Source organism: Anabrus simplex, chromosome 1 (assembly GCF_040414725.1).
Source record: "Anabrus simplex isolate iqAnaSimp1 chromosome 1, ASM4041472v1, whole genome shotgun sequence".
NCBI lineage: Eukaryota > Metazoa > Arthropoda > Insecta > Orthoptera > Tettigoniidae > Anabrus > Anabrus simplex.
This window is the reverse complement of record NC_090265.1, coordinates 1,096,422,748-1,096,548,791: the sequence shown is the minus strand read 5'-3', so window position 1 is coordinate 1,096,548,791 and position 126,044 is coordinate 1,096,422,748. Positions and strand designations below refer to the sequence as shown.

At 38.4% G+C, this 126,044-nt stretch overlaps 1 protein-coding gene across 5 annotated transcripts; it reads right to left on the bottom strand.

Annotated features, from left to right (window-relative positions):
* Positions 1-8,643: 8,643 nt before the first annotated feature.
* Positions 8,644-88,035, bottom strand: LOC136858042 (protein TRC8 homolog). 5 transcript variants are annotated; one of them, XM_067137272.2, is made up of 8 exons: positions 87,953-88,035; positions 67,489-67,571; positions 58,698-58,848; positions 53,152-53,278; positions 46,756-46,866; positions 40,859-41,063; positions 32,409-32,595; positions 8,644-9,273 (listed from the first exon to the last, which is right to left on the bottom strand). In XM_067137272.2, the coding sequence occupies exons 2-8, from the start codon at positions 67,553-67,555 to the stop codon at positions 8,994-8,996; spliced, it is 1,128 nt and encodes a 375-aa protein (XP_066993373.2). In that variant the 5' UTR covers positions 67,556-67,571; positions 87,953-88,035; the 3' UTR covers positions 8,644-8,993. The 5 variants fall into 5 exon arrangements, with proteins under 5 accessions (XP_066993373.2, XP_066993374.2, XP_066993375.2 ...); XM_067137273.2 differs by having other exon boundaries at positions 67,471-67,571; positions 87,953-87,987; XM_067137274.2 differs by lacking the exon at positions 58,698-58,848 and having other exon boundaries at positions 87,953-88,004.
* Positions 88,036-126,044: the final 38,009 nt, after the last annotated feature.

The window sequence follows — 126,044 nt, the reverse complement described above, 5'->3', positions numbered from 1 at the left end:
GTATGATGGCTGTTAAAGTCACCTAGGATAACACACTTTTCGGTGGGTTTTAGTGTGATAGGGTCTGGCCAATTAACCATTGGTGGTTTATAAACATTCGTGACAGTAATATTTTGAACCTCGACAGATGTAGTGAAGATATTATGCATGGAGTCTGGTGGCAGAACTTCATAGTTGTCAATATCGTTCTTCATATAGATGGCGATGCCATATTTAGGGTGGTGAAGTCCGGTAGTTAGTTTGTACCCAGGTATTTTCCGTCTGGTAATCAGTTGATGTTCATCTTCACAATGAGTTTCCTGTAGCACCAGAATATCAACAGAATGATCCAGAAGTATCTTGGTAAGTATTCACTTTTGGCTCTACTTATACCCTCAATGTTTAGTTGACAGATGGTTAATTGAGAGCCTAGTGTCCATGTGTAGGATGCTGCGCCCTGGAAAGGGCTAACTCTTTGACTGTTATTGCCGTGAGGTCGCTGAGGACAGTACGGCGGCATTTAGTCTCTGTTGCTCACTTAGGACACAGTCTTAAAGATTTTAAAATTCAGTCTTGCCACACAATCCATTCGTTCAGTATCGAAAACATATCCATGTATCGCCATTAAAGAGACCCATAAGCATAATATGCAGTAACTTGAAGAAATTTAGTACCAGTAAGTTATTCATGCAAGAAATTGAAGAATTTATTTCTCTTTTAAAATTAGTCCAACTATTTTTGTTTTAATAATACTATTTATCAAAAAAATGGTTTGGCCATGGGATCACCAGCCTCTGGGATATTAGCAGAAATGTATTCAGATAATCTAGAACATAACTAAAATTCTAAACAGTCCCAACTTTAACAATATCTCTTTATGAGCACGTTATGTAGATGATGTGATAGCAATATTAAATGAAGATCTAGGAAATGCAGCCTCAACTTTATTTAATTTAAATAACATAGCCCCATATATAGTTTTTACAATAAAATCTGAAAATCAGGAGAGTCTAAATTATTTGGATTTAAACATCACCAGACACCCAAACCAGTTATCTTACCATATTTTCAGAAAACCCACTCAGTCAACTACCGCAATTCAAAGGGATTTCTCTCCATCCCCATTCACATAAGAAGGCAAAATGTTATAATATGGTAAACAGGGCTCTTACCATTCCCTTATCCAAAACAGATCTAAGAAAAGAATTAAACATCATAAGATCAGTAGCCAAAACTAATGTTTATAATAAACAGTTTATTAACAAGAAAGAAAACATCAAATAATCTCAGACATAAATAGAATATGAACCCGCACAATTGTGCGTACACGGTCCAAAAGGGGTATAATTCCTGAATAACTGTTGATAGGATGTACATCTACTTGGATACTAGAACATCGTCTTAAAGTTGTTGCATACAATTAGAAGCAATTACACATTGCACCGTCATATACCGAAGTACCTAATTATGCCATAAATACTCTATAACATTGTAAAGAATTATTTCTTATTATTACTGTACACCTACCTGTCAAAAGAATTGGAGCAAACTCAGGCATTTTAGATTACACATTCCACTCATGCGTTGTTGCATATGCAGCAAGGAGTATCTTTCCCTGTCTTGAGTTTGAATAATGCAAGCCTCTAGTATCCAGCTAGGTGTAGCCATCAGTTTGGAGTATTCATTTGTGTACTTACTGCTGCATACAATGCCAGAATGTGTATCCTTTTTAATTATGTTATACTGTGCCAAAATAGACCTCGGTAGAAATGAAAGAAATGAATGCCCTTGTCTCTTGTTGATATGTATTTATGGAATGGAGAAGTCCTGAGGTTGGCTATTTGCATACTCAGCACAAACAACATTCATATTCAGCTCTGTAGGCCTTTGACACACTGCTCATCAAACAATGCAGACACAATGCTCTTGAGATCTCTCAAAATTTCTTACAAGAAACAATGCCTGCGCTAGTCTCAAGAAATCTTGAGACCCCGTCTCAGACTGCCCATCACTAATAATAGGTGTTGGTGTTTTCAGGTTACATTTAATGTAACATTTATAATTTAAGGCTGAAGATGATCCAATATAAGGGTCGAAACTAGTCCCGATGTAATAAATAATGTTAACATATTATACACAGTATTGAATAGGTGGACCTTCTCATCCATGTTGATAGTTATATTGACCAGGCATTATTTTCTTATGTGGATGAGTAAAAAACCAAAGCATATAAGTTACATTTGTAACTGTTAGCTAAAAAAACCAAACCAAACCCCATGGCACTACAGCCCTTGAAGGGCCTTGGCCTACCAAGCGACCGCTGCTCAGCCCGAAGGCCTGCAGATTACGAGGTGTCGTGTGGTCAGCACGACGAATCCTCTCGGTTGTTATGCTTGGCTTTCTAGACCGGGGCCGCTATCTCACCGTCAGATAGCTCCTCAATTCTAATCACGTAGGCTGAGTGGACCTCGAACCAGCCCTCAGGTCCAGGTAAAAATCCCTGACCTGGCCGGGAATCGAACCCGGGGCCTCCGGGTGAGAGGCAGGCACGCTACCCCTACACCACGGGGCCGGTTAACTGTTAGCTAGTAAGATTTAATAGTTCTCTTTAACAGAGGCAGCTGTGTAAATTCACTGCTAATAATTCATTTGCAAGATGATAATGTCCACATCCACAATAGCCACAGAAAATGTAGTATATTTAAGATAAACTGACTTATCCGGTTGAAGCCACTTTTATTAACAATATTCAGAATATTAACAAGATAACTCAACTTATCTGATTCTTACTGGGGACAGTTTTGTATTCTTGAACAATCTGGAATTAAAATTTGGCTATTTCTTCAAAATTATGATTAAATGAATGATCTTGTTAGGGTCAAAGGACATAGAGACTGTAGTAGGTTACTGCAAAAATTAAGAAAACCAAAAAAATTTGACATCTGCTTTTGCTTGGGACGAGTGTTACTTCACAGTCACTCAGCTGTTCTGACACTTGTGAACTCTAATCAGCTGTGATAAACATTTAGAGTTAGGAAGATATGTCTCAAAACTGATAACTATAACTCATTGGAGTACTACTTGTTACAACAGCTTACACATAATGATTAATTAATGCTGGCCTCTGGAGAGGCATAGTGCAGGTCTTTCAAGTTGACGCTTTATAGGTGACCTGTCCATCTGTGAAGATGAGGGCGCTGCTTATGAAGAATTCTAGTGGTGAGGACAGCATACACATCCAGCCCCCAAGCAATAAAGCCCCCAATGAAGGTTAAAATCCCCGACCCGGCCGGGAATCAAACCGAGGATCTCACGGAGCAAAGGCCAGCATGCTAACCATTCAGCTATGGAGCCAGACACTGATAATGATAGAACTATCTGTAGCACTAACAAACTTTGGAAAGCTCAGAAGTAATACTGAATACATGGCTTAAGACAGCAAACTTCAAAATAAAACTACTTCAAGTTCTCTAATGTATGACTCAAACATATCTCACAGTATCTCTTACTTGAGAATAAAGTAACTTTGACTCATATTGCCAACCAGTGAAGCAAAAAAGCTAATTATGGTACAGCAGGAAGTTTTCTCTCACTGCAATTTCTTTTTAACAATTTGCTTTATGTTGCACCGACACAGATAGGTCTTATAGCGACAGTGGGATAGGAAAGAGCTAGCATTGTAGGAGTGGAAAGGAAGCAACTATGACCTTAATTAAGGGACAGCCCAGCATTTGCCTGGTGTGAAAATGGGAAACCACAGAAAACTATCTTCAGGGCTGCCGACAGTGGGGTTCAAACCCACTAACTCCTGAATGCAAGCTCACCGTCCTATAAATGTAAATCCCATGAAAGCTACCATAAGTCTCTTATGTATGTGGATGTTATAGTACTTAGGTAAAACTGAAATGAGATGGCTGTTTGTGGGGAACTGGAAGAAATAGCTGCAGAACTTGGTCTGAGAATGATGATTGTTTTTTAACACAATATATGACTGGACACAGATCAAGTTGTGTGCAGAATACTGTTGACAACTACCCCTGAGAATTGAGAAGTCATTCACATTTTCCATGACATCATCACATGCAGTTTTGGACCACTATGAGATAGAGGGATACATTTTTTCTCCCAGAGCATGACTGATAAACAAATGTTAATTTCATATGTTCATGCCAAGGAACTGTCAATGCAACAGTATCATTAACATTCACTAACAGCAAAAAAAGTTCATGAAAACTTGGTCTGCAATGGCAACTGGGCTCTGAACTGAAAAGGTGTGATTTTGATTGTATACTGTACGTGGAACCATGAAGGAGGTGGTTATTGAATTATACATCCCCTTAAAACAATAATCATGGAGCTGGGAAAAACAAACATATCACAGGTATAATTCGAAACACTTTTCAAACTAAGATGTGTCATACAGTACCTCTGCTGTGGGACGCTGACATGAGGATTTTTTCTTTCTATGACAACACTAGACCATACACTTTGCTGCCAGACAATTGAGAAATTCAGATGGGAAATTTCTGATGCTCCCATCTTCTTACACCTCAAGAAGGCTTTCATTTCAATATTGTAAAGAAATTGAGGTGATAAAAACGGCAATGCATAACAGACTGATGTCCCATGTGGCAGACTTCTAGACAGAGTATACTAAAGCTTGCTCCATGTTACCAAAATGCTTGGAAAATAATGGTGACTGCTTAGAAAAATGAAATGAAATGAAATGCATGTATTTCTAACTGCAAATAAAATGTTTCTGTACTTCTTTTCTTGTTTGATATGATCAGTCAGCACTTTTTTTAAAGGCACCTCATGCTTGGGAAAGAACTTCAGTTGTAACATTGATGTCATTTGTTTCTTGGCTGAACAGTATTTGAAAAGAAAAGAGTATGAACACTATTTAGTTAAACAGGATTTTATTGTACAGAGCTGTTATTACTTCATCTTATACAACTTTCGACATAGAAGGAAGAATAAACATAAAATAATTGTTCCCTTTTCTTCATCCTTTTTTTCATCCTCTTGGAAATTCAGGGATATTAGACCTTATACCAACATACAGTACATCCAAGAAATGAATCATTTATTTCAGAAACAACATGTCACATTTTTGGCCATTTTGAATTAACAGTGAAGTTACCTTCTGTACATGTATGTTCATCATTTTAAACAGAAGAGACGTAAGTCTCGTTGTTATTGAGAGTTTTAGATGGGCATGGAAAATAGCTTTTAATGCAGATACCACATAAGTAATTATTTCTGGGCTTAAAAGCTCATACATGGAGGAAGTAAAAAAACTATAAGTACTGGTCCCAGATTGTTCTGATATACTAGACTTTACGTGTTGGTGGCAAAGATATTACAAGAAAACTGTGACATCTCTTGAGCATCAGGAAGAGGAGTTCCAATTCAAAATCAGCTAGTATATGCACTTCAGCTATGTTATAAGTAATGACAGTGTAGTTGTTATTGATAGCCAACAGTGTCATATGCTTCGTATAAAAACTGTTGATCAAATAATTTTTCTACCTGAAGAGCACCTCCTGAGAAAAAGAGGAAGGTACTACAACATTATATGAAGAAATATTACAAAAGAGGCCAATATGCAAGTAATGTAATTTTCACAATGTTTCCGGGGATTGGAAGAATAAATTTTTAGAGAGTAATATGCTGGTTTTATATGTACTACCGGTATATTTTTCATTTAAGTATAACCTTTTAGATAACTTAATGATTTTTAAGGTTTCTATATTTAAACATATTCTCAAGACATTTTAAAAATCACTTAGTTGAACCAACAGTTTTTATGAATGTAAAGGAATGATTTAGAATTTTGCTTTTTTTATTACACAAAAAAATTAAACTTACCTTAAATATTATAGAACCCCTATTAAAATGGTATGTTTATGATAACAATATCCTTGAAAGATGATTTTATATAATTATAGAAAATTCACTGTTCACTGACTTACGTTGTTTCTGAAATAAAGTATTCAAATATACAAGAGTTTATTCTTTTTTTTAGTAGAAAACCACACTGGATAACTGAAAGGCAACTAGTCTTCAAAATTCACAAATTCACTTTTTCAGCACAAATTAGTTCTAAATGAGTAGACACACCATTTACTGCAAAAAGGGAATATCTGCCATCATTTTTATAGGTATGGCAACAGTTTGAATCTTGTTTTTACTGCAGATAGGAAACACGTCCAGGACTTGTTCCTCTTGTGCATATAAACAATAGTTCTAAACACCAGTGGCACTAGTGGCAGCTACTCTCAGCTGATAAATGATTCCATTTTTCCCTCAATATTTCTGCCAAGCTTAACCTAAAATAATAACATTGTGGTTGTGACTTACGAATTTCTTTTTTTTAGTTTATAATTGTTGTATGTGAAAAATGAGTTGTTCAGATGAAGATGACATTTCTTTAAAGAGAAGGAAGAAAGAAAGAAAGAAAGAAAGAAAGAAAGAAAAGAATAATTAATACAGACAGATATGAAAGGAATGTAATCAAGAAGGAAAAGAACATGTAAACTGGGCTGGAAAAACAATACCAGCCAAGAAACCCGCATATAATGTTTGCAGGTAGGCTTTTATCAATTTATTTTTATTAGTATTTATAATATTTGAGTAATGTACACCTTAAAAAGCCTTTTACAATACTGTTATATGTCGTGTCTTTTGCATAAAATGAATAGGCCTAGGGCAATGTGCAACACTTGTAGGCTTTTCTGACCATTGTGTATTATCATGTGTCATAAAATGTTGCATTCATGCTTTTGGAACAAAGCTAGGTTACCTTAAAACTAATTACAACTACATAAATAAAGCCATGTAACCAACTAGTAGTCTAATTTCCTAATTATCAACAGTAATTCATAGGCCTAGGGCTTATGGTAGGAACCTATATTATGTGTTTTTAAACTTAGATATTAAAACATAAATAGGCCTAAACTTTTCTTTCATTTCAGTTGCAAGGAAAACTGAAGATTTACATGAAAGATGACATGGTGGAAATATTTACCAAGCTACATGATATGGAAACGAAAACTCAACAAAACATCTACTTGCAGTCACTAATAGAGGATTTCCCAGTTGACCGTCAAAGGCCTAGACCAGGTTCTTCTTCAGCAAAACCTTAATCTTTCATAGTGAAGTATACATTATGCACAAGGGGGTGCTTACTAAGGTGTGTAAAAATGGATTTATGAAATCATACGGGTGTACTTCCAAACAGTGTTACAGACTCTCACACCTGTTACCAGTACAGCTAAACAAAACTCCAGTAGATAAAAGAGGCAGAAATGTTTCTGGTAATGCCATTCCTGGCTCTGTAATCACTTGTTTGAGAGCTCATATTGACCAATGTCCTACAGAAACTGAACACTATATTGGAAGAGATAAAGAATACTTATCAGCTAATTTGTATGTAAAAACCATGTATGAGATGTTTATAAGCAAACAGAAAGATTTCCTTTTAACTACACTTGGTAGTGAGAAGAGGTTGTCATATTATTATTATTTTTTTTTGGCAATATTTCAAAGAAAATTACTCATTAGGTTTTGGTCATCCTGCAAAGGATGCATGTGTGACCTGTGAGGAGCTCAAGTTGAAAATAAAAAGTCCTTTTCTTAATGACAATGCGAAAAGATCCCCGCAGTAGCAGAGCTTATGGTCGACAATAGGAGGGCTAAAAATTTTTACAACAAAGTAAAAGATACCACAGAGGAATGCAAAAAAGACCCTAAACAAGTTGGATTATGTGTAGATTACGTGGCTAATGTGGCATTACCGTGCATACCAGTACAAGATACTGTACTTATTATTTCAGGCAACTCACAGTGAACGTCTTTGGAATACACAACATTGCTTCCCTAAAAATGACTATTGTTATTTATCGTGAAGGGGAAGGCGGTAAAGCTTCAAATGAAGTATGCTCCCTGCTTATGTGGTACATACAAAACAAAATTTCAGATGAAGTTAAAACTTTGCACCTTTTTGGTCACAACTGTGCTGGTCAAAACAAGAACCACACCCTTGTTAGACTTGATGACTCTTTGTGAAACTAAGAGATCTGACAAAATAAATTTGATGTTTCCTGTTAGGGGTTATTTGTTTATGCCTAATGACTGTGACTTTGGAATTATAAGGAGAAAACTAAGAAAAGTAGAGAGACATTATGAAACTGATGAAATAATTGATCTGATTAACACTTTCTCAAAAATTCCTGCAAAGTTTATTGTGAAGAATAAGTCATTTGAAGATTTCATTGACTATGAGGCTTGGTGGCCTAAGTCTTACAAGAGAACATGCTTAAGCAATGACTCTTATGAGAAAAATGTAGTAAAACCTAACAAAATAACATTTTCAATCTCAAAATACCATGAGATGTCAGGGGAGATTGAATGCAGTATGCATATTGCTGGATTGACAAGTGATATTTTTTGCTTACAAAACACTATTGAGGACTTGGAACTACCAACTAACAAATCCTATTCAGCTGTATTACCCATCAACCACTCAAAAATTGTGGATATAAAGAAAACTTTGGTTCATATATTCTGGATGAAAAGCTCTTATTTTGGAATGAAATAACGTCATGGCTTGTAACTACTGTGTCCATTCAAGAGGGTCAACCAACTGAATAAATGAAGCTCTTAAGTTGTACTGTGCTTCATTTATTATGACAGTAAAACAACAAAACAGCATTATGACAATAGTGTTGCATACATAAAGCATTTTTCAAGATTTTAGCAAGTCTTTTTCATTTTTAAACCTCATTTACTGCAAAAAGAGATCATGTCCATGTTTTAAAAAATGTTCTACACGTATAAACAAATCTATTTTTAAAAAATATTTATATATCTTTTAAAACCATACTGACCATTGAATAACTAGAAAAAATTGAAAAACCTGAGTTTGAAAATAAAGTGTCAAAACAATTTTTTGTCATTCCTGTAAAATCAGGATATGTGGACATGTTGCCTTTCTGCAATTAGCAATTCAGCTATATATTATACACCAGCTGCTGCTTGCAAAGTGGGCACTGCTGGTATTGCTGCAAGCAGCGGCGCAGGCACTTGCCATGGAAAATGTGTCTGCAAGGTGTGATGCGAGCTGTGAAAAGATGCATGTCATCCAAGCATACAGCACACACTCCATCACCAAACTGTGCTAACTGTTCCTTGTTGGCAAATGGGTACCTCTCCATAAGAAGTTGTTGATCTCTCAGAGGGAGAAGATATTCATCAAACATCTGCTGTGCCACCACTACTACATTCGAATACCTGTTGAAAGCAGAAGAAATGAATTAGAAATACAAGAACTTGGTAAACACTAAAATGTACTATGTACTGTATGTTGCAACATTAAAAATTGTTCATAAAAGCAACCTTTTGGAGCATAATACTTTAAATGGGACAAGTCATTTAAATTGCCATATCTTTTTGTTCTTACTGTTAGTTTAATTAATCATTATTTTATAGTATACTAGCTGATGTACCCGTGCTTCGCTACGGGATTCTCAGAAAGACTCACTTTGTGGTTTTCCTAACTGAAATTCCATAAGTCATTACAAAAACGTAAGTATGGATGTAGCTATTAAAAGCAATGCTATCATATAAAATACTTGATCAAATGGAAAGCCGCACGTTTTATCACTTTTAACGAACAGTGCTGCAGTTAGATTGGGTGCCAATCTAATAGTCCAAACTTCCAGAGCTGGGATGACCAGGCCGCAGATTGCCATGAACACTCATCTGCCATTATTCCGCTAAATATGCACACTGTTCATTCCAATCAGTGCCTCAGAGTAGGGATTGAATAGCCCGAATGCTATGATGATCCAGTGTATTACGTACCTGTAGTATCAGAAAATTTATAAACCAGGGGAATGTCATGCTAAAGAAGAAAGTTACCTAACTCCCCAGCTACTTCCCATCAATATTCAGGCAGGCTGTTACACTCTGTACGACTGGGCGAGTTGACCGTGTGGTTAGCGGTGCGCAGCTGTGAGCTTGCATCCGAGAGATAGTGGATTCGAACCCCATTGTCGGCAGCGCTGAAGATCGTATTCCGTGATTTCCCACTTTCACACCAGTCAAATGCTGGGCCTGTACCTTAATTAAGGCCTAAGGCACTCCTAGCCCTTTCCTATCCCATCGTCACCATAAAACTTATCCATGTCGGTGCGACGTAAATCAAATAAAAAATACTCTGTACGCAGCAGTAATCCTATCTACCACAGATGAGGGCCTACAGAAGACACAAAGCACGTCACGACAAACAATGGTCAATGTAATGTTATTGTTGATCAATGTTATGAGCTTTCTATATTGTAGGCCTTCACATTTAGTTTTCTTTCGAATCTGTGATTTGTAAAATATTTTATGCCGTAAACTGTAGTTTCTTATTCTCCGACTTTACATACCGATTTTCATTAAATACTGTTTACCCATTTTCTCATAACTCGGCGCTGATATGGATTTAGTAACAAAAATCCAAATTCATGAATATCTGTGTGATCATAGCCAGTACGGTAACAATGTATAAGACATGAATAATAGGAAATTTAATACTATATACGGTAACCTTAGTTATGTAGCATTCATCGATTACACCTCTAATAAGAAATATTGGAGAACTACATTTTAGGCCTTCCCCTAAACTACCATTTCACTCAGCGTGAATAAAATGATTTACAGCCTAGACTATAGCGACTTATTTCCGGACTTTGCATACCGATTTTCATCAAGATAGGACTACTAATAACAATAATATTTGAGAATTAAATTTTAGGCCTTCCCCTAAACTACCATTTTTCTCAGCGTGAATATAATTATTGATAGCCTAGATTGTAGCAACTTATTCCTCAAATTTGCATACCCATTTTCTTTAAAATACGACCACTAATAACATAAATAGTTGACAATTCAATTTTAGGCCTTCCCCTAAACTACCATTTCACTCAGCGTGAGTAAAATGATTTACAGCCTAGATTGTAGAGGCTCATCCCCCGACTTCACATACCGATTTTCATTAAATTCTCTTCATCCGTTTTCTCGTGATGCGTGTACATACATACAGACAGACAGACAGACAGACAGACAGAAATTACGGAAAAGTAAAAAGTGCATTTTCTTGTTACTATGGACATGACCGATACAGAAATACCATTATTTTCAGATTCTGAGCAATGTACAGACAAAACTCTTATTTTATATATATAGACTAGCTCCATATACCCATCATTGATGGGTTCAAAAGGATAAAGCTACAGCTACTGAAATTGTGCCAGTGGATAACACATTCGAAGTGTCATATCCCTTCAATTTTTTTTCACTCGTGTTAGTGTTAGTAGAGGATGGTTGCCTAGTTGTACTTCCTCTTAAAACAATAATCACCAACACCACCTTAAGATCTGTTGATCATCGCAATGAAACAGATGCTTACTTTAAATTGCAGGCATTTAAAATGAAAAGGATCAATGCAGCTGGGCTGATCACAGTCAGGGAGGGGAATAGGTTGGCAGGAGCTGTTTAGTGTCTTTTCTCCACTACGATCTCATATATCTTCAGCTACCTTCGGAATAAAGAATGTTTGAGCTCTTACAACAACACACGTGGGTAAGTTAATTTAAAAGGATCAGCGGCAATGTTGTAAGCTATAACGTGTGTTGATCAAGTGGTTGGTTACTGGTGGGCGAATTCATCTGGGTTGCTATCACTGATGGATAGTCGAGGAGCAGAGGGAGGGATTTCAGAAAATTTTCTCCTATCAACATTTTCGATAATATGATGAATGGTGTGGGTTACTGTAGTCACGTTCTAGGTCGTGAACCATGGGCAATGGCTGATTGGCCTAGTAAGTGGTCCTGAGAGTTGGGATACCAGTTGCTATGGAATGGGAGTGGGCATCTTGGACATATTCTGAGTCATGGCCTTCTTTGTGCTTAGACAGCTAGGACGATACAATCCACCAGTTGTCCCTAACCCGTTAGAGGAGAGATCCTCACTTGGACTATGTACAAGTAGGGTAACATCCTGATTCACGAATTTACTGAACTCAGAACATTTTAAGCAAGCCTTGGACCTATGGGAGTAATGGAGTCCCACTCCCATTTGACAGATGAGGGACTCCTTGGAAACAACTTGATGAATGAAATGGAATTTGATGGGGAGCTATCAATATTAATGGGGCTTATGGAAGAAAGAAAGTAGAACTGGCTGAGTCAGCAAAGAGGATGCATCTGGATGTGCTACGAGTAAGTGATATTTGGGTAAGGGGAGTTAACGAGGAAGAGATAGGAGATTATAAAGTGTACTTGACGGGTGTTAGAAAGGGAAGGGCAGAGTATGGGGTTGGGCTGTTTATCTGGAATACCTTTGCACACAACATAGTTTCTGTTAGGCATGTAAACAAGCGAATGATGTGGGTAGATTTGTCAGCTGGAAGAATTAGGACGAGAATTGTCTCAGTGTATTCACCATGTGAGGGTGCAGATGAGGATGAAGTTGACAAGTTTTATGAAGCATTGAGTGACATTGTAGTCAGGGTCAACAGCAAAGATAGGATAGTGCTAATGGGTGATTTCAATGCGAGAGTTGGAAATAGAACTGAAGGATACGAAAGGGTGATTGGTAAATGTGGGGAAGATATGGAAGCTAATGGGAATGGGAAGCATTCTTCAAACATTTCAAGCGTTTCTTCAAACATAATGCTATTCACCGCTACACATGGGAGGCTAGGGGTACCAGATCCATAATAGACTATACATTAATCGACTTCGAATTCAGGAAGTCTACTAGGAATGTACGAGTTTTCCAGGGATTTTTCATTGATACAGACTACTATCTGATCACAATAATAATTATTAAATTAATGTTGTAATGGTCCACTTATCAATACTATAATATGCAATATGCAATATTTTGATTTACATTAACTGGGGACTAGTTTTGGCCTGGGCTGGCCATCTTCAGCCTTAATATAAAACATCTAATAACTAAACAAATATACATACACACAATTGACATAAAACAAATGAACAAATATATAAAATTGACATTAAAAACTGGGATGAAATTATGAGAATAAACTAGGCTCTAAATTCTTAGCATCTTGAGTATGCTCATCATCGAGACTCTTTCACACACTAATATCACTACCCAGCATGATTTTTGTGACAAAGCATCTGATACATGATTTTAACTAAATAAGGTCTCCTGATTTCAGAAATGTCATTGGTTCTATTGTATCACATCTAGTTTTCGTGTTATTTGCCATTTACTGTCTGAAAATGTGTCATTGCGGCACAGTGCTGCTTTGTGATAACAACGAATCGGCTGTTGTTAGAGTGGCCGTGGTTTGCTTAAAGGCTATACTACTTCATAACGGAAACATTCTAGCTTTGATTCCTGTGACACATTCCGTTTCACTAAAAGAAAATTATATCACAATGCAAACTGTTTTAGATAAAATCAAATATCATGAGCACCGATGGGATATGTGTAGTGACTTCAATCAATCAATCAATCAATCAATCAATCAATCAATCAATCAATACTGATCTGTATTTAGGGCAGTCGCCCAGGTGGCAGATTCCCTATCTGCTGTTTTCCTACCCTTTTCTTAAATGATTTCAGTGACATTGGAAATTTATTGAACATCTCCCTTGGTAAGTTATCCCAATCCTTAACTCCCCTTCCTATAAATGAATATTTGTCCCAATTTGTCCTTTTGTATTCCAACTTTATCTTCATATTGTAATCTATCCTACTTTCAAAGACGCCACTCAAACTTATTCGTCTACTAATGTCATTCCACGCCATTTCTCTGCTGACAGCTCGGAACATACCACTCAATTCAAAAACAATACAGGCGATCTTTAATCCACCTGTTCAGTACATTAATTTCCACTTATAGTGGTTACATAAACATACTATCAGTTAAATGGGACATGTTTCGCCCTCAATTTAGGACATCTTCAGCCTAAAAACAATCTTCAAGAGTACACCTTATATTAACCCTTACATTGATACGCTCGCAATATTGCGAGTGCGGAGAATGACCGCTGCTCTGCTGCGCCCGTAATATTGTGAGCGTGACATTCTTCTGACTTTATCAACACAATACTCCCAATGTTGACATAAGAAGTCATTCAAACTCTGTGAGCGGATACACGCATCTCTCTGCAGTAGATAGGAGCTTACAAAATGACAATCTGTTGATTCATTCGTGAGTTATTGAGATAAATACGACACTCTGCTTTACGAGCTGCTCTGCGGTATGCCCGGCGTGCAAGCTAGCAGTGAGGCCCGCGTCAGGGATGAGTAAGCTACAGTATGTCGACCGCCAGTAAAGTGCGCGATCTTACCGAATCCGAGGTTGTAAGAGTGCTATCCACATTAGAATCGGAAGATGAATATTCCGATTTTAGTGATTTCGAGAATAATGATGATAGTGATGACGCCGATTATAATGAAAGTACAGAAGTTGTCCAACCAGCCGGGGACAAACCGCTTAGACTGACAGAGAGACATTTTCCTTCCCCTGTACCACCCACCCCAAAGAAGAAATTTCCTGCCAGGTACTGCCATGTGTGTTCAAACACCACGCTTGATGAGAAAAAGAGGAAAGAAAGTAGATATATGTGTGAAAAATGCGACGTTGGACTCTGTGTACACCCCTGCTTCGGAAACTACCATACCCTAGTAAGGTACTGAAGGAGATGAACTTGTTTCACACGAATGAACACTTCCAAAGAAGACATGCAATTTGAAACAAATGTAGGCTACCCACAGTTTTGGAATTACTAGTTTTCTACAACCCTTGATTAACTGGTCTGGACTCTTTTTCATTTTGATATCAAACCAAGACGTATAGGAATTTTTAACGCATTCTCAGTGTTTTATCTTGACTAATATTTTACCGTAAAATTTAGATACATTTTTACTCATTTTAGACACCCCTGAAGTTATTGTCTTCAGTTTAGTTATATATCGGTGCTTGGAAGTGGACAACTAGGACCACCTGTAGCCACTGAAACATGTAAGTTGAGCTTTTAACTGTTATTACTGTTTTTATAAGCCTGACTTTCATATTTAATGGTAAAATGTTATGGTGATATTTCACAGGATGGAGTGAGGCATACACTCTGTTATAGATACGTGTGGCATGTTCATTCTAATTTAGGTTTTCATTTATAACAACATCTAGATTATTATTTACCAAACTTTCATACGGAATTTTGGTACCAGATAGAGTGAGTGAAGAGATGTCTGAGGTCTTTGTCATGTTTATTAATTTTGATTGTCCAACTATAATAGCTTTTATCTTGGAGGAATTTATTAATATAGAGTTTTCACAAGCTTATGATGATATATTTTGTAAATCAACATTCATTCTATCAGTTGCTATACGAATATCTCGCAGTTTTGTGTGATAATATATTTGGAGGTCATCCGCATATATATGATAATTGCAATATTTCAATTGAGATGCTGTGTCGTTTATGTACAAAATAAAAAGCAATGGTCCAAGTACAGAACCTTGGGGTACTCCTGTGTGTTTCATTGCCCATTGAGAAGTCTTGTTATTTATAATGACTCATCTGCGGTTTGTGAGGTAAGAGCTAAAGAGTTGTAAAGCAGTCTGATTTAGATTAAGAGATTTTAATTTGGCCAGCAGTGTGTCTATGTTTACAGTGTCAAATGCACTAGTAAAGTCAAGAAGAGTAAGTAATGTGACCTTCTGTTCACTCATTGCGTATCTAATGTCATCTGTAACCTGCAATAGAGCAGTGGTCGTGCTGTGTCCCTATTAAAGCCTGACTGTAATGGGTCAAACAAGGAATATTTGTTAAGATACTCAGCTAGTTACTGATGGATTATCTGTTTATGTTTAAATAAAGAAAATCTTTACTGTAGTTACCAAAATTTTAAAAAAACCTGATATACTTGATTGCACATTGCATCAATTAGCAACACATTGTTCCTAACACTACTCTTTTGTTGCAGATCACCCAGAGCAAATCATGCTGCTTTTCTTTGGATCTGTTCCAGTTCTTGAACAAAGCAATCCTGGTGTAGGTCCCATACACTGGAATTATACTATAATTGGGCTCTTGCCAGTGACTTAGATGCCGTCTGCTTTAAATCCTTACTATATCCCCTAAATTCACTCATTACCATATGTAGAAATCTGTAATCTTTATTTAGAACGTTATTAATGTTATTACCTTAGTGAAGATCTTTCCTTATACAGTGCTCTCATTTTATGAGAAAACTTCCACATCACTCAGCCACTGGCTGATTTTCCCAACCACAGTGTGAGAGCAGTTAGTGGGAAGCCAGGTGTATAAAACAATGAAACTAGATTACAACGGAACCCCAGCTCACACTTTCTGCGTGTCATGTATGCGGCAGGGAGCGTGTTCCTTACCACTGGCAAATCAAGATATTTAGCAACTATAACCCACAAATTTAAATATTATTATTAAAAATGCTGTATATGTATACAGGTTTATTACACCATTCATTTCAGATACTGTTGAAAATTACCTTGTTGTGTAGTAAGTTGTAATTCCACTTTACCAAGCTCAATAGCTGCAGTCGCTTAAGTTCGGCCGGTATCTAGTATTCAAGAGATAGTGGGTTCGAACCCCACTGTTAGCAGCCCTGAAGATGGTTCCCGTGGTTTCACATTTTCACACCAGGTGTGGCTGTACTTTAAGGCTGTACCTTAATTAAGGCCACGGATGCTTCCTTCCCACTCCTAGACTTTCGTGTCCCATCATTGCCATAAGGCCTATCGGTGTCGGTGTGACATAAAGCAAATTGTAAAAATAAAAATAAAAAAAAAGGTCCACTTTGGTAACAGACTGTATTGCACATGTTATTTTGGCTTTCAGTTCTTCTGTAGTATGGGGATTATTTCAGTAAACTTTGACCTTTATGTTTCCCCAAAGACAATAATTACAGTAAGTTAGGTCAGCTGATCTAGGGGACCATAAACCTGTACTAATTATCTGGTTACTAAAAACTGGATATGTGTCGGTCCGACTTAAAGCAAAAAAAAAAAAAAAAAAAAATCCCTGGATGTAAAATGTCTATAGAATTAAGACCACTATGGGCTCTGGTACCATCCTGTTGAAAACATCCATAATTCTTTTCTTTTTTTGTCAGTTCTTTAAAAAAATGGACACTCTTGTTCTCACATCTGAATTCACATATTCATAGAAAAATATAGACTCAGTTATCTACTGCACACCATTCCCCTATTTTAATGGGATGCAATACCACTTCCTGTACAATATACAGGTTCTCAGTTCTACACAATCGCACACTTGAGAATTTACATGTCCAGAAAGATGGAACCATGCCTCGTCAGATATAAACGTTAGCTGTGGTCCAACTTTCCATTATAAACACTTTAACAAAACCAATTACAGATCCTTGTTCTTGCAAGGAAATCTGTCTGGCAAAGTTCATGCACAAGCCTTATTTTCATGGTAGAAATTTCTGCAGTCTGCTCGCTTTGTGAGCTGAGCCCATGGATTTCTTTGCTTCCCGCGCTAGACAATGAAGTGATTTTCTGGGACTTTCATCTAACCACACCCAAATATCCCCAAGTTTATCTTCAGTTAAAACATGTATTTTCCACTTACCCTGTACATGACAAACTGAACCTGTTGTTTACCACTTTTACATCAACTTCAAAATGCAAGATTTTGTAGGAATGCTAGTGTCAGTATAGTATTTCAAAGCAAATCTCTGAATGCATCTTCTAAGTTATCTGTTTTCAAGTAACATACCACCAAACAAATTCACTGTTCAACCGGATACTTAATTTTCCAACTGATTACTTAATGCACAAGCAATATACACAATTATACACTGCAACTAACTACTACCATGCTGGGGTTGAGGAGCAGAAGTCAGCCAGCAGCTGAATGATGCAGAAGTTTCCTCATAAAATGAGAGCACTGTATTAACACAAGTAATCACAGTGATCCCCATAAGGTATTTTCACTCCATCAAGGCAGTAATTAAAATTGAGGGGACTTTTCACCCCATTTACGACCATAGCTTTTTCAAGGATTTTTTTGCAGTCACTCACAATCCTGTAGCTTATTTCTCTACACAGTAAAATATCATCCACAAAAAGGCTTATCCATTTATTTATTTTTTTACAGGATGTAAGGGAAAGGTATACCTAAAATATGAGGAGTATATACGAGATGTATTTGCTACAATATTGTACAACTGTCAACATCCTTTTCTTGTTCAGAAGCATAAAAGTCAATGTTTTCTGTTGATGTTGCATACTTGGCGGGTGGGTGTATGTAAACACTTTTGTTGTGATTCACTCTACTACTCTGAACTTACTCCAGGTCTGTTTTGTATGTCACAACAGGTAGTTTGACCTTGCGACTAGAGTGACTCTCAGTGTATGGAAACAAGACACTGTACTGTGGTGCTTGTTCTTACCTATTCCATCATCTTACATGAAAGTATTATATTATACGATATCATGCCTGTGCCCTCGCAGTACTTGCAGTATGTCCAAAAAATGAAAATGGTTTTCACATATGCTTTGCAAATATTGCTCTCTGCTATCCTATATGATTGCGGTACACAACATTCCCTTTCTTCATGTATTGTAAGAAAACATAAATATCCAATAATAAGTGCCTCGAGGAACCCTCTTCTTAATCATTATAGGATCATATAATGCGTCACCTACCGGTACTCTAATTCTCTGAGTTGTGTTTTATAGAAATTAGCCAACCATTGAAGCACTTTTTTGTCTAGTCCAATAGCCCTTATTTTTGTCAGTAGTCTTCTGTGACCTAACCTATCAAAAGCTTTGCATAGGTCAATAGCAACACAGTCCGTTTGACTTCCTGAATCCTGCAAGTTGAGCCTCACTGGTATAACCTTTCCTAAACCAAAACTGCCTTCTATCAAACCAGTTTGTAATTATGTGAACATGTCTAATATAATCAGAAAGAATGTTTTTCCATAGCTTACAAACAATAATTGTCAAGCTGGCTGGTCTGTAATTATTCGCTTTATGTTTATCACCCTTTCTCCTCTGTACTCTGTGGCAACTCTCCATTCATTTGGGATTACTCATTCATCCAAACAGTAAGTAAATAAGTATTTCAGATCATCATCATCATGAATTCCTTCTAACGAGCTGGGCAGGATGTTTATGAACTATGTGCCTCCATTTATTATGGTCCTGGTATGCTTTTATCTCTGGGGCATCCCATGTTTCTCCTCTCTTCTCTAGGTCTTCTTTTATCTGATCTAACCACCTTTATCTAGGGTGTCCAATTGGTCTTCATCCTGGAATGATTTTTCAAATACTTCCTTGGTGTTCGAGTCACCTGCATCCACTTAACATGTCCTAGCCATGTAAGCCTTGCAACACTCAGCTTTTCTTCCATGGTCAGGTTGACCTGCAGGTCTCTTCATATCTTACCATTCCTAATTCTGTCCTTCCTTGTTTTCTGTTCAGCTGATCTAAGGAACTTAATTTCAACAGCTTGCAGTTGACATACTTCTCTTTTACGTATGATGCACCTCTCTAGACTATACGTCATAATGGGCAAGAGATAAGTCTTAAATAGGGTCTGTTTAGCCCTCTGAGGAACTTCCTTGTCCTATATGATGTTCTGTACTTGATGGAAGAAGTTGGATCCTTTTTGCACCCTGTTCCACACTTCATTCTTGGCACATCCATCATTTAGTATCGTACTCCCCAGATATTTAAAGGTATTCACACATTCAATCTTCTCTTCCTCGAGGGTGAGGTTTCAAGGTGTATTTGTCCTGCTAACTTTCATTACCACTGTTTTACTCTTGCTCACAGTTCACTTATATTCTTTAAACTTGGTGTTCCAAAGATCCAGTCTCCTCTGAACATCTCTCTCAGTTTCTCCCCAAATGGTGACATCATCAGCAAAAACAAATGCATTGATTTCTTCCTTACCTATTCCTTTGAGTTCCTTTATAATAGTATCCATGAGCAAAATGAAGAGCATTGGGAAAAGAGAACTCCCTTGTTGGACACTTCTTCTTGTTTTAAACCACTGCACACTACTTTCACAACCATCATACAATAGCTGAACTTTTTTTAATTAGTGCTTCTGGGATGTTATGTTTTTTTTAAACATTCCCATACAAAGTGCACTAGGAAAGTTTTGCAATGTGACTGAAAGCTTTAGACTTTTTCAAAATAATTTCCACCACACTCAATACACTTCTCTGTACATCGAAACCAGTCACTGAACCAACTCTGCCACTTTTCTTCGGTTACATTTTCACACTCTTGATCCCATGCTGCCAGAAGCTCCTCGTTGGATGCAAAACGCCGCCCTTTCAGCTTCATCTTCACTTCTGGCAAGAGTGCGAAGTCGCATGGGACAAGATCAGGACTGTATGGAGGGTGATCAAGCTCATTCAACCCTGATCTGGCAAGAAAATCCATTGTTACATTAGCACGATGTGCTGGAGCCAAGTGTTGAGCCGTGACCTTGGACGGAGCTGCTTGAGAGCCTCGATGACCTGAGGCTGACAAGTCTCACTGTGCCACTTCGCAGTAACTGTCCTTTGTGTTTCTAGCACAACCCGGGTCAGGATGCCCCATTTAGTGAAGAATACTGCGATCATCCTTTTCTTCACTGACCTTGACTTTTGCACAGTCACAGGAGTACCCTCATCTTCAAACAGCCACACCTTGTTCTGGGATTTTGTTGGGACATCGTAATAATAAAGCCAAGTTTTGTCACCTGTAACGATGCTATTGACGTTACACGACGTCCCATTTTCAAACTGTTTTAGCATTTCTCGGCACCATTTCACTCGACGTGCCCTTTGTTCCTCTGAAAGTGAATGGGGCACCCGAAGGGAACAAACCTTTCTAACATGAAGATGGTCGTGTAGAAAGAATGAATACCTGGTGCAGGGATGTGGAGGGTCTCCTCTACCTGCTGATATGTCAACCACCTCTCTTGCTGCAACATTTTCCTCACAGCTTCAATGTTTTCCTCAGTCACTGATTCAGGCAGTCGCCCAGAACGAGGATCGTCTTCAGCTTCAAAATTTCCCCTCTGGAACTCTTTGTACCAGTAGAAAATTGTTGTGCGATGTGGACAGTCTTTCCCTAGTGCAGGAGTAATTTCCTACAGGCACTCATTAACAGTTAATTCACGAGCAAAATTGTAGTGGATAATTGCGCGATATTCACCTTTAGACCACAATGACATCTTAACTTGCTTTCAGTCCCACTGCTTGGTAACAACTCGTTTGAAGGTCGTGCCTTGCTGTCTTCTAGACCGGTTTTCACCCCTCTTTTCATCCCTCACCATAAGAGGGGTGTCCAGCTAACCGTTTTTGCGTATTGCAAAACTTTCCTAATGTCCTTTGTAGATCAGGTTAAATAATTTTTTTAACTGGGTAGTATTATTACCAGTGATAATCAGTGCCTGACAGAAGTCAAAAGAAGAATTGTTATGGCAAAACAAGTGTTTCAAAGCAGGAAAAAATCTGTTGTTAAATAAGCACATAGGAATTGAAACCTGGAAGGAATTTGTTAGAACCTTTGTTTGGAGTGGGCTAACTTACAGTAATGAGACCTGGATTTTGGGAAAACAAGCACAATCAAGACTAGAAGCTGTGGAAATGTGGTTCTGGAGGAGACTGACAGGGACGAGTCAGACAGAAAAGAAGATTAATATCCAAATCGTGAATGACGTTAATGAGAAATGAACCTTAAATTATTCAGTAGAACAGAGGAAAGCTAAATTTCTTGGACACGTCCTACGACATGACACCTTTTACCAGAATGTCTTCGAAGCCAAGGTCCTAGGAAAGAAGTTGAGAGGAAGACCGCATCTCTCATACCTTAGAAACATAATCACTCAGCTGGGTTTTGCTTCATATATCACGATGAAAAGGACTGTTGAAGACCATGCGATGTGGCTGCAGCAACAAGGCTTAGCCTTTAGATAATGGATGGATGGACCCTGTCATATGCTTTTTCCAAATCCAAAAACACTATTATCAAGTCCTTCCCTGCCTGAGTGAAAAAATTAGGTCTGCGGTCCCTCTGTTTCTTTTAAATCCATGTTGTTCCTCTTCAAATTGATCTTCCATTATTTCTCTCAGTCTCTGTTCTATAATCTTCTCCATTATCTTAAGGCAATATGACAAAAGGGTGATGCCTCTATGATTGGTGCACTTCCTTTTTTTAAACAATGGTATTATAATTCTTATTTTTCCATCATCTGACAACTATTTCTCTTGCCATATAACTCACAGTGTTTGATGTAACCACTGTATTCCAGGGATTACAGCTGCCTTAATCATGCCTGCTGTTAGTTCATCTTCACCTACTGACTTTTTGTTTTCTTCAGGGCGTTTTCTGCATCTTTCCAAGTAATTGGAGGTTGTTCCTTCTTATTCATTAGCGACTTTGGTAACTTGTTCTTATTCACACTCCCTGTTCAATCATTTTCCGAAATAACTCTTCATCTCTTCTCTGATTCCTACCATATCTCTGATAATGATCCTGTCCTCTGTTTCAATAGCTTTAATTTCTTCCCTATTTGATGTTTTACTTTTCATTAACCCAGATAACATTTTCTGATTTCCTTTACTGTCTTCCTCAATTCTTTAGGTGAACAGTTCCCAGCTCTTCTCTTTCTCTTCTTTCACTATCCTTTTTACCTGGAGTTTCTTATTCCTGTTCCAGTCTTCCTATTTTTTCATCATCCTTTGGTACAATTTCCTGAGCTTCAACATCTTTTCCTTTGCCATGTTTCTTCCTCAATTGTATGCTTTAATCTATCATTCCATCAACTTGTTTCTTTCTCCTTGATTTTACCTTTCATTTTACCTCATACCTGTACTGTATAGCACAGTCAACTATTGTTGTTCTAAATGCATTCCACTCTTCATCAACACTACCTGACTCATATTTTGGCAATTTAATTGCCATCAAATTTTGAAAATCCTTCTTGATTTCTTTGTGTTTCAGGTTCCATTCTTTAATCTTTGGGAATCTCTTTACTGCAGGTGTAGCTTTAAGTATGCAGTTTAGATCCACTACTAGAAGTTTGTGGTCGCTATCTAAGCTTTCACTTGGGATAACTTTCGTATCCCTCACTTTTTCTCCAATTAATTTATCGGTTATCACATAATCAATAACTGTCTTTGATTTCCCATCCCAGCCATATCTGGTAATCTTATGGCTATCCCATTTTTTGAAGAATGTATTTTTTATTAAAAGATTGCTTCTTACACTCAAATTTAGAATATGTTCACCCTCTACATTTCTTGTTCCATATCCAAAAGGGCCCATCACCAACTCGTACCCAGACATATTGGCCCTAACTTGGGCATTCAGATCCCCAATTATCATAACACTGTCTTCTCGTATTTGATCTTTCAAATCATCCAGGAACTGTGTTCTCTCATTATCACTGCATCCTTGCTGAGGGGCATACACTTGGACAATTGTAAAACTATTCTTCTGTAGGTTTACTCTGGCTTTCATTATCCTATCATTTACAAAGGTAACATCTGTGACATGCGTGATATCTTTGTGGAGTACCCAGCCTACTCCATTTCGTGCTTCCTTTCTATTACCATGCCAGAACAGTTTGTAACCTCCTCTTAATTTTGAATTTGTCCCTTTCCATTTTGTCTTGCTCAATCCCAGTATATGAATCTTCCTTCTTTTCATCATATCTACAATATCTTCACTCTTGCCTGTCAGAGTTATCACGGAGTTCCTACTCTCAATTTGTGTTTGCATTTTAGTCCAGTCTGACTATTTTCTCTTTCCCTGATATTACTTCCTGTATTCCTAGGATTATCTTCAAACTCTGGAGAGTTGTCATTCGTTCCAAGGGTACATGGAATTTGGCCTAAATTTGGTGTATTCTTCCATCCAAGGCTCATTCTTAGACTGAAAGTAACATATAATGACACTCTTCTGCTAACCTGCTAAGCCTAACGCATCAGAGGATTTTCTTTCAGGGTTTACTCCCTTAGCCTTTGAGGATCCCTCCTCTTCCCACAAGGCAGTGGGTTCCTTTTGTACTATCCCCAGATAAATGGGTCGCCTCCGCCGGTTCAGCTTTCATTTTACGCCTTTACTGCTGTTAAGGTCTTACGTATCCCTGTGTACGGGGCCCATGTTATACCCCATGGGACTGGGTCCGCACCAGAACTTGGCCGCTACCATAGCTAGACTACATTACCGTTGCCCACCCCCACGGCATGGACATGCCTGACAGGATTTACCCATGTAAACACAGATCATCTCTGATGTCTCATGGACCGGTTAAGGAGGTTGTTGATGCCAACTTCAGATATGGCACTATATTCCAGCCTATTGCCTTTAAAATAACTTATCCCCAGAAATCTTATCAATCCCAGTTGTTTTTCTAGCTTTCAACTTTGTATCTTTTTCTAAATGTCTTTATTATCATAGGTAAATTTCAGTAATTCGCCAGTATTAATTGTCTCCTCTATCTGGACATCATCCTTATATTCAGCTACCTTTACATACTGCTGACTGAATACAGTGCCTTTTGTAAGTCCTCACATTAAGGATCTCTGGAATGTCCTTCCTGGAAACAGTTTCTGCCTTTAAGTATCTATACATATCCTTTCATTGCTTTCTAAAATTCAAATAATATCCATAGATGATTTTCTTTTTTTGCTAAATTCAATATCCTAGTAAAAGTCAAAGAAATTATTGGTCTCCCTCGTGACTGTCCAGATGGAATGATTTATGTTCCAAAGTATAGGTCTTACGCGAGCCAGGAGGGAAGCTCCTCTAAAAAACATCAATATCTTCAGCCATCTTCGTGTTAGAAACAATCACCTTCACACTATCGGAGACTTATGGGCAGAAAAGAAATCAGTATTGGAGAAGTTAGATATTGATGATACTAATAATCCATTGACTGGTTGGCAAATTCGTAACCTACTATGAGAACAAAGCTTCCATACTTGGAGACTACACTCTTTAAGAGGGAAAGGCATTGAAGTTTATGCAATCACCCTAAAGCAAACTTCTGGATAAGTAACCGGAAAGGACTACCCTACTCTGAATGAAGAAATGCTCTCAAAATGTTGTGCAGCATCTTGGTGGTTTGAGCACTTCCTGGTAGATGTCCTGGCACAATCTCCTGCCATCATTCAGACTGTGGCATGAATGAAACTCTTGGTCATGCATTAGGATACTGTCACAAAGGAGAATTGCTAAAGAACACCTGTCATCACATAGTGATAACCTCTGTACTGGGAGATTTGAAGTGGAGAGTTTATGAAGAAGTACACTGTATCTCTTCCACGGGTCCACCAGAAGAGCAGATATTGTTGCCATCCACCAGCTGACTCAAACAGCTGTTATTCTTGATCCAACCATCTGGTATAAAAGAGACTTATCCCAGGCCAAGGAAGTGATCAGGAAAAGAAGAGTATTTATGAATCATGCATCCCATATCTGAGTGAGAGACATAACATTCGCCTAGAAAAATTGGTCCATGACTCTGGAAAAAATGATGGGACATTTTAAAAGGTGTAGGGACTACAGTAGAGTCTCGTTAATCCGAACTAATTGGGACCGGAGTCTGTTCGGATTACGAAATTTTTGGATTAACCGGAAAATATTTTCTAATAATAATGTTATTGTTTTTACGTCTCACTAACTACTTTTATGGTTTCCGGAGACGCCTAGGTGCCGAGATTTTCTCCCGCAGGAGTTCTTTTATGTGCCAGTAAATATAATTACACGAGGCTGACGTATTTGAGCACCTTCAAATACCCCCGGACTGCACCAGGAAGTGAGTGGATGGAAGCTGACTGTCATCAATTACAAACAGACCAAGAAATTGTAGCTATGGTGGAGAAAGAATCTGGAGTTGATGAGGAGCAGAGTGACGATGGAGAAGACCACAATGAACAACTAGTGTCACATTCAGTTGCCGCGGCCGCCTTAGAATTTGCCGTACGCTACGTCGAGCAACACTCCGCTGCTACGCCCACTGATGTGATGTTTATGAGACGCTGGTTTAACAATGCATCTTCGAGTAGGTTCTAATCACTATGGCAAAATAAACTAATAAACTAACAGACTTTGTAAAGATAAACGACCAGTGATTGATGGTTTATGATGTGTAATTATGTTTACATTAAGTTACTCTAATAAAATATGACTAATCAAATGCAAGTAAATCTTCATTCTATAACATGTTCTTTCATTTCAATAAGGAGAACTTTAAAAAAAAATGATTTCAGTTTGGATTAACCGGACTTTCGGATTAACGGGGTTAGGATTAACGGGACTCTAGTGTATTTTAAACCATCACTTATACTACTCCTAAATGATAAATCATTTAATAGTTTCTTTCTTTGCAATATTTTAAATATTTTCGGTTATCATCATCTAAATTGTAAACATTCAGGATCCTTGTGGTCATTTATGATTTGTGAACTTTTGAAAATACTGCAATCTCTCCTTACTCCCACAACCATTCGTAACTCTTTTTCTTTCTAATTTGTACCTCCTTCTCAATCTCTATATTTTCTTGTTATAATAAAATGGGTCCTTACCATTCCTTCCATTCCTTACCACTTTTAAAGGTACATACCTGTTTTCACACTCCTCAACAATTGTTCATGGCTGTTTACATTTTTATTTACAATTTTCCAGTTGTCATAATTCCCTTTTAAAAACTCCCCCCATGCCATTCCTAGTAACCTTATGGTATTGCCTATAAGCCCTAATTTTACAATCCTTTCTACCACATTTATTTTTATCTATGAAAAAATCTTATAGCACATGACACTTCAGTTTCTCTATAGAGCTCATCTGGCCTTATTAGCACCACATCTAGAATATTTTTCCTTCTGATTGGTTCCATAACTTTCTGCTTCAGCTGTCCTTCCCATATTAACTTGTTCACCATTTGTTGGTCATGCTTTCTGTTGTTTGCATTCCCTTCTCAGTTAACATTTGGTAAATTGAGATCACCCACTACAATAACATTTATTTCTGTGTCATTCTCCACATAGCTGATATCTTGAAATTCCACATCAGTGTCAGTACCAGCTGTGTCAGGTCCGTACACTGCAAAAACATCAAGATGCCTATTATCTTTAGAGACACCTAGAATTTCATGTTTCTCATCCTTAACTTTTTCGTAGCTTACAAATTCTCTCCCTTCTACCATTCCTAACCTGTCCCTATGGTAATCACTACATTTCTCTGAGAAGATTTACACATTCATAATACCGTATCACTTTTCAGCCATAATTCCTATTACAATATCAGATAAATATACATATCTATTCTTCTACAGTTCACCACTAATAATTTTATGTCATCCTTACTTGACTTCCTGTTTCCTATAATGCCATCACCACTATTTCTCTGAAATGTGCCCACCTATAATTCTTCTAAATAAACCACCTAACCTACATGTAGCTTTGAGTTTCAAGTGAAAGCCATCTGAATGTAAATCCCTATCTCTTAACCTCCCACTAGGATTTACAAATCTCAGTCCCAGTCTCCCACATACCCATTTGATAGTCTCATTTAAATCCCGAATCACCCTTCAGCCAGTATCCCTTCTATACAGTATCCCACTGATAAGAATCTATGCTTCCTTAAACTTCTCCTGTACTGCCATTACTAGGTCCCACACATCCCCAGTTATGTTAGTACCTATTCCTGCTTGCTGTTCATTGTTGGTACCAATGTAAAAAATTACCACCTTCTCCTTACCCTCCTCCTTCCCTTCTATTTTCCTCAACATCTGCCTTAATTCCTGGTTCCCTTTCATCCACACAATTTCCCCACATGCCTAAAAATTGAGTCACTCTTGACCAGAGCTTCAACCGTACCTTCCTCATTAGATCCCTTCCTCTCCTGAAACAAGAAATGGAGAAATACAGTATTGGAATATCAATGATTCAGGAAGTCAGATTGAAAGTAAAGGGTGTTTTCAGAAGTTGTAAACATACAATTCTGCATAGTTGAGGAGCTAGAGGTACAATAGGTGACACAGGCTTTCTTGTAGATAACAGATATCAGTCAGTGGTTTTGAATTTTATGCCTGTAAATGAAAGAAAATGTACTCCAAGAATGAAGGCCCTTTTTTTTCAACATCATTTTTGTGTGTGTTTGAAACTACAAAAGATGCTGAGGATGAAGAGATAGATATATTCTATGGACAATTGGAACAAGAAATGGAGTGCATCCCATGACATGATGTAAGATTTATACTTGGAAAATCTGGTGGCCATGATCATTAAAGCATTGAATTTTATATGGTCTGACTCCATGGTTAGCTGGTTCTAGTCCCATTGGTCGAAAAAACTTTCACCATCAGAATGTTGGCCAGCAGAGTAGGGGAGGTAGTGGTATACAATTTCTAATCACTAGATTGTGTGCCAAAAGCCTGGATTAAATTCAAAACCTCTCTGCAGTGTTCATATGGAGTGAGGGCATATGACACTTTTGATGGTGATTCGTCCATCGGATTAGGGCATAAAGCTTAGAGCAGACCCCTTGGTGTCATTTGCCAGGAGTAGGCTATGTGTCAACACTGGCTTTCACCCTCTTCCTACCTCATTATCATCATCATCCACATCTAGACACACAAGCCACCTATGGGCATCAAATAGAAAGACCTGCACCTGGTGAGCCAAACCTGTCCTCAGATACTCCCAGCACTAAAAGCCATATTATAAATAAATACTTGCAGATTTCACTTTTGAGATGGACAAGGAAGAAGCCTATAGGGACACAATTGAGAAAAGCTTGCATGATGTGTCAAATGAGAAAGAACAAAGGCTGACTGATTTTGTAATGGAAAACTCAATGTTGTTGAAGAGTGCATGGTTTCAGAGAAAGAATATCAGGAAAGCCACTTCGTGTTCACCAGCTGGTAGCACCTTTAATCATATAGACCATGTAGTAATCAATTGGAGACATGCATCTGTTATCCTGCATGTGACAGTAGTAGAGGAGCTGGCTGTGATTTGGGATTTTTCAACCATATACTATATTCTGTACAGACAAAGAAGGAAATATGATTGGTGGAAGAGACCAGATTCCTGACCAATGGGCTGAATAGTTTAGTGAACTGTTGAATGCTGCTGCACCATCCATAGAAGAAAGTGAGGATGGCAATTAAATACTTGAAGAATAACAAGGCTCCAGGAAGTAATCATATTTCAACAGAGATGATCAAATATGGAAGCAATCAACTTATACACCTGGTTTCCCAGCTAATTGTGGAAGTGTGGGAATCAGAACAAATGCCAGAGCATTGGAGCTCAGCAATTATTTGCTTAATTCGTAAGGAGAAGAAAAAGCAAACTGTGAATATTATAGAGGGATATCTTTGCTTAGTGTGCTTTATAAGGTCTTTGTCAAGGTTTTTCCTATGAGATTTACTCCACTTGGAGACTACCAGAGTGGCTTTTAACAGGGTTGATCAACAATAGACCCCATCTTCACTGTCAGGCAAATAATGGAGGAGTGCCATGAATATAATGTGGATGTACACCAGCTGTTTGTATATTTCCAGCAGGTTTATGATAGTGTGAAAAGGAGGGAAATGTATCAAACAATGATGTACATGGAGTTCCCAGCTAAATTGATAAGACTGGTGAAAATGACTCTCTGGAATACAAAATGAATGGTTAAAGCAGAAGAAAATCTTACTAGACAATTCGAAGTAAACCAAGGTCTGGGCAGTGGGATGTGTTATCCACTGTACTCTTCAATGTGGTTCTGGAACATGTAATGAAAAAGTAATCAAGGTGGTACTCTGTTCAACTGTGTAACTCCGAATATAATCTATGCTGATGATATTGATATTCTTTCTCAAAGACTGTAAGACCCAGAGAGGAAGGACTGAACAGATTAAAAAAGGAGACAGGAAAAATGGGACTTAGAATGAATAATAATAAATTTCAATATTTGTTCTCATCTAGGAGGAGCACAATTATGGAAGATACACTCATAAAGTTAAATGGCATCAAACATGGAAGTTCAGGGTGCTGGTGACAAAAGATAATGACATGAAAGGGAAAATAAAATCTAGGATTACTGCAGTCAAGAGAGCTTACTTTGCTTTGCTGAAAGTGCTCAGATCACACAGCCTTAGTAGAAGACTGAAGCAGGCAGTTTATCAAACAGTACTACTATGACCACTGGTAACTTATGCTTCTGAAACATGGGCAATGACTAGAGCAGATGAAGTACTGTTGAACAGATGGAAGAGAAATAATAATGAGAAAGATTTTTGGTCCAATGAATGAAGGGGAACAGTGGACAACATGAAAAAACAGAGACCTGGAGGAACTCTATGGGTATCCAAATATTGTATCTGAAATATATTAAGGTGGTTTGAACATGTAGAGAGGCCAGATGATAGCTCTGTCAAGTAAATCTAAAAAAGGAAATCCAGGTCGCAGAAGATGGAAATGGCTGGATGATGTGTATTAGGATTTAATAAAGGTGGGAATAAGAAGATAAAGGAAGTGTGCTGAAGATCAGGAAGATAGGTCTACAATTGCCAGAGAGGTCAAGGTCCTGCATGGGAAAGAATAAGTAAGTACATCTAGAATATTTTTCCCTCTAGCTTGTTCCATCACTTTTGGATTCAGCTGTCCTTACAATATTAACTTATTTACCATTTATTGGTCATGCTTTCTTGTCATTCGCATTTCCTTCCCAGTTAACATTTGGTAAATTGAGATCACCTTTGTACCGTTACTAACAGTACATCATATTATTATATTGGACAAAAGCACTAATTTATTTCCTGTGTGTAAGTGAACTATTTTCCCTACTGTGGACTCCGATAAGTACTGTATTTATTCTGTGCTTAAACTTGTGAGTTGGCAACACTGTCTGATGCTGCTGCATATCGAATGCTACCTTGCAGTAAGAATTATAACGTGAGTCAGTTAGTTGCCATCCATGCAGAGAACAGACGTGTTGTTTTGAAACGTGAACTGACGCAGCATGGCGGGCGACTTTCTCCTGATCTACAATGCCATTAGGCAAGAGTTGTGTTTAAAGAACAGGGATTTGATTCCAGAATATATTTATGATGACCTAAATTATGCATTAATGGTACTGATTTATTCAGATTACCAGTGTGTTCATTATTTATTATTTTATCATATTCTAAGGTAGTGTGTTTGCCCAGTTTAAATTTTAATGATTTTATTTATCTCACCCCGATAGTAATCTTATTTTACCAATGCAACTTAATTAATTTAAACTACTGTAAATATATCTATAATGTCTAACTTAAAATCTTAACAAATATAGCCAATTACTCAGACCATCATATATCATTCACTCAGGTAATTCTATAGTTTGAGAAATAATTTCAACAAGTAGATCTGAAGGTCTTCAGATTTATAGAGTTCGAGAGTTTGGTAGCCGACACTTGGAATGACCGGTAGAAAAGAGCAGTTTTGTTATTGGGAATGGCGATGGTATGAGAACTGGTACGTGAAAGAGGGAAAGTGTGTTAAACAAAGGTAATGGGATGTTTATTCATTCAGCAGTCTGTACAGTAGAGTAGCGGTGTGTAGCTTACATAGTTCGTCGAATTTTAACTGGCCTAATCTTTTTTCTCCACCTGTTGACAATGGGCAGTGCCTGCAGTACGTTCTACAATTTCCTGTGCTGTTATCCTCCATCACCATTGTTGTTGCTGGGTGTGGTGCACCTGCTACAATTACATTCCTTTCTGTGTTATTCCTCACATGGCTGATTATCTTATCAGATAATTCTGTGTCCGTGTCACTCCTTCAAGGCCTGTACACACCAAAACCATCAAGTTGCCAATTATCTTTAGAGATCAGCCTCATGCCAACTCTAGAATTTCATGCTCCTCATCCTTAACTTTCTCATAGCTAACAAATTCTCCTTCAACCAGTATGAATACTCCCACTTCAATAGATTCTATGCTATCTCTACATAAAGCACTCCAGTTCCAGCAGAAAATTTCTGCACCCATATCACTTCCTAGCTACAATTCCTAATATAATATCTGGCAAATATATATATACAGTATGTTAAATTACTTGATTCTATTCCTTTCCTTACAGCACTTCTATAGTTTATCTCTAATAACTTTATGACATCCTATTTCTTAACTATATTACTATTATTAAAAATAAATGATACACTTTTAATAAGTAACGTATTGAAAACACCAAGCTTGATAGAGTATTTAAATGTTTAAAACCAGTTTTCAAGTGCAACTATAATGATGGTCACTATTCAAGAAATTATACATCAAAGAGGAAAAGAATAATTTCTAGGACCAAAGTGATTACAGTTTAAATGAGATGCTGATACTTACGAGACAATGAGACATAGAGGTAGGTTCTCTATATTATTGTAAAAAGCTATAACTACGTTGCCAAGTGTCAACAACACTGTTATACTATTCAGTATCAGTGGTATCCAGTATTCTTCCAGTCCATCAAAGAGGTTCAGTTCCAACTGTTGTATGAAGTATACTACAATGTTCTCCTTCCCAGCTGTCTCTAAAAAGACAAATATATTCATTAGTGTTACATTCATAAGCAAAGTGTTTGAGAAATTATCCTTATTTTTATGTTAAAGAAGTACTGAATACCATTCTTCAGATAAATACAAATAGTTACAGAATAAAAGTGCTTAACCCTTATGCTGTGACATCCCGTGTTAGCTGAATGTAATTTTTTCATTTCACTACACTATTTGACTTAAGTTCACTTCTGACAAAATCTTTGTTGTTTGCAGTGTTACTGTACTTTACTCCCTGAACCAGAAAAACAGTACTTTGGTGGCAAAGTGTTGCCATGTCAATTGCTTGAGGAGTTTGTTTGGCTGTTAAGACCGCACATTTCTTCTACTGTAATATATTTTTTAGAGTGCCATTGCTTGTAAGTATTGAACAAGATTTTATTTACATGTGTTACTTGAGATTCTCTGAAACATAATAAGTCAACAATAAGTATTGTTATTGTCTATTAACAGTCATTATTTACGGCAGCGAATTCCTATTTCCCACTCGAACATGCATAGAGCACAAAATACTTGATTTGGAAACATTAATTTTTTTGTCTTAAAAACTGCATTCTTTCACAAATGAGTCAATAATTAATTGCACAGCATAAGGGTTAAATTATGATAATGAGAAAGAATGAAGAAAAGTAAACACATACAAAAATATGCAAAGAAAATTATTGTTAGTAAATTGTGGTAACATTCTGTTCAAAACCTTAACCATCTCTAAAATGAGCTATTACAAGTTATCCGTAGTTATGGTGATGATGATCCCTTATTTATAAGCAGCCAAGTTGGGGAGTTATTCTTCTCCTTTTTTCTTTCTATTTGCTTTATGTCGCACAGACACAGACAGGTCTTATGCCGACCATGGGATAGGAAAGGGCTAGTAGTGGAAAGGAAGCGACCCTGGCCTTAGTTAAGGTGCCATTTTTTGTAAGTATTGAACAAGATTTTATTTACATGCATGTTACTTGAGATTCTCTGAAACATAATAAGTAAAAAATAAGCATTGTTATTGTCCATTAATGGTCATTATTTATTAATGGTCATTATTTATGACAGCGAGTTCCTAGGGCTAGGAAAGTGGGAAACCATGGAAAACCATCTTCAGGGCTGCTGACAGTGGGGTTCAAACATACTATCTACCAGGTGTAAGCTTACAGCTGTGCGACCCTAACCGCACGGCCAACTCGTCCGGTAAAACTATCTTCAAGGCTCCCGACAGTGGAGTTCGAACCCACTATATCCTGAATACAGGCTCAAAGCTGCGCAACCCTAACCACATGGCCAACTCACTTGGTTTATTCTTCTCCATGTTTACTCTGTAAAGGCCACAGAGTCTTATTTTTTTTAATTTATTTTTATTTTTTATTTTTTTTTTACTATTGAAAGATTTTAGTTTTTCTAAAGTTGGTAAAATATAGATGGGTAGTGTCTGTGTGTGTGTGTGTCATGTGTAAAATCACACCCAGACTATAAAACAAACAAAAGTGTTATATATTGGTGACCCGACGTGATTGGGAGAAAATACGGTGAACAATGAAAGCATGCCCAAAGACCGACCAGAAGCAAATAAGGTAGCATTAAAATTCCACCAACCGAGTTCAATAGCTGCAGTCACTTAAGTGCGGCCAGTATCCAGTATTTGGGAGATAGTGGGTTTGAACCCCACTGTCGGCAGCCCTGAAGATGGTTTTTTGTAGTTTTCCATTTTCACACCAGGCAATTGCTGGGTAGTCCTCTGCACATGGCCCCCAAAAAGGATGACACAATATGCCCATGTGGTAATTATAGATGATTAAACGAAAGAACACTTCCAGACCGTTATGTGAATGGGAATGAAGAAATCTTTAAACTTACGGTACTTAAAAGGTGGTCGCTGCCCTCCCAACCGTTTAAAATGAGGCAAGCACACCTAGCCAACATTGGAAACAATCTTCAAGAACGGGACCGCTAAACTGAGAAGAAATTGAGAATGCTGCTATTCTAAAATTTTTAAATTCATTGGCATTTTTCCATCATTTATCACATACATTTCACCTGGCACATTCACTCCCCTCAAACTTGGTTTCTCAAGCTTTTTCGCTCCCCTCCTAGCCATTCTTGATGATGGGAGTTTCTACAAAGACAGACTGTCAGCCTGAATTTTCAACACCGTGATTTTGTCTTGTTTTTGAATTGTTATCAAAGTACAAGTTTTAAACTAAGAGGTGCGCAACCTCACTATTAGCACTTATTGTTTTGTTTCCGTCTGTATCATTTATTTTATTTTATTTTGTTTTCTTAGGTTTCACACACTTTTTTCACTGAATTCATCTCAGTGAGTTACTTATTGCTCCATCTAGTGATGTAAATATTGTATATTGTTATTGTTTTATTTCTGACATGTCTTTTGTTTTTCTTCCGTTCCTTCATTATGTTTTTAGCACATTTTTAGCTTGTATTATGTAGATTTCTTTAACCCTCCCCTTATTTCACTGAAGATGGCTCAAACGAGTTGAAACATGTTTAAATTTGATTGCTCCATCTAACGATGGATTTATGTTTTTGTTTTGAATTAGGAGGATACATTTAATTTTTCCTTTGTAAAATTAAGTATTGGTTCAGTGTTCATACTGAGAATTGTATTTATAAATTTCAAAAGCAATAACAATACATTTTGTAATTATTTATGGGTGTTATATGGAAGTTTGTATTCAAAGTTCCAAAGTTCACTCCTCTTGATGTACCAAGGGGACTTGAAACTAACATCTGTCATTTTTTCATAATCTATGAATTGGATTTTGTATTTTCATGCACTGGAGTGTGCATTAGTATAGGCATCATGCACTGGCAGAAGCGTAAAACATAGATTGATATTTTCCATCATCTAGGCAGTTTTTTCTTCTCCTGTAAAATCTAGAAGTTGTTAGAAGTCCCCTTACAACATCAAGCGATTCATATATTTGTTTGCCTATCTATTGGCAAACAAAACAAGAGAAGAATCTTTTAAATCGCTCGTCACGTTCACTTACTACAGCAATCCGAAGTGTACTGAGTGTGCATAATGGAGCAATCATTGCATGAGGACCCTGCAGAGATAGGTTGTATCATGGCGCTAAATTTAATGCCAACTTTCTGTGCATGCAAGCCTGCAGAATGAGACGTCACATCAAAAATAGACATGAACAATCAACAACAAAGAACCAGCCTCCATTGGATTTTCCTTCCCATTGCCTTCCTATTGCCATGATCCTCTCTTTCATATTTTGTATCCGAGCTCCCTTGGTCAACTGTTGTATTCCTCTGATCTCACCAGTTTGTGAAGCCTGAGGAGTCTCATTCTCATGCTCCCTCTGTAGATCAGTGTTAAGAGTGTTGGCCTCTCTCTGGATCACAAGATCCCTGGTACCTGGTAGAGGTAGTCAGATATTTAAAGGCTGGAAAAATCTTCTTTCAGCACTCCATGTTGTATGATATTGGCATGTAAGAGATCTCTAGTGATACATTTGGTGCTTACCTGACAAAATCAAAAAGTCATAGGTCACCCAAAAGAGTTGCTACTTCTCTGTCATCAGGCAACCTAAATGACGTAAAATCAGAAATACCTGCACGTCTTAGCTGGGACATTATTATTATTATTATTATTATTATTATTATTATTATTATTATTATTATTATTATTATTATTATTATTCATTCATTCATCTTTGCTAATCGGCCAACTAGGGACCACGATAAGTCTCACTTTACATTCTGGCATTTGTTCATTTTTCGCTTGATCCACACCGTCTTCATCAGCTCACTGTGCTTAGCACGACATTCTTCTGTCCATTTAGCACCAGTTGCCTGTTTTTCGTTCCGGAAAGTCCCAAAAGTCTTGATGGCTGCTCTGAAAAGATTTCGATCTTGTGCATCTTCTGCTTGTAGGCCCAGTTCTTTAAGATCTTTCTTGACATTAACGTACCATGGCATTGCCGTTGTTGGTTTTGAGTCAAATACAATGAAGATATGTTTCGTCCATCGAGAGTCGATCATCCGTCGTATATGATCATAGAAGCGAACTCTGCCTTTACGCATTGTGTCCGTGATTTTCTCTACCTTGGAGTATACTTCTTGCCTGGATTTTCTAATGTAGATGCCATTTTTATAGTTTGGGCCAAGTATGATGTGTAGGATCTTTCTTTCCTGTCTAAATCTGCAAGCAAACATTTCTCGGATAGGGTAAGGCATTCAGATGCATACAGCGATACTGGTTTGATGACAGTGTTGTAGTGACGAATTTTTGTGTTCAGGGAAAACCACTTTTTGTTGTATATGTTGCGGGTGGTTTGGAAAGTGACTTCCATTTTCTTGATTATTATTATTATTATTATTATTATTATTATTATTATTATTATTATTATTATTATTATTATTATTATTATTATTATTATTTCATGGTTCTTCCCTTTCTTGTATCAATATCTTCATTCTTGAAGGGCCAGACCTCTTCCACTTTGTTCTCTGATTAATGTTAACAGTGATTATTTAGATCTGTGGCCAGCCAGCCAATCAATCAATCAATCAATCAATCAATCAATCAATCAATCAATCAATCAATCAATCAATCAATCAATCAATCAATCAATCAATCAATCAATCAATCAATCAATCAATACTGATCTGCATTTAGGGCAGTCGCCCAGGTGGCAGATTCCCTATCTGTTGCTTTCCGAGCCTTTTCCTAAATGATTTCAAAGAAATTGGAAATTTATTGAACATCTCCCTTGGTAAGTTATTCCAATCCCTAACTCCCCTTCCTATAAATGAATATTTGCCCCAGTTTGTCCTCTTGAATTCCAGCTTTATTTTCATATTGTGATCTTTCCTACTTTTATAAACGCCATTCAAACTTATTCGTCTACTAATGTCATTCCACGCCATCTCTCCACTGACAGTTCGGAACATACCACTTAGTCGAGCAGCTCTTCTTCTTTCTCTCAATTCTTTCCAACCCAAACATTGCAACATTTTTGTAACGCTACTATTTTGTCGGAAATCACCCAGAACAAATCGAGCTGCTTTTCTTTGGATTTTTTCCAGTTCTTGAATCAGGTAATCCTGGTGAGGGTCCCATGCACTGGAACCATACTCTAGTTGGGGTCTTACCAGAGACTTATATGCACTCTCCTTTACATCCTTACTACAACCCCTAAACACCCTCATAACCATGTGCAGAGATCTGTACCCTTTATTTACAATCCCATTTATGTGATTACCCCAATGAAGATCTTTCATTATATTAACACCTAGATACTTACAATGATCCCCAAAAGGAACTTTCACCCCATCAACACAGTAATTAAAACTGAGAGGAATTTTCCTATTTGTGAAACTCACAACCTGACTTTTAACCCCGTTTATCAACATACCATTGCCTGTTGTCCATCTCACAACATTTTCGAGGTCACGTTGCAGTTGCTCACAATCTTGTAACTTATTTATCACTCTATAGAGAATAACATCATCCGCAAAAAGCCTTACCTCCGATTCCACTCCTTTACTCATATCATTTATGTATATAAGAAAACATAAAGGTCCGATAATACTGCCTTGAGGAATTCCCCTCTTAATTATTACAGGGTCAGATAAAGCTTCAACTACTCTTATTCTCTGAGATCTATTTTCTAGAAATATAGCAACCCATTCAATCACTCTTTTGTCTAGTCCAATTGCACTCATTTTTGCCAGTAGTCTCCCACGATCCACCCTATCAAATGCTTTAGACAGGTCAATCGCGATACAGTCCATTTGACCTCCAAAATCCAAGATATCTGCTATATCTTGCTGGAATCCTACAAGTTGAGCTTCAGTGGAATAACCTTTCCTAAAACCGAATTGCCTTCTATCGAACCAGTTATTAATTTCACAAACATGTCTAATATAATCAGAAAGAATGCCTTCCCAAAGCTTACATACAATGCATGTCAAACTTATTGGCCTGTAATTTTCAGCTTTATGTCTATCACCCTTTCCTTTATACACAGGGGCTACTATAGCAACTCTCCATTCATCTGGTATAGCTCCTCCGACCAAACAATAATCAAATAAGTACTTCAGATATGGTACTATATCCCAACCCATTGTCTTTAGTATATAGTATATGCCAATATGTCGTACTGGCAAATAGCATTGTATTCATTCTTATATCTCCATAGGATATACTTCCCCTTAATCCTATTAGTGCATAAAGTTATCTCGCTCCACAGCTAAATGGTTAGCATGCTGGCCTTTGGTCACAGGGGTCCCGGGTTTAATTCCTGGCAGGGTAGAGAATTTTAACCATAATTGGTTAATTCTCCTGGCACTGGGACTGGGTGTACGTGCCGTCTTTATCATCATTTCATTCTCATCATGACGTGCAGATCGCCTACGGGCGTCAGATCAAAAGACCTGCACCTAGCCTCTCCGGAGGCTACATGCCATTGGTGCACAAAGTTATTTTCTGTGTTTTATTTCAACTTATCTATACGTTTGTACTTTTAATAATTGCAGAAACACGTTTCAACTATGAGAATATTCATACAAGTGATACAGGCCATCCGATATATCGGATCCTGCACACTCAGGTCAGTACAACACTAGTTACTCGGCATTACATTGTACAATAATGTTCCAAGCTAGGCAGTGTTAACATATTCAATTTACACTGTAAAGTGGACCTATAATTTCCACTACAAACTTATCACAATACTGTATAAATGCTAGTTATGTTTATGTATCCACAGAAACATTTTGGGTGAAGTTGAAACTGGTCAAGCTGATCCACTCTTCGGGTGCCACTATAGGGCTTGAACAGCTTTCATTGCAGTACAGACACTTTGCATATTTTTTACGCTGGATCACCTTGATGCACCACTTTATCTCCATCTGTTTGTAGTTCTTACCAGCAGTGACAACACTGTGGTCTTTCCATTGCACCAGCGATGCACCACCAAAACTCCTATAACCATATGATTCCCTTCTCTTTTCCCTGTCTGCCTTTCTTTGAATGGGACACTTCTCTGTCTGGTTTTCTTGAAATGTCCCTGTTGCACTCATTCCCTTTGAAATCAGATGTCTTACCAATTTCAAGGATGTAAAGTAGTTGTCAAACAGTATTTTATGCCCCCTGTTTGATTCACTTCCACCTGCATCAACAAGAGGTAGGAGTAGACTACACTTCCATCAAGTCCAAATTCTTTCAGCTTTTAATTTTATATTGCTATATACACTTGGAAAGGTATCGTATAGCCACTGGCAGAGAAAGAAGTCTAGCAGAATTTCACAATTTTCTGCATCATCTGGTGTGTGTGTATGGGGAGGGAGGAGACAGGAATGCAGTCTGTCACTAAATGAGATGTAGATTATAAGATTGTGATCTTGTCCACTTTGGGGTTGCTTCTTGTGTGTCACAATTCAAACTACTAATGCTTTTGAATTTTCTATCAGGGATGTGGGAAACAGAGGTATTGGCCCAATCTTATGCATGACTCTCTTTATTTTCGTATGACAGCTTCCTTTTGCATGGTTTTCTGGTTTTTCAGCTCCATCTGTAGAACTTTCAGTAATATTTTGGTTACCACAGGACCTAGCCTTCTGTTTTTCATATTCAGTTGGACCAATTTGCCCTTCATAATTACTCAGAAGTAGGTTTCTACCAAGGTAATTTAGCTTACCCTCATACTCATCTGTCATTATCACTGACCATTTCACATCTGTCATCAGGAGATTTGATGTGCTGCTCCTCTCCAAATGTTGGTTCTTCCTCCAAAACTTCCAGTATTTTACTTGCCATTGAACTAGTAAGGGAATACAAATGTTTGAGACAATAGGACTCACTGTGCATAGCATCCAATTTTCAGGACAGCTATACTTACAAGTCTCTTGTCACCTCAATAATAAGACATAATTGACATCTCTGTGTGTAGGTAGATACATAGGAGTGTTAACAATATGATATGTCCCAAATTTTACAATTATTGGAAATATTTGTTAATTCATAAATAAAAATCTCACTTGTTGCTCAAAACTCTGTTCTATCTTGCCACCATGCTTGCAATAAGTATAAATATAAAATAAGTATAAAATGCATAAATATCACACATATTATTTTTAAATGACGTCCAGCTTTTCGGACACTATGCACTAATGCATCACCACAAACACTATATTATTAAGGCTAATATCTATTCTCTGATGTTTGTGTGCATAGTAAGTGCTGCAGGTAGAGCTGTAAAGAGAAAATGAACTTACTTAGAAATTGTGTGAGAACGAAGTAGAGTACTGTCACAATAATAAATGACATGCTTGGCTCCAGGTGATCAAACTGCAGAGTGATGGAGATGAGTATGAAACTCATCGCTACACCCTTGCCCAGGCGGATGATGATGAATGCTGATGTGAGGCGCAGGAAGTCTGCTGTAGTTGTGGTGAACATCAGCTGTGTCCAATGCCGCGCCTGTTGACATATCACACTATTACAACACACATCTACCTCTAAGAACTTCTAAGTACTTGGCAGAATATATCAGAACTCTCCAGTAATAAAACATTACCAGATATCTTTTGTTGTCTAGAAATTTCTGAGCATTTTGGCTTGTGTATACTTGAGAATTTTATAACCATTTGTAGGCAGTGATGGGTGAAGTATAAAATAAAAGTAATTGAGCTGAATTACTGTCACCTGAGAAATTACTGAATTGCAATAACAAATTATTTTTTCAACAAGTAATCAGTAACATTACAATTACTTCACAGAACTCCTGTCTTTAGGAAATAACTGCCCCTTTTTTTTCTTTATTTCACATGGGCCTGGAATGATACCAGAATTTATAAGGAAAAGTATATTACTTAATTTTGTGTCTTTTAGCATACCAGCATTAGGTGGCTATCATAACTAAGTGAGACTAAACATGATAGATCTAACTTGGAACTTTCAAAATTATTGCTTCCAAGTTAAGTTTGCATTTCACACTCATGTTCTCATTATTTTGAGGGCCAACTACAGTAATTCAAAATATTTTCTGAAATAGGGGAATGAAATTGTCTTAATCCCTTTTTCCTATTTTATTAATGACCACTTGCAAACGCACAAAGTCATAGTAACGATTATCTAAATTGCAACCAGTAACCTCAACAAGTTGCGAGTAAACAAATGAGTGCACATCGTATCTTTGGCTGTATACCCTTAGCGCGATGCCTTGTGAGTGCTCAGGCTCCAGAGTTGCCAAACTCTCAATGCGGTATATATTATTTACTAGAAAGTAACTGTTACTATAATGTAATGATTACAATTTTATTTCAAGAAGTAAATTATGAGTAAAAGTTCCATTTTGCAAAAATTAATGATTACAAGTAAAAATTACTTTAAAGGTATTCGTTACAAGTAATTTGATCGCTTGTACTCGATTACTTCCCAACTCTGCTTGTAGGGTACAGTTGTGATTACATTCCTCAGGAAATAAGTAATGAGGATTATTAGAAACTATGTTGTGTTTGAATTTTTAATATGGATATGTCATTTTTGATGCTGTTATTTTACTTTAATAGTTATAGATATAAGAGTGGGGCACAGAAATGCATGTTTGAAAGCTGAGAATTTTAGCATAAATTGTTGGAATACATTTTGGGTTATTAGGCTTTGTTGCATTTCCAACATTCATAGACATACCCCTGCAGTTGACACTTGGTAATCTGTGCTGTTTGAATGAAGGGTAGTTACAGTAGCATTGAATTTGTTTACTGCTGGAGAGATTTCTAAAATTATGATAATGTCTGGAACTTTCTAATGTTTGCTAATGTTTGGTCACCATATGGCTACAGTTTGGTTTTATGTAAACTTGCTGCGAGAGGATTTTACATCTCAGTGAGCAGATAGTTGAACAGTAGGTGCAGCCATATCATGTATCTGTTGAGGATAGACTAACAAATGTCTCATCAAAAAAGTTTAGAAGTCCTTCAGAAGTTGCAGGGTAGCAATTTGGATGATTGACTGAAATTGCCTTGTGTTATTCCTCAACGTACTTTAGTTAGATTGATACTGCTACACAACCAAAAGCAATGGGGTAACTATATCCACTTTTCTGAGGACTAGCACCACACTCTACATGACTGTAAGCGGTACGGGTGATATCTTTCTCCAGGTACATTAGTTGCCCAATCAAATCTGCTGTTGGGGCTACATGAGGAAGCAATCATCAGAAGATTCATAATGAAATTCTATGACTTGGTATGTGGAATGTTAAAAATCTGAACTACTGTGGTAGGTTAGAAATCTTTGTTTTGGGAAACGTTTGTGTGGTACGAGGACGGTTTGAAAAGTTCTCGGAATCACCACTAGATGTCAGTGCTAGAGCAACGAGGTTCCTGCGCAATAATCACACATCCTTTGTGAGTGAACACGTGGCGCGTCAGTGCTCTAGCTGCAGGAGTGTGGTAGTGACGACTCTTTGTTGTTGTTCCCGAGTAGTGATTTGTGACAATGGAAAAAACTGAGATTCGAGCAGTGATTAAATACTTTGTAAAGAAAGGTATGAAAGCAAAGGAAATTCATGCCGACTTTCAGAACACACTGGAGGACTCTGCTCCTTCATTTTCAACTGTTGCCAATTGGACCAGCGAGTTTAAATTTGGTCGGGAGAGCTTGGATGATGATCCACGTAGTAGACGGCCAAAAAGTGTTACGACCCCAGAATTTATCGCAAAAGTGCATAAACTGGTCATGGAGGATCGTCAACTGAAAGTGCGGGAGATTGCTGAAGCTGTAGGGATGTCTTCTGAATGGGTATATGATATTTTGACCAAAGAATTGGGTATGAAAAAATTATCTGCAAGATGGGTGCCGCGGCTCTTGACATTGGACAATACACGCATCAGATTGGAAATGTCCGAACAAAGTCTGGCCCGTTTTCAGTGCAACCAACAAGATTTTTTGCACTGGTTTGTGACTACAGATGAAACTTGGGTCCACTACTATACCCCAGAGACAAAACAGCAGTCAAAGCAGTGGAAACATGCTGATTCACCACCACCAAAGAAAGCAAAGGCAGTGCATTCGGCCGGAAAGGTCATGGCCTCAGTTTTCTGGGATGAAAAAAGGCGTTCTGCTGATAGATTATCTTCCTCCTGGCCAAACAATTACGGGGCAATACTATGCAAACCTCTTAGACCAACTACAGGAAGAGATACGCAAAACAAGGCCTGGTTTGGCAAGGAAAAAGGTCATCTTTCATCAGGACAACGCTCCGCCGCACACAAGTGTTATTGCCATGGCAAAACTTCATGAACTGGGGTACGAATTGTTGCCACATCCACCTTATTTACCTGATTTGGCACCATCAGACTTTCATCTATTCTCTAAGCTGAAAATTTTCCTTGGTGGACGGAGATTTTCTACAAGGAAAGAACTGACAGCCGAATTGGAGAGGTATTTTGCAGGCCTGGAGGAATCTCATTTTCAAGATGGGATCAAGGCATAGGACGTCGCTGGACCAAATGCATTAGTCTACAGGGAGACTATGTTGAAACATAAAAGCAGTTCCACCGAGGTGGAGTACATTCCGAGAACTTTTCAAAGCACCTACGGACATGCCATTGTATGGAAGTAAATCATGGACAAGAACTGGTGGAGGAAGAGAAATGTGATGTTATAAAAATATTGGAGGTTAGGACCATAAATGATAATCAAGTATGAGAGGAGAACGATTAAGAAAAATGTAACCAGGAGAAGAGATAGAAGATGGGACACCTCTTGAGACATTCAGGATTTGTTCATTTGATTTTGGAGGGAAGTATAGTGGGTAGGAATAGTAGAGTGAGACCAAAACATGAATATGACAAATGGATTAAAGTAGCTTTAGGCAAATGCTGTATGCCAGTACCAGACATTTGTTTCATTTATCATGTGAATGAGTGGTGACATGCTGCAGTTACGCTCTCAAACAGACCAAGCTGTTCCCAACTGACAATGCTTGGCTGTTTATTGTAACTTCATTCCTATGTTGAAAAAAGTACCATCACATTAGAAACAACAGAACATTAGATGGTGTCCAAGAAAACTAGTAGACATAGGAAATGCAGATGCTTATACCCTGCAGCACTAATGAGAAATAATGATCAACCTTGTAAAACAGTATTTATGCTTATATCAACTCAGCAGTTCATAAACATCAGACAAAATTTACTGAAAGAAATTCAGTGCTAGCTAATAATCTGTACCAGAGATAAGATGTAACCTTCTAGAAGGCCAAACTAGAGACAGATAGGATCTCCAAAGACTAAAGATTGCAGATGACATCATAACTGACAGGGAGGAATTCCAGCGAAAGATCACTTCTGCAGATTTTTTATTTTATAAATTCATCCTTAGAGAGTGATATCCAGGTTATCAGCCAACATATGAAGTAGTTCTGGGAAGAAAGGAAGAAAAGTACTGTACAATAGTCCTAAGTTCTAAGCGGCCTATGATTCTTGATGATGATGATGATGATGATGATGATGATGATGTGTTTTTGTAGAGATACTGAAGACCTTTGCTGTTATAGTGTTATAGTTCAGATTTCCTTTTTTTTTTTTTTTCTTCTGTTGAGGGAAAATGTTAGGCGTATAAGGCTGTAGGTAACTACTTATTTCAGATGACATACTGGAATAATTATATGGAAATATACTGAAATAAAAACAATTTTTCATGAAGGGATTAAAATAGATAGTATATAATAGGGTTTATTACTTTCAAACACCAAGTATACACAATATTTGCTATGACTGTTACATACGTACATTTCATTTATATTATTGTAACATAGTCATTCGTAACCCATGTACTAAAAGTATTCAACACAGAATTACAGCATTTAATTCACATATTATTTTAGCATTCTTTTAGTCATTTTTGCTAGTTACTTTAAATTTTCTCAGGTCATTTAGAAATGTGTTTTTCATTCCTTTTTGTGACAAATTAATCACCTTCAAGCTGTTGCTTTGAGCACATTGGCATACTTAATCTGATCAAAGCACCTGAAGACCTGGACCCCACATGGCACAGTTATGCAAAGAAATAATCTTGTTGTCCCTTGTTTGCTGGTACTTTTCAACTTTAGTGGAGTTAAAGGAATAATTACCTGAACATTAGGCAGCTCTTTCCTTTCTTTTATTTTCCTTTCTTTTATTTTTAAATTAGCCTGAACATTTGTGATATGATTAACTGTCATTTATTAAAAATTATTTTTTGGACTGTAAGCAGAACTAGCCTGCAGATTTTAATAATGTGCAAGTAAAGAGAGATAAGAATCAGCCTGAAGGGCTCTTAAACTCTACGCTTCTTGCTGAGCAACACCACATTTGATTATTTCCTTGGAGCCTTACAAAATTCTACTCCACACTTGTTATCTGTTTCAATTTTCCCATCCAGTATTCTCCATTTTCTCTCATTCTTTTCTTTGGAGTAGGTCTTTTGAACTAGACACTATTTTCCCTGTCAGATGGTTCAGAGAAGGAACTGCTTTGTTCTTTAACCTATTACTATGAATTGATACCATATTGGCAAGTGGTCTGAAACTGAATGATAAAATTGCTTCATACTGGTGGCTGGTTAAATTCAGATTCCTAAAATCCAATTTCTGCAAATATTTTGCACAAATCTTGTTTTTCAGTTTCTCAGGGCAATATTTCATGAATAAAGTGTCTAAATCCACCCTTTGGCTTAAACGAACCCACTCAGCATAACTGCGAGATTGGAATACAAGATTATTGCAACAGTGATCAAAGCTTATTTCCCTATAAATATATTCCTGTCCATCTCAGAAAAATTGGTGTTGATCCTCTTTGTACTCCCTACTTTTTCTCCCCATACAGGTTGTTGTACCTTGGATACTATCCAGAAAATTTCAACAAGAGTATAAATTGCCTTCTTTAGTTTAACTGTTCACTACTTACAGATAATAGAGCTTACAGACCTACAATGCAATTAGACAAATATTCATAATGCTAATGTTCAACAGCCATGCTGAGTGAAGGTTTGCTCTCAAGTTACCTTCATTCTCTAAACACAGATAATGGACCATTATCTTGCAAAAATTTTCAAGAACTGGAAGAAAGAAAAATACATTCTCAACAACCACATACCGGTAACATCTGAAGTGTTCATCACTTACTTGCAAGGAGTGGTAAAGGTATGCCAACATGGTGCAGAAGAGTAAGCCATACAAGCTAATGAAACGCTGGTCTGGACACAAGGCCTTCTCTGCTATCAAGAAGAACAGGATCTATAGCAGATATTAAGAATAATTACATTTCACAAATTCTGTAACTAATTTATCTATTATTTCATTCAATTTATATGCTATATTACTTATCTTTTACATATTTCTGCTGTTTTTGAAAAGGCTTAAGTATTTATCTGGTTAGAAATTTTCTTGTGGATTGTAACACCTCATTATTATAATAAGTTCTTTGTTCCAGGTAATAAAATGCTATTGTTTTAAGTATCTTCCAGTTTGTTAGTGTTCATTCACTTAAGTTAATCTATCTTGGCAGCTTCAAGTCAGTGATACTTAGCAACTTGGCTGTTCTTTTCTTACACTTACTATCCTGCCAGCTTGTGTATCTTAGGTTATAACAACAAATCCTAACTTCTTCTAGGAACTTAATATACTGGCATGATAGCTCAGTGACATTACCATTCTCATCAAGGCAGCTGCAGTTTTGAAGCTGACCATGGCATACAAACAGTCAAGGTTATTGTTCAGCATGTTATTGTGGAGTAAGATGGTATTGTTTGTGAACTGCAGGAATGTTGGGGACAATATAAACACTAAATCCCTGAGCTAATGAAATTAATTTAAGATTAAAATCCCTCGACCCGGCTAGGATTTGAACCCAGGGTCCCCAGAACAAAAGGCCAAGATGTTAACCACTCAGCTATGGAGCCAGACATCAGGTGAAAACAGTCATTTAGTATAACCTTCAAGTAGCATCAGATAAAAATATACACCATGTATTCCAAATAGAATTTATGCAAATCTTATTTAAAATTCCTTTTAGAGGAGAGATGTGTTCATTACAATCTCCGAAAACTTGCGGTCCCGCCCCCAGAAGTACGTTTACTTTTATAACCTAATAAAGCACAGCAGTCACCACTATCCATTGCTGAAGTAGCTACTTGCATTCCTATTGGCCAACGTAAAGTCAGATGTGACGTCATTCCCGTCAATTATAATAATTAGATTCTATTACCAACCTGGGTAGAATAAAAGCACAAAGAAATAGAACAGGTAAAGGAAAGAATGTGGAATGCAGGATAGGAATAATTTTATATGAAACTTACCTTAATGTATTGGAGGGTACAGCACTGCAGCAACGTTAATAATAATTCATGCACCCTCACGTCTAAGGGGAAGGAGCTCTTAAACAGGGATTTGGCAAGATATCCCGCGAAGTGGTGTTTCCTCCTGCTGAACCCTGGAACAGAGTAGCTGCCATGCTTGAAAGGTTGCCTCCTGTTTTCTCTAATCTGCGGGTGCATGGCAGGGTACCCAAAGTTGTAATTCAGCTTTCCACCACAAGCCCACATAGAATACGCTAACCAGTGCATCCCAATGGCATTTGCACGGAGGAAACTAGAAGCCTGAGGCCACTTCAAAGCTCTAACTTGGGGGGTTATGCCCCCAGACCCACTTTGCTTGTCCCCATATCAGTGGTCTTGTCCATGCCATATGCCAACCAATCCCTTATTACTGTAACGTCCATTCTTTCCTTTCTTCCTGGGGACTTACGCCCCCAGCCTCCTCATCTTAGTTGCTAACTAGAGAGTTTGGCAGTCTTGTCAACTGCCCGACCACATCCTTGGCAAGAAGGCCGAGAGAAGTAAACAAAATACAGTCATTCCATGTGTAGATGTGAGTGATACAAGTGGTGACCCAAGGCACTAATGTCGGAGTGCACAGTATAAAGTATTAATCTAGCATCACACCAAGCAGTGCCACTACAATAGAAAGATCTTCGATGTATTTGTAAAAATGTAGAACTAAATTATGACACATGCCAATAAATTCTGTCAAAAACACCAAACATGAGAGATGCCTTCACTTAAACCGCAGTGGTACGTATAAGTTAGGAAATTTGTTTGAAAGGGTTATAGGGAGATATATTCAAGGAAACGGGGTGGTCTAGGGAGCCGTGATAAGGGTACAGGGATCTGGAAGTCAAGTAGGGATGACATAAAAATGTTAGTGCTCAACTGTAGAAGTACTGTAAAGAAAGGAATAGAATGAAGTAATTGAATAGATATATACTTATCAGATATTATAACAGGAGTTGAATCATGGCTGAGAAATGATATAAGGGATGCAACCATTTTCTCATTAACTGGAGTGTGTATTGTAGAGATAGGATAGGATGGAAATGGTAGGAGGGGGAGTATTCATTCTGGTGAAAGAAGAATTTGTATGCTACAAAAAGTTAAAGATGACAAACATGAAATTCTAGATGTAAGGCTCATTTCTAAAGATAATAGGCAACTTGATGTCTTTGGAGTATACAGACCAGGAAAGGGTAGTGCTGACACTGATTCAGAATTACTTGATAAGATAATCAGCTATGTGGGAAACGATATGGAAAGGAATGTGATTGTAGTGGGAGATCTCAATTTACCAAATGTCAATTGGGAAGGTAATGTGAACAACAGGAAGCATGACTAACAAATGGCAAATAAGTTAATATGGGAAAGACACCTGATTCAGAAAGTGATGGAACCAACAAGAGGGAAGAATATCCTGGACGTGGTGCTGGTAAAATCAGATGAGCTCTATAGAGAAACCGAAGTAATAGATGGTATTAATGATCATGAAGTTGTTTTGGTTGTAGTTAAAAACAAATGTGATAGAAAGGAAGGTCATAAAAGTAGGACTATTAGGCAGTACCATATGGTTGATAAAGCAGTCATGAGAGAGTTAAAAAAAAATTATGATCTGTGGAAAACAATAAATAAAAATGTAAACACACTCTGGGATGGGATTAAAGCAATTGTTGAGGAATGTGAAAACAGTTTTGTAGGTACCTTTAAAGATGGAGAAATGGCTGTGGAAGTAAGGAGAAATTGAAGGAACTTACTAGGAAATAGAATCTAGCAAAGAAGTCAGCTAAGGGTAACATGATGGCAAGCATAATTGCCGGTCATACAAATTTTAGTGAAAAATGGAAGGGTATGTATAGGTACTTTAAGGTAGAAACAGGTTCCAAGAAGGACATTCCAGGAATCATTAATGAACAGGGGGGAGTGTGTGTGTGAGGATCCTCAAAAGGCAGGAGTATTCAGTCAGCAGTATGTAAAGATTCTTGGATATAAGGATAATGTCCAGATAAAGGAGGTGACTAATGCTAAAGAAGTATTAAAATTTAAATATGATAACAATGACATTTACAATAAGATACAAAAGTTGAAAACTAGAAAAGCGGCTGGAATTGATAAGATCTCTGGGGATATACTAAGGACAATGTGTTGTGATATAGTACCATTTCTGAAGTACTTATTTGATTATTGTTTGCGTGAAGGAGCTATACCAAATGAATGGAGAGTTGCTATAGTAGCCCCTGTGTATAAAGGAAAGGGTAATAGACATAAAGCTGAAAATTACATTGAAAGCATTCTTCCTGATTATATTATACATGTTTGCAAAATTAATAACTGGTTCGATAGAAAGCAGTTTGGGTTTAGGAAAGGTTATTCCACTGAAACTCAATTTGTAAGATTCCAGCAAGATATGGCAGATATCTTGTATTCTGGAGATCAAATGGACTGTATCACGATTGACATGTCTAAAGCATTTGATAGGATGGATCATAGGAGACTACTGGCAAAAATGAGTGCAATTGTCTCAGCCTGTCAAAAAGTGGGACTATCCATGAACCTTTCTAAAACCAAAGTGATGCTTAACAAATGGGCCCCAGCAGGAAAGCTGCATGTGGGAAACACCACATTACAACAGGTCAATGAATTTGTCTATCTTGGGCAACTTGTAAACATGAAAGGGGACTTAAGACCGGAAATCTTCCGACGTATCAAACTAGGATGGCAAGCCTACGGAAGAAATTCTTCAATCTTCAAATCCAACATGCCACCCCACCTAAAGAAGATAGTCTTTGACCAGAGTGTTCTCCCCGTACTGACTTACGGTTGTGAAACCTGGACATTGAGCGAGTTTGTTAAGCAAAAACTCGGAACAACCCAAAGAGCTATGGAACGGTTCATGCTAGGCTTGACGAAGAAAGACAGGAAGAGAGCAGATTACATCAGGTCAGTCACAAAGGTCAGTGACATTTTAGAAAGGGTATTTACCCTAAAATGGCAGTGGGCAGGCCATGTTGCTCGGAGAACTGATGGTAGGTGGACAAAGCTTGTGCTTGAGTGGTGTCCGAAAGATCATCTCAGACCAAGGGGAAGACCACCGGACAGATGGGATAAAGACATCCGGAAGACTTCTGGGATCAATTGGTAGAACATCGCTCAAGACCGTCCCAGATGGAGAGACCTCATGAAAACCTACCTTGCTTTGGACTTAAAGAGGCCACATCATAAAAACGATTGAATATGGCTGATAGTGATAGTGATAGTGATAGTGATATCTCAGAGAATTAGAGTAGGCAAAGCTTTATCTGACCCTGTAATAATTAAGAGGGGAATTCCTCATGGCAGTATTATTGGACCTTTTTGTTTTCTTACATATATAAATGATATGCGTAAAGATGTGGAATCAGAGATAAGGCTGTTTGCAGATAATGTTATTCTGTATAGAGTAATAAATAATTTACAAGATTGTGAGCAACTGCAAAATGACCTCAATAATGTTTTGAGACGGACAGCAGGCAATGGTATGATGATAAACAGGGTTAAAAGCCAGGTCGTGAGTTTCACAAATGGGAAAAGTCCTCTCAGTTTTAATTACTGCATTGATGGGGTGAAAGTTCCTTATGGGGATCACTGTAAGTACCTAGGTGTTAATATAAGGAAAGATCTTCATTGGGGTAATCACATAAATGCAATAGTAAGTAAAGGGTACAGATCTCTTCACATGCTTGTGAGGGTGTTTAGGGGTTGTAGTAAGGATGTAAAGGAGAGGGCATGTAAGTCTCTGGTAAACCGCAGCTAGAGCATGGTTCCAGTGTATGGGACTCTCATCAGGGTTACTTAACTCAAGAACTGGAAAAAGTCCAAAGAAAATCATCTCGATTTGTTCTGGGTGATTTCTGACAGAAAAGTAGTATTACAAAAATGTTGCAAAGTTTGGGCTGGGAAGACTTGGGAGAAAGAAGATGAGCTGCCTGACTAATTGGTATGTTCTGAGCTGTCAGTGGAGAGATGGCGTGGGAGGACATCAGTAGACGAATAAGTTTGAGTGGTGTCTTTAAAAGTAGAAAAGATCACAATATGAAGATAAAGTTGGAATTCAAGAGGACAAATTGGGGCAAATATTTATTCATAGGGAGGGGAGTTAGGGATTGGAATAACTTACCAAGGGAAATGTTCAATAAATTTCCAATTTCTTTGCAATCATTTAAGTAAAGGCTAGGAAAACAACAGATAGGGAATCTGCCTCGTGGGTGACTGTCCTAAATGCAGATAAGTATTGACTGATTGATTGATTTTGGGTTGCCACGGCTGTTGAGTGACAAACAGAAGCAGCGTCATATGGAAGTCTTCAGGGAACTTCAGCAATAGCTGAAAGTCGGTCCAAACTTTCCACACTTGTATTTACAGTTATAATCTTCAAACTAAGCTACATCCATCTCATTGGAAGAGCCCTTATTTTATACCAGCCAAGGAAAGCTGGACAACCAGAATAAATTTATTTATTTGATATTGATCTGATTGTCCATAAGGTGTTCATCTCTGCTGATCAGATTGTATGCAGTATTAGCATGATACTATGAGGTGTTTGAGAGAGGTCTTGAGGAGACATCATCCAGAGTGCCTCTTCCATCAAGAGAACATAAGGCCTTCTACAGCTTGAATCATACTGAAGATTTGAGGCAATAAATGAAATAGCAGTAGTTCATCATCCTTTTTGTTTTCTAATGTGTTCACTTTGGTAGCACTCATCATGCTGAATGTATGCTCCTTGAAAACCATACCACACAAAGAGAAATTTGAGAATACAGTAAATCTCTTCACAACCAAATTATGCATGTTTTCCTTTAATGAATATACCCTGTTTGAATAAATATCTTGATTGAAGGCATTTGTGATTCAAGATAAGGGAACGGGATCTGAACCATTTTTTCTTTTTCAAAACTGTAAATCAAGTTAAAGGGTCAAAGATTTGATAAAATATTTTCAATATAACTGCAGATGATGCTAAACATGCTTACGAAAGGGATCTTCAAAAGTTGAAAATATACAGGAATGATGGAGTGTGCTTTAAATGTCCATTGATAATTTTTGGTAGCCTTTGAATTACTTTGTTCAGTTTATGCTGTCTTATTTATTTATGATCTTGTTTGCAAGTAGAAAATTGTTTCTTAATGGTAGCAGTATCTCCTAATGGTTTATCTACCTGAGTGACTGTGGTGTGTGTGCGACGTAGGCCACAGTAAATTTCATGAAACCAAACCATGAGCAGCCATGAATGTCTCATTACACTACAGAGTGTCAGTCCATCCAGAGAAGTCATCATGGCCATCCTGCAATAAGAATAGAGATAGCTTAATGTAGTAGAAACCAAAGGTACAGTGGAGTGCTGCTGGAATGCAAAAGCATGTATTACAGTGCTTGCAAATGTACCCTTTATTTTATGATTTTTTTAAATGCTCAGGTAAGAAAGCTAACAGAAACAAAATATATATGTATATAGGAAACATATCAAGAGCAGCTACTTATGATACGAGCATGCATGGATAAAGCACACATCAAATAGACACATGGGTCCAAAATTTTTGACTGCAGCCAGTATCAGAGAAGGATAGAATACATTTTTGCATATTGTTTTTAAATATAGTGAATGATTAAAATCACTAATATAGTGCAAAAAAGTTTATAATGTGAGGTTATCAGACATCCTTGTTTCCCAGGGACAGTCCCCGAATTCCAGTGGCATATACTGAGGGCTACCAAGGCTATCGGTGAAGCTCAAACCTCAAATGAGAACGATGGATGTCTAAAGCACATTACAATGTCAGCATCTGGCACATTGTTCTGTTTATAAAACTTGAAAGCAATGAAAAAAAAAAATGTTGCATGCATTTCTGAGAGCAAGGCATCAGAGACTGATATTGCAGTACAAGCGCAGCGTACCTCTCCCCTTGCCTCACCTCGTGCGGCTGTACTAAAGGTGCAGGGACCAGGGGGATATGTGTGCTAGGCTTCACTCCATCAGATCGCCACTGCAAATGAACAACCATGCGTTACTCATCGTTTACACTTCCTCACCTCATACTTCTGACTTAATTATAGAGATAACAGAGCGTAGGTATGTCACTCCCATTTCCGTTTACTTGTACATCCTTGAAGGAAGACACTGCAGGGTTGCTGTTATAGGCGTAATACAGTTTTCCTTTTATAGGTATATCTGCTAAAATGAAAAGCAATATTTCAGGTTTAGTGTTCTCTTTTGTTGGTTGGAATAGAAACCGTGATCGTGGATCGGACACCACCACTGATCTCTCGAGGAAGCTAATAAACCAGTGAACAATGGGTACGACTGCTGATAATGCTGTAAAATTCAATATTTTTATTTAATAATAAATATATGGGACGCAGAACTGACTGCAGCCAGGTGGGTCCACGGGTGGTGGATAGTGGACATCCCTCCAGATATGAAGGGCAGCTGTGATATAAGCACAGGAATCTGACCAATAAGCAGCCCCGGACCAGGCATTGCTACCAGGATGTGGTGGGACTATGGGTGTCACCAGAGTCTCTAAAAAATACCACATGAATCCAGTGACAGCAGTGTGACAAGGCGAGTGAGTGCCGCCAAAAAAAGCTCTCTGCTAATGATAGTCAATGGTTTCAAAGGCGAATGAAGGTCATGAGTCCTAATGGCGGAGAAGGCGAAAGAACTATCAATCAACAGCGTGGAGTGGTGGTAGGGGGCGTCTGTTCCCCATGTTAGGGGCGGCCTGGAAACCTTCTTGGTCCAGCAAACCAAGTCGTAACAGACAGAAATGAAAATTTCTAGAAGCACTAGCTATAAACAAGTATCAGTCATGAAAGGTGCAATGATTAACTCAAATCCTCGTGGTGGCAAAGCCACCGAAGCTGTGCATTTGGATCCAGGGACCCAGCAACATTGTGCAGCTCAAGACCGACCGACCAACCAACCAACCAACCTACCTACCTACCTACCTTATAAATTGTTTACCTAAGATTTTCTTAAATGTTTTCAAAGAACTTGGAAATTTATCACACTTTTCCCTTGATAAATTATTCCAATCCCTTATTCATTGTCCTATAAATGAATATTTTTCCGGATTTCTCATCTTGAAGTCCAACTTTAACGGCATATTATGATCTTTCCTACCTTTAAAAGCTCCACTCAAGCTTATTCATCTACTAGTGTCATTCCACACCTTCTCTCCACTGACAGTTTGGAATATACTACTGGAGTCCCATGGAGTAAAAACCATATATAGGCCATCAAAGAATATCCAGGAATTGCTAAGATCTGCTGAAGAGAAGCACCGTCCTCTCTCAACAGCAGGTGTCTACAAGACCTCATGCAGCTGCGGCCAAGTGTACATAGAAACTACAAAATGCAGCATCACCACCCGACTGAAGAAGTACAACCGACACAGCCGGCCAGGACACGCAGAAAGGTCATCAGTCGCTAAACACTCATTGCTAGCAGACCATGACATACAATATAGTAACACCAAAGTGCTGTCAACTACTGTGTCTTTATCACGCCTGGCTACAAAGGGAAGCCACTGAAATCTTGAAGCATACCAATAGCTTCAACCATAAGGAGGAATCTGAACAGGTCAACAAATCCTGGTCTTCCATCCTGAAAACCTTATATCCTAGAGGATACAGTGGCCGCAGCAGGCCAGGAACAAATAAAAGAGAAATAGGCAATCAGTTGCCTGTCTCTGCCAAGGCTCCACATTGCTTCAACCATTGGCCAAAAACAGCAAATCAGCGACTGCCCCCTCCTCCCACAGCATGGTGAACCACAGCCTGCACTATATACTGAGGTGACACCACTCCATTTCACTGAGAGCTTCATAGCCACCAAAGTCATTCGGAACCCTTAAAAATGCCTAACACAGTTTTTGGTGAAACGTCGGAACCATCATACGTGCCTATAAACCCAGAAAATATAGGACATTGCTTTCATTTTTTATGTTTGAAGAAATGAAAATTGTTACACATTATAACACATGATCATAACAACATATTTTAATATATTATTAAACTAAACAGAAAATACAATGAAATGCATTGTTTTAAGGTTATAATTTGTATAAGGAAAAATCAGAGAAAAGTGACTTACCATGATAAGGATGCAAAAAGCACATCTATAGTAGATATAATAGATAGCATATGCAAAAACACTCAGTGATTAAAATACTTTAGAACCAACAATAAATTATCCAGTTGGATGTAATTTTGTACACTTGCGTACCATTAATTATTGTCCCTCGCTATGTTGACTGACTGTCTGACATTCTATATCTGCCTGGTAACACTATTGCTATAGTTTTGGTGACACCAGTAATGCACTCTGTTCTAGACACTTAAGTTGTGAGTGGATCTGCATTGTCTTGTTGAAAGACCAAATCAGGGAACTGTCTTTTAATGGGTAAAACATGAGAATCCAGGATGTCACTGATGTATTCCTGTGCCATCAAGATCCTCCAAATCACTACTAGAGGTGATCTGAAGTCATACAGTATGACTCCGCACACTATGATGATGTGTGTGAGTATGGTGGTGGAGTAGCACAATGGCATTACTCCATGCATCATAGTGAGGGGAGCCATAGAATATGACTTCAGATCTCCTCTGATAGTAATTTGGGATACCCTCATAGCACTGTGGTACATCAGTGATATCCTGCATCCTCATGAGTTACCCATAATGAGACAGCTCTCTGGTACAGTCTTTCAACAAAGCAATGCTGATCTACACATGACACACGTGTGTATCATGCTGGTGTACTCCTGTGGCTAGCAAGATCCCCTGAACAGTCTGTGATGGAACATGTGTAGGATCAGGTCAAATCAACTCAACATCAACCCAGTGTTGATCTACAGTTGTTACAGTTCTGAGAGACAATACAAAGGCTTTAAGACTACCTTCTGAACTAAATCAGCTCCTGTATCCAGGTCTCAGGGGGTGTACATCCTACAGACATGGAAGCAGTACTATGCCCAAACTGCCAATTCTCTTATCCATTTATTCTGATATCATGATGATTATACAATGGCTACTTTTTTTTTCAAGTTCCGATATGTTGCAAAATTTAAACCATAGCAAGAATCTGATGAAGCGTTGTGCAGATGTGTTGCGCAGTGTCTCTAGTATGCCCATCGACTGCATCACGTTGCACTTGTCAGTTCTGAGCGTGCAGTGAGCACGTAAACATGCCTAGAACAATAGAGTCTCCTGCCAAGTGTGAAGTTCTTGCTGTCCTTCGATTTCTTCATGCTGAGAGGTGCAATGCAGCCTAAATTCATCAATGAATGAGTAATGTTTATGGTGAAACATTTATGAGCAACAGCAAAGTGCAGCAATGGTGCAGAAACTTTGAAGCAGAACATACAGACTTTCATGATGCAGGTGATCAGGGAAGGAAGCGAGCGTCAACCGATGATCTTGTTCAGCTGGTGGATCAGGTGGTTCAAGAAAATCACCGGTTAACAATTTCTGTGTTGAGTGATTCATTTCTTGAAATTTCAAGTTCAGCTCTCTATATATCATGAGTGAGAGAGTTCAGTACGGCAAACTCTGTGCGAGATGGGTTCCCATGATGCTGTCTGATCATCACAAACACAGAAAATGAGTGCCACCTTAATGTTTCTCCAGTGTATCATGCTGAAGGAGAAGTTTTTTTTGAAAGAAATTGTCACAGGGGACGAAATATGGGCCATTTCAAAAATGAAGAAACAAAAGAGCATTCCAAACAGTGGATGCATTCTCATTCCCCTAATAAACCAAAGAAGTGCAAGCGAACCTTCTCCATCAGAAAGTGTATGGCTGCTGTGTTCTGGGACCGAAAAGGAGCTTTTCTAGTGGAATTCATGGAACGTGGCATGACCCTCACTGCAGCCTCATACAGCATGACTCTTCAGCCTCTATGAAGGGCAATTCAGAACAAGCCAAGAGGAATGTCATCAGGCATTGTCCTTCTTTGTGACAATCCACACACTGCAGCTGCAACAAAGATGCTCCGGCAGCGGTTTCAGTGGGAAGTGTTTGATCACCCATCAGCGGCCTGGACTTAGTACTCTCTGATTTTCATCTCTTTGCTCACATGAAACACTGGCTAGGAGGACAGCATTTTGGTACAGACAACAAGCTGCAGATCAGCATAGAGAAGTGGCTAAAAGAAGAAGCAGCTGCCTTCTATGACAGGGGTATTGGAAAGAAGTTGGTACCACACTATGACAAATGTCTAAGTCGGAGCTGTGACTACGTAGAGAAGTAGCTGGATTGTGTAGCTAAATGTTGCAAATAAAACATTTTTGATTTTCACTGCAGTTTTAATTTCACGACCGATCAGACCTTGAAAAAAATAGCCCTCGTATTACAGTCACATCTCCTTTCAACATGCGCAATTTCAATTCATTTTCACCACTCTTTCTGGTTGCTTAACTTTTTTTTTTTTCAACGAGTGTATATAGTAGGTACAGTTGGACATTATGTCATCAGCAGTTAGGGAGGAAGAAGTGTCCTAATGGAGGTAAATACCTCACCTCAAACGGGGCTTCACTTGCTCTGTCCAATAACTTCATAATATATTAATATTTCTTTTATTTGTATGTCTCTTGTACTCTTGCTTACATAAATTACTCTTCCTTTTCCTTATCTCTGTTCTCTCTCTGTTTGACAATATTGTACATTTATTCACCTAGGGTTGAAATGCTTCCCATGACGCACCTCAATGAGCGGATAGCTGACCCAAGAGAGAAGTACCCTGCAGCTATGGGTACTACAAGCAAGACGTAAAAGAAGGATGAGGCCATCAGCAAAGCCATACTATAAGTCCGTGCTGCGAATGGTACAATTAGCAGCAGAGCTAGCAAGCAACCTGAAAATGAAAACAATATTAGGCATTAGTAGTGAAGCTAGTAGTTTCTAGCTGTATTTCCATTATTTAAAGTCAGCTTAACAGAAACTGATATACAAGGGAGACATATTGGAAATGTCATAGTAGGAGTGTTGAAAGATACTTAATTGAGTAAGCCTGTGTGAGGTGTTACTAAAATGGAACCACAAGACCATTGCAAAGCTCTCTAATGATGTAATGGGACTTTTGTGGTATGATGGAATGAAACACAGCAATGTCTTCCTTCCTTTGTCTGATACAGTACCATACATGTGCAAAGCTGGAGGAGCTTATCAAGTTTTGTATCCTAAACTGTCTTGTGCAGGCATTCCATCATCTATTGAAACTGATTTGTTCTAGATTTCCTGGTGTTGACTCACTAATTTTGAATGCAAAGGAAGTATTCTTAAAGGCTCATACCAGAGTTGATGAATTCAAAGAGCTTTTTCCTGGGCTCCTGTTTCCTCAACTATTTTTTATGAGATTGGGGGGTTGGATTGATGCTGTAGGCTACTATGCAAAGAATTTGATTCCGTGAATGAAGTTCTGCAGCATTTTGATTCCCAAGGTGCAATTTTTGTAGAAGCAGCCAAGAAAATGTTTAACAATGTACAGCTTAAGATTAATATTGCCTACATCCAGTGCAACATTTCACATACACTGGCAGAAAAAAAATATCCAAACACCATGAAATAAGGAATGTAGAATATGGAAATTTTGTAATATATTTGTTGAGGTAACATATTTAATTAATTAAAGGAACAAGACTGCAGATTAATATCCGCGCGAGAAAAGCCATCACAAATATGCCATGCTGGTCCATTAATAACTGGTGTAATCGCCTGACTGTTGAATGCAGGCATGAAAACATGCATTGTGTCACACAGGTGTCAGATGTCAGCTTGTGGGATGGAGTTCCATGCCTGTTGCATTTGCTCGGTCAATACAGGGACGGTTAATGCCGGATGACACTGGAGTTGTCGTCCAATAATGTCCCATACGTGGTCAATTGGGGAAAGATTGGGGGATTGAGCAGGCCAAGGCAACATGTTGACTCTCTGTAGAGCACATTGGGTTATAACAGCATCATGGGAGCGTGCATTATCCTGTTGGAAAAAACCTTTGGGAATGCTGTTCATGAATGGCAGCACGACAGGTCGGATCACCAGATGGACGTACACATCTGCACTCAGGGTGTGTGGGATAACCACGAGACTGCTCCTGTGGTCATAGGAAATTGTTCCCCAGAACAGAACTCCTTGTGTAGGTCCAAGGTTTCGATGCTGCAGACAGGTAGAATGCAGGCGCTCACCTGGCCTCCTTCTAAATAACACTCGGCCATCACTGGCACCAAGGTAGAACCGACTTTCATCAGAAAACACAACATACCTCCACTCCATCCTTCAATGAGCTCTCGCTTGACACCACTGAAGTTGCAGACAGCAGTGGTTTGGAGTAAGTGGAATGGACGTTGCAGGGCGTCTGGCTTGGAGCTGTCCTTCATGAAACTGATTTTGAACAGTTTGTTGCGTCACTGTGGTGCCAACTGCCACTTGAATTGCTGCTGCAGTCGCAGTCCCACAGCCATACACCGAATACGGAGGTCCTCCCTCTTGGTGGTGCCATGAGAACATCCAGAGCCCAGTCTTCTTGCGAGCATACCTTCTTGTGACCACTGCTGCCAGCACGCATGCACAGTGGAGACGTTCCTTCCATGTCGTTCTGTAATTGTGCAGAAGGAAAATCCACCTTTACATAGCCCTATTATACGGCCTCGTTCAACAGCAGTGAGTTGTTGATACTGGCCTCTTCATCATTGTAAAAGCATTCTTGATCCACTCACAGTCACTCTGTCCAATCTCACAGGTAACTAATGCTCTCGTACAGTACAGCCCATATTTAAAGCAAACCTGATGTGGAATGTCATGGGACCACTAGCAATGCCACGCTAATGCAAATTGTGGGAAATTTAAATCAACATCATCTTTCAAATGTATAAATACGCCTACCAATGTTCATTAATTTAGCACAACCCTTTCTTGGTGTTTGGATTTCTTTTTTGCCAGTGTATATGCCGTGCTATTAAATTTTCAGAGACTTCTTCAAAACTCTCAGACAGCCTTGGTACTGTTCACTCAGTAGTCACTTCTGTAGAGAGTCTACAATGGCTAGTTGGGAAGGTTAAGCTCTCATCAAGTTTGGAGAGGAACCAAGGGTTTAGTACAATCAGTTGTATTCACAGAGTACTAAGTGAAGGTAGTGCCAAAGCCTTTGAATTTGAATACATAGCAGACAACTTGTGTTAGTTCAAATATGCACTTATTACTTCATGCGACATGAAAAGGTCATTTAGTCAATATAAAGCCTTGTTACCCGATAACAGGAAAAGTTTCATATTGGACCGTTTGAAACACATCTTTGCTCTTTATTGTTACGCAGATTGCAACTTGGTAAACTAACAGTCCAACTAATGTCCAACTTTTCAATACAAATTATAAATGATATACATTTATATTAACATTCAGGGACTAGTTTCAACCTACAAAAGATTAAATATTAAATATTTAACTATTATTGTAATTCACAGTTCAATACGGACCAATAATCAAGAAATTCTTGTCTTTTGATTATGCGGCCAACCAGGCAAAACGTAAAGCCTATTTATATTTAGGTTTAAAAGTTAAAGTAGCCAAATTAGGCAGAGATAGCGAGTTTCTTAAGCAATATATTACATATAATTTGGTCGTTACATTGTTTATTTTATTTGATACATTTGTGTAATTTGCTTCATGGCTGATGATGACCTACGATTTAGGTCAAAACTAGTCCCTGAATGTTAATATTAATGTATTTCATTTATAATTTTTATTGTAAAAGTGGACGTTAAATATAAAACATTTAACTATTATTGTAATTCACGGTTTAATATGGACCAATAATCATGAAATTCTTATCTTTTGATTCTGATTCCAGATATCCATTTGTAATATTTGACGATTTTTACATCCACCCTGGAAAACCCAGAGAGGTATGAAAGTCAAAGTAGGAAATAATGTATCTCAGGAAGAGAAAGTTTGGAAGGGAATTGCACAGGGTAGTATAATCGGTCCGTTACTTTTCTTTATATACGCAAATGATTTAGGGAACAATATAACATCAAAAATAAGATTGTATGCAGATGACATAATTGTTTATAGAGAAATAAACAACATTGAGGATTGTTCAGAATTACAAAGGGACCTTGAAAGTATCCAACAATGGGTTGAAGAAAATAATATGAAGGTTAATGGAGGCAAATCAACTGTTACAACTTTTACAAACAGGAGCTTTAAAACTGAATTTGAATATACTTTGGATGAGGTAGTTATCCCAAAAGATGGCAAGTGCAAATACTTAGGTGTGAGATTTGAAAGTAATTTGCACTGGAAGGGTCATATTGATGACATTGTTGGGAAAGCATACAGATCATTACATGTCATAATGAGGCTACTTAAAGGATGCAACAAAGAATTAAAAGAAAAAAGTTACTTGAGTATGGTTCGTCCATTATTGGAATATGCAAACAGTGTTTGGGATACTCACCAAGAATACCTAATAAAAGAAATAGATAGTGTGCAGAGGAAAGCAGCAAGATTTGTAACAGGGGATTTCAGGAGAAAGAGTAGTGTATCAGAAATGTTAAAGGAACTTGGGTGGGAAACTTTAAGTAAGAGAAGGGAGAAAACTAGACTTATAGGATTATATAGAGCCTATACAGGAGAAGAAGCATGGGGAGATATCCGTGAGAGGCTTCAGTTGGAAAATAATTATATCGGCAGGACTGACCACAAATATAAAATTAGAAGGAATTTTAGCAGAAGCGATTGGGGTAAATTTTCATTCATTGGGAAGGGTGTGAAGGAGTGGAACAGTTTACCAGGGGTAGTGTTTGATCCTTTTCCAAAATCTGTACAGATATTCAAGAAGAGAATAAACAGCAACAGAGAAAATAAATGAAGTGTTAGAGGGCATTCGACCGGTGCAGGTTATTGTAAATAAAAAAAATGTGTGTGAATAAATTAATTCCATCCCCTGGTCTAAGGAGTTTGGACAGCCAAAGTAGGGGACTGCCTGTAGGGGTGAAGTACAGTGGGGACTTCGAGGGCCCTGGGACCGCTACGGTAGCTGTGAAGGCCCTTCAGGAACTCTGAAAAGTGGTGGCAAAAGGGGCTCTGGTTAAGACGCAGCAGGTCGTTATGCTACTTAGGATCCAGAACGGGTAAAAAAAAAAAAATAGTAAATAAATAAATGCAATGTAAATATTAATGTTATACCAGTTTTATAGTATCATTTGAAGCAATTCCACATACTGTATATCAGTTGACTATATTTGTAAGTAGTACAGGAGATATTATAATTAGAATTTTGTAAACAATATAAATTTATTAAGGATGAGCTGTGTGTTTAATAGAAAACTTGTTAGCGTAAATTGTATAATATTGTATTATAGGAAAAATTTTCTTCTCTTGTTAATGTAATATTTAGTGCTTGACAATAATGTATTTTAGTGTACCATTTGCCACCGAGGTAGACATCTCATTTGCAAATAAAGAGATTTTGATTTTTGATTTGATCTGCATTTAGGGCAGTCGCCAAGGTGGCAGATTCTCCATCTGTTGTTTTCTTAGCCTTTTCTTAAATGATTACAAAGATATTGTAAATATTGGTAAGTTATTCCAATCCCTAATTCTCCATCCTATAAACGAATATTTGCCCCAATTCATCCTCTTGAATTCCAACTTTATCTTCATATTGTGATCATTCCTACTTTTAAAGACACCACTCAGAGTTATTCATCTACAAATGTCATTCCACACCATCTCTCCACTGACAGCTCGGAACATACCACTTAGTTGAGCAGCTCGTCTCCTTTCCCCAAGTCCTCCCAGCCCAAATATTTCAACATTTTTGTAATGCTACTCTTTTGTAAGAAATCACTCAGAACAAATCGAGCTGTTTTTCTTTGGATTTTTTCCAGTTCTTGAATCAAGTAATCCTGGTGAGAGTCCCATACACGGAAACCATACTCTAGTTGGGGTCTTACTACTAGAAACTTATATGCCCTTTCCTTTACATCCTTACAACAACCCCTAAACACCCTCATAACCATTTACAATCCCATTTATGTGATTACCCCAATTACCCCAATGAAGAACTTTCCTTATATTAACATCTAGGTACTTACAATGATCCCCAAAAGGAACTTTCACCCCATCAATGCAGTAATTAAAACTGGGAGGACTTTTGCTATTTGTGGAACTCACAACCTGACTTTTACCTCTGTTTATCATCATACCATTGCCTACTGTCCATCTCACAATATTATCGAGGTCATTTTGCAGTTGCTCACAATCTTGTAACTTATTTATTATTCTATACAGAATAACATCATCCGCAATAACCCTTATCCCTGATTCTACTGATTACTCGTATCATTTATATATATATAAGAAAACATAAAAGTGCAATAATACTGCCTTGAGAAATTCCCGTCTTAATTATTACAGGGCCAGATAAAGCTCTGCCTACTCTAATTCTCTGAGTTCTATTTTCTAGAAATATAGCCACCCATTCAGTCACTCTTTTGTCTAGTCCAATAGCCCTCATTTTTGCCAGTAGTCTCCCATGATTTACCCTATGAAATGCCTCAGGTAGGTCAATCGCGATACAGTCCATTTGACCTCCTGAATCTAAGATGTCTGCTATATCTTGCTGAAATCCTACAAATTGAGCTCAACCCAAATTGCATCCCATCGATCCAGTTATTAATTTCCCAAAGCTTACATGAAATACATGTCAAACTGACTGACCTGTAATTTACAGCTTTAGTCTATCACCCTTTCCTTTATACACAGAGGCTGGTACAGCTCCTTTGTGCAAACAATAATCAAATAAGTACTTCAGATATGGTAGTATATCCCAACTCATTGTCCTCAGTATATCCCCAGAAATCTTATCAGTTCCAGCTGCTTTCTAGTTTTCAAATTTTGTATCTTATTGTATATCTCATTATCATAGGTAAATTTTAATACTTCTTCAGTATTAGTCACCTCCTCTATCTGAACATTATCCTTGTAATCAACAATCTTTACATATTGCTGGCTGAATACCAGGCGCGGTTCTGCCTTTAGGTCACATGGTCACGTGCCCCTCCACCGATTAAAACTATTATAAAAATCAGAACAACATTATTCACGATTACTGTCACGACCACCTTCAGTGAGTTCAAGAGGCTATGATTCACCATGGTTGTTCTTGTTCTAGCAGCCCTGGACTAAACTAGGCAACATAGTAAAGGTCTAATCCCGGATGGGACCGACTCTTTCTTATACCTGAACATCATCCCCCCATTCTGCGAGCTGTGAGGGGCGAAGGGGGTAATGGCAAATTCCATTGACCCGGTCACAGTATTTCTACGACGTGACACTTCAGCGCTGGTTCGTATTTTGAACTTACTTCTCCTACAGCCTAAGATAGCACCCAGCTACACTTTCTTGTCGGCATATGTATTATTAACGCGCGCAAAAGTAGTGTTTGTAGCAAACCTATGCTTACCTTGTACGTCTGTTAGATTAATCGTGTCCATCGGTGTCGATGTTCATTGTAAGTCTGAAAAGTGTGTGAAGATTAGCGTGATGTATCTTAGTGTATTCCTGTGCGAGCATAAGTGTTTTTAAAATGAATCAAGTGAGCTACTTACAAACAAAATCTCTTAATTACGAAAAATAGATATTTAGCTAAAGAAATGGGCCGACCAAGACCAGAGCTTAGCATAAATCGTTCAAAGATAAAAATAGAACCTACAATCGCAGTTTCATATACAAGAAATAAGAAGGTAGATGATAGATAGATATTTATTTCAATAATTAATTCCAATGAGCCAAAGGCTCATACAGAGGAATTGTACAATGAATAATATATTCAATGGCGGATTAATTTAAGATTAATTTAATTGATTCCTAGTGTTCCTAATATGTTGAATGTGCCCCACCCATTTCTATCATCACGAGCCGCCACTGCTGAATACTTTTGTCTTTTGAATATCCTTGCATACACACTCCCCTTGTTCATTAATGCTTCCTGGAATGTCCTTCTTGGAATCAGTTTCTGCCTTAAAGTACCTATACATACCCTTCCATTTTTCACTAAAATTTGTATGACTGCCAATAATGCTTGCCATTATGTTATCCTTAGCTGACTTTTTTGCTAGATTCAGTATCCTAGTAAATTCCTTCAATTTCTCCTTACTTCCACAACCATTCCTATCTCTATTTCTTTCCAAACTGTACCTCATTCTTTGTCTCTTTACTTCTCTGTTATAATGTAGTGGGTCTTTACCATTCCTTACCACCTTTAAAGGTACAAACCTGTTTTCACATTCCTCAACAATTGCTTTAGTCCCATCCTAGAGTATGTTTACATTTTTATTTACCGTTTTCCACCAATCATGGTTACTTTTTAAATCTTCCTCATGCCTGTTTTATCAGCCATATGATACTGCCTAATAGTCCTACTTTTAAGACCTTCCTTTATATATACAACTTCCTTCCTTTTCTTCTTCTTTTATGACAGCATAGGATCACTTTAGCCAGTCCATCGTTCAGGTCTCTTTGAAGGGATTGTTCGGGCTTTTCGGTCCTCCCAGTACTTCTTCAGATGCTCCGATCTTCGTGCCCTTTCCTCGTTTGAAAATATGTGTGTTGTTGGTTTGTTTTGTGTAAGGGTAAAGCGGAGGTTAGTATTCTTAAATTTTGTATTCAATTTTATCTTATTTATGGTGTCTTCTGTTGTAATGCCTATTTCCTTCAGATCCTCTCCACCTTCTCTGAACCATTTACATCCTGTTGTGGTATTTTTTGAGACAAGATCGTGTTGTACTAATTGTTTCAGAAGTCTCAATCCTGGATCCTCATGATATGTCCAAAGAATCACAGTCTCCTCTTATGCATAGAATCTGTAATGGGTTCTAGCCCTTTGTACACGACTTTGTTAGGTATTACCCGCCACTGTCCATCTTTCTGGTATTTTTTGTTGATGCAGGTTCTTCCAATCCTCCTTTCAATTTTCTGAAGTCTATCAGTCTTTGATTGTTTATTTAGATGAAGGAGTGTTTCTGCTGCATACATAGCTTCCAGTTTTATAACTGTGTTGTAGTGTTTTATGTTTGCATTTATTGATAAACACTTTTTTTTTTTGTAGATATCCCATGTCCTTCCTCTATATATAGATCTCTCCTAGTTCGGTAGCTAGGATTATGTAGCACTCCAAATATCTAATGTAAAACTAACAATCTCTGAAATATTGTTCCCTGAATGAGCATAGATACTCTCCCACTACATCCTCCCTTCTCCACTTGATGAAGCTGATGTGAAAAGATGTGGACTTTGTCTTTATCGTTTTCTCTCCTTGCTGTTCCAACCTATGCCCATACTGACCTATCATTGTACTTAACCTTTCAATATTTTGAGCTTCAGAAGGATTTTCAAAGTGGACACTGGAAGGGGAAGGCATTTTTTACCGTCACTCACAGCAGATATAGGGAATACTAGTACAGTATCATAATACCTCTGTTCTGCTACATACCAGCTGTTGCATGTCGGTTCTCCAGTTGCTGAAGAGCTGCCCGGTATCTATATGGGTTACCTACCATCTCACTTCTATAGAATCTGTAAAAAAGAAAGAACCTCTTTAAAGTAAAATAATAAATAGAATTATGTTAATTTGCTTTGTTTGACTTATGTGTTCATGGCATTTAGCTTTAAAACATCTATTTTGGATCTGAAACTGAACTGCATTACACTCACGGGTAGTGTCAGTGTATTGAGAAGAAGGTCATGCTACACTTTTAAATATTTAAAATAGTAATATATATATATATATATATATATATATATATATATATGAATGATATTTTAGTTCATGAATCTATGACATAAAATACCATATTCTTTTTTTATAGGATTCTTCTTCTTCAGTTACCGTTTCCAATTCTCTCCTGGGCAGGGTTATGCATCTAAGACCACCATCATTGCCTGTCTCTCTACCACTATTTTCCTGCTTCCAATATTCCTTCTATATTTCCTGCTCTATTCTCTATACTCTCCTCCAACATCTCCATCCACCTCTTTTGAGGCCATTCTTGTGGTCTCTTTTCTTACAGCAATATGTTCCTTTATTATTTAAAGCAGAAACTCTTTCATAACCTACAGCTGTAGTATAAAGCATTCTTCTAATTCCATTAGTGGTACTATCTATCTGTATATATAAAATAACTTGTCCTGACTGACTGACTGACTGATTCATCATTGCCGAGCCAAAACTACTGGACATAAAGAAATGAAATTTTGGGGATATATTCATATTAAGATGTAGGTGCTCGCTAAGAGAGGATTTTTGGATATTCCGTTGCTAAGGGGGTGAAAAGGGGGGGGTGAAATTTTAAAATGAGTGTGTCTATATCTCAAAACTTTAAAAGTTTACAGATGTGAAAATTGGTATTTAGAATCTTCTTTAAAAATAAGGAAACACGTATTTTTTTGTTTTCAGACAATCCCGATAGGAGGGGTGAAAAAGGGGTTGAATGCCTTTAATCAGGATACCGCTACTTATATCTCAGAAACTGAAGATATTACAGACCTCAAAATTGGTACTTTTGATCTCTTTTAAAAATAAAGAAACACGTATTTTTTTGTTTTTGGAAAATCTAATTAATGGGAGGGTGAAAAGGGGGTGAATTTTTAAAATTAGTGAATCTATATCTCCAAACTTTTAAAGTTTGTAGATGTAAAAATTGGTATTTAGAATCTTCATTAAAAAATAAAGAAACATGTATTTTTTTTGTTTTCGGAAAATCGCAATAGGAGGTGTGAAAAGGGGTGAAAAAGAGGTTGAATGCCTTTAATGAGGCTACTTATATCTCAGAAACTGAAGATATTATAGACCTGAAAATTGGTGTTTGGGATCTCCTTTAAAAATAAAGAAACACGTATTTTTTAGTTTTTGGAAAATCCAATTAATGGTGATTAAACAGGAGTGACAAATTGGGGTGAATTTTTTGAAAGACTATATCTACAGAATATCTTGGAAACGTAAAATGTTACAGACGTAAAAAGTGGGTGTTTGGAGTCTCCTGTAAATGTAAAGAAACATAGGTGATTTGTTTTTGGAAACTCCACTTAAGGGGAACTCAAAAGGGGTGAAATTTTAAAATGAGTATTTTTACAGTATATCTAAAAAACTTAACATGTTACAGAAGTGAAAAATGGTATTTTTTTATCTCTATTAAACATAAAGAAACGTGCACTTTTAGTTTTCGCAAATACCACTTGGGTGGTGGTGGTGGCGGTGGTGGTGGGGGGGGGGGGTAAAAGTGACTGAAAATGGTGTTGAATTCTTTTAATTAGGCTACTGATATCTCAAAAATGAAGATGTTACAGACGTGAAAATTGATATTTGCAATGTGCTTTAAAAGTAAAGAAACACTTATTCTCGGAAAATCCAATGAGGGGGGGGGGGGGGGTGAAAGAATTGAAAAATTAATTGACTTAATTGTATGAGAATACATACATCTAATAAAAACTAAAGTTGTTACAGACGTGAAAATTCGTATTTGGATCTCCTTTAAAAAAAAATAAAAACGCGTTTTGGTGGGGAAACCATCTTGGAGGGCGGGAGTGTAAAGGAGTTGAATTCCTTTCGTGAGGACACATAAATCAAAAACTGAAGAAGTTAGAGTCGTGATAATTGGTATTTAGAAAATCCTTTACTATTAAAGAAACAAGTATTTTTTGCGGGAAAATTCACTCGGGGAGGGGGGAGTATTGTGAAATGATGTAAAAAAAGTAAATTATTTTTATGGGGATACTTATATCTCAAAACTGAAGGTAATAGACATGAACATTGGTGTTTGGAATCTCCCTTAAACGTAAAGAAACAAGCATTCTTTTAATTTCTTTTTATTGGTGGGGGGGTGGTGGTAAATAAACTTAACGGCGGTGGGGTGTAGAAGGAGGTAAGACCAATTGATTTTACTGTTATTAATGTACTTATAAGGATCCTCCATTGCTCAGGCGGCAGCGCACCGGCCTCTCACAGCTGGGTTCCGTGGATCAAATCCCGGTCACTCCATGTGACATTTGTGCTGGACAAAACGGAGGCGGGACAGGTTTTTCTCCGGATACTCCGGTTTTCCCTGTCATCAGCCATTCCAGCAGGACATAATAGTAATAATAATAATAATAATAATAATAATAATAATAATAATAATAATAATAATCCGGATCGTCGTCAAATGTGCGGACCGCGCTGGAAACGGCTCCTGGACGGGTAATGACTAAGAATGCAGTCCGGCCGCGGGTTCAGTGCCGCCAAGGCACCCAATATGACACCACGCCGGATCTCCTGAAGGATTTTATCCATATTAAAAATGATTATAGGAAAGGATGGCAAAGATTTACGGACCCAACTGACCGGGAGGAATACCTGAGCCTAGCCCGGGATGTACGAAATCGATTGCTGGAAAGGAAGATTGAAAAATGTGAGGAAACGTGCCGTAAAATAATAGAAAACCAGTCAGATCGGGAATTTTGCTGGATTCTTGCAGAAAACGAGTCAGATCGCGAATTTCAGCGGATTATGTATATAAAACAATAAGCATTCAATTATAAATTTCAGTATAATACCATAGCGAAGCACGGGTATCTTGCTAGTACTGTATAAAATAAAAATAAAATTCTTGATCAGAATGTGGAATCTATAGTATAAATGATGGCTATTTGTGCAACTCTCACAGCTAAATCCTTCTGCTTCATTATATTTCTCTCCACAGCCAAGTACATGGACACTCTATCATTGGCAGTCCGTTTATTAGATTTTGTGTCAATGAACCTTCTCTTATAGAAAGCCTCTGGAGCAGTTCTTTTTAAATATCATAATATACTAGTGTTTATCCTCTAGAATGACAAATGGCTAGTTATTACTATTTCGGTTACATAGCTGACCTGCCATAGACAAGTTGAAGTGTATTTTTCTTTAAAACTGCAGCAGGGATTGTCAACAGAAGGAAAAACAAAAGTATTTTTCATTTCTTTCTTTAGGTTCCTTTAAACCTGTGCTATTTTACTACAACATTTTAAGTAATGTGGAAATGCCATTGCTATGCATCTTCATGGGTGTTTATTATTTGGTATACTCCCTTGGAGTTCCTAGTATACAGCACTTGACAGCAATCTGGTATGACAACAGATGCCAGAAGATTGGACTAAAGATGTGATAATTCCAGTATTTAAGAAGGGAAGCAGGAAGAAATGTTTAATCTATACCGGTATCACCCTGTTACCACATGGGCTGAAAATCATGGAGAAGATCATTGAGACCAAGCTCAGGGCTGTAATGGAACCTGAATTGGAAGAACAACAGCATGGGTTTTGGACAAACAGGAGTACAAAAGTATAGTATACTTAGATTCGAAAAAGTCATATGACTCACTTCCTAGGTCAGTCATGTGGAAGAGTCTAGATAGGCTAGGAGTACCTGAATACCTCACTGGCAAGGTTCAAATGCTTTACAATAAATTCAGCAGTTGTGTTCAGATTGATGACCATTCAGGATGGTTGTGACAACACAAAAGTGCAGGAGATTTCTGTTTCACCGCTCTTGTTTCTGACAGTCATGGATGTTATTCTGAAAGACCTGAAGGAAGAAATAGTGGAGTATACTGGGGACTACTAAGGCTATTAGTGAAGCCCAAACCTCAAATGAGAACAATGGAAATCCAAAGAATATTATAAGTTAAACATCTGACACCTTGTTCCATTTGCAAATTTGAAAGCAATGAGGAAAAAAGTCACTTGTATTTCTGAGTGCATAGCATTGGAGACTGATATTGCAGCTCAGATGCTATGTCTTCTCTGCTCAACTCCCCTAACACAGCTTGTTGGTGAATGACCAATGGGTGCAGGGATCGAAGGAATATGTATGCTAAGCCTTGGTCCGTCATTTTTCCATTGCTAACAAGAGAGAGTGGTAGAAAGAGAAGGCATTTCCGTTCTCTTCTTTCTCAAAGACAGAGTCGAAGTTCACTGGAAGTGTCAGAACTGATACAATTGACGCATGTGTTACGGTGTTTGTTACTGCATGTGCAAGATCTTACTGATTGTTTCTAGTTGAGTATTTTCTGTGTATTTAAGTGGTATTGTTCTCAGAATAATTTTAGTTTATTTGAAGCTACAGTGTAGAATGTGACTGTGACCATGTACTGTTACTTTTGTAGAATGCCTGAACCATGTGTAATACAGTAAAACAAGTTACTCCAACTGAAGTATGAAGATAAATTACTGACAGTTAAAAATGATAAGCCTACCTCACCTCTTCCTCACTTACAGTATGAGCAGAAGGAGCAAAACAAGTATCCTTACAAAAGGTATTTCAATGAAAATAATTATGAAAAGTATTATGGTTATATGGCTCTTAAGAAACTTTAACAAACTTTATTGTTGGCCACACTTATTGTTTGCAACTGAGAAAACACCCTGGAAAATGACAGTTTTGCGAGTTTAGCATATTTAAACCCACCTTTAGATAAACATCAGAGACCAACTAGTCTTATAAGATCTTTTACAGTTTTGAAAACATTCAGATCTTAAAGTGTAGACCACTCATTAAATTTACAGGAAGAAATTGCAGATAATTTGCATAATAGGAAGTTTAGGGAAAATAGAAATGTGCTTAAATGATTTGTTGATGCTGTAGTGCTCCTTTTCAAACAAATATAATCATTTATGAGTCATGATGAATGTGATGAGTCATTAAGTAAAGAGCATTATATAGAGTTACTACAGATTTTGGCCAATTATGATCAGGTATTATCTCAACATTTGAAGACAACTATGGTTTTTAAAGGCAACTTAGCTATTATACAGAATGATCTAATTGATGCTCTGGTTACTGTTAAAAGTGACCAAATTAAAACAGACATCAGAAACGCAACTTTTGTTGGAATTACGCCTGATGGAACTACTAATGTGACAAAAAGAAAGTAAATTGTCCTTGGCCAGAGAGTAGGTGTAACCTACTAGGTGGCCCACCCCTCCCCTTCAGGGAGGGGAATGAAAGCTTGTAATATATGTATGTAAATTGTCAACCATTATGTTGATGATGGAGAGAACTGTCAAGAAAGATTTCATTTCACTGATGTAAGAACTTTAGATTATTCAAAAAACTAGTACCGGTAGCATAAACAAATGATGGGGTTGCAGTAATGAGTGGTCAGAACTCCAAGCTTTACTTAAAGTCCAGTACCCTGCTGCCACATTTATTCACTGTTACAATCATAGGCTGAATTTCATACTTTCACAATCTGTAAATTTCATTAAAGAAACCAGATAGTTAGTTGTTTCCCTTAATAGATTGCCTGCTTTTTTTTTCTCTCATTCTCGTTGTACTTCATGTCATCATCATCATCAGCTGCAACTCATATCTAAGTATACATATTCTTCAGCAGTTTACATTTTCACACTTGCAATGCTTTGTGAATGTGTTTGATATGACTTAGTAGCCCAATCTTGGCATGAAACATACATCCACACAAATCACATGGAATGGCTGGGGGAGGGCTGATCTTGACAGAGCTTCCATGCTTGATGTTTAGTCTCTTCATGTCTACATAGTTCCTTTTCAAACACAGTAACTGATGTTCTAATTCATGTAGAGGTGCCGTAAAAGCCTTTACTGAAAAGAAAATGTCAAGTATCACCCCTACAAATTGGAATTTTTCATGTAGGTTTGTAAGTACTGTTCATGACTACAGAGGCCATCTCATAGATTTCTTTTCATCCATCAAAGACGAACCAGGGGCTAGTCTAGCAAAGAAATCAGTATGGCTTCGGGCTTTCTGCTATTTCTTTCTAAAATTCAAACCATCTTTTTCCTGATCTATATTCAGTAAAACTTTTGCATTTTCTGATGTTCTCTTTAATACTATACAAAATAAGAGCATGGACATATCTTATTACACAGAAAAATTAAATCAATTTGTAAACACAATGCAAAGAATCAATAAACAGGATTTGAAGAAATGTGGTCACAAAATATAAGTAATTATGAGAAAGGGAGAGGAGAACTTAGGTCAAAATGGAGAAACTGTAATAAAGAGGAAGTGCATTCAAGAACCTTTTGTGAAATTCTCAACACTCATAAAAGCAATTGAAAGTTGTGGCTTTATTGGGCTGTAAATGTTTTGAAAATTACAGTATAAACTTCCCTTCCATTCTACTACCACAAGTATTGAAATAAACTTTTCTGCTCTGAAGAGGAAAAATCATAACTTCAATCAACACAAAACAAATTTGTCTCAGCAACTTGACTCTTTTATTGATGGAAAAATACTTGTTTTCCTGAGGAGAACCAATGAGATATAGATATATTTTTAAAAAATGCCTCACCTTAATTTTGTCTGAATTACATTGACAAGACTCACTTGCAATTCTGTTCAAAATGTGCTAGTTAAATTTCTTCCAGCCAACTATCAAAAAGGAGTAACCTAATTCTAGTGGTATTCTCATGTCTTGATCTCAGTATACACCACTGGTAGGAACCTACAAGCCTTAGTATTTTCATGATGTGGCTACCTGGTGTGAAACAGAAGAAGAGGTACAAGCTAGGATCTACAAATTCCATAAATACAAGATGGAAGTAAGTAAATACAAACTGTTGCATTGAAACTAAGAAGAGATGACACTAGCTGTCACATCAACCTAGAAGACTAAGACCTCCAGCTGGTCCAGGAATTCCAATACCTAGGCAGCACAATAACCAGTAAAGGGAGAGCAGAACAGGAAATAAATAACAGGGTGATCCAAGGATCCAACTTCTATAGCATTTTTCGCCAGTTAGTATGGGACACCAAGGTGCCAAAAAACCCAAGGAGACCATTACTGATTTATACATCATCCCCATCCTAAGACCTTCAGCTCGGAAACCATGTACTCTGACAAAAGAAGATTTTTAATAAACTGTAGGTATGTGAAATGAAATACCTCAAAAGTGCTTTTCAGAAAACTTTATGATCATGTGATTAAAAGAGACAAGGGGGGTGGTATCTATGGATGAGAGGCTGAAATTGATAACACTTAGATGGTTTTAACATGTAATGAAGATATCGGGAACAAAAATTTCACATCCTCACAAGTACCTGGTAGGAGGCTGATTGGTAGACCCAGGAAGAGATGGTTAGACAAGGTGAGAGAGAAGAGGGAGGAAAGCACTGGAGGTCCATACTAGAGTATGGCATTCCAAGACTGTAAATTCTGGAGGAGAATGTTCGTTCATAACCACCCTACCTGACCTGCTGGAGGGATTACCTGATGATGATTACCGTAGATGTTCTTTAGCTGTATGGCCTATATAAGTAGCTGTTCACCTATAGTATGAACAGAAGGAGTAGAAGTAAATGGTGTCATCACTCCCTCCGTTATCAATGTTGGTTAGTGGGTCAGCTGCCAGTTAGCGCTGCAAGAGATATCGGCAATTGCCAAACAAGTTTGCACCATCTCGTACATGAGATGGAGCATATGAAGTACTTCAGAAGTGTTTATACCCATGTCAAAAGATGAATACAGTGTCAGTACTATACGCGAACTTTTTCTTGAGCCCGATTTTTACGGGGTGTGGGGTAAGGAGGGATCGCTGACGGTTCCGGTTATACTGCCAACTGGATGAAAATGAAATCTGAATTGAATCGATAATATGATCGATCGATATGAATTTTCTAAACATTTATTATCTTACGCCAACAACTCTGTCCCACATACATTATTTAACATTATATAACATTTCTCAATGTGAATCTTGTTCCTAGCATAAATTATATAGTTTGGCTTTGCTGTGTAAACAACATCAGTACTAGTTCGTAAAGTGTATGCCAGATGTCGCACAGCGATGCATAGTTTGTGTTTCAAAGGTTGCCAATATGGATGTCGAAGATAACCGAGGTCTACCGATTCAGCAGTAGGGAGCTCAGGGCTCAAGAAAAGGTTTGTGTATAGTAATGTACCTTGAGTGTGATATCAAGCAGTGAGAGTGTTAGAAGATTATATTTTGTTCCAGGTTGTGGATCAGGATACAATAAAATACTCAGCATTACTCTGTACATGCAGAAATCAAGGATTACAGACCCAGTAGCTCCAAAAGTGTTTGTGACATTCTTTTCCAAACTGAAATGAAAATTTCAGAAAAACTTGGTTCATTAACTTCAACATGGGGTGATCTCTTTCATGATTATCTAGACTTGACTGACATAACTTCAGTTGAACTGACTGGTGTTGGCAGTCGTATTGAACACACCATGGATATCATCCCTAAATTGATATTTCACAATGTGAAGTGTTGATTCCCCTTCAGGGCAAAGAAAATCAAGAGAGACTTTCAAGCCTGGAAATGTTAAGTCTGTACACAAACTTTCAGAAGTGGCAGACACTTGCTAATGATTAGCATTTTACTTTAATTCAGTTCTATGTGTACTCTCTTGCATTTAAATTTGAATTTAAAATAAACAACCTCCTTTGAAAGTTTCAAAAATGGCTTTCCCAGCTGCAGATCTTAAAATCTCTAGAATAGAACCAGCTTTTAGGTGATAAGGCCATGTGCATTTGCAGAGTTTCACCCAGACATGCCATTTTGGCTCATCAGTTGGATTGGCAATTGTTGAAATTGTATCTCCATGGGGAGTACATATTTTTGAAAATGGAGAATTCATTTCACCTTTAGCAGGTTAGTAATCCCTATCTGCTAACATGGTCGGACCACACAGTTGGTCTGCCACTGCTAAGCAGAGTGTTGGAGGGGTGTGCCAATCCAACCACCCAAAAGCTAGTTCTATTCCAGAAATCTTTGAAAGTGTTTTCCAGTTTACTGATGACCAATATTTCTGTAAAATAAAGAACAAAGCTAGCTAGTGGACCAACCTAAAATTCATTGACAGCTTCCAGAGGATTTTTTCTGAGGTGGTGCATGGTGAAGGGACAAGAAGGGAAGGGAAAACTTGTGACAGACTGTATAAAGAGGTACAACCACTAGCTTATGGGCATCTCATAGGCAGATAAATGTCACACTAGTGTGTAGAGATAACGAAGTAACCCTCTCTTCATCTTACTAACTCACAATCAAAAGGACAAGTTTGTTCCCCAGACTTAGAGTTAGGAATGGTTGCAGGAGTAAGGAGAGATTGAAGGAGCTTATCAGGAAATAGAATTTAGTGAAAAAATCAGCTAAGGGTAACATTATGGCAAACATAATTGGCAATCATATGAATTTCAGGGAGCAATGGAAGGATATGTATGGATACTTTAAGGCAGAAAGAGGTTCCAGGAAGGACATTCTAGGGATCATTAATGAACAAGGGGAGTTATATGTGAGGACTTACAGAATGCAGAATTATTCAGTCAGTAGCATGTAAAGGTAGTTAATATAAAGCTATCATCTAGATGGAGGAGGCTATTAATACTGACATATTACTGAAACTTACCTATGTTAATAAAGATGGTTACAAAAAGATACAAAATTTGAAAGCTAGAAAAAGCAGCTGAGATTTTGGAGATATACTATATTAAAGCTCTGCAAATAACCTCAGCCTTTATGGGTGAGGTTAACTTCCAAAAGTAACCAGGAGAAAGTGACCCCTACAGAACGCATCCCCAGGTGGAAGATAGGGGCCCCCTACAGTATGTAGGGCTGGTTGAAATACCCAATACAACCCACGGACCAATAGGTAGCCCAATTCTTGGGGGCTTTAAAATACTGGGACACCCTCTCTCCAGGGGTCATAAATATGGAGGACCCTTTCCCTGGGTTATGGGTGAAGTCCTCAACAGCATCTACAGCGGAGAAGATGTACTTCGGAGGAGATGGCGGAAGGGGCAAACCCGTAGCGTCTGTACTCCAGAGGAGTGGCAACGAAAGGCATCTGTCTCCACGTTAGAGACAGCCTAATTTTGAACCTGGCAGTAGGTATAAAATGCCTTTGGGTGTGGTGAGGCCATCGTAACACTAGCCTATATGGATAAAGCAGATATGGTGCCTCGGTAAACGTTAGGGCATCCCCTGCAGGTGATGTGCAGCTCTTTGGGTGCTGAGGGAACTGTGAGAAGTGGGCAACCAGCAACAAACTACATCAAGATTGCAACAGTAAATGTCCTGACACTGACAGGAAAGACAGAAGAACTGGTCAACTTCATGAAAGAAAAAGATATAGCCATACTTCGACTGTGTTAGACCAAGAAGAGGGGTACGGGAGAGATTTCTCTGAAAGGATACTGGCTGTATTACAGCAGAGGACCTGAAGCAAAAAAAATAGAGTGGCCATCATATTTAGGAAAAAATCCAAGAATTTGTGGAATCTACAAAATGTGTCAGTGATAGGATGAAGGTGAAGAGACTCCAGTTTGAAAATGGCATGAAAGCTCTATTTCACTTGTATGCCCCACAAACGGGTTGCATAGATGAACATATATAGTAGAAGACTTTTCAGAGGAAGTACTACTGATGGGAGATATAAATGCACATGTTGGAATGGAAAGACAAGGAAAGGAAGATGTTGTAGGACCCTTTGGATATGGAAATGTAAATCCAGAAGGCACCTGGTTTAGGAAGAAGAACAGTCAGAAGATTACAAGGTATGGGTGGGGAGATAGATAAACAAAGACCATGATCGGTTATAAAATCATAGACAAAGAACCCTGGAAGAACCTTTTAGATGTTCCAGCCATGCCTGAAGAAGTCTTTGGTGGAGATCATAGAGTTGTGATAGGAAAACAGAAAATGGGAAAGATTGAAAAAACCCCCATAAGAAGAGAGAAAAGAATTAAAGTATGGAAGTTGAAGGAGAAAAGCATACAAGAAGAATTTCAAAGGGAAACAATACCCTTGGTACCCAGAACAGAGATGGGGAATATTGAAGATGAATGGAAAGATTTAAGGAAGATTTAAGGAAGCACTGGTTGGATGTGCAGAAAATGTATGTGGTAGAACATCAGGAAATGTGAAAGACAAAGAGACACATTTGTGAAATGATAGGGTAACGGTTAAAGTGAAGGAAAAGAAAATGGCATGGAAAGCTTGGAAAACATCTAAGATTGAAGAAAGTAGAAGAAAATATGTGGAGGCAAAGAATTTGGCCAAGAAAGTAGTGGAGGAAGAAAAGAGGAAAAGCTTGGCCTTATTCACACAGAAATTGAGAGATGAAATGCAATGCAACAAGAAATTATTGTATCTTATGAAACAAAAAGAGAGATCAAGTAAACACCTGATTTGTGAAGGATGAAGGTGGCATAATATTAACAAAGCCAGAAGAAATAATAAATAGATGGAAAGAGTATTTTCAGAAGTTGCTGAACATGAGAACAAATGACAATCATTGAACGGACTACCAGGAAAGGCAACTAGTCGATGAAGAATTGGATAAAGAAATTACAATGACTGAAATTGAAATGGCAGGCAGAAAGATGAAGAATGGAAAAACTGCTGGAATAGATGAAATTTCAGTGGAGGTGATAAAGGCAGCTGGAGCTGTAGGCATGTAGTGAACATATAAGAGTTCTCAGAATTGTCTGGGAGAATAAGGAGGTCCCTGAGGATTGGCAAAAAGGAATAATCATTCCAATTTTTCAAGAAAGGCGATAAGAAAGTATTGAAGAACTACAGGGGAATTACTCTGATATTCCATGTTGCTAAGATGATGGAAAGGATACTGGAAAGTAGGATAAAGTTGAGGATTGAAAATCAGGTACAGGAAAAAAAGTTTTGTTTCAGAAGTGGAAGGTCAACAACAGAGCCGATTTTCATTATGAGTCAACTAATGGAAAAGTAATGGGAGTATGAGAATGATATGGTGATGACATTCATTGACATTGAAAAGGCATATGACAGTGTCCCCAGGACTAAATTTTGGAACAGTCTAGTGCAAAAGGTAATTGGACAGGGATTAATAAAAGTGATCATGACAATGTACAAGGAAAGTTGTAGTTGCATGTAAACACAAGTTGGCAGGACAAGTTGGTTCAAAATCAATAGTAGGCTGAGATAGGGAAGTATCTATCAACAATCCTGTTTACAATAGTAATGGATGTAATCATGAGAACAGCAAAAACAGCATATGGAAGAAGAGAAATGAACATGATGTTATTTGCATATGATATTGTGATTTGAGGAGAAGAGGAAATGAATGTTCAAGAACAGTTGGATGTGCTGAATGGGAAAATCGAAGAATGTGGATTGAAAATAAGTGTAGAAAAGAGTAAAACTCTTGTTATGACTAGAGGGGAGAAAGATGAGAAAGGTCAGATTAGACTTGTAGACAAGCCCGTGGAAGGAGTGGAGACGTTCAAATACCTGGGGAGTGAATTAATGGAGAATGCACGACTGGATGCTGAAATTAGTAAGAGGATTCAAGCTGGAAGCTGTTCCTATCATAGTGTAAGAAACATGTTATGGGACAAAGATGTACCAATGGAAGTAAAGGAAACTACGTACAAGATGTATTACGTACACATAACAACTTATGGAGCAGAAACTTGGACAGTGACAAAGAAGGATGAGAGTCGAATACAGGCAGCGAAATGAAGTTCTTGAGGAATATGCTACAGAAGAGTAGAAGAGACAAAATAAGGAATGAGAAAATCTGGGAAGATATTGGAGTGGAAAAAATGAATGATAGAATAGAGAAAAGCCGACTAAGATGGTATGGGCACATAAAGCGAATGAGTGATGAAAGAATGCAAAAACAGGTGATGGAAATGCAAATGCAAGGAAGGAGAGGCCGTGGACGACTAAGACTGAGATGGAAGGACACAATCTGACACAGCATTAGAGAAAGAAACCTGGACTGGGGTACAGTGTTGAAGGAGGAGTGGTGGAAGGACTGAAGAAAGTGAAGAGGAATCATATTTGCTCCTACCCGGCTAGAGCTGGATAATGAGAAATGATAATGATGATGATGATGATGATGATGATGATGATGATGACTGTATTAAAGGCTATGAGTTGGGATATAGTGACATATCTAAAATACTTTTTTGATTACTGCTTGCATGAAGGTGCGATACGAAATGAACGGGGAGTTACAATAGTAACCCCACTGTACAAGGGAAAGAGTGATAAATATAAAGCGGATAATTACAAGCTAGTCAGCTTGACAAGTGTTGTTTGTTAGGTCTGGGAAAGCATTCTTTCTGATTATGGTTGGTCGGTCGGTCGGTCGTGTTGGGTTTGGTTTGGTTTGGTTTGGTTTGGTTTGGTTTGGTTTGTTTGTTTGTTTGTTTGTTTGTTTGTTTGTTTGTTTGTTTGTTTGTTTGTTTGTTTGTTTGTTTGTTTGTTTGTTTGTTTGTTTGTTTGTATATATCTTATGGCAATGGTTTGCAAAATTACTAACTGGTTTGATAAAAGGAAGTTTGAGTTTGGGAAAGGTTATTCCAGTGAGGTTCAACTTGTAAGATCCCAGCAAGATTTAGCAGATATTTTAGATTCAGGAGGTCAAATGGACTCTATCGCTATTGACCTATCCAAGACTTTTGGTAGGTTAGATCATGAGATATTACTGATGAAAATGAGGGCTATTGTACTAGACAAAAGAGTGGTTGAATGGATGGCTAAATTCCTAGGACTCGGAGTATTGGAGTAGGTGAAGTGTTACCTGATCCTGTAATGATTAAGAGGGAGGTCCCTCAGGGCAGTGTTATTGAACCTTTATGTTGTCTTATATATATAAATGATATGAGTGAAGAACTGGAATCACAGATAAGGCTATTTGTGGGTGATGTTTTACTGTATAGAGTAGTAAATGAGTTGCAGGATTGTGAGTATTTGCAAGGGCACCTAGACAATGTTGTGAGATGGTCAGCAGATAATGGTATAGTGGTAAATGGGGTGAAAAGTCAAGTTGTATGTTTCACAAAGGGGAAAAGACATCTCAGTTTTAATTATTGTGTTAATGGGGGGATAGTACCTCATGGGGAACACTGTAAGTACCTAGGTGTTAATATAAGGAATTATTTTTATTGGGGTAATCCTATTAATGAGGTTGTTAAGATGGGTTACAGATCTCTTCACATGGTTATGAAAGTACTTAGGGGTTGTTGTAAGGATGTAAAGGAGAGGGCATATATTTCTCTCATAAGACCCCTATTAGAGTATGGTTCCAGTGTATGGGAGCCATGCCAGGACTACTTGATATGAGAACTGGAAAAGATTCAAAGGAAAGCAGCATGATTTGTTCTGGGTGATTACCGACAAAGGAGTAGTGTTATGAAAATGTTGCAAACATTGGGCTGGGAAGACTTGGGAGTAAGGAGTTGAGATGCCATGTGGTATGTTTTGAGCTGTCAGTGGAGAGATGGCGAGGAATGACATTAGTAGACGAACAAACTTGGGTGTAGCTTTTAACACTAGAACAGCCAGAGCTGTTGACTGTTAGCCAATTTCAAGATAATTCCATGCGTGTATTTTTAAACATGAGGTTGTGTTTTGTGACTTTTATTCTTTTAGGATTATGCACATTCATGCCAAATATTATATCAGTAGATGATAAGGGAACGCTGATACTACCCATTATGCCTAGGAAGGCCATAAGCATTCATTTTGACTGCTTCACTTCCTTGAGCTCTATACTGCTCACTGCTTGCTTTCTGTGATATATTTACAAGTGGCGCAATAGGAGCGCATATTGAAACTAAATAATGTGCTTCTAGCAGTAGTCTTGAGTGGACGAGTTAGTGTCTTTATCTTGTCTAATATAGTGTGTAATAATGACTCAGTGGCAAAATCTTACTCCTGTTCAGTTATTAGCAGAACTTGAAAAGCTAGGAGAAGACAAATCAGGTGATGAAGATACATTATCAGATATAGATGTAATGAGCAACAATGAGGATTTTATACCTTAACAGTGTGGTAGTATATTGGATAGTGATTTGGCTAATGAAAATATGCACACAGTGGACTTTGTATCTACAATAGACACAGTTACTCCTTCAACTAGCCGTGATAAATCTTGCAGCAGAGCACGATCCCTTAGCAGTAAGCAACCTATTTGAAGAGGAAGAGAATGAGGTGGGAGAAGTCACGAACTGGTAAACCCTCCTTCATTTGCACCAGGTGATCAGTTATGTGGTAAGGATGGAACAAATATTTGGACTGTTATCAACAGTAGTAGGAACCCTCCTGGAAGGATGGCTGTGCAGAATGTACTGAAAGATGCAGCAGGGCCTACTTCTCATGCTAAGTATAACATAGAAACTACAAGCAAGGTTAGTGCCTGGTATTTATTCATTGACACATTCATGTTGAAGCATATAAAGATGTGCTCAGAGACCAAAGCCCATAGACAGACAAGATAACAATTAGCCAATTTCAATGGAAGAATTAGATGCTTTTATTGCTTTGTTATATGTCTGTGGAGCTTATAAACTTACTAGTTTTGCTGTAAATCATATGAGGTCATCTTTATGGGTTCCCCCTGTTTTCACTAACACTATGGCAAGAAACAGGCTCAAAGAAATACTAAGGTATTTGCGTTCTGATCTCTGTAAAACTAGACTCATTTGTTTGCAGACAGATAAATTTGCTTTGGCATCTGCTATTGAGAATTGTTAAGCATGCTATAAACCAGGAGTGAATGTCACAGGTGATGAACAACTCTTCCCCAACAAAGCTCTGTGTAGGTTCACACAGTACATGACCAACAAGCCAGATAAATTTGACATAAAATTCTGGCTACTGTTAAATGTTCATTCTAAGTATGTGTGCAGTGGGTTTCCTTATCTTGAGAAAGATGAAATGTGACCTAGCAACAAATCACTTCCTGAAAATGTCATATAATTTATGAACCCATACCCCATGAAAGGAACATGACAACTGATAACTTCTTTACAAATTGGTAAAGATGGCTGAGAGACTGAAAGAGAAAGAAACTAGTATTATTGGAACAATCATTCGAGTGAGGAAGGAAATCTCAGAGTTAATATAAGCATCACACATATGAATCTGAATGACACAGTCATAATTCAGAAGGAGGATCACATTACTCTCACAGTACATCAAGGAAAAGTGAACAAGAATGTGCTTCTGCTAAGAACTCTACACCCGAGCATTCAAGTCAGTGAAGAAAACAAAAACCTTCCTACTACTACTGAATTTTATAATGGAACTAAGTATGGTATGGATGTAGTTGATCAAATGGCACGTAAATAGACCACAAGAGCTGGATGTATTTCACAACATAAGCAACAATAAATTCTTGAGTAGTCTACAAGAAAGTTATGGAACAGAGAATCTCTTGACATGATTATATTCTTCAAGTAATATAAGAACTAAGATCTGATTTTGTGAAGACAAGATCCTGGTTGATTGAACTCAAGACTCAGGTCCAGTGTGCCAGTTGTAAGCGACGACAATGTCAAGTGAACTCCAATTGTAAACAGAACAAAACCTCTGACACATGTTCATCATGCAACAAAGTGGTCTGCGGAACATGTTTGAGTAAGGTAATCACTTGCATAAATTGCTTATCATGTGCTTGAATAGATCTGTAAACAAATATAGACTGTTATTTTTATCATCTTATCAGTTTTCACAAAACCATTCAATAGCAAGTCCACCAAAATATTTCATTGTTACCTATTAGAAGGGAAAGGTCTTTTTTTTTTTTTTACAATTGGCTTTATATCACACCAATATAGATTGGTCTTATGGCGCCAATGGGATACAGAAGGCCTACGATTAGGAAGGAAGCGGCCATGGCTTTAAATAAGGTATTGACCCAGTATTTGCTTTGTGTGAAAATGAGAAATCACAGAAAACCATCTTCAGAGCTCCCGACAGTGGGGTTTGAACCCACTATCTCCCGAATGCAAGCTCACAGCTGCATGCCCCCAACCGCACAGCCAACTCACTTGATGTGAAAGAAAATGAACAATTATTAATATTTAACAATGGATTGATCTGTATATAATACATTCCAATGGCTAACTACGTTGTTTTGAAACAAATTATTGAACATTCACATGTTTCCCAGACCCTGGATGCTAGATATATATCAGTAAGTGGCAGTGGTCAAAATTGTCAAAAACATATCAGATGTAAGTCTTTTCAGGCGTTTGCTCTATTAACCAGCGTTTTGTCTTAGGTCTGACACTAGACTCATCAGAGTGGGATGTGTCAGAACCTACCCACTGACACTGGGGTGTATGCAGGTGAAATTATCAGAACCCTTTATAAGGCACAGTCTGATAACTGTGGAGATTTATCTCCCGAATGCAATAATCATAATAATAATAATTATTATTATTTTTATTATTATTATTATTAATGTCCACCTCTGTGGTGTAGTGGTTAGCATGATTAGCTGCCACCCCTGGAGGCCAAGGTTCGATTCCTGGCTCTGCCATGAAATTTGAAAAGTGCTACAAGGGCTGGAACAGGGTCCACTCAGCCTTGTGAGATCAACTGAGTAGAGGGGCAGTTTGATTCCCTCCTCAGCCATCCTCGAAGTGGTTTTCCACTTCTCCTCCAGGCAAATGCTGGACGGTACCTAACTTAAGGCTATGGCTATCCCTCTTCCTTGTCTATCCCTTCCAATCTTCACATCCCCCCTACAAGGCTCCTGTTTATCATGAAAGGTGAGGCCGCCTGGGCAAGGTACTGGTCCTCTGTCCAAGTTGTATCCCCGATTCAAAGTCTCACACTCCGGGACACTGCCTTTAAGGTGGTAGAGGTGGGATCCCTCACTGAGTCAGAGGGAAAACTAACCCTGGAGGGTAAATGGATTAAGAAAGATTATTATTATTATTATTATTATTATTATTATTATTATTATTATTATTATTATTATTATTATTATTATTATTATTATTCCATATCAAAGGATAAAAGTGTAGGGCTTATATCTTTTTTCCATTTATTAGCATTGTGATATGTGCAATTTGAGTTTGATTATCATGTTTTCTCCCTAAAAATAACACCCACCCCTTATCAGTGCATTTACAGTTCATTTCAAGTTTTATAGTGAATATTGTAACATCCAGACTCTTTGACTATGTCATAATAACAATACTAAGGCACATTCTATACATTCAATGGTTCAGAGAACCCTTTAGAAATAGATAAATCTTGGTAAGGTGATTTATCAAGGGCCTATTCTTTTAATTGTTTCTGTATATTTGCACATGTAGCAAAAATTTAGACTCAACTCATAGTTACTCTCCAAAACTGGCAAGATGTTCATTTTCTGAACTGAGGTCGTGTGATTGTGGGACATAAGGAAGGAGCACAAGGTGCAGGCCTATGAGAAGCATGGAGGGGAAGATGAGAACATAGGTATCGCTATTGAGTGGACCAGCAGTAGAACGAGCTACATCAGGCAGCTCCAAAATTATCCAAAGTACTGTATCAAAATGCCCAGTTAAAATTACCTGTATGTGATAGGTTTTGAAGGAATTTTAATTTCACAACTTTGTATTTTTGATATAATTAATCACAATGAACAGGAATATTTTGGTAACTACAACTTGTATGGTATAGCATCATTACTCATTAGGCATGCAAACTCTAAGACTATGTAATTAATGAACATTTTTAATTAGTAATGTGTTTTATGAAATGTAAACTACAAAATACGTCAAGACAAGGGCATAAATAATAGCAGTCTACCTAACAGGTTCTTGAAGCAGTTCTTTCAACGTCAGCAACGTCTTCAACATCAGACAAAACTGAATCAGCTTAAGGTAATATCTTATAGGTATCCTCTCTCTTTCATTGTTTTTGTAATGTTTTCAAGCTGCAGCCGTGTTCTTTCAAAGGAAAGCCACATTGCTAATCAAGCAATGTCACTATTTTACATTTATGTAAACATCAAGTACCCATAACAAAAAATTTGAATATATTACTTTCCAAAGAAGTGAACCAACAGATGTTTCATTTATGTACTGCCACTGACAATACTTATGAATTACTTTTTGTTTATAGTATTAAAGTTTTGAATAATAAACTCAGACATATAGAATTATTTTGTTGTTCTTCTCTTTCAACCTATTCAACTCTGAGCATTTAATATAATATTGTCAACCACCATTGTTACCATCAATACCAACAGACTCCCAAGCATGCAATGATAAACACATACGGTACTGTAAATGTTATAAAACTATTAAGTAATTGGAAAAAAAAAATATTGTATGCCACACCACGCACTCAGCGTTGCACTGGACTCGTGAATAAATCCCTACATATTTTAATCTCTTATAACAAAACAAGCTATTAATAATATCATAGTGGGTCAATTCTCCTGAATTTAAAATGTATTTGTTGCAAAAGGACGTGTTTAATCTCTCCCTCAACTCTCTTATAACAAAACAAGCTTTTTTTTTTTAGAGTACTGTACAATTATAATTAATTATCAAATTTATCATGGCATGACAACAAGCTAACTCTTCAAAATTAAAGAGGTACATTCTTCACTACGGTATGACAAAATTAAACTCAGTCGAGTAACCCCGCGGGGGATATCGTTTAAAAAGAGCGCGCAAAAACAATCCATGGCGAGTTGTAGAACTATTCGTGCTGGTACCTATCGAGACTATCGAACGATTCGGTTGTTTCGAACTATCGGCACCTATAATTTATCTGTAATCGTAGAATCCCTTTCCTTCAATATCGTGATAATCTAATTCATATTTATTACACGATCCTCGAAAATGGCTTCTCGATAGTTTTACTTTTGAAAGACCTCAGATAACTTAAAATAGCAGCTCTGCCCAAATTGTTTCTCGAGTTCTTTCCGAAGTATCAAGTATTGTGCAAGTCTCACAGATTGGCGACAAATCGACAGCTAAGTCGACCCTGTGCTGTGAGCTATTAATAATATCATAGTAGGTCAATTCTCCTGAATTTAAAATGTATTAGTTGCAAAAGGACATGTTTAATCTCTCCCTCAACTTAAACACAGAACACAAGAGTACGCCATGACCTACGTAAATTACATGTAGTACCGTATCGTTCCTATACTTACTGGAAACATTACTATGTACAGTTAACAGTCACGTAGTACCGTACTCCATGTCGACACTGACGGAGGTTTAAAATACTCTATCAGCTGAGCTGCCCCTCTCCTCGGATGTTCCTGCATGAGAAATGCCTGTGACTGAATTAGAACTTTCAAACAGCGTAGGAGTTGTGTTTTGTGTCAAGATAACAGCAAAATGATTGTTATGACGAGATTTTATTCATCTCGTATTTAAATATCCCGTATTTTCTTAAGAGGAGGCAGAATACTTCAGTGTTGATTTTTAGATTATAATGCTCTCAACGTGTTGTCTATGGCATCTGTCTTTAACTGTATGGAAAACTACTTTCTTTCTTTTTTTTTCTGATACCGGTACGCGTTTCTAAGAGAAATGCCCACACAGGTGTTTTTCTCTTGTGTGTAGGCCTACCTATAATCTGACCACAACTACTTAAATAGATGAATGTTTTTTACGGAACCGGAATCGTTATTTTAATCTACTGTGTCTACATAATAACGTTACTGGTTCTACATCCCAGTACCGGTAACTACTTTTGAGGTTTTCGCATGGGCAGCGCGTCATTAAGGGCTAAAGGGGTTTTGCCTTAGCCCCACCAGAATTTTAGACATAAGAGTTTAAAGATATAATATTATTTATATTTTAGATCATTAATTTAATGAGACCAAATGTATATCTGAGTACCACTGTCCTGAAGTAATTAATGATATGAGAAAATGGGAGAATGATTATATTAAGTTAGGAACCATACATGTTTCGCGCGTTTGTCCTGACACAGGAGCTAATTCGCTCTCATTCCTCATAGTGAGTACCGTATTGATAACTGTTTTGAAGATTAGTGAACCTTTGAGGGAGTGAAAGTTTCAATGCATTTTAGAATATCAAGCTAGGGTATAGCTTTGACATGCCCGCACTAATAAAGAACACTATAGACGAAGCTGTAGCGGCGAGTATTATGGCGGTGTTATTGCAAACACACTTGCATTCTTCCAACCCATGTGACATGTTCGTGTGACCATTCATAGAGTGAAGCTTTCGACACGTTTCGAATTTTAGTTTACCGTTCGCTTTTAGCATTTGCGGAGTGGAGAGCATAAGTTCTGGATAGTTTTTGTTTAACAGTGATTAATATGTAGCCTAGTGTTTAAAATAGTAAATAGTACGTAGTCAAATTATAACATGAATATGGGTACCGTACGGTAGATACTCTTGTGAAATCTCCATTCTCATCATTAAATTTAGAAGAAAAAATAAAGTAAAACGGCTTAGCGCTCAACAACCTAGATATTTTAAGCTTCATCAGAGTTGCAATAATCAGAAAAGAACATTTGCTTTATCTTGGTTTGACAAGAAGTGACTGACAATGAGTAAAGAAAAGAAGTCACTTTTCTGTTCCGCGTGCTTATTGTTTGGTGAGAAAGCTAGTTGGACTGTGACACGCATAACTGATCTTAAACATCTATCAGAAAGAGTTAAGAAACTCGAAACTTCAGAAACACGTATTATTATTATTCTTTCTTTCTTCGTTATGCCCATTCATAGAGCGCGTTTGAACTTGTTAGTTGGTTTGATGGTTTGTGCCTTCTTATCCTCCCCAAATCTCTTCATGAATGCACTGTGTTGCATCTTGCGTTCTGTCGACCACTTCCTACCAGTTGTCTTTTTTGGTTTCTCCCTAAATTTATGATTGGCTACTTTTGTTCTAAAAGCTCCACGATTTTCCATGATGTCGTCTGTGATATTTATTTCTTGGAGGTCCGCCTTAGTTTCTTCTAGCCATTTTATTTTGACTTTCTTTGAGTTGATTACTTTGAATAATCTTTTAGTTAGTCTGTCGCTGTTCATTCTGTAGATATGGCCATAGAAATTAAGGCGTCTTTTCCGTACGGCATCAGTAAACCTGTCGGTGAAGGAGTAGAGGTCTGCTGTTCTCCTCTTAATCCACATTCCATTTTCTCTCGTAGGACCATACATTTTCCTGAGAATTTTCCGCTCCTGCTTTTCAATTTCTGTAATTTTAGAGTGACCACCTAAGAATATGGTTTCTGAGGCATATAAAGCTTCAGGCAATACAACTGTCTTGTAGTGTCGTAATTTTGCATTACGCGATATGACTCTTTTGTTGTAGTAATTCCACGTCAGTCTGTATGCCTTATGTAGTTTGGTGTTTCATTCTACATTGGCACTACTGTCTAATCCTGATGGTAGTATAATTTCTCCAAGTTATTTGAAGGAGGGCACCTGTGAAATTGTGCCGTTTTCCATCTCTAATGGAGTTCTTTTGCTATTTTGACGTAGATTTTCCATGTACTTGGTTTTCTCGTAGGATATCTGGAGGCATGCCTTTGATGTTATATTGTGTAGTCTCTGTATGGCATACCTTGTTTCATCCTTGGACTTAATAATGATTGCGAGATCATCAGCAAATGCTAAACATTTCACATTGACCTTGCTTCCCAAATTTCCGATGTTCACACCCTTGATATCCTTTTCCCACTCTCTAATAACTTTGTCTAGAACTAAGTTAAACAGAATAGTGGAGATGCCGTCACCTTGATGAAGGCCCGTACATATTTCAAAAGGATCAGAGATTTCTCCAAGGAATTTCACTTTAGAGGTCGTATTTGTGAGGGTCTGCTGGATAAGTGCTCTGGTCTTCTTGTCCACTCTGAGTTCTTCTAGAGTATCAGATACTGTCTGTATGTCCACAGAGCCATACGCCTTCTTAAAATCCACAAAGGTGACGATCGTGCTGGCACATCGGCGAATCCTTAATATCGTCTTCAAGTTCCATATTTGTTCTGCACATGATCGACCTTTCCTGAAACCCGCTTGGTACTCGTCAATCAGATGATATGTCTGTTTTTCTAACCGGTTCAAGAGAGCTTTGGAAATAATTTTGTATGCGATTGGCAGTAGAGATATGCCTCTATAGTTGTTTGGATCTGCCTTGTCACCTTTCTTGTGCAATGGGTGTATTAATGCACACTTCCAATCCTGTGGAATCATTTCAGTTTACCATATTTCTACTAGGATTGCATGAATTTTGCTTACAAGATCATCTCCAAGTATACACATCTCCACAGTGATGCCGTCCTCTCCAGGAGCTTTATTATATTTAAGCGATCGTATGATCTCTGCTGTTTCCTGTATTGTCGGTGGTTGTGAATCGGGGTTGGGCATGGGCTTTTCAAAGTTAAGTCTTTCCTTTGGAGGATCACAATTGCGGAGGTCTCGGAAGTAGTCAGCTAGAATGTTGCAGTTCCCTTTGGTGTTCGTTTCTAATGTTCCATTTGCTCGACGGAAACATAAAGATGGTGGTTGATAACTGGATAAATTCTCACGGAAGGTCTTGTAGAAATTCCTGGAGCTGTTTCTAAGGAAATCTTGTTCGATTTCTATGAGTCTATTTTTGTCCTAGGCTCGTTTCTCCCTGCGGATTATTTTTGAGGAGATTTTCTGCACTTTAGGAAGGTCTCCTCCCATCTCTTAGTTGTTTGATGTCCATTCCACTGATTCCATGCTTTCGTCCGTTCACCAATGGCTTTATCACAGGTCGTGTTCCACCACTATGTTTGCGTTTCCTTGGAGGCTGTCCTAATTTCATAGCTGATGTCTGAAGTGTTTTACGAAGGCCTGGCCAGTCCTTGGGATCCTGCTCTCGTAAGTCTTGTAGAAAGGTCGTGGCGTTCTGTCGAAGACATTCTGGATCAACTCTTAGAGATCCTTTGTGTTTAGGTCTGCATCTGTTAGGTTGGAATCTCACTTTGATTTGTGTTAGGTAGTGGTCCGAGTCAACAACTCCCTTCCGTACTCTAACATTTTGGATCTCACACATATTCTTTCTGGAAATTGCGGCGTAATCGATCTGGAATTCGCCCAATAACGGGTTTGGTTATTTCCACGTTTTCTTCTTATGTGGGGTCTCGCAAAATGCGTAGACATGAGTTTTAAGACAATGGTTTTACAGAAGTCTATAAGACGTTCTCCGTTCTTATTCGTTCTCCAATGTGCCGAGTGATGACCAACAATCCATTTATGTGTCCTCTCTCTGCCAACATGTGCGTTAAAATCACCTACTAAGATTTTCACGTGATGCTTTGGAATCTTGCTAGTGGTTTCTTCTAAGAGTTCCCAGAAGGCTTCCACTTTCTCTGGGTTTTTCTTATTGTCAGTGTTTGTGGGAGCGTGGGCGTTGACCAAGGAGTAAGCTTTATTGCCAGATTTCACAGTAAGTACTGAGATTGTTTCAGATGGGGATGTAAAGTCAAGTACAGAACTGATGATAGTTTTTCGTACCGCAAAAGCTGTTCCAAGTTGTGTTAAGTTCCCATGGATTCTTATGGCAGGTTTATCCTTAAATATCCTGTACTCTTCAGAGTCAAAATGGTTTTCATCCTGGTAGCGCGTTTCCTGGAGTGCTATGATTTGAATATCGAACTAATCCAGGGTGTCCGTTAGCTGTTTAAGCTTGCCTGTTTTCAGTAGGGTGTTGACATTAATTGTACCTAAGAAGGTCTTTTTCTTGGGACGAAGAGATTTTGAGAAGCTCCGACTCTTCTCTGCATGATGCTCCCGATCCCCCAGAATCCGATGATCGGGAGAAACCGGAATAGGTATGTCCAGAGCCTGGGGTAGGTGCTGTGATAACGTGTTATCCATCATACCAATGTTGCAAGTTGAAGACACATGCAGGGGGTGATCATACTGGTATGATCACAAGGTTACAACTCGATGGTTAAGATCGAGAGGTGCCTCTTTGTGTCTTCCAGCTAAATTATCATTTACGATTAATTATGAGTCCGTGGTTAGAACTTCGGTTGTAAGCCGAAGAGCCAGTTCTTCCGCTCTCTCAGCCATTGGGAAATATCCTCTTCCGCCGTCGAGACCGTTCACTGCAGTCCTTTTTTCCTCAGTTGATCCGCGGGTGCTTATTTGGCTTGGCCTTATTCACACCTGTCCTGCATATCTACAGGAACATCCCCTATCAGCCATATGGGACGCGCCGTGTCGGGGTTGAGGCCCCCCACCCCAGTGTCTTCCGAGGAGTTATGTCTAGCGCTTACTCAACTCGGTGCCAGACCCCCACGAAAGCTGACTGGGCACGGAGAAACACATATTATTATTATTATTATTATTATTATTATTATTATTATTATTATTATTATTATTATTATTATTATTATTATTATTATTATTATTATATTTATTATTATTATTATTATTATTATTATTATTATTATTATTATTATTATTATTATTAATTCATCTTCGCTAATCGGCCAACTAGGGACTACGATAAGCCTCACTATACATTCTGGCATTTGTTCATTTTTCGCTTGATCCACATCGTCTTCATTATTATTATTATTATTATTATTATTATTATTATTAATAATAATAATAATAATATTATTATTATTTAATCTCCAAAGTGCTGTAAACCCTATTTTTCCATAAGGTATATTAGGGTTGTAGTTTATACAAAATATACAATTTCTCCGATAAAATTCAATACATAAACAGTAAAATAGATATGAATAGAAATTCAAAGATAAAAGTATGATATGTAAATCCTAAATACTGTCTGTCTGTTAGGTCATCAGCCCATAGCCTGGTTGGATCCTCAAATAGCACCACCAAAGGCTATGCAGTTATAGAGAAACCACAAAAACAAATGGCAGAGCCACAATGAGGCGTACTAGATAACATGAGGAGTGAGGTAGTTTGCCCTTGCTTTCCTCACTGGACCAGAAGGTGCTACTGCAGCACGACTGACTCTATGAGCAACACCTGTTATAACACTCAGACCCACTGGTCGTGCTCCGAATGTCATTAATCAGCACCACTCATACCCCAGCAGCTTCCATATTGTCACAACCATGGATGAGACTGGGACTTCGGTGGAAGCTACACTTTGCTCTGGCCTGTGCCAAGAGACGGATACAAAAATACTGCATCCATCAAGAATTGGCAACAAGAGTACTAATATTTAAAATACCAGATCATAACATATACTGTACAATACATAAGTTATGTTAAACAGCTAATAAGCAGACAATATCAAATTATATGTATTTAAATAAATAATCAATAAATTCTGAAAATTGAAAAGAGCAGCATTTTTTATAAAATATTAAATTTAGCGATTTTTCGAAATAGCAACTGCAAGTTAACAAATGCACCTTATGTTCAAAACGTGCTCTCTCAAAAGCAGGACAGTTAAACAGAATGTGTTCTACAGTTTGAATGTCTTCAGTGTAGAAGAAGCGCTGTGAGCCGTTTTGTGTTAGAATTTTGAATCGCTCGAAGTAAGCATTGAATTTACCATGACCTGAAAGCTACCAAAGGTGCAATGTTAAAGACTATTTCCACGTCATACGTTGCCACGCATGTTGCGGCTATGGCCATTTTCAGCAGACTGTAAATCGCAAAGATGCCCAATCTGTTCAGAGAACATATCGTAGATGTATGCCCCCGAACCAGAAGCGAGTGTGCCAATTGCAAATCATATACGGTAACCAAAAAGTAGGGAACAGGGCATCTTTTCAAGTCGTAGATACAAATCACACAGCAACAGCCTCACAGTGTCTGGCCTATATTAAGATCTGAATTAAATCTAAGATTACTTATGGCTAAAATAACAGTATATCAATCTAACTTACATAGATCTGTTATTCCTACACAAGAATGACTTATTGACGCCAGAAATCTATCAGATACACAGGACATCAAACTTTTGTTCATTCATGAACCATACACTCGAAATAATGCTGTTAAGGGACTAGGCACAAATTTGAACATCCATTCTGCTGATTCGTCGGAGCACAGAGTAAGAGCTGCAATAGCTACAAACTATCCCAATGTTTTGAAGTTGGTACAGTTCTGTTGCCATGACTGTGTTGTAGTGTGTGTGAGTTGGCGGAGTACAACCCTATATGTGTGTAATGTATAGTTCGATCCAGATTGCAACTTTGACAATGTTCTGTGTAAATTGGATCTCATTTGTAAGTCACTAAACGGAAGTCAGTTACTGTTACTGAGAGATCTAAATGCAAAACACCAAGCATGGGGGAGCCCCATTTTAGATGAAAATAAAAATTATTTTTTCTATATACATCGTCTTCATATACTAAATGATGGTACTACGCCAACGTATCGCCGCGGTAACTCTGAGAGCTTTATTGATATTACCACCTGCAGTGCTAGGCACTTTCCATTTGTTTTTGAATGGATTAACAAAAACCCAACGACTGATCATGGGCTATTTAAAACCGAAATTAGTGATGCAAAACGTCCTCCTGTTATTCCTCCAAATGGTCATACACGTAAATACAAAACCCAAAATATGAAGCGGCTCCAGTTTGAATTATCCGTCAAAGAGTTCTCTAAAATTGAAAAATTGGAGGCTATCTCAACTGCACACGAGTTAAACAACTTTACGCAAGATGTCACACAACATATTGTAAATTTGTGCAACTCCCACGTTCCAAAACAGTTACACAACAACCCAAAGAACTACTGGTGGACACCTCAACTTACAGCACTCCGAAATCGCTATTAGCAGCTCAGAGAAAATGCAAAAGATGCACATGTGATACTCTCAAGCTCGCATATGAAATATCGTATAAACGTATCAGAGAACTATATAGAAAGACAATTATTTAAACAAAACAGTTGGAAAGAGTTCTGCTCCTCGGAATCAACCAGAAATCCCTGGGGGAAAATTTTTTGAAGTATGCCGGAAACTAGGTAACCTCAACACTACTCTGCATACTATTGACACTGGCAATGGATTCACAACAACACCATTGGAAACTGCAAATAAGCTAGTAGAGATATTTTTTCTAGAGACGAAGCTGATAATGAGAGGCAGAGGCTGCCCTTCGAAAGGAAACCATGCGTGCACCAGAAACAGAAGATGAAAGCCTTTTAGCATGAAATAAGTTAATCGTGTGATCTCGAAATTAGATGATGAGAGAGCCCCAGGAATTGATGCCATATCTGAAAATATTGTGAAGCATATTCATAGTGCCAGTCCTGATTTGTTCTTGAAACTGTTCAATAAATGTTTAGAACTCTATGTTTTTCCAGACTGTTGGAAAGAGGCCACGATAAAAGTGATCCCTAAACACGGAGGGCAAAATAAATATACAGCCAATTGTTTTCGCCCAATAAGCTTACTCCCTGTGTTAGGAAAAGTCTTAGAGAAACTTATGATAGAGTTATGTTAAACCTCGCAATAAAGAACAGTTTACATGAAAATCAATTTGGGTTTATGCCATCAAAATCTACAGAAAGATGCAGTACGTAAGGTGACACAATGGATGAAATATATCTACGATTACAAATAATGCGGACTACTAGTATCATTAGATATCTCCGGTGCGTTCAACTTAGCATGCTGGCCTAAAGTGTTGCATCAGCTGAAAGTGAAGGGTTGTCAAAAAACATTTATGGACTAATGCAAAATTACTTCACAAATAGAAAAGTGCACCTGACCATTAGTGGTACAACTGTGACAAGAAACGTAGATCAAGGATGCCCACAAGATTCTGCTTGTAGCCCGGGTCTCTGGAACATACTCTATGATGACGTTCTTCAACAGAAGGTTCCCGATAATTGTACGCGAATTACTTATGCAGATGATGTGTTACTACTAGTAAGGGGGAGAACAACAGATACATTAACAATTGCAGCAAATGAAGCACTCGACATACTTCTAAGGTGGGGTCAGAACAACAAATTGAAACTCAACCCAACTAAGACTGTTGCTAAGCTAGTCACCAAGAAAAGGAAATTTGAGACACCGGTGGTTAAACTAGATGGCCAAGAATTAGATACTGTAGACAGCATGACATATCTAGAAATAATTTTAGACAGAAAACTTTTATTTAGATCGCACTTTAAATATTTTGGAAACCAAAGCAACAAAATTGTATAGGAGTCCGCCAAGGGTAGCACGACCCACCTGGGGAGTGAGCTCGGAAATTTTGAAGATTATATATCGTGGAGCTGTTGAACCAATGGTGCTTTATTGTGTCACTGCTTCCGAACATGTTCTGTAAAAAGAATGGGTGCAACAGAAATGGTCTCAAATTCAAAGAGGTTTCGTATTGCGCATCACGCGCGCTTACCGTACAATATCGACTGACGCTGCCCTTATTATTTCTGGTATAGAACCTCTGCATCTCACTGGACTCGGCATGCCAAATTCTGTCAACATTAAGAAGAACAGAATACATTCCCTGGATTTGGAAGGAGTGGAACTTGAACTGTACGTACATCATACTGCCGCCGGACATCCAGCAGATTATATGAACTCTGTATTTTACCACCCATGTACTCGAGATCACAGACATTCAATATACACAGATGGTTCTCGCATTTCCAGCAGCGAAACAGTAGTGGGCTGCGCCTTCGTGTTATATGAGGGCGAAGTTCATTCTGAGAAAATAAAACTAAAGGAATACTGTTCTGTGTTTCAAGCCGAGCTGCTTGCAATATTGAAAGCTGTCGAGTGGTGCATAAACAAAAATCTTCAGCGGCCCTGAACTCCATAAAAGATGAATATAATTTACATAATTTGGCAATACATGTGAGAGAGAATTTATCAAAGTACAATAACCATACATGTTTCGGTTGGGTGCGAGGTCATTCCGCCATAAAAGACAACGAAAGGTTGGCCAAATAAGCTTGTAATTCAAACATGTCAGAGAGTTATACTAAATGCCCAATTCATTTTGTCAAAAGGACCATAAAGGATGAAATGCTCTCTCGTTGGAATGAACTGTGGTTAGCAAGCAAAAAATGGCTTAGTAACCAAAGACTTGTTTTTTCCTAATGTATATAGTAGGCTGGGAAGCAAATATATATTGTGCAACATTTATTTAACTCAATCTTTTTGGTTCTGTAAACATTTTGACTCAAATGAAGAATACCGTGTTTCTAATCAGCGTCACAACGAACTTGTAGATAAAGCCAGGCACATTCTAAGCACGTTAAATTAGCTGTATTAAGTTTTGCGGAACACATGGGATAATAATCACGCATTCATTAACATTTTGTGGGAATCATACCGTAAGATCAGTCGTGGAGATTAATCTCACGATAAACGAGTGAAGTGTCATACGGGGTCAAGTGAATAACATGCATTTTAATAATATGCAGATCGTACTGGTATTGTCGATGAATTAGAATCAGTCTTGAACTCTGTGAAAAATAATTGAGAAAAATGTTGCTGTCCTGTAAGAGGAAAGAAGGGTTTCCGCATCGCGAATAGTTACAAAGAAGCTACGATGAGATTAATAGAGTAGCTTTCTTTCATTCTTAATCGTTTACCTTCCAGGGTGTGTTTCCCCCTTGGACTCAGCGAGGGATTTCACCTCGACCGCCTCAAGACCCTGGAGCGTGAGACTTTGGGTCGGGGAGATACAACTGGGTAGTATCCTCGCCCAGGCGGCCTCACCTGCTATGCTGAACAGGCACCATGTGGGGGGGAGGGATGAGCAGATTAGAAGGGATAGATAAGGAAGGGGGAAGGAAGCGGTCGCGGCCTTAAGTTAGGTACCATGATAAGTTGGAAACCAGGGAAAACCACCTCGCGGATGGCTGAAGTGGGAATCGATCTCCCAACTCTTTACTTCGTTGACTTCCAAAGGCTGAGTGGAACCCGTTCCAGCCCTCGTACCACTTTTTCGAATTTCGTGGCAGAGCCGGGAATTGAACCCGGGCCTCCGGGGGTGGCAGCTAATCACAATAACCACTAACCACAGAGGCGGACAATAAAGAAGCTACGAGAGAGATAAGGAATCTACGAGATAAACAGAAAATACATGAACGACCAGGTGACTGGAATATGGAATTAATGGCCCGTGGGACTTACGCGAATTAAGACTGAATTATAGTAATCGCCACGTAACGAAATACCCCAGAAAGTAAATATCGCCGCCCGATGCTCTTCTTTTCTCTTTTTTGTAATGGCTGATCACTGCTGCCAACCTGCCTGGTTACATATTAAAATCACCAGACATAACCAAACAAACTAACCTCAATGTAAACACCGATAATAAATGTTTCCCTACCCTAGTAAATGATAAAAGTTAAGATGAAATAAATCAAGATATTCATAATTAAGTCGGTTTCCACGCTCAATGAGAAATTTAGGAAATAAACACCCTTTCTCACTCAAATTAATGTTACATATATCTGTCTTTATTTTGATATGCAGTAGGCGTACTATAACCATATTCTTGAAAATAGGGGCGTGTTAAACGATGCAATTTGTTTAATAAGTCTTTGCAGTGTGATTTTCGAAAGTCCAATGACTTCCCTTTCTTTTGCGCGAACATTTCCTTCTCTCTTCAATACCGGTAACCCGTAGCCTAAGGAGAGAGATTGGGCATATTTTCAGCCTGCAGGCTGGTTATATCTTCACGGTTATCAGGAAACATATAGGAATACTAATGTGCCAAGCTACGTGAACGGAAATTAGGTCAGCTTCAAGCTCACTGCAGAATTGAATATTAGTTCTACTATCTACTTCTATCGTTTTCACATACACCGAGGTGCCAGTATTTCGTCCCGCAAGAGTTCTTTATGTACCAGTAGATCTAGACATGAGGCTGGAGTATTTGAGCACTTTCAAATACCGCCGAACTCGAATCCGCCAACCTGAGCTAGTCATACATTCTCTCCTTCACTCGCTTAAAATAATGTTAAACATTTCCTGCCTTTATTCTGATTCTGATGTATGCATTACTATAACTGCATTCTTAAAGAAAGGGGGGAGGGAATATAGATTGAATAATTCATTGCGATTTCTGCAAGTTCAAGGACTTACCACATAAGACATATGTCCTTCCTTTTAATAATAATGCTAACAGCTTTACATCCCACTAAGAACTTTTACGGTTTTCGGCATTTGGCATTTTAAACATATTTTCAGCTTACAAGTTGGTGTATCTCAAGCTTTCAACATTATGGAAACCAATGTACAGGAGCACTATGAGTCAAACAACATTACCAGATTTTTACATATATATTGGCTTAAATCACATGAAGACAGGTTGTGATGCAAGAATTGGATAGGAAAGAGGGCTAGGATTTAAGATGTAAATAAGCGTACAGACACAGCACTAGCCTGAAATGAAAATGACGGGCAAAAATAAACTTCAGACCTGCCAACTGTGGGGTTTGAATCCATCACCATCTCCTGAAGCCAAGCTCACAGCAATGTGATCAAACTGCACAGCCAGTTCACTCAGTTTCCTATGACGCGTAATAGGCCTACCACATGGGCGACCCACTTACCTGTATATGGATCTTCAATTCTTCAATTATACATGTATGCAAAAACATTATGCACCTTAGTAAGAGGTACTTCCCTAGTTGGTTCTCCGATTGGTGCACGTATAACAAATATGTTTGGGAAGAAATACTTTTATTTTATATTTATTTATATCATAAAGAAGTCATGTTGTCATAGCAAAACGAATATGCAACGAAGAAATGAATCCGAAGAGATAAGCATTATTTACTGCATTAAATATTAGTTTATTTACATGTTAAGCGATATGTAGTAGTAATAACAATAACAACAACAAACGTGTGCAATAAGGAAAAAGGAAATAAATACAAGTAAATATAAATATAATTTACAACATTTAGAGCCATTCCATGGTCACTGAATTACAAAGCAGGGGTATGAATAAACAAACATAATAAACATGAATACTAATATTTAAAAAGCAAAAAGCAAAGTCATCTCCGTACAAACCATGAAAGCCATTGGAAAGGGGGAAGGTGAAGGCTTCCACTATCCATGACGTTGGCACTTGGTGGGGTGGGGTGGAGTGGTTAGCTCAACGCATGACCGCCTTTGCCCCCAATAGTTAACTGGTACTCATTTATCATACGCAAAACATTCCTTCCAAATTACGTTAAACCTCTGTCACTCATTATTATTATTATTATTAATAAATTGCAAATGGGAAATACCCCGGTGGCAACGGTCACTTACAGTAATGTGATAATAAAGTTAACATAATTACCCAACTACAACAAACAAACAAACAAATAACAAGAGTACAAGAAGCAGATATATGGAAGGAAAATATAACAAGAATTACTGCTAGTTTAATATTCTAAATCGAGCAACATCATATACAAATTCACACACAACTTAAGTATTTACAGTGCTTAACAATTTGGCTTACAATATTATAGGTTGACCTTACTACTAGCTTAACATTATAAGTGATAATAAAGTGAAGTTAAACTGTAATTACCCTACAACAACAACAACAACATTACAACAAGCAAGAAATACTACTAATTAAACTTTCTAAATCCAGTGTCATTATATACATATTCACACACAACTTAAGTATTTCCAGTACTTAACACTACAAATTACAATACTATAGATTGAACTTACTACTAGCTTAACACTACAAGTGATAATAAAGTTAAATCATACTACCCAACAACTACAACGACTCAAGTACAAAAAGGAATTCCATGGAAAAAAATATTACAAGAAATACTACTAGTCATTCTAAATCCAGCATCATGTACAGTTTCATACACAATTTAATTATTTCCAATACTTCCTACTATGGCTTACAAAACTATAGATTGAGCTTACTACTAGCTTAACGTTACAAGTGATGATAAAATAAAGTTAAAAACATTGTTAATTAACCAAGAACAACAACAATTACAAAAACATGAGTACAGCAAGCACTTCCCTGGAAAGAGAAAACCACAAGAAAAAGCCTCCCAGTTTCACAATCGAAACCAAGCAGAAAATCACAAATTCAGTGCCCGTAATTTACAACTTTTACTTTTCATTTTACACAAATGGTCTTCTTAAATGACTTGATACCAGAAGGGAATCTATCAAAGACTGCCGCAGGTAATTTATTCCAATCCCTTATGGTCCTGTTGACGAAGGAAAACTTGCCCACATCCGTATGCTGGTTTCTGGCCCTAATTTTATGCTTATGATAATTTCTCGATAAGTATGAGGGAGGTTAGATAGATAGATAGATAAAGAATGGGTGAACCCTGCCCTCGCAGGGCTCCACACGTAGGTCTGTGAAGACCCTTTGTGTCCCTTAAACGGGTTTGCCTAGTCCAGACCTAGTGCTCCTATAAAGGATACCAGTGCCCGGATGTTGGCATTCCTGATGTCTTCCAGGCTCACGAAATGTGAGCCAAGGTATCGATGTCTAGTGCTTGCAAGAGCCTCACACTGACATAACACATGCGCGGAGGTCTCCTCCTCCCTACCGCATCTTCTACACATCGGATCCTGACTGATTTTCATGATGTGTAGGTGTCTCTGTAAGGTATTGTGGCCTGTCAACAGTCCAACTACCATTCGCATTCTGGTCCTATTCAAATTTATCAGGACCTTTTTATAACTTTGGCTAGGCCCTTTGATAAGTTCACGTGCCTGCCTTGCTATAGTTAACCTCTTCCAAATGTCTAAGTGAGACTGGTTTGTCCACTGGGATATTACCAGTTTCACGCTTCGGAGTGACACTCCCAGGAAGGGCTCTGGTCCTATAAAAGGACCTTTTGAGCCTTGTTTCGCTAGTTTGTCAGCTTCTTCATTTCCACTGATACCTGTGTGCCCAGGGACCCGTAATAGGGTAACTGAGCTAAATTCACACAGCTGATCTAACATCCTTTGGCATTCCCATACCATTTTTGATGTTGTTTTAACTGCACATAGTGCTTTTAACGCTTCCTGGCTATCGCTGCAAATAGTGATACAATGAGGGAGGTTATAACCTATTCCTAATACAACTCCAAGCAGCCCTTCCCGTATAGCTCTTATAAAGACCACACAGGCGAGCTCTAGTTCTTCTAGATTCAAGACTTTCCCAATTAATGGTATTCCTTCTATTCCCAGTTACGAAACGCATCGCTCTTCTTTGAACTTTCTCTAGGGAATTTATTAAACCAACATGCAGATCCATATTCGAGAATGGGTCTTACAACGTATTTATAAGGTTTATTTAAACCTACTAGGGTGGTGAGCACATAAATAAGAATTCAATGAAAGTATTTTCCTTCTGGACCTTCATGCCAGACAGATTTTTTTTTTTAAAAAAATTTTTTCACTATAATATGATTTATCTATAGAGCAAAACCGCTATGCAGTGTGCGTATCATAGCAATCGAGATGGAATTGGTAATGTACTATGTATCTATAGAGCCTATATACGACTTTTTACAATTACTTCTAAAGTGAATTTCAGCTGTGTGACAACGCTGAAAAGACTATGGACTTAGAGATTGGCATTCCTGAAGAGGGTTTTCTACACTTTCCCATTTTCACACATTGATTCAAGAGTCTGTATTGACTTGTGACAAAACCACTGTATTCTTCCAAAAACCACTGATAGGGACAGGTTTGGTTGTGATCCACCGAAAACAAATTATAATGACCGGTTAGGTAGTGATCCATCGAAAACCACTGATTGTCGCAGGGTTAGGTTAGGTTTGACAGGATTTGTAATTGAGCGACTGTTGTCATTGAAAAAACTGTCGTGACGACTGAAGGCAATAAACATAAAACTGAATCCATTGGTCTACAAAGTTTTCATTCAGTAGATACGCTAGGAACTGGCGAACCAAAACCGTACATACAAAGTTTACAGGAATCAACAAAACAGGATATTAATTCGTGGTACTCATTGTTCTTTAAAGAGAAGAAATATCCTGTCAACAATAGCTGCAGTGAACATGCTTTTTCACTATTATTGTCTGGCCCCATGGCTAAATGGTTAGCGTGCTGGCCTTTGGTCACAGGGTGTGGGTTTGATTCTCGACAGGGTGGGGAATTTGAACCACCGTTGGTTAATTTCTCTGACACGGGGGCTGGGTGTATGTCGTCTTCATCAACATTTCACTATTATTGTGTAAAATAGAAACTCACTAGTTTTGACAAGTACAGTATGTTCAACAGCGACTCCTGAATGATGACGTGCAGGATGTCCAACCTCACTAATCTATGTTCCAGACTATTTCTACTTAAAAAATTGTATTTGTCCTTTAATGTGATTTTGCAATTTTTGCTGAATATTTATGTGGCTGAAATGAAGGTGGATAAGCTACATGGTCTCCTTTATATAGGAAGAATGTATCGTGGAAATTAACTCAATTTCGGTTTCATGTACATTACAGTTTCTCTAAGATATATTGATAGTAATTCAGTCATGTACGACGACGATGTATTTCATGGTAAAGACAGCTGCCTCTGTGGATCAGTGGTAGAGTGACGGCCTCCGAATCCCAATATAGCGGGTTCAAACCCGGCAGAGGTAGTCGGATTTTTGAAGGGCAGAAAAAAGTCCATTCGACACTTCATGTCGTACGATGTCGGCATGTAAAAGATCTCTGGTGACACATTTGGTGTTTACCCGACAAAATTCATTAAATCTCAGCCACAGACGCCCAAGAGAGTTTCGGTTTACTCGGTCTGCCATCTAGTGGGCCTAGAGTATAACGGAACGTCAAAATTGACGAGCAGACAGCCAGATGGCGTCAACTTGAAATGTCTGCACGTGGTAGCTGAGGCCATACGATTATTATTATTATTATTATTATTATTATTATTATTATTATTATTATTGTTATTATGGTAAAGACGAATTAATTTGCAATGCTATCTATCTTAATGGTAATGTACTATGTACCTCTACTAGTGTAGGCTACTGAGTGCTTGATTCGAAGCAGTGTATCGATTCATTCAGTGTCCGAGTGAATCGATTCACAGGAACGGCAAGCTCACGGCACACAAATCATGCACAATCACGGCTCAGTGAGCCACACGACACACACGGCTCCTTATAGGCACACTGGACACTGGCGGGGAGTCGAGCTTTCGCTGCAGCGAGCCACAGTGAATCATGGCACACTGAAAGAATCGTACGCAGTCATGGATCAGTGAGACACAACACACACATGGTTCATTATCGGTACACTGGACATTGGCGGGGAGCCGAACTTCCTCTGAAGCAATACATACAGAGTCATGGTACACTGAAAAAATCGTATGCTATAATGGACTCTCGAGCTCAGCTCATTTGAAAATAATACCTATTCGCATCCACTGTCCTCTTCTTACAGGGAGTTTTAAACAATACATGGATTTATTTGCAGTGTTAAAAAGATAGAACACAATTCCAAAGTACCTAGGTTGTAAGTAGGTAGTCAATTAGGTTATTCTAATTACTGTATTAGTTTAATCAATCAGTATCTTTATAACTAGTTGACGTTCGACAATTACTTAAACTCAGCTCTCTAGCCTCCACACCTGGCTGAGTGGCTCAAACGGTCGAGGCGCTGGCCTTCTGAACCCAACTTGGCAGGGCCGAGCTCAGTGCGGTGGTATTTGAAGGTGCTCAGCCTCATGTCAGTAGATTTACTGACACATAAAAGAGCTCCTGCAGGACTAAATTCCAGCACCTCGACGTCTCAAAAAAAACCTAAAAGTTGATAGTGGGACATAAAGCCAATAACATTATTATTTAGCCTACCCTATGACTATGAGTCATGCTCATGACCACTCGAAATTGTCTGTTTTATATTTGGAAGAACCACTCGGTATTCTCTTAGTTTGTATGTCGCATCATTGCACAATACTTCAATAATCGAATCACGAGGTTACCGATGTACGTGGACAGTGAGTATGTAAGTAGACTGATGCAATAGATTAAATAAATGATGTTTAATCAGAAAACCAGTGGGCTACTGTACATCTCCTGTAGCCTATACAAAATATGACGATTTTAAAAAAGCCTCTGCTGATAGAAAAAGACATTTTCAAAGATGACCGAGTTAGCTGGCCGTGCGTTTAGGGTCGCGTAGCTATGAGCTTGCATTCGGGGAATGGTGGGTTCAAATCCTACCGTCGGCAGCCGTTAAAATGGTTTTCGGTGGTTTCCCATTTTCACACCAGACACATGCTTGTGCTGTACCTTAATTAAGACCACGGCCGCTTCCTTCCCACTTCTAGCCCTTTCCTATCTCTTCTATCCTCTTTGTCGCCATAAGACCTATCTGTGTTGGTGCGACGTAAAGCAAATTGATTTATATTTTATATGTGGGCTACTTATTGTGGACACAGGTATTTTTATATGTAATTCTCTCTATATATATACAGTATACGTGAGTTGTGACTTTCAGAGAACTGTGGAAAACCATTAGATAGTGTATAAAATTTAAGTTATGTCAGTATTTTAACAGGCGTACAATGTTTACATCGTGTATTGGTGACAGAGTGCTGTCTCCCTCTCTCTCTCCCCCCCTTGCCCGCTCCTCATCACATTGCGCCACAGCAGTTCTAGATAATTCCACTCCGATTGGACACTGATCCCCACCTGCACATCTATACCGCCCTGTAACTTGTAGATACACAATTCCCACAATTTTGAAATGTAACTTCGTTATATCAGAAAGGACGGGGCAATCAGAAATGTATTATTTCCCAGCAAAGTTATAACATTCTTAATCTCATGGAATGGCTCTTACAATGGTACAGCTAACTCCTCGGCTTCTCTTCTTTCTTCTTCTTCTTCATCTTCTTCATCTTCCTCCTCCGATTCACTGCTTCCATGATGAATGACTAGTTCCTCCACTTCAGGAAGACCTCTCACCTCATTATTGTAGAACTCGACAATCTTCTTCTCAGTGTGTTTTACTTCATTTCTCCACATCTCTGCTGTCACCTATAAGATATATTGAAGTATCACAACCTGACAAGTATATTATAAACTCCACTTGCATATATCCAATAAATAACATTTCCACTTGGCCTACCTGATCAAGAGATTCTTTCCACACAGCTGTAGCTCTGTCCAATCCGTGACCAGGTCTTGAAGCCACTGTTTTGTTATAATACTGTTTTGCCACAGACCATACAAATTCGATGGCATTGAAAAATGAGTGGTATGGAGGAAGTCGTAAGACAGTATGGCCTTCACTGTGCAGCATCTCGTCAACAATGTACCTGGTTTTAAAGAAACAGAGAAATATTGTTATGCATACATGAAAGTCAAATACACGAGTGTAAACAACATTATCTAAACTTATGTTTACGTGCTTCTGTACCTCTTTAAGTGACTTCGATTCATATTACACAACCTTTGCAGCTCATCTTTTGTGGCATTTTCTGGTGGAGAAACTCCATTCTGCCTTAACCATGACTGTAAATTAAAGGAAAAATGAAAATTAATTTCTGTAACATCATTAAACATCATTCAGTAGAAGGAAATATTCAATTAAGTATAATTACCACTAATTGATCCTTCCTCCATTTCGTTGTTGGTTGATGCTCAACAAGCTTACAGTGATATGGTGCATTATCCATTACAATAACACAGGGTCCTATATTTCTTAATCCTACGATTAATTGCGTCTTCACCCACATCTGAAATTTCTCGCTGTTCATAGCACCATGGTAATCCTGATTTCTCTTCAAGTATGTAGCAAATATCAAATCAGCACCTGTAAGAATTTTAAGTTTTAGTATGAAGTTATTTGTTCTAAAAAAAGTATAGGCCTATTAATAAAAAATGTGATTTCTGTTGAATGATACAAAAAGCTGTCTGATTTTAAGTAAAACCAACTACTGTGTAGCAAAGTCACCTGATGATGAAGTCAATTAATTACTACTTACACTACTTTATCGTAACATCTCTCATGAATGTATCTCCATTAGTAGGCCTAGGCCTACATGATCAGGTTAGGTTAGGTTAGGTTCAGAATGAAATACTGCTCCTTTTCAACTGATTGTCATTATGCCAGAAACTTATCATAGAAACAAGATAAAAACGAACACTTACCCCAGTTAATAATGAAACTCTTGCCATTAGCTTCGTATCACTACGACTGATACCTTCTTCGTCGTCTTCCTGTTTCAATTGCTCGTAGCAATGTACAAGCATTTCTTTACCTGAAGCTTGTAAAGGACGTAACCTTGGTTTCCTTTTCGGAGGATTTTTTGCAGATTTTTCTTCCTTCTTAGACATCCCAATCGAATTCTGTTCGTATAAGTATGGGACGAAATAGGAACGTAATTAATAAAATGATGTGCTCATCATTTCACACAAACTATGTTATTAAATGCATTATCCGAACATGCCACAATTCTACTTACCTGGTATTAGCCAAATAGATTTACAATCCCACAGAAAAAGAAAATATGCTTTAAATATTCTCGCAAATGTATCGCTAGTGACTTTAGAGGCAATGCGGTGGCAACACACAATTCACGCTAGAACAGTGACTGAACGTTGCCAACGTGCCAGATTAACGGTAACAGTAAGACGTCGTATCGGCAAGTAGGGTCCCTAAACTGTATGGTTACCGACACTGAAAAAGACCCAACAGCAAGAAAAGTCACTATAAATCAATACCTTAATATTACAGGGGAGAAAGGGTAAGGTTGCACCCTTAGTGTACGTCCTTACACGGAGAGGACTTATATGTAGTGTCCCGTTACAGTACGAAAAATGAATAGAGACTGCATGTATGGTAATTTAAAGTGCTACGACCCGAGAGATTAGACAGGTTAATTGTCCGCTGAATGGTAATATGTTGCAACGTTAATCATTGGAAATCAAAGAGGAGTTAAACGGGCTCAATAATAATGATAACAATGATTTCTCAATGATCATAAACTAATAATATCTAAATGACCATGAACTGATACTCACGTAACTTAATGATATCGAATGGTAGTGAATTTATAATCGTGATAATAATAGTGAGGAGGAACACTTAAGTAATAATAATAATTATAAATATAATAATAATAATAATAATAATAATAATAATAATAATAATAATAATAATAATAATAATAGTGGTCGTCGTGAGTCGGGTTGCTTTCACGCCAACAAGCAGATCATGAAGCCTTATGGCTGAGAACACAGGCGGTGAACATCAGAATAATATGAGGTTTCAGAGTCACCTTCCTAACATTGTATGTGTTGAATTGACTACGTAAATAATAAGATAGGTCTCATTCAGACAAGCTGATACTGGCATTCTCGTTCATCTGGATGGTTAGGTTAGGGTCCTTCCGTCGAATCCCTTTAGTAAGATTCCAGGCTAATTAATGAGTGAATAGCTCTGGGGTAGCTCATCTCAGGAAATATCGAGGCGTTCTCAGGTTACCTTTGCGCTCGTGCCCACGGCTTCCAAATAGTCACAGGTTCAACCCATACGGGTCAATAGTTCGACCGATACAGAACATGCTTCACTGTTCGACCCCATTTGGTTACTGTTCCAGCCATCGTAGTGTTATGATGGAGGTTGTATCATTTTGTATGTTTATTTCAGACTTCCTTTCTGTTTTATATTGAAATTTATGTCATCTCATCAGACGTTGCATTAAGTAAATAAATTGCTCCTTTTTTGTATTTCAAAAGGAAACAGTTTCAGTATATTTTTCTTGTAGATAGTTAGTCCTGCCCCTGGTGAGTAATCATGTCATCTTCCCAGTCCTAGTGTGGAGTCCTTCCTCAGCAACATTCTCAAGGGAATTTTGAGTAAGATGTCCTCCTACCTCAATTCCCTGGGACTCCTCCCAAAATCCCAGACAGGCTTTCGATCCCATCACTCTACCCAAGAACACCTCTTTCATACAACAGCTACTCAGCTACGCCCCAGATGAACCGCTGTCCTCGTGCACCTGGATATCAACAGAACCTTTGACTCTGTCTGGCCTTCAGGCCTCCTTTACAACATACATTATCTTCCAATTCCCTTAACCATCAACCGTCTTGTACATAAGTTCCTACTTTGTAGAACAGCACAAATATTAATCCACGGTACCTCCTTCTATAAATTTAAATTATGTGCTGGACTTCCGCTACACTCACCGCTCTCCTCGCTTATCTACATCCAATTATCCTACCATATCCCTTACCTGAAACACCCTTTCAGACTATACCAATACGCGGATGATCTTGCCATTAATCCCATTACGGTAACATTGATCAAACAGCTTCAAGAACACCTCATTACTTTAGAAACTTTGTTAAATTCCTGGCACATGTCCGTAAATCCAAATAAAACCCAATTCATAGTATTCCTTAAATTTTTTTGCCTCTGTTGCCCTGGCTTCTGTAACCCACTAACAATATATAATACTCCACTTTCTCTAACTTGTCGAAATATCGTGCAATTAAATTTCAGAATGATCTCGAATGGAATCATCAGCTCAGCGGTGTCTATAAGAAAGCCCTTCACCGCTTCAAGGCCCTACTTATTCTCTCTGGACCTATATGGGGCCTTAACCCTTCCAAATCCTTAACATGTATAAAACCTTTATTAGACCCAGTATTACATACACATCCCTTACCTGGTTGACTACAATCAATCAATCAATCAATCAATCAATCAATCAATCAATCAATCAATCAATCAATCAATCAATCAATCAATCAATCAATCAATCAATCAATCAATCAATCAATCAATCCTTCCAATTTCTTAATCAGGCCGGTGGTATTTGAAGGTGCTCAAATGCACCAGCTTCGTGTCGGTAGATTTACTGGCACAACAAGAATTCCTGCGGGACTAAATTCCGGCACCTCGGTGTCTCCGAAAATCGTAGAAGTAGTTAGTGAGATGTAAAGCAAATAACATTATTATTATTATTATTATTATTATTATTATTATTATTATTATTATTATTACAATTTCTTAAAGTAGACCAACATGCAAAGCGGATAGCATTCCACCTACCTTCGTGATAACTCTTCTGCTAACTTCCAGCCTTTATACTCCTTCCCCGCCATCCCAACACACATCCACGACCTCCGACTGAAGTACCTTACTGCAGATTTACAACATAAACAACCCCATTACTTCCTAAGCCCTAACCTTCTCTCTCCTCGCTTCCACTATCTTGAACCATGCTCGTACCCCTGTAAATTCCCATCTCTTCCCACCGCCCATTACAAAGCTTCCTTATCCTATAACCAGTGCTCCCTCCGAACACTCCAGGTCACAAAACATGCAAATTGTTGAAGAATTCTCTCGGCCACAGTAGTGCTCGTGCTGCGTTCCTTTGGATCTCCTCCAGTTCTCGTATCAAGTAGTACTGTTGTGGGTGCTGTACAATGGAACTATACTCTAATTAGGTTCTTACCGGAGACTTATATGCCCTCTCCTTTACATCCTTACTACAACTCATAAATACCCTCATAACCATGAGAAGATATCTGTAACCATTCTTAACTACCGGTAATATGTTTGTCCAAACCTTCTCGTGTTTTTCTACGAGGTCAGGTATGATGCAAGATGGATCTGTCGTGGTAGATTTGTATGAATGGATGCCCTTCCTGATATCAACCTCAACAGCAGAGCAGTTAATGAGATGAAATGAATGACGTGATATACATACCTGCCAACATTTGAAAAGGGCTATCAGAAGAACTCATGCGCGACAAAAAGAAATACTCCAGCTTGACGAAAATAATAATACTTCTGGGCTACAAAATCAATAATTCATGCTTTAAACAGGATACTTCAATGCAATCATATCTACTTACACCATAAGATAACGATTTGTAGAAGAACATAACAATCAAGAAGAAATCCATATTAAACAGCAGCAGGTGTGGTGAATATTGGTTTGGGGCATACATAACAGGAATTCCTTGATGAATTAAGCAGATATGCGATAATTGAAAAAGTATTTACACAATAAAACTTATTTAACGTAACACAGGTAAGAAATAATGTAATGCACACGGCAAATCACATGCTAGTTCGACTTTAAAGTCATTGTTGTGGCCTTTTTAGCTTCCTGCTAAAAGCCTTGAGAAAATATTTTGTCATAACAGGGACCAGAACTCCTGGTCTTCAAAATGTAAATAGACTCCAGAGATTCATTGGACATGGATGATCTTAACTCTTCTATTTTTCTTCACAGGGCTGTAAACACGTTCACTGCTATGGCGTATGGTGAGAATTGGATGCATTGCTCTAGAAATTCGGTTATACTTAAGAAGTCCATCCGCTCCACGAATTCTTGATATTTGTACCCAACTGGAATCACTTGCAGCATCTTGACTAATAGCCCAAGTGTCATCTACCTGAAGAGCTGTGAACTACCTCTGAAGCTCATTTATCACCTCATCTGTAGTTTCATTCTCTTCCTTGTATAACATGGCAGGAAACTTTTCAAAAAAAGAACGAATGCAAGAAAACTGTGCATTTTGAATTTTTTCAACTTAAGCATGCTTTAACACATCAACCTTGAGTGGAAACTTGTTGATGATGTAGTCACAGGCAGTACAAAAGTAGACTCTCACTGATGAAAAGAAAAGGGATTTATCTGTATCCTGGAGATCATTTACAATGTTCGAATGCCAATAACTAACTCATCATCACTCCTTTGATTTCGAAGCGAGTTGTACTCAACTTCAAGCAATGAGGTGCTTTTGACAATTTTGGCTTAACAAACTTGGTGAACAACTGCTTTAGCAAATCCATTAGGAGTTCTAGTAAAACGTGAACTTATGGGGAAGAAGTCTGAAGGGCAACATTGAATTTGTCAAATAAAGGAATAGTCACATGAAGGAAAGTGCAAAAAGGCCTTGTTCAAGTTTTAGGGCAGGAACATACACAAGTTTTTCTCACGTGTTATAGCAAAAATCTTACAGTACTCTTTAGGGGTTTGTCACATTTGGAAGAATATGCTTTTCTTTTAGGGGCATGTATAGTAGCAGAATCAAGAATTGTCTTATGATACTCTTTGGATTCACTTTGTTCAACTCTAGGTATTCTGAAAGGTTTCAAGCTTGTGGAAATGTTTTGGGTACATAATATTACTTTTTCCTTGAAGATAGAAAGAAAGAAAGAAAGAAAGAAAGAAAGAAGGAAGGAAAGAAGCGGATCTCACTGGTGCAGTAGTCTATCCAAACTTCTGTCTAAAAATAACCACCTAGTACATGCATGCTTCAGAATTTTCTTTGCCACTTTATTGCTAGTTGCTTTACGTCGCACCGACACAGATAGGTCTTATGGCGACGATGGGACAGGAAAGGGCTAGGAGTGGGAAGGAAGCTGCCATGGCCTTAATTAAGGTACAGCCCCAGCATTTGCCTGGTGTGAAAATGGGAAACCACGGAAACCATCTTCAGGGCTGCCGACAGTTGTGTTCGAACCTACTACCTACCGAATACTGGATAATGGCCGCACTAAAGCGACTGCAGCTATCGAGCTCGGTCCTCTTTATTGTGCGAGTTCTGATATTTCTTTTGACATTCTTCTCTAAGAAATTAAATATATCAACAAGGATCTCATCCACTTTAAGTGGTAATCTTCCAGCACCTTTTTCAGCTGCTGGATTAATCAGGTGGCAAATGCAACCTATGTTGGCAATACCTGGTTGAACTTCATTCTGAACTGCTGAATCCCATTTTTGTGTCCTATCATAAGAGGAGCATTGTCGGAGCAGAAAGCCACACACTTTTCAATTGGTATTTTATGAGAATTCAGCTGTGATAACAGGTTACCTATGTTTCGTCCTGTTAAGTCCACGTCTAACGCTGGTATGGATAGTACAATGCTCACTACCTTTTCCGCGGAATATCATAGAATGTAACAAGAATAGGATACAACTTGGCATTCGTATCATTGCTTCCATCCATTGCCAAAGAAAATGGGCCGTTTTGAAGGCACTTATCTTCAGACGATGCATTTTTACCATTATTTACAACGCGTGTTGTTTTCGTGCGACTGCAGGTATATTCCTTTGCTATTTCTGATGTGGGAAACATATTCTTAAATAAAGCACCAGCATGATCAGCGGCACTTGAGGGCACTTTGTGTTCCATCAGAAAGGAAGTAAACAGATATTCGAGCCTAATTACTTCACTGTCAACGTTTCCAGACTTGGCAAAAAAAGGTGTTGATTTTCTTGTTATCTTCCTTCGATTTAACATAACTTACTTGTTTACCGCACTTCACATGATTACGTAAATCGTTTCTTCCACCATGTGCAATATTAATACCACACTCACATACCGTGAAAAATGCAATTTATTTCCCTTTCTTGATTTGAGTATTCACGGAAAATCAACAGAATATGGTTCTTTAAATGTCTGGAAGTACTGTTTCCTGCTGGGGTTACGTCGCGCATTCCTATCTACGAAATATCACCGTAAAGTTTGTCACATATGGAACATAATAATTGCTTTTACTTAGATATTTAATCAAGATGTGAAATGGACTGCTGTGAAAGGGCTTGATCTTTCATTTATGCATTACTTTTTTAGCTTTAGAATTCCTGCATGAAAGTTCACGGCTAGAATTTTCTTTTCTCCCATTTAAAAACATTGCATCATTATATTAAAACACGTGTCAACAAAAATATCGGCACATTCCTTACACACATGATTCAATCAATTTATATTTAAGAGCTGGACAATTTTCCTTTCAACTTGAAGCCTACTAACAGAGAGAAAATCTATAAATTTAGCCTCAAAAACATTCAAACTTTCCCTATAAGCAATACTTGCCATAATGCCATTACATTAGGGTAAAGCGAATTTGCATCATCATACTGTTTCAATAAAATATGTACATTTCTTAAATCACCGATATTTTCTTCAGTGCTTGACAACGCACTACGACGAGTAACTTGGAACACAACAGTAGGGGAGCAGTGGGGGTCCTACACCACATCGTCAGCACTTTTTTCCTGAGTCAGCAAGGTCATTGACCGCGAGGTCGTTGACCCCGGTCACGTGCCCATGACGTCATGCCCACGTGCTCTTGTTTGTAAACAAAGCCACGTGCTGTTTTGACAGCTGTCATCCGCCATATTTAAACAACAACGCATCGCTAACCTCAGTGCCACCATCTTGACGGGGCTAAACCTCAGTGCTTCCATCTTTACGGCACTAAACCTTACGGGTGGGAAATTTCAATCTTAGCGCGAAATTTGAATTTGTAAACAAAGCCACATGCTTTTTTGACAGCTGTCATCCGCCATCTTGCATCGCTAACCTCAGTGCTGCCCTCTTTACGACACTAAACACCACGGGTGGGCAATTTGAAATTCTACATGCTCTTGTTTTTAAACAAAGCTACGTGCTTTTTTGACAGCTGTGATCCGCCATCTTTAAACAACAACGAATCGCTAACCTCAGTGCCGCCATCTTGACGGGGCTAAATCCTCATGGATGCCACCTTAGGTACGTGGGCGCTCGAAATTTTGATATTCCACTACTCTTATCTTAGGCTAACCTAAGTAAATGGTTATGCTTTATTGACTTTGGGGGAGTATAGGCTCAATAACATTTAACATTTATTCATGAACATAACAGGCGTTCAGCCCCAAATACATGTTCATAATAAAATAGTCCAACCTAAGCCACCACTCTTCACCATATACAAAATAAAATGAACAATAAAACAAAAAGACCTAACCTCCTCAGCCGGGTCTATGTTTACATTCTACTGCTGGTGTTGCAACTTTCTGCTTGATATCACTCACACGTACCCACTCATCACGCAACCTTCTTGCTTCAGCATTTTCATCACCTTTATTGTTCCCTGACCTACTCCAAAATAAGCTACAACAGCAACATTACACAATTGCATACCAAACCAGCCATCATACCACAACTTTTACCAATCCGCGTTAACATTGCTTCATTTCATTTCATTCCGCCATAACAGTCCATAATAAAATTACCTCTCCATCTCCAAAAATTTCGGCAATGAATAACAAATATCAATCACGCATATACTAACACTTCTCCAACATCACATTTCTTCGTCCTCTCCATACAAACAAATCAAAGTTTACAAAATGATAATAAAATCACCTCTCTCCAACTCCAAAAATTGAATACTCATACCAGACACCAATACAATAATACCACCTCCCAACTCCCACGAATTCAGCCGTAAATAAACCATCTCAATACCAAACCATCTTTGAACATCACCTCATATACCACCTCTCTATCTCCGTAATTCAGTAATCAATGACCAGACTTCATCAGCTTACTCATACCAATCACCCATGCTATAATATCACCTCCCAGCTCCGAAATAATTCAGCAACAAATAAACCTTCTACATACAATCTCCAGTATTCATAATTAAATGATCAGATCAACCTACCAAGCCGTCTTCCACATTTCCAACACCTCATTTCTATATATACCACTTCTACTTCTTCTACAATTGCACTCACCTTCTGCCTTCCACTATCTTATATCACCACTTCTCCCACACCACATTCCAACGATATAACACCTCATAAATTAATCATAACACATAATCATAAATACTAAGCCTTCAATACTTCCAACACCACATTTCAGCAATGCAACACCAACTCCACATCATATACCACCTCTACTTATATCACCACTTCTCCCACACCACATTCCAACGATATAACACCTCCTAAATTAATCATAACACATAATCATAAATACCAAGCCCTCAATATTTTCCAACACCACATTTCAGCAATACAACACCAACTCCACCTCATATACCACCTCTACTTCTTCTACCATTACACTCACCTTCTGCCATCCAACATCTTATACCACCACTTCTCCAACACAACATTTCAACCCTATAACATATCATAACTTATATACCACTTCTCCATCACAACATTTCAGCCTCCACAAATAAATACCATCATAACTTTCAACTCCACTAACACCACCTCCATCTCTTACCTCTTCTACAATCATGCCCTTAATTACTTACTCGCTATATTATTGTTTTTTGCTTCTTGTTACAATACCCTCATTACTTTTCGTAACTCTCCACATGTCCGTAAAGTTTCTATTTCTCCATCAGCCCAAACTCTGATTCCGCTCGAAACTCTCACGGGTTAACTCTGACCTTACTTTTTTACCCTGATTTTGCCTTACTACCCCACTACACTCAGCTCTCTCAGCTTCTTGTTGCTCACTCTCCTTGCCCCCATCACCCATTTGTTCTTCAGCCTCTCCACTGCACTGTCCGTCCACTGCTCTTTCCTTGCCGTTGTTCATACTTCCACTTAGCACCTCTCTCTGTCTCTCTTTTCAGTAATACTTCCGATAATTACACTTCTACCCTCGTTATCTTTCACTTGCCTATTATCTTCCACTCGTTTGTCTTCCCCATTATTCACTACACTTCTCTTAGCCTCCTCATCTTGTTTCATCCTCCGTTCTAGATCCATCAGTCTATTCATCGACCATATTCTCCTCCAGTTGTGTCCTGTCACCACTAATTCCTGTCCTCTGATGACTGCATTCAACCCCTGCTGCCTGGCTCGTATCATGTGTTTTTTAAGGATTCTTTCAATCCTTCACGCTTCAGTTCCCATATCCCTCCTTATCCATATGTTTTCCCTTTGCACGTTACCTGCATTACGCACCACTGTATCAGCCATCAATGTAGAAAATAATTGCACTTTGATATGCCTATTACCTCTAAATCTTCCCACTCTTGTCACATCGTCAATGTCCACTTCACTGAAATTTATTTTCATTTTACCCTGAATTATGTCCACTACTTTATAAATTATACTCGTCTTATCTTCCTTCTTCCCCTCTTGCACTGCATATATAAATAAGAATTTATTTCTGCGACTTCGGGTGTTAGCAACTACGTCGCCTTTCAGTTTCGACATCTCCTCTTCCAATCTCCCTACCTCCTCTCTTAATGCTGAAACTTCTGCGCCATTTCTTCTCACCTGTGAAGCTGTGTCTTCTACCTTTTCTTGAAACCACCCCTTCATTTTTTCAAACTCCCTCGTTTGCTCCTTGATCATGTTTTTGATTTGTTCGAAGGGACATGTCTCCGCGACCACCTCTTTTACGATTTTTCTGATTGTTTCCATGTCCTCCCAGCTCATATTTCCCCTGGAAGTCGGACCTGGGTTCAGTTCTACTCCCCCGATCCAAAGCAATATCAAAATCACCGCTGCAGAAAGCATAAATTCTCCTATTTTATCCAGTTCTATTTTACATCCTCTTGTCTTCACTTCTTCTTTCTTCTTTCTTCCCTCCCAACCACCTATGCTCGCCCTGTACTGTTCTACACCAATCATTGCCTGTAAGCACCTCGCTGACTTCCAACATTCCGCACTTACACTACCATCTCCCACTCCAGGGACCCTCCACTCCGTACGTCTGCACTCGCCGGTGGCTCTAGGTGAACTCGGTATAGGCTCAATAGAGGTCTACCGTCGTAGCAATGTCTCCTCTACAAAGGAGATTGCCCTGGGAGGCCAGGGGACGGCCGCCTCTTACGAGGCAAGCAAGGATGCATTGTCTTACACTCGTATTTATACCTAGAGAATGCTTAGATCAACATGTGCACGCGCACCTCCTGCTATCTACTGAGGCGAGCAGTGGAGTTTTCCACTCCCGGAAATGAGACAACACTTTTTTTGCAGAGTCAGCACCCCAAGTCTAGTAATGAAGCAATGCAGGATCCAATGCAAGATCATTGAACCCTAGTATAGTAGGTGTGCAATGTCGATTTGCGGATTTTTCATACGAGTGCGAGCCTAACCTAACAGTCGCTATCTTGAGGGGCGTAACCTCACTAACGGGTAGTTGCCCTTCCCGACGCCTAAGAGAGCAAGCCTAACCTCACATCCGCCATCTTGAAGGGGACTATCCTTAGTTTTACGTCAAGATGCCTTTCCCGACGCCAATTGCACAATATGGCTGCTATACACAGCACCTTATGTGACAGCTTAAGGTCGCTGCTCTTATGAGACACCCTAGGGGCGCAGGCTTATATGGAGAAAGCCAGCAGTCGTCTTTATGGCCACTAACTGGTGCCATTGGAGCTATAGCAACTACTATAGGAATAATTAAGTGATTTCACCTAAGTCAGCAAGGAGTGCGGATGTGCTGAGTGGAGCGCGGAGCAATGGGAAACACGTTGACACAATGCAGGATAGCGATTGGTAGCTGGAACTGTGAAAAGGAAAGTAGAATGGAGACAAGAATGGAGCAGAAGGGTGAAAAGAGGGGGATGGTGGCTACTCTACTTGTGGCGGCTGTGGTGATGGTACTGTTGATAATACGAGGAGTGGAAGTCAATCCTGGTCCAGGTCCAGTGGGTTCCATTGGTTGGGAAGAGTTCGAAGCGGTAAGAGAGATGTTAAGAAAGGCTTGTCAGACGGAGCAAATAAGAGAAATGTTTCGAGAGTTATCCAAGGAGTTTATGGACCTAAAGTTGAGTATTAAGGAAGATGTCAAGAAGATATTAGAAGAGGAGCGGTGTAATAAAGATCAGTTGGATCTGTTGAAACAGAAGGTAAGAAGATTGGAGCGTGACCTGAGAGAAACCAAGAGATTAGTAGCGAGGGGTGAGCAAGAAAGCGCGAGAAAGAATATTTTCATATATGGTGTGCAAGAAGAGGGAAAAGAGACTACAGCGGAACTAGTGTTCAAAGTGGTGGAAGTGGTCCAGAATAGGATGAACATCAACTTTAGTGAAGTCGATATAGACGATGTGCACCGTGTGGGGAAAGTTAAGGGAAGAAGGAACATCAGATTGAAATTATTATCTACATTGATGGCTGACATTGTGATAAGGAATTCGAACAATTTAAAAGGAGAGCAAGTGTGGATAAGAAGGGAGATGTGCAGGGAAACCATCGAGGAGAACAGAATCCTTTACAGACATTTAAGGGAGGCAAAAAACAATGCCTTAAATCATATATTAGAGGGCAGCAATTGGTGGTTGGAGATGGTAAATGGACACGTATATGGGTGGTGGGCCGGCTAAGGAAACTTGATGAGTAACACCAACAGCAGCAGAAGGAGAGGACGGCAGAGACGGCAGAGGAAGTAGCAACGAAGGGCACAAGGTGAAGTGGCAGTGACGTATAGGAGAGTGATATTACGGAAGTGAGCGAAGTCCACATCATATCAGGTGCAGGAAGTAGAGAACTGCTGAACAGCATTGCCAACAACCAGCTGGTCGGGAATGCAGAGAACTTGAAGAGCCAGCAAAACGCAGAGGTCGATGAAGCATGTAATGTGTCACGAGTGGTGCTGAGTGAAGTGAAAGGGGTGATTGAAGGTAATAGGAGACAGGGTAATGATTCATCCTCACTGAGTAAAATTAACACAGAAAGTAAAATGGAGAGAAGACAGGTGCTAAATAAGGAAAGATCATTTTGAAAGATTTATGGGGAAGGAAAAAAGGTGTAGGTACGGAGAAAGGGAAGGAGGAGGAGAGAAAGGAAGAAAAGGAAGAGGAGAGAGATGGAGGAGACTTGCAAGGAAGAGTGACAAGGGGTAGAGGTGGAAGTGGAGAATCACAGGAGCAGAGAGGGGGAGGGAATAAATAACTAGATATGACAATAGGGTTGTGGAATATTGAGGGGTCGATGGGGAAGCTAGGGAACAAAGAAATTGAGAAATTAGCAAAGGAGTTTGAGATCATTGCCCTAGTAGAGACTTGGTTAGGGAAAGCGGTAGGAATTGAATGGGATGGGTATAGAGTAGTCAACGTGATAAGAAAAATGGGGAAGATGTGAAGAAACCCTGGTGGGATAACAGTTTTAATAAAAATGAGATAGCAGGGACGGTAGAAGGGATACAGAATGAGGTACTGTAGAAGGGGTGGTGTGGTTTAGAATTAAAATGGGATGTGACGCGAAGGAGGCAATTTGTCTGGCTCTATTATATAATCATCCTAAGGATTCAGTTTATGTGAATAAATATTTTTTGAAGAAGTGATTGAAGAAATAAACAAAATTAAAGGCCTGTATATGGAAGATGGAATGATATTAATGGGGGGTTGGAATGCAAGATTGAGTAATAGGATACCAGATTATGGGAGGGAGGATACCGATGTGAGAGGGAATAGAAGGAGCAGTAAAGACAAAGGTATAAATAGTTATGGAGTAAGGTTGTTAGAGTTATGTGCTATAGAAAAAATTATATATTTTAAACGGATGGATGAAGGGAGACAGTAAGGGGGAATTGACATTCATCACATCGAAGGGAGGGAGTGTGGTAGATATAGGAGTAAGCACGGAAACAGCTTTAAGTAAAACAATTTTTGAGGTGGCAGAATGTGGGACAACAGAACACATGCCCATTAAGGTCAAACTAAGAGATGATAAAGGTGAAGTGAAGAGAGGGGTAGGAAAACGGATGAGGTATAAGGAGGGATGGAAGTATATCTAGAAGTGAGAAATTGAGATCACTTAAAACAGAGGGGAGATAGTATAAGGGTAGAAATTGAAAGGACGCTGGAAGGAGATGATATGGATAAAGTTTTAAAATTAATAGAATCCTAGTATGCAGGGTGGGAAAGAAAGTGAAGATAAGAGAAGAGAGAGACAAAACCAGAGTCATGGGGTGGTTTGATGAAGACTGTAAGAGGAAACGAGAGATTGTAAGGACAGCTCTAGCAGAGTTTAAGAAAGGAGGGAAACAAGAAAAAAAGGGAGGAATATTGCGAATTAAGAAGAGATTGCAAGGAGTTACTGAACGAGAAAAAGAAATGCTGGAAAGAGGCGGTAGCTGAAAGAGTAAACGGATATTGCAAGGAGAAAAGATTTGAGAGGATTTGGGAAGCTATAAATAAAGGGAACTAGGCCTACGGGGAAGGGAACAAATATAGGAGAAAATGAGTGGGTAGGATATTTTAGAGGTCTTTTGCGTGGGAGGGGAGACTGGTATGGGTACATTGGCAAGACTTATATTGTAAGGGAATTACAAGCAGGAGTACAGACACTAGATGAGGAAATAACAAGACAGGAAGGAATTAGTGTGTTAAGTAAAGCAAAAACTAATGCAGTGGGTGGGGCGAACGGTATTACTAACAGGGTACGGAAGGAAGTAGGGGCAAATAAACCGATGTTGAAGGTGATGGTTAAATTTTTTAACAAGATATGGGAAACGGCGAAATTTCCTAGCGAGTGGAGGAAAGGTGTATTATATCCAATATACAAGAATAAAGGGAGTCGAAGTGATCCTAATAATTATAGAGGAATAACACTCCTTGACTCGTTGTCGAAGGTATATACAGGAATTCTAGTCAATAGGATTAAAAATTGGGCAGAGAAGTATGGAAGGATATCGGAGTATCAAAATGGGTTTAGAAAAGAGAGAAACACGGTGGATAATGTGTGGATTTTGGATATCTTAATTACGAAGTATGTGAAGATAGCAGGGAGGAGATTATACGTAGTAGCAATAGATTTAGAGAAAGCCTTCGATGCAGTGAATAGGGAGGCGTTATTTACTAGATTAAGGGATATTGGGTTATCGAAGAAAATGAGGATGGAAATAGAAGGAATATATGAGAAAGTAATGGTGATTTAATTACAGGGGGTGGGTTGAGTAAGTGCAAAGGCGCCCATACCCAGGGGCAAGGTGGGGCCGCGGCCCCTCCCCCCTAGCTCTGAGGGAAAGGAAAAAATCTAGTGTAGTCAGGTGTTATCCTTTCATGAAAATGATTTAAAAGTCAGTATTACGTATAAGCGGTAGTACCGTCGCCCACCAACAGGCAGGGGATACCGTGGGTTATTCTACCGCAGAATACAAGTCGCCATTTATCTTCCAAAATATTAAAAATACTAAGTACCCCCAGGTCTGGGCCCCCTCAACAAACTGTAATATGGGCGCCCATGAGTAAGTGTATTGAGTCGAAGAGGGGTGTAAGACAAGGTTTAAGTTATCATCGATATTATTTTTATTGTTTATAAATAATATATTAGACAGACATCTAGGAGAGGGATGGCAATGTCCTTGGATAGGGAAGCGGGAGATATCGGGACTGCTATTTGCTGACGATTTATTGATCTTGGCACTAACAGCAAGTGGATTGCAAAGAGGGTTAGAAGAGGTTGTGGAAAATACTAGAAGATGGGCGCTTAGAGTAAATGTACGGAAGACGCAGGTAATGGTATATAGGAAAAGGAACGCCAGGAAAGAAAATAAATTTTGGATTGTCGAGCAGGAAGAAATCATACCAGAAAAAAATTGAGTATTTAGGTGTAATAATTAGTATTAACGGATCTTGGAAGGATCAGAGCAGAAGGGCCAAATATAAGGGGAAGGGAGCACTTGCTGCAGTGGGGGTATTAGAATATAAATTCCCGGATATAAACTATAAAATTCAGAGAATGGTGTTCCAATCACTGGTTAAAGGAAAAATGTTATATGGGTCAAACGTTTGGGGACTGGAGGAGAGTAGAAAGGAACTAAACCAAGTGGTGGCGAAATTTAGTAAGATTACGATGGGGGTTCCAGTCTGTACTGCAAATGTGGGGACTAGATTAGTATGTAAAGAATCGATAGAAGTATTGGATGATATTGGAAGAAGGGAAGGGAGGGGATTTAATACAAGAGGTGTATAGGTTCCAGAAAAGTATGGAGAACGAAGGGTACTGGGTGAATAAGTGTAAAAATAAATTACAAAATTTAGGGTTAGGAGAGAGGAAAGAATGGGTGTGGAAAAGGGTAAAATGGAGAGTGGCAGATATGGAAAGACAGAGTTTAATAATGGAATGTAGGGAAAGAGACTCGCTATCAGTATTAAACAAATTGGTGAAAACAATGAACCTGAGAACTGAATTTGAGGGCAGAAGGGGTAAAAGAGGTTTATACTGGTGTGTAATGGGAGTTCCGAAAAACAGGGGATGGGTAGGTCGAGAAAATAAGGATAGATGTATTTTATGTGGAGAGGGATGTTCGGACCTGCATATATTTAACCAGTGTAGTGCGTTAGAGGAGATTAAAAATAAAGTGTTGAATAAGAAAGAGATAGAAAAAGTAAAAAAGGGTTATAAGATGACATCATGGCTGTGCAGAGAATGGGAAAAAGGAACAAATATATCAAAATATTTAAATTTGGTTAGAGCTAGATTTTTAAAGAAATTAAGGGAATAACTGATAGAATGGTGTTTCAGAGGAATGGGAAGAAACATGTAGAACAAACTGTTATATTATATATAATGTAAATATAATAAGAAGAGATCTGTATATATTGGAGAAGAATGTATTATAAAAAGAAAATTGTAGATATTGGTAGAAGATTGTATTAAGAGAAGAATAGGAAATATCTAGATAGGGGTGAATAAGATGTTGTCGAATGTGTAATGTACAGTGAATGTAGTGACAATAAGGAGAGATTGTAGATATTGGTATTAAGAGACGAGTTGGTAATAGCTAGATAAGTATGAGGATGACTTAGACAAAAGAAGGAAATGGTAGATATTGGTAGAAGAGTGGATTAAGAGTCGAATAGGTAATATCTAGATAGAGGTGAATAAGATGCTATCGAATGTGTTATGTTTCAGTTAATGTAGTGACAAAAGGAAGAGATTGTAGTTATTGGTATTAAGAAACGAGTTGGTAATAGCTAGATAGGGATGCGTTGATAAATGTGTTATATGATAATCTAGACATAATAAGAAGAAGCCTGTAAATATTGGTAAAAGATGCTAACAAGTGATGAGTAGGTAATTGCTAGATAAGGGTGAGGTAGGAAAACCTTGTCATAAAGAAATTAGATAGGTGAAGGTAAGTTGAGAGAGGACCTTTAAAGTGATGGTATAATAATTGAGTTGGTAATGTAAAGAAATGCGCAATTAGTGAGTGGTTCTTAGACTAAGGGACGTAAATAAGATGGAAGAACTGTGAGGAATAAGGAAACTGTTGAATTGTTGGAAGTTCGGTGTTGTTAAAATTGTTTAAATATTAACTCTAGGACATAGTTGATGAAAATGAGCAAGCAGTGTGTAATCTACAGAGGATAAGTTACAAATAAGGTAGATGAAGGAGGGTGTAAGTGAGAAAGAGTGATTGAAAGATATGGGATAGGGAGGGGAAGGTATAAGACGTGGAAGGGTGGAGTGGAACTGACCCATCCCAATGTGAAAATAATAGGCATGCCCGCACATGGTGGAACAGGAGAGTCAAAGATGGTTTCAGGCAATGTGTATGAAAGGCGACTCCGATCAGCAGGCGAGATAGTAGATAAGAGCGTGACGGGTCGCATGATGGACTGGTTTCCGCCTCATGTGATTCGCCACGCAAAGAATGGGAGGGAAGCACATTGCCAACTAGGTGTAGGTGGGGGCAGACATCTGACCCACGGGGTGTGGCTGGCAGTGGTATCACAGGTTGGACGGGCTCTTTCCTTACCAGGGCGATCCCGCGACCAGCCAGTTTTTCTGTTTTTCTGTTAATTAGTTGTAGGTAGTAGAATAAATAGTTAGCAAGTTAGAGTTGATGTAGGGGGTGCCCTAAAATGCGGCTAGGATATCCGCCCATGTTAGAGGCAGCTCAGTAGTTTTAGTGAAAGGGGGTGCCGTGCATGGGTCTGGTTTTCCGCCTGTGCGAGCCGCCACTAAATTAGTTAGAGTATGTAGTTAAGTAGTTTTAAGAGAGTTATAGTAGATATTGTTTGTTTTTTGTTTCTGTGTGTTTCGCTGTCTTTATTGCCTGTAAGCCGATGGTGTATACTAGGGTGGGTAATAAAGAGATGTTCTATTCCATTCTATATGGAGAAAGCTAGCTTTGAGGCTACTGCACAAGATGGCGGCTGCACCTTTGAGATGGCCTAAGGGCGATTGCGCAAGATGGTTGCCAGCCAAGGTCATTGACCATGTGACGTCATCACCACGAACGCCTGTTGGTAAACAAAGCCACGTGCTTTTTGACAGCTGCCATCTGACATCTTGCAAGGGCGCTTGCGCAATATGGCTGCCGGCCATGATCATTAACCCAGTGACGTCATAATCACGTGCACTTGTTTGTAAACAAAGCCACGTGCTCTTCTTTGTAATCCAAGCCACGTGCTTATTGACAGCTGTCATCCCACATCTTACACCGCTAACCTCAGTGCTGCCATCGTAACGGCACTAAACCTCATGGGTGCCACCTTTGGCATGTTGTGGCGAGCAATTTGAAAAATTCCACGTGCTCATCAAAGCCATGTGCTTTTGACAGCTGACATCTTTAACAAGAACGCATCGCTAACCTCATTGCTGACATCTTTACGCCATTAAACTTTTTAGCTACTTCCTTA

Coding starts and splice junctions, on each gene's coding strand:
- LOC136858042 (XM_067137272.2), bottom strand. CDS start 67,555: ATGGTAGGTAACCCATATAGATACCGGGCAGCTCTTCAGCAACTGGAG. Junction 58,849..67,488: donor GAACCGACATGCAACAGCTG/GTATGTAGCAGA, acceptor TTTCATTTTCAG/GTTGCTTGCTAGCTCTGCTG. Junction 9,274..32,408: donor CCTCTATGTCTCATTGTCTC/GTAAGTATCAGC, acceptor TGCTTTCAACAG/GTATTCGAATGTAGTAGTGG.